The 144,136-nt window shown below is 38.7% G+C and overlaps 4 protein-coding genes and 2 long non-coding RNA genes across 14 annotated transcripts; 3 read left to right on the forward strand and 3 right to left on the reverse strand.

The window, feature by feature from the left end:
- Positions 1-41,457: 41,457 nt before the first annotated feature.
- On the reverse strand, positions 41,458-84,011 carry HELQ (helicase, POLQ like). 5 transcript variants are annotated; one of them, XM_077882746.1, is made up of 17 exons: positions 83,877-84,011; positions 80,245-80,423; positions 79,255-79,455; positions 78,759-78,831; positions 76,463-76,560; positions 75,103-75,201; positions 73,490-73,635; positions 69,610-69,849; positions 67,017-67,158; positions 66,392-66,496; positions 58,296-58,518; positions 56,384-56,541; positions 55,088-55,186; positions 52,111-52,284; positions 49,649-49,762; positions 48,120-48,254; positions 41,458-41,671 (listed from the first exon to the last, which is right to left on the reverse strand). In XM_077882746.1, the coding sequence occupies exons 2-17, from the start codon at positions 80,317-80,319 to the stop codon at positions 41,567-41,569; spliced, it is 2,187 nt and encodes a 728-aa protein (XP_077738872.1). In that variant the 5' UTR covers positions 80,320-80,423; positions 83,877-84,011; the 3' UTR covers positions 41,458-41,566. The 5 variants fall into 5 exon arrangements, with proteins under 5 accessions (XP_077738872.1, XP_077738871.1, XP_077738873.1 ...); XM_077882745.1 differs by lacking the exon at positions 83,877-84,011 and adding an exon at positions 83,508-83,736; XM_077882747.1 differs by lacking the exon at positions 83,877-84,011 and adding an exon at positions 82,976-83,103.
- On the reverse strand, positions 82,513-86,081 carry LOC144304246 (helicase POLQ-like). Its single transcript, XM_077882754.1, has 2 exons — positions 85,748-86,081; positions 82,513-84,594 (listed from the first exon to the last, which is right to left on the reverse strand). The coding sequence occupies exons 1-2, from the start codon at positions 85,949-85,951 to the stop codon at positions 83,860-83,862; spliced, it is 939 nt and encodes a 312-aa protein (XP_077738880.1). The 5' UTR covers positions 85,952-86,081; the 3' UTR covers positions 82,513-83,859.
- Positions 86,082-86,491: 410 nt separating this feature from the next.
- On the forward strand, positions 86,492-91,306 carry MRPS18C (mitochondrial ribosomal protein S18C). Of its 2 annotated transcripts, XM_077882755.1 has the most exons (6): positions 86,492-86,651; positions 87,546-87,598; positions 89,146-89,229; positions 90,240-90,297; positions 91,048-91,107; positions 91,191-91,306. In XM_077882755.1, exons 1-6 carry the CDS (start codon positions 86,552-86,554, stop codon positions 91,265-91,267), a joined length of 432 nt encoding a protein of 143 aa, XP_077738881.1. In that variant the 5' UTR covers positions 86,492-86,551; the 3' UTR covers positions 91,268-91,306. The 2 variants fall into 2 exon arrangements, with proteins under 2 accessions (XP_077738881.1, XP_077738882.1); XM_077882756.1 differs by lacking the exon at positions 90,240-90,297.
- A 3,456-nt stretch (positions 91,307-94,762) lies between these two features.
- ABRAXAS1 (abraxas 1, BRCA1 A complex subunit) lies at positions 94,763-112,567 on the reverse strand. Of its 4 annotated transcripts, none has more exons than XM_077882753.1 (10): positions 112,412-112,536; positions 111,971-112,170; positions 109,964-110,054; positions 106,327-106,363; positions 103,325-103,391; positions 100,511-100,704; positions 99,363-99,482; positions 98,338-98,422; positions 95,688-95,802; positions 94,763-95,300 (listed from the first exon to the last, which is right to left on the reverse strand). In XM_077882753.1, the coding sequence occupies exons 3-10, from the start codon at positions 109,992-109,994 to the stop codon at positions 94,867-94,869; spliced, it is 1,083 nt and encodes a 360-aa protein (XP_077738879.1). In that variant the 5' UTR covers positions 109,995-110,054; positions 111,971-112,170; positions 112,412-112,536; the 3' UTR covers positions 94,763-94,866. The 4 variants fall into 4 exon arrangements, with proteins under 4 accessions (XP_077738879.1, XP_077738878.1, XP_077738876.1 ...); XM_077882752.1 differs by having other exon boundaries at positions 111,971-112,173; XM_077882750.1 differs by lacking the exon at positions 111,971-112,170 and having other exon boundaries at positions 112,412-112,566.
- LOC144304248 (uncharacterized) lies at positions 111,024-112,148 on the forward strand. Its single transcript, XR_013371182.1, has 2 exons — positions 111,024-111,105; positions 111,737-112,148. It is a non-coding gene; the product is annotated as an uncharacterized LOC144304248 (long non-coding RNA).
- Positions 112,568-112,670: 103 nt separating the features above from the next.
- On the forward strand, positions 112,671-113,328 carry LOC144304046 (uncharacterized). The gene is made up of 2 exons (XR_013371032.1): positions 112,671-112,975; positions 113,185-113,328. It is a non-coding gene; the product is annotated as an uncharacterized LOC144304046 (long non-coding RNA).
- The last annotated feature ends 30,808 nt before the right edge of the window (positions 113,329-144,136 follow it).

Consider the following 144,136-nt stretch of genomic DNA (forward strand, 5'->3'; position numbering starts at 1 on the left):
CCCCCCCATAAACCCATCACCTCCTCCTCGGGCACAGGCTGGCGGCCCCGGAGGCCGTCCCCAGCTGCACGGAGGGAAGGCATCAGTCTTCATCAGGAGGCTCTTGTGAACGAGGCAGTGGAGGCCTCGGCAAAGCTGGGGTCCTCGTCATCCTTGCGGGTCCCCTCTGGGTACCGGTAGGGCGCGCTCGGGACCGCACGGGCAGCACCGAAGAGCTGGGGCGCAGCGTGTGCGTCCTGGGCCAGCGTGTGGCCCTAGTCGAAGCCACAGCCTTGCACGTCTTGTTGTTGGCGGAGATGCCTGCGGGTTCAGGAGACCGCAGACCTCGGGGGGCTGGGGGGGGGGGCAGGAGGGGGGGCAGGAGGTCGTGCGCCAGCCTCCCCACGTCCTGGTAACGCGCCCGCAGGTGCGCGCATTGGGTTTTTAGGGACTTACACGAGGTTTACCCGGTGAACTACTAGAAACACCTGTAAGACACCAGGCTGATTTCAGGGCATCTTCAGAAAAAATAATCTTCATAGGGGAAGGGAGGGAAAATTGGGAAGAAATCAGAGAGGGAGACAAACCATGAGATACTCTTGCTAGAGGGGAGGTGGGTGGAAGGATGGGGTAACTGAGTGACGGGTATTAAGGAGGGAATGTGATGTGATGTGATGTGATGCGATGAGCACTGGTGGTATATGCAACTGATAAATTATTGAACTCTACACCTGAAACTAATGATGTACTCCTATATGTTGGCTAATGGAATTTAAATTAAAAAAAGAAAAGAATAATCTTTATACTCAACTGTATAGAAAATTAAGATTTTCTTGATGTAGAACTCCCTTGGGGGTGGTAATTTCTTACGCATTTTTTGTTCCTTCTAGGCTGTGTAAATAGTTCACATAAACTATATTGTTTAAAGATATTGGGTTAGACTTACTAAATTTAAATTTTAGTTTATATTTTTTGGTTCTCAAGCTATACTCTAAAACAAGGAGAAACTAAAAGCAAATATGTGCTAGAATTTGGAAATAGGGATGTTAACATGTATTGAGTGCATGCTGTTCTTCAAGGTGCTCTCACATATTTGTTCGTCTAGTCATTTAAATATTTATTGGATGCTTACCATGTACCAAGCATTCAGCTAAGCAGCAATAAACCTACATTCTCTGCTATTAAGTTTATGTCTAGGGACACCTGGGTGGCTCAGTCAGTTGAGCCACCGACTCTTGATTTTGGCTCAGGTTATGATCTCAGGATGGAGGGATTGAGCCCCACTTTGGAGTCCAGGCTCAGTGTGGGGTCTGCTCTTCTCCCTCTCCCTCTGCCCCTCCACCCACTCACATTCTCTCTCTCTCTCAAATAAATAAATCTTAAGAAAAAAAATTTATGGGGTGCCTGCCTGGCTCAGTCGGTTAAGCAGTGATCTAAAGAAGCAGGCCCCGAGTCAGTCTCCCTGCTCATCGGGGAGTCTGCTTCTCCTTCTCCTTCTCCTTCTGTCCCTGCTCCCTGGTCCTGCTCTCTCTTTCTCTCTCAAATAAATAAATAAAATATTTTTTAAAAGTTGATTTTTAGGGGCAGCCCTGGTGGCGCACCGGTTTAGCGCCGTCTTCGGCCCAGGGCCTGATCCTGGAGACCCAGGATTGAGTCCCATGTCGGGCTCCCTGCGTGGGGCCTGCTTCTCCCTCTGCCTGTGTCTCTGCCTCTCTCTCTCTGTGTCTCTCATGAATAAATAAAATCTTTTTTTAAAAAAGTTGATTTTTATATATGCCCTATAAATACGTATTTCTCTGTGTCTGTAGGAAAGTGGCTACTTGGAGCCAGTAAGTAAGTCAGAGGATATCAGAGAAAGCAGGAAATGTCTCTAGAATGACTCAAAAGTTCCAGTGGTCACACACACATACAGTAACCAGGTGGGTTTTTATGGTATAGCCGGAAGGGTTATCCAAAGTCCCCAGAGGAGAACTGACTGCCTAATTTTTGGTCACCTTCTCTGGGATGATGAAAGCCTTGGAAACCCTAATAATTATACTTATGACATTAAGGCATAATAAGGTGAATTAAGTGAGATATTATTTATGGTTACCCTCAGGCTTCAATAATATAAACATAGAGAAAGAGTTCCAGGAAATGCACTGGAAATAAGGAAGTGGTTGTGGTGAGAAGAATAGGGAGGAGGAGTCCTATCCTAATATTATGTGTTACATATACACATTATGTATTACATTATTACACACATTATATAATATATATGTAGGCAAGACTCTACTCTGTTCTTGACTTTTTGACCAGGAATCAGGTAGTTTTGGGCTCTCTCAAGAAATAAGTGCTATGTACTGGGTATTTACCTAAAGAATACAAAAACATTAATTCAGAAGGATGCGTGCATTCCTATATTTACTGCTGCATTATTTCAAATAACCAAATAATGAAAGCAGCCCAAGTGTCCGTTGACAGACAAATGGATAAAGAAGATGTGTTATATATATATATAAATAACATGAGAATAAACACATGGGACCAAAGGGGAGGTGGTAGGGGGATGGGTGAAATAGATATGGGGATTAAGAATACATGAATCTTGATGAGCACTGAGTAATGTGTAGGATTGTTGGATCACTATATTGTACACCTGAAACTAATATAATACTGTATGTTAGCCGTATTGGGATTAAAATTAAAACTTAAAAAAAAAAAGAAAGAAGATCTATGAAGTGGGATGAAAGTACTTCCTGCTTTGTTGGCTCTAGATAAGGAGTTAATATGGAAGGTGGGGTATGTAGGAAGTAGTCCTTGCAGTGGAAGAGATTTAGTGGGAGTGATTGAGGCCTTATAATGGCTACTCTTAGCACCCAGACTGCAGCCGAAGTGCATGTTGAGTGGTCAATGAGTTAAGGTAGGCAATTGCTTCTATAACTTTTATTGAATAGTTGGTTCAGGCATGATTGTGCGATTATTTAAATATTGCATTAGCCTTTATCATTAGTTCATAAGATGAATAGAAAATGGAAAATACTGTGGGTGAGAAACGTGGTTCTCATTAAGTCCCTTCATTTGTGAGCAGGTAGGGAAATGATTAGGTGTGCTGATAGAGACAAATCTTTATCCTTGATCTGATATTCTTCAGATGTAAGCAGCCCAAATGTGCATTTACTTCTGAAGGAAAAACTCATATTAAAGAGCCTACTCAAAAATGCTAGAAATAATCTTATTATAATTCCAACTTGGACAAATAAACTTTATTTTAAAAATTATGAAGAAATTGGGGAAACATGAACTAGATAGTAAATGGTATCAAACCAGTTATTGTTAATTTTCTTAAGGTGGGATTGTGGCTATTTTTCAAGATTCCTTATCTTTTAGTGCTACAGACTGAAGTGTTTGTGAACTCACTGATACAGTTTTTGGGATTTGCTTCAAAATAAACTCAGCAAGAGGAGGAAGGTGGGTATGGGTAGGGGCGAAGTAAGATTGCCTGTGAGTAAACAATTATTGCAACAGGGCAATAGGTCTGGAATGCTTGTGGCATCTCTGTTACCTGTGTGTCATGAGGAAGCATGTCTTTTCCCAAAATGGAAATGGCTTTGTCTTATTTCTGTTTATAAACTGAATCTGTGTTCTTTGTTCAAAAGTAGTATATCTAGAAGCAAATCAAATTTACATTGGATGGGTGAATATAACATGAGCAAGGAAGTATGTCCTAGCAATGGAATATTACTGAGTCTTAAAAAGGAAGGAAATCCTGTCACACGCTACAGTATAGAGCAACCTTGCAAGATAAGTGAACCCCCCACTTATATGAGGTTCCTACATTAGTCAGATTTATAGAGACGAGAAGTAGAATGGCGGTTGTCAGGGGCTGGAACAAGTGGGGAATGGGAGTAGTTTAATGGGTGAGGTTCAGACCTACAAGATGAAAAAGTTCTGGAGATCTGGTTAGCATAATGTGAATATACTTAGCACTACTGGACTGTACACTTAAAGACAGTTGAAATGGTGAATTTTATGTGTTTTTTTAATACAATAAAAAATTTTCTAGCTAGTACATACAGAAAAGGAACACAGAAGAAAATAAATATCTCCATTATCTTACAACCTAGAAATAATTAGCATTAATTGGTATGTATCTTCCCATACATTTTTCCTATGGATACACACACCCTCCCATACGCACACAATTTTAATTAAATAGGGGATCATACTCACTTAATAATAAAGAGGATATCCTTTCATTTAGTAAATATGTTTTCATGTACCATATCAATGGCTGCAGAGTTCTCCACCATTTAGACATATGGCACAATAAAACTTTGGCAGTCTCTCTTAAAGTTTTTGGTCTCAGGACACCTTAATGAAGTTAAAAATTACTGAGACTCCCAAATAATTTTTTGTGCATTATATCTGTGATATTTAGTGTACTAAATTAAAACTGATAAATTAGGGCACCTGGGTGGCTCAGTTAAGTGTCTGCCTTCAGCTCAGGTCATGATCTCAGGGTCCTGGGATCAAATTCTGCTGTGGGCTCTGTGCTCAATAAAGAGTCTGCTTGTCCCTCTGCCCCTCCCCCTGCTCCTGCACACTCTCTCTCAAATAAATAAAAATTTTTAAAAACCTGATAAATTAAAAAATTTATTAATTCATTTAAAAATAACTATAATGCACTCATTTCATATTAATATAAAATACCATTTTTATGAGAAATAGCTATATTTTCCTCTCTTTTTTTTTCTTTTTAGAGAAAAGAGAGTAAGCATGCAGGGGAGAAGGAGGTAGGATACTGAGCAGACTCCACATCCAGGGTAGAGCCTGACGTGGGGCTTGATCTCACGACCCTGAGATCATGACCCAAACCAAAATCAAGATTGGGAAGCCCAACTTACTGAGCCACTCAGGCACCTTAGCTATATTTTCTAAAAGAAGAAAATTAGTGTGAAAGGTGGCATTGTTTTACATTTCTGTAAATCTCTTTCATATCTAACTTAATAGAAAAAAAGCTGGATTCTTATACCAACTTCTGTAATCAATCCATTATGACATTATGTAAGTAGCTTCTAGAAAACTACCGTATACTCTTATGAGAGAATGAAAATGGAAATTATTATGTATTATTATGGAAAGAGTTTTGACCTTACAAAGGTGCCTGGACTTTTCATGGATTATGGACCACATTTTAAGAAACATTGTTTCATAGATATTGCTCTGTGTCCTTGAATTTTTTTTTAAATTTCAGTATGATTGAGGTATAGTGATAAATAAAATTGTAAGATATTTAAAGTGTACAATGTGACAAAACTCCCCCATCTAGTTAACTAACACATCCATTACCTCACATATTTATCTTTGTGTGTGTGAACATTTAAAGACTAATCTCTATGCAAATTTCAATTATACAATACAGCATTATTGACTATAGTCACCATGTTTCACATTAGATCCTCAGACTGTATTCATCTTATAGTTGAAAATTTGCATCCTTTTACCAACCTCTCATTGTTCTTTTCTTCTTTCTAGTCTTGTCTTTTGAACAAGTAGCCAGCTAGGCTCATTATGGAGCTTGGGGAGTGGGGTTGAAAAGCAAGGAAAGAAAAAAAAAAAGCTTTCATTTCCAAAAGCTGAAAACCAAATCCATAAAGGAGATTGTATGAGGTGCCTGAGAGGTAACATTTCATCATAGTGCAGTTTCCCAACCTTGTACTCATCTTTATTTTTTTAAAAGATTTTATTTATTAATTTACTTGAGAGAGAGCAAGGAGAGAGCACCAGCAGAGAGGGAGCTGCAGAGGGAGAGGGAGAAGCAGGCTTGTCACTGAGCAGGAAGCCTGACACAGGGCTGGATCCCAGGACCCTGAATCATGACCTGAGCCAAAGGCAGATGTTTAGCCAACTGAGTCACCCAGGTGCCCCTGCTTTTTATTTTTCTAAAAAAGGTCTTTATTACATGTTGATAGAATAATCTTAAAAGTTGTTAACTACTCATGATTTTTCCATCATTGTATTATAAAATTTGCAGACACATAAAAAAGTTGGAAGAATTATACAGTGAACACCCATATAACCACCCTCTAAACGCTGCAATTAACATTTTGCTATGTTATGTCCATCCAACCATCCCTCTATCAATCCATCTTATTTTTTATTGAGGTATAATTCTCATATTATAAACTCCCCCATTTATTTATTTATTTATTTATTTATTTATTTATTTATTTATTTGATCCGGGAGCACGTTTATTGGCCCTGCTGAGGCCAAAACCACCCGGTGCGCTGGCAAAACAGGTCAGGGGACGGAAGCAGCGCCCCCAGAGGTTGGGCCATCCTGGGCCCTGGGAGCCTGGACCTGGGACACCCAGCAGGGCCACTAGGGGCGGGGCAGGGCAGCAGGTGCGCTGTGGTCCTGCCCAAAACTCCCCTTTTTAAAGTGCATGATTTAATAGTTTTTGGTATCTTCACCAGATTGTGCAACCATCAACATTAGTTCCAGAACATTTTCATTACCCCAGTCAGCAGTCAACTCTAAATTGCCATCTACTTTCTGTCTCCATGGATTTGACCATTTTAGACATTTCATACACCGGAATCATACAATATCCCCTTTTGTGTCTGGCTTCTTTTACTTAACACAGTGTCTTCAAGGTTCTTCCATGTTGTAGCATGAGTCAGTACTTTACTCCTTTTCATGGCCGAATAATATTCTACTGTATGGACATATCGCACGTATTTGTCTCTTTAACAGTTGACAGACATTTGTGTTGTTCCATTTTTTAGTTATTACATATAATGTTTTTGTGAACACGTATGCAAATTTTTGTGGGGATATATGTTTTCAATTCTTGGGAGTGGAGTAAAGTTGATGAATCATATGATAACTCTAATGTTGAATATTACATTCCCACCAGCAATATGTGAGGGTTCTAATGTTTCCACATCCTTTTGGACACTTGTTGAATATAGTCTTGTAGGTGTGGAGTGATATTTTCCTGTGGTTCTGATTTGCATTTCCCTAATGACAAATGATGCTGAGCATCTCTTCATGTTCTTATTGGCCATTTTATATTTTCTCTGGAGAAATGTCTGTTTAGATTCTTTGCCCATGATCTTTTTTAAAAAAGATTTACTTATTTATTTATGAGAGAGAAAGAGAGAGAGGCAGAGAGAAACAGCATACGGGGGAGGAGGCAGAGGAAGAGGAAGAGAGAAACTTGGGAATTAGTGAGGCTGTCGCAGGTATCAAAGTTCATTTTTTCTCTTTTCCCCCCTAAGCAGTTTCTATTGTATGATTATATCACAGTTTGTTTATCCATTTTCCTATGGATGGGCATTTGGGCTTGTTGCCAGTTTGGGGTTAATATGAATAAAGCAGCTAGGGCAGCCTGGGTGGCTCAGTGGTTTAGCGCCGCCTTCAGCCCAGGGGGTGGGTGATCCTGGAGCCCTGGAATCGAGTCTCGCGTCCGGCTCCCTGCATGGAGCCTGCTTCTCCCTCTGCCTGTGTCTCTGCCTCTGTGTGTGTGTGTGTGTGTCTGTGTGTCATGAGTAAATAAGTAAATAAAATCTTTAAAATAATGAATAAAGCTGCTAAGAATACCCTCACCTCTGTCTTTTTGTGGACATATATTTTAATTTCTCTAGGGTGAATAGCTAGGTGTGAAATTATTGGGTCATAGGGTCGTTATGAAATCACCAAAAGTTATTCCCAAGTGATTGTACCATTTCACATTCCCATGGACAATGTATGAGAGTTCTGGTAATTCTACATCCCCACCAACATTAAGTAAGCATTGTCAGTTTTAAAAATGGTAGCTGTATGTGCCCGGACAGGACAGGGCATATAATCCTATCTCATTGTGGTTTTAATGTTCATTTCTCTGATGACTAATGGTGTTTTTTATATGCTTATTTGCCATTTGAATAGCTTCCTTTATGAAATGACTGTCCAAAATTTAGTTGATTGTATAGCATTTTACCATATGTAAGGGTTGTATGCCAGATAGCAAAAATAGAAAAAGAATACATAGTGCTGTGGATTCAGATATTTAAATATCTGAGGAGCCAAAGAAATGCCAAATGTATTTGCATGATGGCCCTGTCTAGGTGGGGTGTCAGAGTTCTGTAAACTAAGAATCGGGACCTTGGGACACCTGGGTGGCTCAGCAGTTGAACATCTGCCTTCGGCTCAGGGCGTGATCCTAGGTCCCAGGACCGAGTCCCACATCAGGCTCCCTGCCAGGAGCCTATTTCTCTCTCTTTTTATCTTTCTGCCTCTCATTCTCTGTGTCTCTCATGAATAATGAATAACGATCTTTAAAAAAAAAGTGCTTAAGAATCTGATAAAACTCACATCCACAGATGTGGACCATGGTCAGGGTTACATTATGACTTTCAGAGGCTCTGGGGCACTTTTGCCTTTGTGAGAAAAAAATATTAGAAATTGTATTCTACTGCTGCATTGGTATAAAGATGAATATAATCCAAGCTTGGTTTGGAATTATATATTCACTATTATTACATTAATATTTTTCTTCTGATTTTAAAAGAAATTCAGAGGTGCCTGGCTGGCTCAGTCAGTAGAGCATGCAGCTCTTGATGTCGGGGTTGTGAGTTCAAGCCCCACATTGTACATGGAGCCTACTAGAAATTTTTAAAATGTTAACGAATAAATAAATAAATTAAATTAAAATGGAAGTATATTTTTAGGCACCTAAAAGTATCGTAGGTCCTAGACACCGTGCCAGTCTCAAAACTGAAGGTCATTCCTGTTATTGACCACCTCCTCCTTAAGTTATAGCGTAGAAAATTATAGTAATTATAAAAGGGAACCCACCCTAGGTCTGGGTTGTGAGAAAAGGAGACCCTGAGGTCTGTAATCCAGGCTCATTGTCCAGGCTGAATCTTCTGGTTGTTCTGTAACATTTCAAGGATCTGAGAAGGTAATTACCCAAAGTGTGGGACAGTGTAACCTTTTCCTTGGTGAGTAAGCATCTTCCAACATCAGAAAGCGTTAAGTATAGGAATGTTTAGGAAAATCACACCTATTCATGAATATTTGAAGGTGAAAGAAACTGTACCTATTTGGTATTTAAGGGTTTAAGAGATTTGGGTCTGTTAGATTAATATTTCGGCTTTGTGATTCCCAACTAAATGTATAATTGAGCAACTGATTCAGCCCATGATTTTAAGTTCAAGTGTTATAAGTTTAATCTTTTAGATTTTAACTTACCTAAGAGCATAGAAAGGTTTGTTTGTCTAAGCAGTACTTGAAAGAAAAATCAAATATGTTCAGTGTATAAATATAGCTGTAAATACTTGAGGGAATCTACTCACTTTAATAATCCCTCTTTAAGGTGAGTGCTTAAATTGTCTGGATTTATCAAGAGAGTTAAACATTTTTTAAAACTGTGGTTTTGGGATCCCTGGGTGGCTCCGTGGTTTAGCGCCTGCCTTTAGCCCAGGGTGTGATCCTGGAGTCCCAGGATCAAGTCCCACATCAGGCTCCCTGCATGGAACCTGCTTCTCCCTCTGCCTGTGTCTCTGCCTCTTTCTCTCTTGTGTGTGTCTCTCATGAATAAATAAATAAAATCTTTAAAAAAATAAATAAAACTGTGGTTTCTTAAAAGCTTAAGAAATAGATTTTGAATATTTTGAATACTAATTTTTAAAATGAAAATAACTCTCTGTGTGTGTGTGTGTGTGCCACAAAAGCCATCCATGAGGACATTAAAGTCGTGGTATTGATGATATATATTGTGACAATGAAAGAAATGAAGTGATGAGGACAGGCTGCATAAAGCAGGGATCCCAGGAGCCAAGTGCCAAGGGGAGCCTGCTCCTTACCCGAGCCTCATATTTGCCCTGTTTGGACCTTGGTCCCATGCTCAAACATGTGTCTCTGAAGTCATATGCCATATGTCCTAAATACTGACACTCCAATGTCAAAGCCCTGTGTCAATTTGCTATGGTCACCTTCCTACAAAATACACTTTAAATCTTTTCATCAGTATTTGGTCTCTCAAATATGGCTTCCTCCTTGACCCAGACTCTCTGCTTTTGCATTATTTATCTGGCTATTTATTCCACCCAGATTCTTCTTTTTACCCCCATGGTGCAAATTAAAGCTTTGGAAAGCAGCCTCAAATTTTTCAGTCACTAGGGTCCTATACCTTCATTTAACAGAATAATAATTCCTTAAATGCTGCCCTGGTGGCCTGAATAAACACATGCCCCCTTTCAAATTGCCTAAAATTCACATCCTGAGCAGGATTTAGCCACCCAGCAACATCTAGAATTCTATTTTTATTTATCTCATTAATTAACTTTCTAGTTACTTGGAGAATTATTCTTAGAGTAGCCATAGTATATCGCTTGGTTAAGGGGTATATTAAAGACACTGAACTAATGTGGGTTATTTTAAGTCGCTATATGAGGTATAATGCAGATGTATAATACACATATTCATATGCAAAAGGTATTTATTCAAAGATTTTATTTATTTATTTGACAGAGAGGGAGAGCACAGGCAGGGGGAACAGCAGGCAGAGGGAGAAGCAGGCTTCCTACAATGCAGGGAGCCCTATGCGGGGGCGCTTGACCCCAGGACCCTACGATCATGACCTGAGCCAAAGGCAGATGCCTCACCAACTGCGCCACCTAGGTGCCCCCCAAAAAGTATTTTTTAAATGTGAAGGTCATGATATTCTGATATACAGGAGGTTAAAATTACGTTAATTTCACATTAAAGTTACCAAGTTTTTGTTCCCTGGGATATTGTCATGCACACACTACTCTTCACACCTCTGAGACCTGCTCCTCCCACCTGTCCACAGAGTTGATTCTGCGCAGAAAATTTGTGCTACGTTATGGCCACTGTTTCCTGCCATAGTTGATTGACCAAGGACAGAAATGCAATCTCAACTTGGTCATCCCTTTTGGAAAATTGAGAGATCCGGAAGACTGCCCACTGGCATGCAAGTGGGAGGCTCCGGGAACAGGGTTCAGAAACTATTGATGTGGGGCAGCCAGACTTCATCCCACCTGTAGAGCCAAAGAGCCCATCTACAGAGAGAGAGAGAACCAGATGTGCAAAATAAAGTAAAGCTAGATAAGGTCAAGGCAGCCATGGAGAGAGATGGAGCAGCTCATTTTTCATGGCTTTGTGGTTCCTGGTTCCAATCCCTTGTGAGCCCAAGTGCACATCCTGTCCTTGGAATCTGTGAAGTGACCCTGCATTTTATAATAAACCCTCCCGTTCATCCTAGGTTACTTTGCAAGGGTTTTTCTTACATGTAACCCAAAGAACTTTGATTATGAAAAAAAGGCCACTTACTAAATAGTAGGTACAGAATCTGAATCTTTTTTAAAAAAATTAACTTACTCAGGAGAAGAATAATACAATCTTTTTCTGTTTTGTTTTGTTTTTAATTTTCATTCCACTATAGTTAACAGAGTTAGTGTCAGATGTACAATGTAGTGATTCAACAATTCTATACATAGTCAGTGCTCATCATGACAAGTGCACTCCTTAATCCCCGGGACCTCTTTCACCCATCCCTCCATCCACCTCCTCTCTGATAACCATCATTTGTCCTCTATAGTTAAGAGCCTGTTTAAGGGTAATGAAATCTTGGGCGCCTGGGTGGCTCAGTCTGCCTTCTGCTCAGGTCATGATCTCAGGGTCCTGGAATCAAACATCAGCTCCCTGCTCAGCGGGGAACCTACCTCTCCACGTCCCTCTGCCCTTCCCCCCAGCTTGTGCCCTCTCCCACTTGTTCGGTCACAAAGAAATAAAATCTTAAAAAAAAAAAAAAAAGAGTAATACAATCTTAATGAAAGAAAGATCACAGTCCAGAGAGTTTTTATTAGGTTCTACCATTGTTAGGATTTCCCTTCCTGTCTGAAAATTTAAAAACTGCACAGTAAGTTCACTTTAAAATACCAGAGTGAAAATTGCATAAAAATAAGCACATCATCATTTCCCCTTGATTTCCTCAGAAACTTTTCTTTCTTTTTTTTTTTTTTCAGAAACTTTTCCTTTCCAGTGGAGATTTGTGAATTCGGTAATATACTCTATTCCACAGCTCAGTTCAGATCTTTTAGCAAACATTTAATAAGCGTATAATAGATTATACCAATATTGGCAAAACAGGATGAATGAGATTGGTTCTTGCCTCTAGAGGAGTGCCAAACACATGAAGAGGGATTGCCAATACATGTGAATTCCCTTCTTCTCCTTTCTCTGCTGTTGGGGCTCTATGGGAAGATGGAGTGTGGTCACCTCATCTTTGATCTAAACAAGCCATCTTCCTTGGAATCTGATCTAGCAGAAAAGCACTGAATTAAAAACTTGCTTTAAAAGCTGGACTTTAAAAAAAAAAAAAAGCTGGACTTTGCCAGTACTGACACAGATCCGTGAAGCCTTTTCCTAAGCCAGTTTCCTTGTTTATTTTCACAACTGTAACTGGGGCAAAGGCAAACTGAGAAGGGCTCACGTGGTAGATCGCGCATGATTCAGTTGTCAGAAACGGATGCCATTCCATGTATATTTTGCAGAAAGGGATTTTCAAAAAGGTAAGTAAGCACCTACAGAATTGTTGGGGCTACAAAGAAGGGCCCTAGACTGGACCTCTGGGATGAAGCTCAAGAACGTATTGTAGAATTGGCTCAGCAGGGAATCAGAGGCTGAAGTGGGACTCATAGTTTTCAAAGACCATAGCCTTGGGTCAGCTGGGTGCCTCAGCGGTTGGGCTCAGGGTGTGATCCCGCAGTCCCGGGATCGAGTCCCACATCGGGCTCCCCGCATGGAGCCTGCTTCTCCCTCTGCCTGTGTCTCTGCCTCTCTCTCTCTCTTATGAATAAATAAATAAAATCTTTAAAAAACAAACAAACACTCTAGCCTTGGTCCAGGACCAGCTGCCTCTGGACATCCATGAAGCTACTGAGGGACATCAGAACTCCAGGACAGTACCTGCCAGAGGAAGACAGCTGCGCAGTAGGAAGGTGGCCTCTACCTGGCTTCCACCTTCAAAACAGCAACAATGATTATTAAATGTGAGTAAAGCTAACACTTCCCAGTACTATGTACCAGTCCAAGCAATTTATGTGACTTAACTCACTTAGTCCTCACAACAATCCTACGAGGTAAATGCTGTTACTACTGCCCCCATTATGCAGACAAGGACCCTGAGTTAGAGAGGAGACCTACTCAGGTCACACCAGGAGCAAGAAGCGGTAGAGCTGCACATGCCTCCTATTGGTGGACTTGATTTCGTGCTTAGACCCCAGCTGCAAGGAACGCTGGGAAGCAAAGCGACACTTCTGTTTTTTCCCCACCCCTGCAGCCTTCGAGGCAGTGCGGAAGGCAGCAAAAGGGCTGTCACCACGTCCATCCCCACCAGCCGGCTTGAGACCCAGGGCTCACCCGACAAAGATGCCACAGCAACAGTGATTCAGCACAAATAGATTCAATGCACTGAATCTGTCGTCTGCTACCCAAAGATTAGCTCACTACAGAACCCTATCAAAGTGACAGGGACAGCTTCCACATTGTATCCGACGCACCTCTTGTTTGAACAACGCTTCATTTAGTTTCTTGCCTGTGTTTATTTCATCCATACAAAATTACTAAAATCTAGTGATTCAAATTTATTCATTTTTGGCAAAATACAAAGTGTTTCTCTTTAAAAACAGAGCAAACTAACTTTGAAAAATGATCACAAGCCCATTGGCTGTCAACAATTCCCCTTCATTTCTTAGAACCAAACTCAAAAGGCATCTCTTTCGTGAGGATTTCCCTCTGGCATTGAGTACTTTTGTGTATTAATTTTTTAAAAGACTTTATTTATTTACTCATGAGAGACACAGAGAAAGAGGTAAAGAAATAGAGAAGCAGGCTCCTCACGGGGAGCGCAATGCAGGCCTTGATCCCTGGACGGGCATCACCCCCTGAGCCGAAAGTAGACTAGGTCAACCGCTAAGCCACCCAGGTGTCTCTTTTGTGTATTAACTCTATTCTCTTCTATGAAAGATCTCTACATGTCTGCATGAGTTTGCTAGGGGAGACGTAAAAATTACCACAGATTGGGGGGCTTAAAAACAGATACCTGTTTTCTGACTATTCTGGAGGCTGGAAGTCTGAGATCAGGGTGTTGACACTGTTGGTTTCTATTGAGGCCTCTCTGTGGCTTATAGACGGTTGTGTCTTCAGGTGGCCTTCCCATGTGTTTCTCAGTTCTAATCTCCTCTTCTAGAACCAGCCACACTGGATTAGGGCCTGCCCGAATGACCCTATTTTAACTCAATAACCTCTTGAAATTCCCTATCTCCTAATATAGTCATATTCTGAGGTCCTGGGGATTAGGGCTTCAACATATGAATTTAGGAGGATACAATTCAGCACATAACAGCATCCTTTGCCAATAAAGCTATTGTCTTGGCATTTTTCATACCAAATACATTTTTTTCCAAATCTAACTTTAGTTTTAGATACAGGAGTTAAAACATTTTATGTAGTCAAACAATGCTCATCTTTTGGTTCAATTCTTCAATTATAGTCTTTAAATTTTTTCTTCTTTTTTTTAAAAAAAAGATTTTATTTATTTATTTATTTATTTATTTATTTATTTATTTATTTATCAGAGAGAGAGAATGTGAGTGGGGTGAGGAGCAAAGGGAAAGGGACAGACAGACAGACCCCTTGCTGATCTTGGAGCTGATGCAGGGCTCCATGAGGAGTTGGATCCCATGATCCTGAGATCACAAACTGAACTGAGGTCAAGAGTTGGATGCTGTAACCAACTGACCCATCCAGGTACCCCTTAATTTTTTGTTCTATTTATTTATATAATTAAAGTCTTGCAAGCAGGACACTTGGGTGACTCAGTTGGTTGAGCATCTGCCTTCAGCTCAGATCATGATCCCAGGATCCTGAGATCGGGCCCTGTGTCAGGCTCCCTGCTCTTTGGGGAGTCTGCTTTTCCCTCTCCCTGCCGCCTGTTCGTGCTCTCTCACATAAATAAAATCTAAAAAAAAAAAAACCAAACAAACAAACAAAAACACTCTTAAACTTATTTTGGTATTATTCAAGCAGAAACCTAAATAGTTTTTATTTCTCTAAATTTTTAATTATTTATTCCTACATCACCTTTTAAAAAAGTTATTTATTTATTTGAGGGATAGTTAGAGAGAAAGGGAGAGTGAAAGCATGAGCAGAGGGAGGAGAAGAGGGAGAGGAAGAAGTAGCCTCTGCTGAGCTCAGGCGGAGTTCAGTGGAGGGCTTGATCCCAGGTTGCTGAGATCATGACCTGAGTCATGCACTTAGCCAACTGAGCCACCTAGGTTGCCTTCTGACATCGGCTTTTGAATATGCCTTCCTTTTTCCATTTGCTATGTGATGGTATCTTTTTTATAATATTGTAAATATTTGTATATAATTCTGTTGCTTTACACCCAAGACATATATATAGGTTCAGAACAGTACCAGAAAGAGTGGGAAAGCGCATGTTTTCAGCTGGGTCATCCTTAAGTCTATGAGGAAACAGCTTAGGATGGTCACTTGCAAATCTAGCTCCCTCCTTGCCCTGGTCTCCTCTGCTGTTCCCTGGGCTCCAGACTCCATTTTGTTCCACTTAGTAGTTGAAGCCTGTGAAATTTTTTGCCCTTTGCATCAGAGACAGATAAAATAGATTTTTCTCTCCATCCTAGAGGGCAGTGTATCCTTACATCGTTCAGAGATCTGATGGCTGTGGAGGTTTGAAATAGCAATTCTGGTAAATGAAAGAAGGGATTATTTGGTCAGAGAATGTAGTGTGATTCATGGGCAGGGCTGAGCCCCACTTAAAGTTGGTGACCATCAATCTCTGGTGGAAGCCACCTGCTCCATTACGTGCACGCGACTCTTGAGGATGGTCGGGGAATGTGAATTCCTCTGTATAGGGATTGGAAACAAGAGGAGGTGGAGAGGCTGAATTCAGAGAGATGGAGAGAATGGGACATTATCCGGCTCAGAAATGATTAGCCTTGGACCAGAGAGAAAACGCTTCATCCTCTGAGGAGGAAGGAATGGAAAGGGATTGTGTGTGTGTGCGTGTGTGCACACATCTGTAGAGGTGTGTGCAGAAATGGAAGAGTCCCTGCCTCTGACGTGTCACAGCATCTTCCTTCTTCTTGGGCTGGGTGGTATGTGCCAGGCTCCCTCCATCTGATGCTCACCTGGGACTCTGAATCTGGAACAAATAGCTATTTTTGGCAACTGCTATGGAGATGGCAGCAGTGTCTGATGTCACTGTGCCCCTTCCACCTGTCATGGCTAAAAGATGACTTTGTGTCCTTTTTTTTTTTAATTTTTTAAAAATTTTTATTTATTTATGATAGTCACAAAGAGAGAAAGAGAGAGAGGCAGAGACACAGGCAGAGGGAGAAGCAGGCTCCATGCACCGGGAGCCCGATGTGGGATTCGATCCTGGGTCTCCAGGATCGCGCCCTGGGCCAAAGGCAGGCGCCAAACCACTGCGCCACCCAGGGATCCCGTGTCCTTCCTTTTTTATTCCCTGGAGCTTCTTTCATTCTGGCTAGTTTTCCTGGTGTGGCCCGCAGGCCCCAGGCCAATACTATAAACCTGCACTATCCTTCTATTAAAATTGTCAGTACCAGTCTCTGTCACTCTTACTTGGGGGTGGGCTTTGGAGCCAAGCACAGGTTTTAGTCTTGTCCTTGGGACCAACTTTGTAGCCTTGGACAAAATACTTAAGCATTCTAAGCCCCAATTTTTCTCATTTTGTGAAATAAGAATATATCTTTAAAGAGTTCTTGTTAGAATCAAATGAAATAGTAAGTGTAAATATCCTCAATAATATCAGCATTTTTGTAAGATGTTTATAAAGAAGAGTTATTCTTTTACACAGTGTTTTCTCATGTATGATCTTACAAGGCAAGACAGAGGTCCCCATTTTCAGGACGCCTGGGTGGCTCAGCGGTTTAGCCCTGCCTTCAGCCCAGGGTGTGATCCTGGAGACCCAGGATCGAGTCCCACATCGGGCTCCCTGCAAGAAGCCTGCTTCTCCCTGCCGGTATGTCTGCCTCTCTGTGTGTGTCTCTCATGAATGAATGAATGAATGAATGAATGAATGAATAAATAAATCTTTTTTAAAATCCCCATTTTACAGATTTGGAAACTGAGGTTCAGAGAGGCAAGGTGATACGCTCAAGCTCACACAGGGAGTAAATCTGGGGTTTGGGTTTTCTGATTTGTGGTCAAGCTTTTCTAGAGGCCTGGCTGTGAACCTGTAGATGGGTATGAGAGTTTCATGCAAACCTCTGGAGAAAGGTAATTTAGGGGTGGGCATTTGGAACTGAGACCAGCAGCATGCATTTTACTCCTGTGATTACAGTGAAGAGGAGAGGGAGCGCAGTCTTGTGTACGCCAGCGCCGAGGAGAAGCAGGCTCAAACAGAGAATACGGCTTATTGCACAGAGAAGAGAATCAGTGTTTTAACAGCACTTGAGAATAATGAGAGCAGGGGAAGGAGCGACAGAATTAGGCATTTCAAAGAGATCAAACAAAATGAAGCCTGAGAGCAGGCCATTGGATGCGGCTACCGAGAAATCACTAGTACTCAGCTCCACTGTGTTCTGTTCCAATCTGCTCACCAGACTTACCTGTGTCATCAAGTTGACAAATATTTTAAAGCGTTTGTTTCATTCACAAAAATAGATATAACTAAATAGAACATTAGTGACAGTTTCATTAAGTATACCATATTATGGTTTTCACTAATTGCCAATAATCCTCTAAATGGCACTGTTCCCTGAAAAGTTTAGAACATAATAATTTCTAAAATCGTCCCATAAGGATGATGATATTTTCTTATTTTTAGTACTTTTTAAATTGATCACTAGGAAAAAATGAATAGCTTTTCTGAAACATGTAAGTGCACAATTAAAAGCTAAAAAAAAAATCCAGCAACACAAGTAATGTAAAGCTATTTCCTAATGTACAGAAATAGAAAGTATGTGGGTTGCCTGGCTGGCTCAGTTGGTAGAGCATGTGACCTTAACCTTCAGGTTGTGGGTTTGAGCCCCATATTGGGTGTAGAGATTACTTAAAAATAATATCTTTAGGGATGCCCGGGTGGCTCAGTCAGTTGGGTATCTGCCTTCCATTCAAGTTGAAATCCCTGGATCCTGGGATCAAGCCCTGCATCAGGCTGGGAGCAGGGTGTTCATCAGCGAGTCTGCTTCCTCCTCTGCCCTCCCCCTCCCTGTCCTCTCATACATTCTCTCTTTTGAATAAATAAATAAATAAATAAATAAATAAATAAATAAATAAAAAGTAATAATATCTTTTTAGAAAAAGGACGAAAAAAAAAAAAAAGAAAAAGGACGAAAGGAAGTGCGTAATATCAGTGAGCAGTTTGATTTTTGTTTTTTGCAAGGTTGAGTATAAATGAGTTCAGTGCCTGACAGGTTCACTCAGCTCTAACATCCTAAATTAAGGCTGAGCACATGATTTGAAACTGACTTTGGAAATCAATCACAATGGGGAATAGAATGGGAAAAGACCTTACATGGTGCTTTGCACATTGTCCTCTCTATCTTCTGGGGATAATAATGACAAAGTGTTCGCTTTAGAACAGTGAAAAATATATTATTTGGAAAATATTATTCTAGAAAATAGTTTATTTTCTAGAATAGATTTTACATAAAATAACATCTAGAATAGATGTTATTCTATTTTTTTTGGTTAATTTCTTGGAAATTTATTTTCAAATATATTTTATGTTTTATTTTTTAAAGATATTTATTTATTTATTTATCTATTTATTTATTCATGAGAGACACACAGAGAAAGAGGCAGAGACACAGGCAGAGGGAGAAGCAGGCTCCATGCAGGGTGCCCGAGGTGGGACTCGATCCGGGGACTCCAGGATCACACCCGGGGCCGAAGGCCGGCGCTAAACCGCTGAGCCACTGGGGCTGCCCTCAAATATATTTTAATAGAAAATATCAATGTAACTTTTTTATTTTTTAATTTTTATTTTTTCAAAGACGTTTATTCATTTATTCATGAGAGACACAGAGAGAGACACACAGAGACACAGGCAGAGGGAGAAGCAGGCTCCATGCCAGGAGCCAGATGCGGGACTCGATCCCTGGACTCCAGGATCACGACCTGAGCCGAAGGCAGGCACTCAACCCCTGGGCCACCCAGATGCCCCTATAAATATAATTTTTAAATGTTTTTACGAAAATGTATTACTGCTTAGTTTGCATTATGAAAAGTCATGAGGACAAAAGAGAAGCTCTGGCTACGTTGATAACCTTTGTGACCAGATTCGACAACCAGAGCTTCATCATTTCTCACTGAAGTGCTCAGGTGGAAGAGCACTGCGCTGTAGCAGGCTCCCTGCGGTAGAGGTGGTTGGTGTGAGGGGCCCAGATCCCTTTTGCCAGCAGGTGGACACACTCTCCTACTGTTACTGTGAGGCAGGGTGGAGTGGGGGGCCTCATAACACCCCCTGTTGCTGCCCTAGCTAGAGAATTGCCCTCAGCCAGTAGGTGCAGACTTGGCCTGCCCCGGAAGCTCTGCTACCCTCTTGCCCATCCCTGAGTTGTCCGATGACTGACTGATGAGGAAGGGTCCAAGCAGCCTCAAAGGAGACCGACTCTGTATCATAGCATGTGCTCCAGGGCATCTCCGGGTTATTAGACTGAGCTAGGCTTCCATGGAGACCACATGCTTGCTTCACTTTATTCCCCTATTCTGTCCTGCTTTCCCCCTTCCGCTGCTCCTGAGGCATTTCCCCCGTAAAGCACTTGAACGTGAATTCACATCTCAGGTTCTGCTTCTGGGGAACCTAACCAAAGACCCACCCCCAAAGGGAAGCCTGCCCCGTAACACTCATAACATGGAAGAGCTGGACAGAATAGAGGCTCTCTTAGGGCAGGATCATTCCTAAGAGGAAATTGAGAGAAGGCTTGTAGACACATTGCTCCAGTCTCTGCCTCCATCCTGGCATTCTTTCCTGTGTCTTCACGTCATCTTCTCAGAAGGATATTAGCCATATGGGACATAGGGCCCAGCCCATTCCATGAAGACCTTGTCTTACTATTTCTATGATGACCTATTTCCAAATAAGATTACCTTCTGATGTCTTGGGGTTAGGATTTCAACAAATCTTTTTGGAGGGCACAATTCCAACCGTAATGGTTATATAGGTCAAATAAGAGACCTGTGAAGGCCAGATTCAGCCGGAGGGGTGTCAGCTGGCTGATAGTGGTGTTTCTCCGCTGTGTTTCTATAGCACCTGTTTCTACCTGTGTGCAGAGGACCCGTCTCTATCACAACACTTGTTACATTTTACACAATAATCACCACTTTGCTTTGCTTTCCTTAACCTGCAATGCCCTGAGGGCAGGAGCAATTTGTTATTTGGCATCCTCAGTGCCTGGTATCAAACCCGCCACATAGGACTCACTCGCCAAAAGCTTGTTGAACAAAAGTAGGATGTTCTAGACTCTCGAATACAATTTGGCTCAGATTATTGGGCCCACTACTTAGCTCCTCCGAGCCTCTAGTTTGCTATTCGTAAAATAGAATTAATTGAAACTAACCTGTGGAATTGTGGGAATAAAAGACCCAGACCAGTGCCACGGTTTAGAAAGTGTTTGCTTCCAACCCTTTCATTGCTTTTCTGTCTTTGAAGGTGTGGGGACTCACTTGGAACCCCCAGAGTTGGTATGGAGGTTATTTTAAGGTGAAGATAGTTGAGATTCAACAGATGTAGAGAAAAGCCTTCTCAGAGCTTCCCTGATCTGGCTAACTCCTAAGAAATGAGGCTGCCATAAATTCTCCTAGGCGTGGTTTCTACTCCCAGGAGCGGGACCAGGAATAAATCTTCTATATATCCGCTCTCCAGGGGTGTTTCAAGGCCATGAAGAAGATAGAAAGGCCACCTGCACGTGTATAAACAAACATTCTCACAATTTTTTTGATCTCCCATTTGTTCTCCTAAAAATCCATTTGTTTTTGCTAGAGGAGTCTGGTTCTTCTTCCCATAGAAGCTGTTAGACATACAAGTCTTTAACCATTTAACTAGCCAGCTACTTCTTTTACTAGCTCTTGTGTGCATACTGATAAACCTTTCTCTTCTGTTAATCTGTCCTTTGTCAGTTTAATTCACAGGCCCTGGGCACTAAACCTAAGCGAGTAGAGGAAAAAGTCTTTCCTTTGCTACGAAGGGTTTGGAAAAGAATTCTTTTTTTTTTTTTTTTTTTCATTTTTGGCTGTGTGGCTCCACTATGTACAAATACAAACATCCTGGAACATTATCTTAATAAGGATGGATGATTCTGCCATAAAACAGTCTGATCATTATTGCTCTCAACAGCTTCTAGCAACTGCTGAACCACGTCTGAACCATAGATGTCCACAGTGACCCTTTTCTCCCTTACACAGAACGAACAGGGAGCACGTGTAATATACATCATCAAAATGTGTAGGCTCCCAAGGCAAGAAGGAAAGAATACATACCACAGTGTCAGCATGAATTATTTCTGGATGAAGACATTTTAAAATCTCCTTTTTTTGGGGGGGGGGGGAATCCTTATTTTGTAAATTTTCAGCAGCGAATATTAGGGTTTTTTAAAATATTGGTTTTATAATAAAAAGGCTCTTTCTCAATAAATATTTTAAAAACAAAAGTAAGCAATTAGAAATACAAGGTAGGCGATTTCTCCTAGACCACTCTCGTTTGCTGGTGTTTTTTTTTTTTTTTTATTGTTGTTGTTTTGTTTCTTTTTTTACCTTCAATCCAGATTTGACATGGCTTTTTAAACATTAACTGCATATTCAACATTCCTTGCTCGCTGGTCACCTAGAAGGTAGAGTCATTTCTTCTCGGGTTTTGTAGTCGAGGTAAGTGTTGAAAAAAAAAAAGAGAGAGAGAAAGAGACAACAGGCCCCAAATGGAGTCACTTGTGCAAACCCACATCGCTAAACCAAGACTTAATACCTAACTAAATGTAACCACGATTGTAACTGAACTCACGTGAGTTTGCTCCTTGATGAGTTACAGGCGGAGACTATACCAAATGAAGTTGTCACACAAAGGGAATTTTATTTGCGGCATGTAAGAAGATCACAAGGAGTAACTTCCAAAGCCATAACTCCGGGAGCAGGCGTGAGTGGGTTTTTTTTATTTGGAGTTAAGATAAATCTTCAGAAAGGGGAGTTTTGTCATCTTACGTTGAGGTAGGCATGAAGTTGTGCGTGCATTTTACGGAAACATGACTGTGCGTGCCTTGTATGTTATGTCAGGGAGGTTTGCGCTCCTCCTTGGGTGGAGATTTTAACATAACAGGCAGAAGAAAGTGGGACAATGGGAAGGGGCTAGGGCCCTGCTTACTTTTGAAACAGCGCTGACTTATTGTCTCTGATCTGATCTATTTCCAGGCCTGGTAGAGACTGTTAGTTTTTGCATTTGTTTTGTTCCCTGGACATCCTTAACCACTGAGATTTTTGCATTTCTTTGTAATTCAGCACCTTCTGGGGAGTTCCACCAGCATGTGCTTGGGCCAGGGAGGCAGAGACCTGGGCAAGTAGCTGGGCGCCTAAAATGACCTCTGGTTTCACAAAAGCACTGTCTCATCTTTCTCATCCTGGCTCACCACCCTCTGGGGAGCTTTCCCAGTGTAATCTGAAACCTACCCCAGTACTCACAGGGCAGGGAGAGACCAAAGGAAGAGGCAGGCCACTCCAGGTTGGCAGGTGGCAATTTTAAGAACAGCAAAGGGAACTTAGATGCGAAGTTCATCTTGGGCGGCAGCAAGATGAATGGACCCTCGCACTTGTCCTCCAAATCTTAGGAGTTTATAAAGAGGCCCTGACTGGGCTCAGTCAAACATAACTGTACCGGTGTTTTTGACATCATGTCACCATCTCAACACTATGTCCTTGGAGCAGCCTCTAGGAGCGGGAAAAGCAAGTGGAACCCACATTCCAAGGACGGGGTGTCCCCAAGTGCCCCAGTCTAGCACAGGGGTCTGTTGGAGGTCACCTCTTTTTGATGACCTTACCCAACATCTGGGGACCCCTTTTATGCTTAGGTCATGTCTCAAACCCTGTCTTCACCCTGGAATGGAGTCTGGAACCAGTCTGGAATCACTTGACTAGCACTAGAGAGGAATTCTGCCTGACAGACCCTTGCTGTCCCCAAAAGGAAGGTGACTTAGCCACGAAAAATCCACTCTGCTAGTAACTTCCTTGTCCTGCCCCCTTCTGCCTATGAAAGTCTTTCATTTTGTACAGCTCTTTGGAGCTCCTTTCTATCTGCTAGATGTGATCTGATTTGTGAATCGTTGAGTAAAACCAATAAGATCTTTAAAATTTACTCAATTGAATTTTGGTTTTTTTAATGCAGAGGTTGAACATTTGCCTCCCAAACCTGAAACCAGAACTCATTTTATTTTATTTGCCAAAAATACTCCAGCTGGTCACAACTTTTTACTAGAGCTTAGCTCTGGGTGCTGCTTTTATCAAGCACAGCTCCTATTAACAAAGGAAAGAAGAAATTAACAAAGGAAAGGATAGAATGATTTCTTGGAAAGGAAGGTGAAATAGTGAAATGTCCTTTTGAAACAAAGGTGATTTTAAGATCACATACTACTTATTTGAAAACAATACTAATGTTTATTATAATTTGGTCAAGGACAGATTATAAGAACACTTAACAGAAAACTTAACCTTGAACTGAATCGAGATAAAAAGAAAATAAGAATAAACTGGTGTCAAACAGCCTTATGAGGAAAAGATAAGAAATGCGTGTTCACATCTCTGACAGATTTTGCTTTTTAACTATTCTAATAAACTGGCATTTGTTGGGGAAATATAATTAAAGATGAAATGTCTTCATGACGCAGAAAACGTCTCTACAAAGAGAAAGAAAAAAAAATTTTTTTTTATTGAATAAGCATTAAGCCAGAATGTGATGCACATCTCAGGCCATCTGCTAAAGATGGCAAAGACAGAAGGAAATCTTGCTCTCTTACAGCTGAGTGAGTGATCGCACCCGTGACATTCGGTAGGTTTTGCAATTTGAAGTCAGCTGATAGTTGAAGTTAGGCCTGTCTTCTCCTAGCAAACTGGGAGGTAGGGCATGATCTTCCTTGATGATTACATTTCACAGAGATGGCTCCAGGTCCTCTGTCCTCCGGAAAACATTCCTGAGTCGTGAGACTGGCAAGAGGCTTATTTAGCCATTACAAAGATTTATATACATTTGAAAAAACAGAGAAAGAAATTCTGAAAGAAAAGGGAAAGGGAGGTTTGTTTCCTTGTTTCCAAAAGGAAGAATTAAGCCCCTTACCTGCCCTTACACATACTGTGGGGTGACTTCTCAATTCACTTACTGTGTGTCAGATAAGGGGGGGGGGGCGGGGGGGCAGTGGGGGGGGTGTAATTCAGCAAATGTCAGGTATGCAGTTTTTCCTTTTCTGCAAAACAGCAGAAGCATACTCTTTTTCTGATTGCCTAGACTAGGGTTTTTTAACCATGGCACTACTAACATTTTGTGGCCAGATGATTCTATGTGGTTGGGACAGTCCTGTGCATTGTAGGATGTTTAGCAGCATTCCTGGCCTCTTTATCCACTAGATGCCAGTAGGATAACCCCCTCCCCAACCTGTTGAGTGAGGAAAGTGCTAAGGAATAGGCTGGGAGAGACAGGAGCCCCTGCTTCTGCCCCACTCTCCTGACAAGGCTCAGGCAGGGGCCTACGTGACCAGACTCACAGAAATCCCAGATGTTGGGAAATGCTGAGGACAAAACCAGAGGTAAGGGAACATAACGGGACTGAGGAGACTACCTTGTTTGTCCTAAACGACAGCGATGGGATATCTCTATGACAGTGACAGTTGGACCACTGAGAGTTACCAAACTTCAAACAAAAAGTAAACATGGTGCTTTCAGTGAGAGAGGCATCAAGAAGATTTAAGTTCCTCGGTCAGTTCTCAATAAAAGACCTCCCCTCAAAGCCCTCAATGGCAACCCCCTTGGGACCCATCTCACTCAAGAGAGCTTTTTTCTTTTATTTCTGTTCTCACCTGCACCTTGTAAACTTTCACTTCACTTCACCCTTTTGTGTCCGTGAGATTCATTTTTGACTCCGTGAGACAAACCCAGTAACCCTGTAACACTACAGCAACTAATAATGTCTCAGTTATAATCAGATGCCCCCAGTGGAGTGAGGGTGGGAATCACCCTCCGTTGAAAAGTACGGGCTTCAACAAATGATTGGGGCTCCTGGGTGGCTCAGTCTGATAAGCATCTGACTCTTGATTTGGCTCAGGTCATGAACTGGGGTCGTGAGATCGAGCCCACCGTGGGCTCAGTGCTCAGAGGGGAGTGTGCTTAAGGTTCTCTTTTTCTCCCCACCTCTGCCCCTGTCCTCTCATCCCCCCACCCTGGTTGGTGCTTATAGGCCTGCGAACAAAAGCTCTCTTTCTCTCTCAAAGCAAAACAAGGGACGCGTGGGTGGCTCAGCCAGTCAAATGGCTGCCCTCAGCTCAGGTCATGATCCCAGAGTCCCCCATCGGGCTCCCTGCTCAGTGGGGAACCTGCTTCTCCCCCTCCCTCTCAGAGCTACCCTGAAAAAGAGAAAGGAGGAATCCTTTTTTGGATGGTTTTGCCTGGCTGAGAGGATATGATCCTGCCGGCTGCCATCTGGCCACCATCATGGGGGAGCCTGATTGAGAATGGAGGCAATCTGGGGGGAAGAGAATTAGGGTAACAGGGGACAGTATCCTGAGGACACACCTTCAGCCCTGGCTCTAGCCAAGTCTGAAACCACTGCTTTTGAATCGTTTCTTACTGTGAGTCATGGAAGCTGGGGCTGGGAAGTTAGCGTGCAACTGGCACACTCACTCAGCACACTCAACAGCACTCACACACTCTCCACGCACTCCTTTCTTCCCAAATGGATGGGGTGGAGGAGGGGGATGAGAGTCATGATATTAATCCTCTCTCTCTCTCTTTTTTTAGTTGCAAAAATTTTGCCTCAAAATATTTTTTTTAATTTCTGTGGTGGTTTTAAAATATTTCCACAAATACTTTGATACTTTGCTATCAAGCAAGTGGAGCTAAATTTGTCTCCCCTTAATTATGAACTAAGTAGACTTAGTGACTCACTTCTAGAGAGTAGAGGACGGACATGGAACTGTACTAACCACAGTATCAAGATCTGCAGACACCACTTGAACTAAGGTGGTCAAAGGAAACATCTCCAACAATAATGAAGGATGGTACGTTGTTCTCCCTGATATGATACGAGAAGGATATTGTACCACATGATATTTCTTCCAAAAATGGACTACCTCAGTGTAATCATGAGAAAATATGAGACAAACTAACATGTGGGGGCATTTTACAAAATAACTGACTGGTCTTCTTCAGGTCCAGGTCATGAAAACAAGAAACGACCGATAAACTGTTAGGAACCAAAGTTAACTAAACAGGCATGATAACTAAATGCAATATAAATCTCAGTTCCTGGAACAGGAAAAAAAATTATTGGAAATACATTATTGGAACATTTGGTGAAATTTAATAAAGTTTTGCTTCATTAATATTGTATTGGTATGAGTTTATTAATTTTCATAAATGGTTATTAACACATTGGGTTTTTTAAAGACTTTATTTATTTGAGAGAAAGTGACAGAGAGGAAGAGTGGGGGGGGGGGTGAGGAGGAGCAGAGAGAGACAGAGGAGTAGGCTCCCTGCCGAGCAAGGGGCTTGACATTGGACTTGACCCAGGGATCCATCCCAGAACCCCAGGATCATGACCTGAGCCACAGGAGGGTGCTTAGTTGACTGAGCCACCCTGATGCCCCTTAACATCCTCTTCTAATCTCCCTCAGCACTAATCTACTTTTGTCCTGAAGCTCCTCTCTCATCACTTTTGTTATGGTTTATTTATGAGAATGTCTTCTCTGCTACTAAGTTACATGTTTCTTAAGGGCCAGATCCTATCAGATTCATCTTTGTATCCTCTGCAGCATACATCAGGCCCTCAAAAGTACGGGTTACATGAGACAGCTTCAATGGGGACCACAATTAGTGATCTACATGTGTCTTAAATTGATGTCCTGATTTTTGCAGTAAGATTAGAGGGAGATTTTTAGCAGTGTTCAGATTCTGGGAACTGGGCTCATTTGTTGCCCCTTAACTGTTTGGAGTCCATCTCTCCTTTTTCTGTATTCTTCCCTGCTCATAGCTAGGGACACATGCCATGGCCTAACACCTCAATTATCCCTTTCTTTGCCAGACAATGGTTCCCAAGTTCCTGCTGTCTTCAAAACATCAGTGGATTCCCTGTTCCTGTAAAGAGTTTAAGGATGGAAGGCAGTGGAAGATCCCTGATGTTGCTGAGGAAGACGGAGCTGTGACTATCTGTTTATCAGAAAGAATGCAGTTTGGAAAACAGAGTCTATCCTAGATAATTCAGTTGAGGGAATGTGATGTAGGCAACTGCTTACAAAGTGTTGAAAGAGTTGAAAAGTCAAAGAAAGGATGGAGGAGGGACGCCTGGGTGGTTCAGCAGTTGAGCATCTGCCTTCGGCTCAGGTGGTGATCCTGGAGTCCCAGGGTTGAGTCCTGCATCGGTCTCCCCATAGGGAGCCTGCTTCTCCCTCTGCCTGTGTCTCTGCCTCTCTCTCTTTGTGCCTTGCATGAATAAATATATCTTTAAAAAAAAAAAAAGAAAGAAAGGATGGAGGAGGAAGAAGGGAGGAATAAGCCATATATTAGCAATAGCAGAAAGCTGCCATTAGGGAGAAGATGGTATCAAGAGGCTGGAAGCCAGAGCTACTATCATCTGGGCGAACTGTAGGGGCCAAGGGCAGGCCACCCAAGATGGACTACTTTAACATAAAGATTATTTTTAGTTAAAAGCAATCAAGACCCAGCCAATTCAGGAAAAGCTTTTTACCACCCCAATCCCCAAATAACTGCCTAAAAAGAATTTAGATAGAGGTCCTGCTTCAGGTATAGAGCTTTCACCATAGACAACTACATATACTCTGAACTAATCATGGTAGACAGTGAGGAACCTAGCGAGGCCTGTTGGATCAAAATCCTCTATGTCCCATTGTTTCTGAGTGGCCCAGCAAACATCTGTTTACTAAACATTTACTTTTTTCATTCTTCCTGAAGATTGCATTTCTTCCCTTTAAGGGAAGACTCAGACCCCTGTCCCTTTCTGCTTGGTTCAGAATGACAGGTACACTTCATGTTGCCTGACTGTCTTTGGAGTTTCCATGTCTATGTAGATTCTCTGTGTACATACTATTACATTTGATTTGTTTCTCCTGCTAATCTGTTTCATGTCAATTTGATTCTTAGTTTGGCTAGAAGGACCATGAATGGGGTATGAGGTCTTGCTCCCTGACAGAACTACCCACACTGCCAGAGGAGCTGAGACTGAGGAGGGGCTACCTGACAGAAGCTGGAACTTTGGGGGAACCATGGCCAGAGATGCTGTCCAATCTCCTACCGGTGCCTCTTATTGGAGAAATTGGGGAAGAAAAACTTTTCCTCTACCCTCTCAGGTTGAATAACGGGGGCCCTGAGAATTTAATTGACAAAAAGCAGATTAACAAAAGAAGAGGCAGAGTTAGTGTGTGCAATTAGTTTACACGCCAGAATGTTCTGATGAGTAACTCAAAGGGGAGGTTAGAATTTGGGAGTTTATATACCTAAGTTAGTAAGGGAGGGGGAAGCTGAAGAAAAGGCTTCTACTGGAACAAATAGGTTTCTTTAAGAAAGACAAATGGTTTTTAGGAGAACAAATAAGAGATAAGAAAATGTGTGGTGATGTCTATTTATACGGGTGCAGGTGGTCTTTCTGCCATGACATTCCCCTAGAGAGGGGAAATATGGTGGGCTTACTCTTGCTGTCTCCTGGGAACAGACCCACTCCTAGAGGGAATTTATGTAAATTAAATTTCTCAGAAGTTTCTCCTTTTATTTTAAAAAAGATTTTATTTATTTATTTATTTATTTATTTATTTATTTATTTAATTTATTTATTTATGAGACAGAAAGTATAAGCAGGGAGAGGGGCAGAGGCAGAGGGAGAAGCAGATTCCCCACTGAGCAGGGAGCCCTGACACAGGGCTTGATCCCAGGACCTTGAGATCATAACCTGAACCAGAGGAAGACACCCAATCAACTGAGCCACCCAGGCACCCCAGAATTTTCTCCTTTTAGTCAGGTAAGAGAAGTTCTGAGGGGGCTTCTTATGATATCTGTTGAATCAAATATCTTCAAGTTAAGATAATCTTTATACCAACTCTGGGGTTCCAGAGGAAGGCAGTTTCAGGATACGCCACCTGCAAATATGTCACGTAGCATATTGAATATTCTAAGCTGAAGGAGTTTGAGAAAACAGAAGCGGGAAGGTCACTGTGCCCTTCTTCCAAAATAGGTATTAAAACCCTCATGTGAGAAGTACTCTCCCTTTACCCCAGGGAAGGAACACCCTTATCTCTAAAGACAAAGGGACATGGGGAAGTATCTGAACAAACAAGCCTTACTAAGTTTTCTCTACTATACTTATCCCATACTCTTTTACTTGTTACATTTCTATACAACTGCCCACTCTTCATTAAACCATAAAAATACTCAGGTTTAACTGTTTCTTTGGCATTACATAAAACCTATATTAAATAAATTTGTGGGAGGATCCCTGGGTGGCTCAGCGGTTTTAGCACCTGCCTTTGGCCCAGGGCACGATCCTGGAGTCCCGGGATCGAGTCCCATGTCGGGCTCTGGGCATGGAGCCTGCTTCTCCCTCCTCCTGTGTCTCTGCCTCTCTCTCTTTTTCTCTATGTCTATCATAAATAAGCAAATAAATAAATCTTTAAAAAAATAAATAAATTTGTGTGCTTTTCTCTTATTAATCTGTTCCTGTTGGTTTAATTTTCAGACCCAGCCAGGGACCTTGGTGGGTTGAGAAAAACTTTTTCCTTCCCTTCAGTCTCCATAGATTTAACCGTGGAGGGTCAGTTGGGCAAGAGAGCCTGGGAAATGCAAGTGTCCAGTTTGCAGGCTCTCAAATTCAGAGAAGAAAGAAGCAGGGAATGCTTCTAAGAGCAAACAGGCAGGGATCCCTGGGTGGCGCAGCGGTTTGGCGCCTGCCTTTGGCCCAGGGCGCGATCCTGGAGACCCGGGATCGAATCCCACATCGGGCTCCCGGTGCATGGAGCCTGCTTCTCCCTCTGCCTGTGTCTCTGCCTCTCTCTCTCTCTGTGACTGTCATGAATAAATAAATAAAATCTTTAAAAAAAAAAATAAAAAAATAAGAGCAAACAGGCAAATGACGGGCCTCTTTTTCTGTGGTCTCCTGTGGTATACAGCTTTACCATTAGCCTCTTCCCAAGTCCTGCATTGTGAAGGAAACAATGCCCACCGGTCAAACAGCAAGCCCAGTGATTCACTGCTGGGTCTACTTAAGTGGCTTAGTGGTACTACCTAAATAGCCAGCAGAGCTTTGTATTTGAGAGACTTCCACCATGCCCTCAACAGTCACATACATGAAAACTACTGATATCTTGGTTTATAAGCAACACCAAACTAAACTATCTAAATAAAACACCCAAATAACACTTGGAAGCTTCTTAATTCACAACATAGATGTGACAAGCATTCCCAGAGATATGGAATGAAGTCAATGTACCTGTGGAACAATTGCAGTACAATTCCAGCAGGGACCAGCCAGGGAACCTGTTCCAAGGCTGGGATTCACCTTCTCTTTCTCCAGAGATCACTGAAGTTCACAATGTAAGAGCAGAAGTCTGGAATGGGATTTTTTGGTCTTAGCCTGCTTAGTGGCTTGTATCAGACATAGAAATCCAATCAACCATTATTTATGAATGAAATCACCAGCTATTATGAATCAGAAACATCCCAAATCACGCATTGGAATAAATAATGGGAAAAACTTTCTCTCTGTCAAATTGATAAGAAAGGAGTTTCTTGACAAGAAAGAAGTTTTGGCAGCACTTTCTGGAATCTGCTCATTTGGCAGAAAAAGATAACAAAGTATGCACTACCCTCAGTAACAGGACAGATGCAGCAATTGCCGAGCTTGTTCCTCTTGTTCTTCTACCATTTAGGGAGGCATCACAATGTTCTTACCCTTTCTCTGTGTGGATGTGGACTCATGCCCTCCTCTGTGCTTCTCTCAAGGACTTTCAGCTTCTCCTGCAAGAACACATGTTCCTCCAGCCCAACATCCTGGCAAAGGCGAGTCTTTTTGGCAGCAGGACCATTAATGATAGTGGGAGTTGGCATAAATCTAGGAAGCCAGGGCACAGGGGAAGGCAGTGACCCAATTACTGACAGCTGTTAGAGCCTCGTTTCTTGGCATTTTAGTTTCCCCAGTAGAGTGGCACAGACACCACCATCATTAACATTTAATTTTGATTTAGTATGTCTGCACTGGCTGGAACAGCTAAAGTGCAGCCTGTTGCCTATAAAAGTTCAAGCCCCTTTGAGGTCATTCTGAACTGCACCTGCTCAGGCCCAAGCGAGGGATAGAGGAAGCTGTTCAAGGTCATTTCAGCTTCTTCCTGCTACAGGGGTCTTGAAAGTTGATTTAAAAGCTATGTGAAGAGCTGGGATTATTTATGCAAAACTCTCTTCCTACTCCCCTGTGATCACACTGAGAAAAAGAACCGAGAACTAAGGTTGTGTAATATAGATAGAAGGAAACCAAATATCAATATTGATGATGGCATTTTTTTTAAGTGAGTAAGTGGTGCATTTTTAACATAACTAAAGAGTGACGGAAGACCTCTCCTTGACTACACTTTTGTGTGTGTATGTGTTTTGTTTCTTTGCTTTTTAGGTTTTTTTTTTTCTTTTTTTTTTTTTTTTTTCTGACCACACTTCAGACAGGCTTCTCAGGGCTCTCTCTTTGACAAGGCCTCAACTTTGACCTATGAAACCTGCAGACTCTCAGAACAGATGATTTCATCTATTCTCCAGCTCCAGGAAGCCCCTACTAAAAGACCTGAACAAACACTAACATAATTTCTAAATGCTCAAGGCTGCACCCCTAGGGTAATCCCAGAGCCCTTTAAAGTATCTACTTGAAAAAATTGCTCAGAAAATTACTGTTTGTTCCAGTTCAAACCTGGTAAAAATGAGGCTTCAGGAATACTCCCACTCAAAATAGGTAATATCCTCAACATTTTAAAAAAATTAGTTCTAGCTTACATATACTGAATTATTAGTTCAGGGGTAGAATTTAGTGATTCACCAGTTGCACATAACATCCAGAGGGCATTACTTCAAGTGCCCTCCTTAATGTCCATCACCCAGTTACCCCATCCCTCCATCTATCTCCCCTCTAGCAACCCTCAGTTTGTTTCTTAGAGTTAAGATTCTCTTGTGGTTTGCTTTCCTCTCTATTTTCATCTTATTTTTTTCTCTTCCCTTCCCCTATGTTCATCTGTTTTGTTTCTTAAATTCCACAGATGAGTGAAATCATATGGTTTTTGTCTTTCTCTGACTGACTTGTTTTGGTTAGTATAATACCCTCTCAAAATCAATAAAAATAGGTCAAGCCTTGACATAAAATAGTGAAGCTTGCAAATTTCAAAGATAAAGAGAAAATTCTGAGAGCAGTTTGGGACAAGAGGTCCTTAACCTATAAGGGTAGACATGTAAGACTGGCAGCAGACTTTCCACAGAGACCTGGGAGGCCAGAAAAGGACTGGCATGATATATTCAACATGCTAAATGGCAAAAACATACAGCCAAGAATATTTTATCCAGCAAGGCTTTGATTCAGAATAGAAGGAGAGATAAAGAGTTTCCAGGGCAAATAAAAACTAAAGGAATTTGTGAACAGTAAAGCAGTCCAACAAGAAATATTAAAGAGGCTCCTTTGAACAGAGACAGCCCAAAAGTAACACAGACCAGAAAGGAACAGAGACAATACAGGAACAGTGACTTTACAGGTTATACAATGGTACTAAATTCATATCTTTCAATAATTACTCTGAATGTAAATGGACTAAATGCTTCAATGAAAAGACACAGGGTATCAGAATAGATTAAAAAAAAAAAAAACAAGACCATCAATATGCTGCTTACAAGAGACTCATTTTAGATTCAAAGACATCTCTAGATGGAAAATGAGGGGATAGAGCATCATTTATCATGCTAACAGACATGAAAAAAAGCTGGGGTAGCCATCCTTATATCAGACCAACTAGATTTTAAATTAAAGACTGTAGGGACACCTGGATGGTTCAATCAGTTAAGTATCTGCCTTTGGCAGATCATGATCTCGGGATCCTGGGATCTAGTGGCATATCAGGCTCTTTGCTCAGTGGGGAGCCTGCTTCTCCCTCTCCCTCTGCTGCTCCCCCTGCTTGTGCTCTTTCTCACTCTCTCTTCTCAAATAATTAAACAATAAAATATTAAAAAAAAAACAAACCAAAGACTAATAAGAGATGAAGAAGGACACTACATCATAATAAAAGGATCTATCCAACAAGGATATCTAATAATTATAAGTATGCCCTCAACTTGGGAGCAGCCAAATATATAAACCAATTAATAACAAAATTAAGGAAACTCATTGATAATAATACAATAATAATAGGGGACTAAAATGCATTTACACTCCACTCACAGCAATGGACAGATTATCTAAACAGAAGATTAACAAGGAAACAATGGTTTTTGAACGACACCCTAGAACAGATGAACTTCACAGATACAGAGCATTTCACCCTAAAGCAACAGAATACACATTTCTCTTGAATGCACATGGAACATTCTCCAGAATAGATCACATACTGGATCACAAATCAGGTCTCAACTGATACCAAAAGATTGAGATCATACCATGCATATTTTCAGGCCATAATAGAAGTCAACCACAAGGAAAAAATTTGGAAGGACCACAAATACATGGAGGTTAAAGAACATTTCCCCAGCTTTGAGATGCAGACCCTCTACCACCCAACACCACCTTCTCAAGAACCCAGAGCTACCTGTGGAAATGCAAACATGCAGGACAACAACTCCTGCTCTCCCACCGAGGCAATGGGCAGCTTGCTCTAACTTGCACCACTATCTCCAGTCACAAAGATACTAGATGTTTGCTTCTCCTTCAGATAAGGAGTGATGAATAAACCCAGTCTGCTGGGTCTCGCACTTATTCCCTTCCCTCCTCCTTCATCTTAGCTTTAAAACACCCATCACCTCTGCATGGACAGAAGTTGAACTCTGTTCACACTAGAACTTCTTCCCCATTACAGTGGTTTTACTGAGAAAAGTCTATCCTAGTGTCTGGCTTATTTTTGACAAAGGCAAATCCATATCCTCTTGTATCTGCCCTAGGGAGCAAAGGTTAGTTTAGCCAGACCACAGTGCTAACAGGACTAAGTTTATGAATTTGATCTCCGTATGGCTCTGTCCATATCGTGACCACATGCACACACCTCTGTCAGGTGTTTCATGAGTGCCTCTCATTGATCACAGGGGACATCAGATTAGAAAGTAGGGATGGCTCAACACAAACCATTTTCTGCTGCTTGTTTGGTTTGGCTTCTCATTACTTTTTAAGAGCTCAAATATCCAGATGGTATGGCATATAGCCTTCACTTTGTCTTTACCTCAGCTAAAAGACTACCTCTATGTCTGTCCTCCCCCAGATACCCTTCTCCTTTTCTGTCTCAGACATTCACAATTCTCCTGCCCTTTTAGCATCTTGTTCATGGCCTACATCTTCCACCAGGTCTTTCTCAAAAACTCCACCTCCCACTAGTGTCTATAAGCACTTGTCTTTTGTACCTTGTTTCATTCTGTTACATCAGTGGCTCATGGTTTATGTAACTATGTAAGAAATAATCCAATCACCTTATGTTTTCCATCAGTGTCAAAGCATCAGGTTCAGTGTATTGAAACCATTCAGTAAAATGCATTTACACATACTCATTGAGCTTTCAAACAGCTTTGATAAATTTTAAGAAAATGAGGTTAAATTCCTTCATCATTTCTAGGATGGGCAATAGGCTGTTATTATAATGCTCAAAGTGCTTATAAATATATGCAAATTGAAGTGTTGTTATGGCATTTTATACAGAATGAAGAGAGCCAGTCTCTTCCCTGTGGATTTTTTCCAATTTTGTGTGTGATCAGACAATATTATATTTTACCACAAGAAAAAAAAGTTGTATAGTGTAAGTTATAACACCTAGTTCTTTATACTTACCTTGCTGTTGGCATACATTTTCATAGTTTTACACAGATCTCTTTATTACTCTAACACCCTCTATGCCTATTTGAGAGAGAAAGAAAGATATGGGAAAATGTCATAGACTAGTTGGCTTATAAAACTCCTCAGAGTTAGGGACTCAAACTTCCAATGTCCATAGCAGTTGGATGTTTTTTATTGTTTTGTTTTAATCAACCAGGGGTAGGACTTTTATATTTTACTTAAGCTGTTGTTAACAGCATAAGTAAAAAAAACCTTTGCACTGGAGAAAGTGTGATTAATAAAAATGGTAGGTGGGGCACCTGGATGGTGCAGTTGGTTGAGTATCAGACTCTCGATTTTGGCTCAGGTCATGATCTCAAGGACATGGGATTGAGCCCCCCATTGGGCTCTATGCTCAGGACAGAGTCTGCTTGAGATTCTCTCTTCCTCTCCCTCTGCCCCTCCCTACTGTACTCTCTCTCTCTCTCAAATAAATAAATCTTTCAAAAAATAATGAAAATGGCAGGCATTTGTCACAGTTAACTTCTACAATTTTCAGGAATATAAAATCATCCCTTCGACAGGCATAACACATTTAACTTAGATTGTTCGTATGCTGTGATCCACAAGGGGTCCTCCAGAATGGTGGTTTTCCAACTGTGTTCCATGCTACTTTCAGATTTATTAGTTTCCTATTGCTGCTGTGACAAATTACCAACAAATCTCTGGCTTAAAACAATATAATTCTATTATTTTTACAGTTCTGAAGTCAGAAGTCTCAAGGTCTCAGTAGGCTAACAGGTGTCAGCAGACTTGAGTTCTTTCCTGAGGCTCTAAGAGAAAATCTGTCCCTTTGATTTTTCCAGCTTCTAGAGGCTGTCTGTATTCCTTGGCTTGAGGCCTCCTTCTACCCTCAAATCCAGCAAGAGTTTCTTACATCATATCATCTAACTGCCTCTGACACTCCTGACTCCCTCTTTCCTTTATAAGGACCTTTGTGATTATAGTGGGGCACCTAGATAATTCAGGATAACATCCCCATCCCCAGGTCAACCTTGATTCCATCTACAACCCTAATTCCCCCTTGTCATGTGACATGACATATTTATACTTTCCAAGGATTAGGAAGTAGGGATCTTTGGGGTAGGGTAGTGGGGTGTTAATTCTGTCTACCACACCAGATATGATACACATTTGAGTTAAACTTTTTTCCCCAGGTCTATTGAGGCATTATTGGTATATAACATACATAAATGTAAGGTGTACAATGTGAAGACTTGATACATACATATATTGCAAAATGATTACCACAATAAAATTAGTTAATATCTCCAACCTCTCACATAATTACTTTTTGTGTGTGGTGACAGCATTTAAGATGTGCTCTCTTATCAACTTTCAAGTATATAATACTGTACTGTTAACTATAGGCACCGTACTGTTCATAGATCCCCAGAACTTAAATCTTATAACTGGAAGTTTGTGCCCTTTGACCAAAATCTCCCCATCCCTCCTATTCCCTCATTCCAGCCTCTGGCAAACCACCAATCTACTCTGTTTCTATGATTTTGGCTTATTTAGATTCCACATATAAATGAAAACATACAGTATTTGAGTCAAAATTCTTAAAGATTTTTTTATCTACGATAGTCACACACACAGAGAGAGAGGCAGAGACACAGGCAGAGGGAGAAGCAGGTTTCATGCACCGGGAGTCCAACGTGGGACTTGATCCTGGGTCTCCAGGGCCAAAGGCAGGCGCCAAACCACTGCGCCACCCAGGGATCCCAAATTCTTAAAGATTTTTAAATTTATTTACTTTCATGAGAAACACAGAGAGAAGAGAGAGAGGCAGAGACATAGGCAGAGGGAGAAGCAGGCTCCACGCAGGGAGCCCGATGTGGGACTCGATCCTGGGTCTGCAGGATCATGCCCTGGGCTGGAGGCAGCGCTAAACCACTGAGCCACCTGGGCTGCTTTGAGTCAAAATTCTTAAAACAACAAAAACAGGTTAATTATTTGAAATACTCAGAAGAAACAAGGGCACCTGGGTGGCTCAGTTGGTTAAGCATCTACTTTCAGCTCAGGTCATGATCCCAGGGTCCTGGGATCGAGTTCCAAGTTGGGCTCCCTGCTCAGCTCCTCTCCCTCTGCCCCTGCCCTCTACGTGTGCATACTCTCTCTCTCTCAAAACAATAAAATCCTTTAAAAAATTATAAAAAATATATTCGGAGTAAACAAAGCTACAGGAAGATAGGACGTACCAAATTTTAAACACCAGATACTACCAGTGTATTAACTTGGGTTGCCAATTTCATTTGTTTTAGTGTAGCCCTTAAACTGAAGCTTCTCCTGTAGTTTCTGTGTATGCATCTCATCTTGGGGGAGGTTTAATTGTGTCACACGTTTTGTTCAGCTAGAGCAAAGCCATTAATTTCTTCCAGAGTGTCAATTATAATTCTAAATAGCAAAGTTTTCACACATTACATACTTAACATTTTCCTGAAAGACAATTGGCCACATCTTGAAGTACTCCAAATGGCCACTTATCACTTGAGTAACAACTTACTGAAGAAAGGGATCAAAGACTCTTTTTAAAATGCAAAATGGAGGAAATGAAGTGTGCTAATTTAGCACATCAAATTTTTATTTTTAATTATTTGACAGGATTTTAGGCAGGAGGAAGGGCTAATATACATATGCTCAGTCTGCCATCTTGATCAACTAACTCTTTTCCAAACACTTGTAGGGTAGCTCCTAATGTAAATACACCCAACAATAATAATAAAAAAGAATTATTAACATGTTCCAGGAATGAGGCTCTGTCATTTAATGGGGTGATCCAGGTCAAGCCACATTTTCTTTGTTTATAATATTTAGAAGAAAAAATAACATGGCCTAGAGGAATTGCCTAGATAACACATACACAATGTTTAGTAGTGCGGGTACATGACAAGGCCCTCAATAAATGATAGTTTCTTGTCATCCTTATTACCATTAAGAGTAACGAAAGAAAATATACACTGATCAATGTAATTATAAGTTACTGGAAATTGTCAAAGAAAACCAAGTATAACAATGCTTACATACTGTTGGTGTGTTACCTTTGCCATAATGGGATGTAGTTCAAAAGCTTCAGTGATTCTTTTGTGATCCTTACAAATGGAAGCATAAAGCGAAGGAGGGCCTTGTGTTAGTTAGTCCTTCCTGAAAAAATATCAGTTTAGATATTTATTGAGAGGGCAGCTGGCTTTGAAAAGATTTAAACTTTGATGTACCTAATAGAAAAGCCTTTTTTTGGTGGTGGTTTGTTGAAGCTCATAGGGCAAATCAAAAGAAGCCAGGACATTAGAAAGATCTTGGGGAAGTTAAGTATCCTAGAAATGGGTGAGCTGGTTCATAGCTTCCCCCTCTCCCGACCCCTCCCCCAAAACATAAAAACTAAAAGGAAAAGTAGACAGCACATTGGAATTGCTGAAATTTTAATGTTTTCAAGCCTGATGTAAAGGAACTGTAGGTACATTCCTGGTGCTTCAGTACAGTCAGGTGACATCATCAAAGACTTCACATTCAAATCTTTTCATTTCCCTAAAATTGAATCAGGTTTAAGGAGATGGGTAGAAATTCAGCTTACAGTTTTTCTAAATCATAATGTAGCCAATTGTTCCAACTCCAGTCACTAAGTTACTGCTCTTTTCCACTGGGACTCAAGTAGTCAGGACTATAGCCTGTAGTAGCTATTGGTTTCTTTGCCTACCAACCCCTTCTCCCTGACTTCTGAAAAAATGAAAACAAAACCAAAACACTACACCCTGGCCACAGGGGTGGGCAAAAGACCAATCAGACCATTAGAATCCGTCCCAGGGAACTTTTCAACCTGGGGTTGGCAGCAGAGAGCTTTATCTGCTTTGATCGTGAATGTGTAAGGAAGTCTAGAGTTGTCTGATCAAGAAGGGGTGGCAAGTCCCCATCATGCTGAGGCTCTGGTTCTAGTTGTCCTGAGGCCAGTTCTATCACTGCTGTGGCTTGACAGTGTGATCACTAAATATTCCTTTTTGTGTAAACTAGATCTGTGTGGGTTGCTGTTACTTGAACTGGAAAAACGTTCTTATATACTAAATTCTTAAGTGTATTTGTGTCTATTTTTATTTTCACTCTGTTCCCACTGATCTACTTTTCCCTTCTTCTCTAGTGTTTAAATTTCTCTACATTTTAAAATCTTTAGGACTAAGTCCCCATCATTACGCTTCATACAGCCTTTTAGTAGAATTAACCTAGAAAACCATTGACTGGGGCAGGGGAAGGTCATCCTGGACTGCAGATCTAGCTATTTTGGTTTCTGTAAAGGTCCCACACCACCTCCACCTCCCCCGCAATCTTGCCATCTCTAATCCTAAATTAAGTTGGTCAACTCTACTTCAATTAAAAATAAATAAGAATAAATTAATTCGAGGTTACTACTCAGTTTCTTGTAAATTGGTTTAGCAAGAATCGGGCTTACCTTCAGGCTTGCTTACTTGGACAGATTAATGAAATGGAGGTTTCTGGATTCAAGAAAAAATGAAGACTGGGCTCTGAACCACTAGGAGCGCATCCCAAGTGGCCAGCAGGCTAGCCAGCTGCTCTTTTAGAACCTCTTTAGCTGCAACAAGTGGGACATGTGTAGTGAAGCCCAAGGTTTTACTAAGACACTGGATGCCATACTTTGGTTCTTATGAAGGGTGGAGTGTAAATGAAGAGATGTAATGCTAGGGATAAAATCAAGGCCAGGAAAGGGACACTTAGGAAGGGATACCACGGGCAGATTCTACTAAGACAATATTGTATGAATGTTAGGTGCATAGACTTTAGATGGGAGAGCCTGGGTCTGAATCTCTCCTGTGCAACTAACTTGTACCTGACTTCGGAAAAGTTATTTTATCTGTGTCTTAGCTTACTCCTCTGTAAAATGGGAATAATAATAATAATATGGGCCTTACAGTGTTGTTGTAAGGATTAAATCAGTCATATGAAGGACGTATAACTGTACTTGGCTTATAGAAATTACTAGGTAAACGATGGTTCTAATAGTCTACAATGTTAAGGCACAAAAAACTCAGACTGTGGATCTTCTTGCAATGTTTCCAGTGGATGTCTCAGATAGGCGAGTAAAACTTTAAGCCAGGCCAGCGCTCAAAAACATTGCTAGTTATTACCTTTTTTCCTATAGATGACCATCCATGTACATTTGAACTATAAATCTAAAAAAGGGATGGGAGAGAGGTAATATTTAAGTTGTGTTTAATGAGAATCTTTGAATTGTTAATTTGGGTAGTGTTCATTCTTTGCCCAGGTTCCTACTTTCCATGAAGGACGGGCTGAGTGCCATGTGGCATACTAAGATGATAAAAAAGGTCTAGACCCTCCAGGAGATTTCAAATGAGCGGTATGAAAAAAACCACGAGCATAATAAAGGGCTCAGAATACTCTGAGGAGGGGAAGAACCCATGTATGGGGTGGGATGAGGATGGACTTGGACAATTTCATAGAGGAGACAGTATTTGAGAATTTGTAGTTGACATTTGAAGCATATAGTGTATGTTTTTTAAAAAAGATTTTATTTATTTGTTCATGAGACACAGAGAGAGAGGCAGAGGGAGGAGCAGGCTCCCTGCAGGGAACATGATGCGGGACTTGATCCTGATCACAACCTGAGCCAAAGGCATATGCTCAACCACTGAGCCATGCAGGTGTCCCCAAACAGTACATTAAAAAAAAAAATTTTTTTTTTTACTTGAGTGAGAGAGTATGTGTGTGCAAATGAGTTGGGGGAGGGCCAGGGGGCACGGGGCTTGATCTCACCACCCTGAGGATCATGACTTGAGCCAAAATCAAGAGTTGGATGATCAACCAACTAGGCCACACAAGTGCCCCCATACAGCACATTTTAAACTAATTTTTCATATACTAGGGGTAGCATAAAACAATTAGGAACTGGAGGGTTTGGAAATCCCAGGGAAAATTCTGGGATTTCAAATAGTCTAGTTTGATGAAAAAATGTATAAGAGAATAATAAAAGGTCTGGCTATAAAGGTAAGCTGCAGATATGTTGAGGTCGTTGGATTTCATTTTGTGGTGGACACTAGATTTTTGAGCAGAGAGATAATGTGCAAGTATTGAAGAAGATGGATTATTAGTGGGAAGGGTGAGAGGTATATTCAAACATCATCCACAGTTCTTAATATATAATTAAAATGTATTTTTTCATTTATAAATGATAGAGAATACTTAATAAAAATATGTACAATAAATCATTCATATTTGAAAGTGCTTGTCAGACAGCTTCATGCCTTTTCAGAAGAGGCTGCAATACTGGGAAAATCAGAAGGCAATCTCAATAACTCTTCCACTTCCTCTTGTAAAGCCTCTGCTTTCTCATGTAACAGCATCTACAATAAAAACATCAAGACATGAGGCCAAAATATACATTGCCAGAGAATTGCTAACATTTTTACCACTGTCTATTAGATACTTGAATCCCTGCACATCAGTACTCTAGACATTAAAACTAATAATGAGATTGAAAAATAGCCACTTAAGCACAAGCGATTATAGTAAATGAAACTGAAGCATTTAGCTAAAGTCATTTTAGCTGATCATTGCATTTGGTATACCAAAAATAAAGGAGCTTTAATACTCTCAAAGATTTGTTTTATTGAAGACTCAACCACTTAAAAATTAACTTTTAATCTATAAAATTTAAGGCAATTTTGCAAAAATTTAATTAGCTCTTAAAATGCTATCCTTTATATATACTTTTTATTATTCTTCAAAGTTTAGTATGCTATGTTTTAAAAACCTATCAACGTTTCAAAGAAAAGTTTTATTCAAGCTCCTAAAATTAACATAGCTAATTTCAAAAGAAACATAATGAGCCAAGAAAGTATTTATGAACATGGCACATAGTAGATGTCAAAGAATATTTGCTGAATAATGATTTTCCCTCTTTCTTTTAAAAACCAGAAATAGGAGCGCCTGACTGGCTCAGTGTAAGACTCTTGGTCTTGGGGTTGTGAGTTCTATCCCCACAGTGGTGCAGGGATCACTAAAAAAATCTTTAAAAACAAAAAGCAAAAAACCAAAAATACAGTTTTGGTATTTGCTGCAGCTGGTTGTTGTGTATACTGTAAGGATTAAATCAGTCATATGAAGGACGTAGTTGTCCTGAGGCCAGTTTTTGCATTCCTTCTGTTTTAAAAGTTTTATAACAAAAAAGTTCAGCAAAATCATATCAAGGCAAAATTCACAGGACATAAAATGAAAGTGAAAGGCCCACTCTACCCATTTGACATAAAGCATAGCATTACACAGCATTATATATAGGATGGATTAAAATGCTATCAGTAAGCTTTCCAGTAGCTGAGGTAATGGTGACCATGTAAAACTAATCTCCCAATATATCCTCTAAAAACTACTCAGATCAATGAGAACAGCAAGTAAACTGCACAAAACCCATGTGCCAGCATTACTAGAATACAGAGAACACTATCATCTTCATATTATAGTTAAGACTACCTGCCAATTTCCAGTAGAACCATTTCTCAAGCTCCCACTCCAAGGGATTGCAGAGATCAAGGTGAGATTGAGGAAAAAAAATACAAGGGAAGGAGAATAGGGAAACAGAAGATCTTAGAGTAAATACTGTCACCTTCAGAGAGAGAAAGGCTATCCCAAGTATAAAAATACTGAGAAAAGACTATTGGCAGATTGAAACACTGTCTATAAGAAGGGACTTAAAGTACATGAAACTCTAGAAAGGCAGTCTTGGAAAGGCAATGCCTATGGGGGAGAAGATGAGTAAAAAAGAGAGGGGAGCCCCTTAGGGAGCCCCTTAGGCCGAGCAGGGAGGGGATAAAGAAATAAAGGGTAAAATTTAGGGTCCTGTAGGACATAAGGAAATTCAAAAAATCAAAGAACACACTCTCCCTTGCACTCTTCTCCCACCATAAGTTGTTCATTAAACTAACCTTTGCTACACTGACAGAAGACTCTTGAACTAGAATTCTCATCAACTGCTCCAGATGGCCATCTCTGTCTGAGAAATGCAGGGGCATAAGCAGTTCTTATTATACTAAATTACTACATAAAAGGAAACTGAAAATGAGAATCAAAGCTCTTCAACTCATAAAAATGTCCTCTCCTGAAAGCAAACTATGAAGCAGAAAACTGTAATGCAACATTCTAAATTGATTTAAATATTCCCAAATAAACATTTGGAGATATGGGGGAAAAACATATCCTGAATAAGCCCCAAACTAAGAACAGAAATGGACCGAGAACAGGAAGAAGTGACATAAAAGCTGAGTAAATTTAAGGAAGAAAGAAGAAATAGGCAAAATCATATTAGAAATAAAAATTTAAAAAGTGCCCAAAGAAGAACAGATTATAATAAACCTTAATTAGGGTGATGGTAGTGGGGATGGTTGTAGGGGGCAAGATTACAAGATGATGAAAATGAGGTAAAGAAGTAAAGGGGCAGCTGGATGGCAGAGTCAGTTAAGTGTCCGGCTCAGGTTATGATCTCAGGATGGTGAGACTGAGCCCTGCACTGGGCTCTGTGCTGAGCACAGAGTTTGCTTAGAGTTCTCTCTCCCTCTCCCTCTGCCCACCTGCCCTTCCCTCCCCTGCCTTCAAACAAATAAACCAATCTTTAAAAAAAAAAAAAAAAAGTAAAAATGGCCAGAGAGATAAAAAATGAAAGATGGTCAAAGAAAATTCAATATACATATGATTGGAGTTGCTAAGAAGAAAAAATCAAACAGTGGATCATATTGAACTAATACTTAGAACTAGTTTATGGGGTGCCTAGGTGGCTTGGTCAGTTGAGTGTCTGACTCTTGGCTTCAGCTCAGATCATGATCTCATGGGTTGTGAGATCGAGCCCTGATGGGTTCCATGCTCAGCAAGGGCTGTGCTAGAGATTCTCTCCCTCTGTCCCCCACCCCCAACTCGCAGGTGCGCATGCACGTATATGCTACCTTTCTCTCAAATAAATTAATTAATTAAAAAACTACAATCCAAGGAAACTCCCAGAAATAAAAGAAAACGAAGATATCTTAGTAAAATTATTTCAACTTAAGAAAATAGGTTCATGTTTTACATACTAAAAAAAAATATTAAGGATGGGGGGGAACTCAAATAGAATACAAACAGAATCTAACTGCTCTTCAAATGAGTAACATAAGCATGGTGAAGCAGATTTTTTTAAAAAGTAACATTTGAACACATTATTTCAATTATATATTCTCAGACGAAAGACAAAAAGCTGTAAATAATACTGAACTTTAGTTAGTTTTTTCGCAATGGTACGCTTTTTTAAAAAAATATTTTATTTATTTATTTAGAGAGAGAGAGGGGCAGAGAGAGAAGCAGGCTCCATGCAGGGAGCCCGACGTGGGACTCAATCCCGGGTCTCCAGGGTCACACCCTGGTTGGAAGGCAGCGCCAAACCGCTGAGCCACCCGGGCTGCCCTGCAATGGTATGCTTTAATAATTCTGAAATTATTCGCAGTACATTCTAGTATTGAGCAAAACAAATACACTGATGAAAACAGGAGCTGGGTTTCTCACTGTTAGAGAAAGGAACTAAAAACATGAGAAGAGTAAGACTACAATGAGTCCTTTAGTGTGGGATCAATGTGGATTAAAGGTGACTAGAAATTCTTTGATGTTTACATTAACAGATGAGACCTAATTCTTCTCTTGAACCTGTGTTTCACTTGTAACTAACAGAACGTAATGGATATGATGCTGCATGATTTCCAATGGCCTGTCAAAAGAAATTGCAGCTTCTGCATTGGTTTCTTAGGATGAGACCATTCCAAGATCTCTTGAATGCTCCCTCCCATATCCCAGTACCATGCTATAAGAAACCCAAGCTAGGAGCAGCTGGCTGGCTCAGTCAGTAGAGCTTGCAACTCTTGATCTTGGGATTATGAGTTCGAGCCCAATGTTGAGTACAGAACTTACTTTAAAAAAAAAAAAAAAAAAGAAAAAGAAAAAGGACTAAGCTATAGGTAAATAAGAAACACACACTATTTTAAAGAAATTATACCAGATTAAATAAAATGGGACAGAGTTACCTTTGAAGCCCTGAACTTCTAAGGACAGAGAAAAGACGGAGAAAGCTATTCAGCTGCAAACATGGGCCTCTACTTATGGAAAAGAAAGAATGATCTAGATGAGAAAACTCAAAGCCAGGAAGAATCATTCCCAGGGAGAATTAAGTCCTAATCAAGGAACTGGCCACGTATGCATGACTGGATATCAGAAATGCTTCTACATACCACACATTTTCCCCCTTTTTGAATGGGAGTATAATGTAGTTATCCTATCTCTGCTCACCATTGTATGTGTACCTCTTTAGTTCATAGATCTTCAGAGTGACCTGTGAAATTGTGCTCAAGGAGCATCACCTGCACCTAGACTTGATTTAGAAGAAATATTGAATGGACCTTGAGCCTGAGTCTGATGCCATAAAGGGATAAATCTTTTAGGGATAAGTATATTTTGCATGTGGGAGGAATGTAAATAACCTGTGGCCAGAGGGCAGACACTACAAATGACTGCAAATTATTTGGGACTCCCCTCATGTAGAGGTGGGTCTAATTCCTCTTCCTTTAGATCTGGGCTGATCTTAACAGCCTTCTAATAACCAATAGTATACAGCAGAAGTGACACTACTCAACCTCAGAAGATTTCCTGCCTTTTCTGCCTTGATCTCTCAAAATGTTCATTCTATGGACATTTCCACTTGAAACTGTGCTGCCATAAGAAACCCAAGCCCCATAGAAACGCCATATGTAGTTGTTCCAGCTGAAAGTGGCAGATAACAGCCCCCATTTGCAACCGCCAGTCATGTGAGTGAACCATCTTGGATATCCAATTCAGTCAAGCCCAGTCAAAACCTGACTGTAATCGAAAGAGACTCCAAGTAAGAATCATGCAAACTAAACCTTTCCAGAATTCCTAATCCACAAAAACATAAAATAGCTGCTGTAAGCCACTAAATTTTGAGGTAAAACTTTGTTATGCAGCAGAATGTACCTGGAAAAATTAGAATTGGAGTTCTCAGTATGAGTTCATTGCTTTTAATAATTTACATGTAAGTATAAAAAAATATACAGGCTTATATGGATTCTCTCTGCTAAGAGAACCTAGAAACAATGTTATCTCTCTCCGGTAATGAGCATATTTGCCCCTAAAACTTAAGTTTCTAAAATACCATTCCTCACCAAAAAGAACTAGGGCTTTCTGGAAAAATGGTTGATTCTATGACCAAGGCAGGCTGAACGTGGAACATCCTGTGCAAGAGTACTAGTTATTAATTTTATTGTTTCTCAGCTCCAAATCATTCTTCACTGTCCGGTTGGAGATAGATACTAGGGCTAGATCTTGTCAACATTTCTTCTTTGCCAGCTGCTACAATGTTAAGCTTTGCCAATAGAGGGCACTGGAGGGACTGTGGGAGGAAGGGGTTTATCTTTCCTGGCTTTGAGGTGTCTTTTTCTTATGGCTCCTGCAGTGCTAGTCCGGGATGCTGAATATCTGGTGGCACTCATTCCAGTGAGTTTCAACAGCATCCCTGCAGACAGCTTTCCAATATGTTCCATGGGTATTCAAGCTAGTTTCCAGGCAAGCACACTCCAGGGAGCTTCCTGGCAGTTTTGCTGGCATCCTAGTGGGTAGCTTCCTGCCTGCCAGCCTTGGCTGCGACACAATGAACTTATCTGCTGTCCAGTGAGCCACAGCCACACCCTCTCCAAGGAAGTATGACTCCCATCCACAGTGGGTGGCATGGGGTGAGAGTGGACACTCTTCTCATTATTCCTTTCCATGGTTGATGAAGTTCTGTTTAGCCCTTAGAAGCCATCTGGTCACCTTGGTTACTAGTTACTAACTCTTTATATTAAACTTCCCTCTTCAAATTACTGTGTGGTTTCTGTTCCTAATAATTATACCCTGACAGATATATCCCAAAAGTAAGAAAATCCAATAATGATAGGGACAGGTCAAAAAGACAAATTGGCCTGCATCTAGAAAAGGATAACTAGAATAGTATATATAATAAATGCCCATTTACCCACTCAGCTTTAATAGTTATTGATCCATGGCTTCCAATATTTTTATTGTCTTAAATATTGCTTTCAGTATTTTAAAGTAATGCTCCATCTTCTATTGGAATCCTTCCACATGTGATATTTTGTCTTCAGGATAAATTCCCAGAGGTGGGAATTGTTTTCAGTCATTTGGGAAAGAAATTGCCTAAAACTAGATCCTTTAATGTGAATAAAAAAAACAGAAAAGAGAAACTCTTGGAGGTGAAGAGAGCTGTTTTCAAATATGTGAAAAACTACCGGAGGAACAAAGAAAATAGAATAGTTCTAGAGGGCAGTACTTATAATGTAATGGTGGACACTGTAGGAAGGCAACAGTTGCCTCATTAGATTGGGGTGCTTTACACTACAAGTGTTCAAAAACAGAACTACCTAATTTTTGAGGTTGTAAACTCCTTGTCAATGAAGGCGTGCAATGGTGGGAAGGCCAAATGTCAGGGATGCTGAGGAAGGGACTTCTGTGAAAAGGGTGAGGAGGCAGGATTCTGCAAGTTCTCACATTCCCTGTACTTCAGGGGACTCTTGAGATGGTCTAATTTCTAAGCGGTGCTTTTTCTCTTTTTGGCAAGCCTTGTATTGTAACAGATGCACTATTTTTATTCACGTATTGTGAGTATACACTTCTGTATCTACAGTTAAATGTTTTTGCTTCTATGACCAGAGTTTAAGGAGATAATATTACAAAATATCATGAAGGGTAAAAAATGGTTTGTTTGCTCACCTTTGCTGATGAAACCATTTGCTTGGCCTGGTGTCTTGATAAATGATCAATTGTTCTTATTAGCACTTCAGGATTTGCGTTAGCTAAGTGCGTCAGACTTTTATAACCTGCATTGTATAACTGTTTTGCTCGACCCTGAAAAGTATTACAAAAATCATTAGGGCCAGAATTTGAGATTAGGAAAAAATAATCAACTGTTATTGAAGGGAAAAGTTTCACATGCAAGAGACAGAAATAGACTAGGTAATAAGAAATCAATTATTCAATTTCGAAGTAATCATTTCAAAGTTATTAGAAGAGGTAACACATCTGAACCCTGAGAAATTTTAAGTTAATTAATTAATTAATTAATTAATTAATTTATTTATTTATTTATTTATTTATGGCATAGAGAGAGAGAGGCAGAAACACAGGAGGAGGGAGAAGCAGGCTCCATGCCAGGAGCCCGACGTGGGACTCGATCCTGGGACTCCAGGATCGCGCCCTGGGCCAAAGGCAGGCGCTAAACCGCTGAGCCACCCAGGGATCCCCAACCCTGAGAAATTTTAAAAGATAAATTTGGGTGGTTCCAATCTGAGTGCAAGATAGCTCTCTGAGCAGCGTTAAGTTAACTGATGTGTGTTGCAACCAGGAATGAGGAATCCATTAAGGCATTCGGGGAGGGGCATTATTTTAGACACCCAATCACAATGTTCTAGTCCAATATCCTTAAAATGTTTTCACCATCTACTTAGGGCACTTGGGGAACACGGGCGTGTGTGTTCCCGGGCAGAAAAATGCTTCTGATTGAAGGACTGAATGACAGAACACGCTGAAATCAACAGCTGGCTAAAAACAGTAAGCTGTGGGACGCGTGGGTGGCTCAGAGGTTGAGCATCTGCCTTCAGCTCAGAGTGTGATCCCAGGGTCCTGAGATCAAGTCGCACATTGGACTCCTTGCAGGGAGCCTGCTTTTCTCTCTGTGTCTCTGCCTCTCTCTCTGTGTCTCTCATGAATAAATAAATAAACTCTTTAAGCAAAACAAAACCCAGAAAGCTGAGAAACCAGGTAAGGATACTCTCTTCTCACTCCCTTAGGAAATGGAAATAAGCCTTGTTCCCACCGAATCACTACTTCCTGAAACAAGCAGGGAATCTAAACTGACAGAAGGTAAAATTCTTCATTGGAGCAGAGGAAGAAAGATGCTAAAGACAAATGGGGAGTCTCATTTTTATCCCTACTGTTTTTCAGATACACTTGGGGAGTCTCATTTTTAACCCTACTGTTATTTTTTTTTTCACAAATGTGATTTTTTTTTTTCCCAATCAGGATGGCTTCCAGATTTACAAGGGATTTCTGGGAGGCCATAACACTTTATTAAAAAACAACAACAACAAAACACCCTCTCATGACAAATGAGGAATAAGGCTGTTGTTACTTACCTGTGGTATGACTTATTTTATGAAGAAGTCTTTTACTATTTAATTAGTAAAATCTGATTTTTTTGTTAGTTGAAATCATCTCAGTTGGGAAACTGGGAAACTACTAACCTCTAAAACTCCAGTCACTTCCATGAGAGGGATTAGCTCTGCCTTTACACAGTAAGTCAACTTCTTGGTAAGTTCTACCAAAAGGGCTCTATACACCCAAAACTCCTCAAGTTCCTGCAGAATATAAAGAAATAAACGGAATTGAAATCTGGTAAGTTATTTCAAAGTTTGATTGGCGTGGTAGGGGGTTCAGAGAGGATGTTCCCTGATACAAGTTCTGAAACTTGATTAAGCCAGAGATGAACAATAATTCCACACAAAATTAGCATAAGGAAACATGGCAGAGACTGAGGAATTTGATGACGTAGTTTTGGGATGAGGAAGAAGACTGATAATTGACAGGAGTTCTATTCATTTTTTAATCAAAACACCAGCAAGTGAATGCATAGTTTTTCTTTCCCAGATGACTGAAAACAATTCCCACCTCTGGGAATTTACCCTGAAGACAAAATATCACATTTGGAAGGATTCCAATACAAGATATAGCAATACTTTAAAATAATGAAAGCAGTATTTAAGACAATAAAAATACTGGAAGCCATGGATCAATAACTGTTAAAGCTGAGTGGGTAAATGGACATTTATTATATTGTCTTATGTTTGAAATCTTCTATAATAGTTTTTTAAAGGTTGCTTCCTAACCTTGGGTGCCACTGTGAGCTTATGAGATATGTGGAGGTATTCTGTGACCACTAGCAAAGCAGTCAATGCATTAAAGCTGGCAGAGTAAAGAGAAGAAAATCTTCAACAGAACGATGAATCCATCAATAATAAACTGCCCTAGCTCCAGTTTTCCTGCACATGATAATCTTTTTTCCTTATTGTTTAAACTTCTATGGGGTTTTTCCATAATTTGTAGTTAAAGGCATCTTAACTAATACTATTGGTATACTATTTTATACCACTTACATAACTTTAAAAAAAAACACTAAAATACTGAAAGTACACTCATGAGGGTACAAGTTGTCAGGTAGACTGTTTCTAGGATCAACCATCAGATTATAGTTGTTTTTCAAGTTCAATACAGTTTCTTTTACTTGAACAATTCCATAAGGCTGAAGTCCTTACAGTCCTAAGTAAAACAAAGGGATAGACTATTAGGGGAAGTATCTTTAAATATGAGGAACAACACAGAAAAGTTAAGAAAATACATTTTAAAGCTAGCTTCTCCTTATTACCTATAATTTTTGTCTACTGCTTAGTTAGCATGTGATTACAGAATGTAAGCTAATATTTAAAACTTAGCATAAGCAGGAGATATTAAGAAATATGAATTTGCTAAAATAATTATTATTCAACCCAAAGTCAAGTATTTTGTATTATTTACTTATGAGTACATATGACAGAAATAATTCCATATATATATACATATATATATATGTATATATATATAAAATATGGAGATTCAAGATAGGAAAATGAAGATTTCAAACTTAAAAATAGAATTCACATAAGAAAAATGTTTTTAAAAAAATTGAGCATAGAAACAAATATGGAAAGGATTATTACACCATTCAATTAAAAGAAATTTAAATGCAGCCAAAAAAAGGCTTCTATAGTAAATTCATCCCCAAAACTGTCCAAGTAGAAAAGTCTGGTAAGCTTTACTATGATACTTAAGGAAAGTCTGAAAGCTTCTTTTAGTAAAGTCTTAAACAAATCCATCCCAAATGCATATGGCCAAAATAAAGTTTATTCTTGAATTACTTTATAATTAAACATTTGACATAGAAACCTAAAGCAGCTGCCAGACATTAGAATAAAAAATGGCCAAAAAAAAAAAAAAATGCCAAATACTGTGGCGATCACGGGAGTGATCCAAGTGGTCCCAAGTAGTGACGAGGCAGCTCCTGGGTATTGGTGATGCACCAAACAAACACTTCCCATGGTTATCACCATGAGAGATACTCCTACACAGTCTATATCAATGGAGAACTGTTGTTTTAAGAGTTGATTCTAAATACTTGCAACTATTAGTGATGGTTCTAAGAGTAGGGGAACGAAGTGCTTTCAACTTGTTTGCTATATATTTTGAGTGATTCTGTCATTTTTGTATCTTTACCATAAGTTAGTATATAGGATTCTTATAAGCAGAAAAAAACAGATGTATTTTATTTATTTATTTTAATTTTATTTTTTTAAAGATTTTATTTGTTTATTCATGAGAGACACACAGAGAGAGAGAGAGAGAGAGGCAGAGACACAGGCAGAAGGAGAAGCAGGCTCCATGCAGGGAGCCTGATGTGGGACTCGATCCCAGGTCTCCAGGATCACGCCCTGGGCCAAAGACGGTGCTAAACCGCTGAGCCACCCAGGCTGCCCAACAAATGTATTTTAAATAAGTTTTGAGCGCTCTGTATTAGTAGAACAATGAAGAAATAATGACTAACCAGTTTATGAGTTTAGCAGCAATTAAAACAAAAAGATGCACAAGGCATGTGTCATCTAGTTAATGGAATTACCTCACAGAAATGTAGCACACAAGAGGAGAATGAGGCAGCTCCAGTGAGAAGACTTTGTATATAGCCTCGAGGCATATTAAATTTTTCAGACACACTCCAAATGTTGGTCTCTTTGAGCAGGGTATAAAGAACAAAAGACAGGTACAGTCTGTTGACAATGTCCTTGTCCACCTTCTAGAAAGACACAAACAAATTTATGTACTGGACCTGCTAAGAATGTAGCTTATGTTGAATTTGGACAAAAGGTAATGTGAATGAAGTTATACGACAGGAAAGCCAGACTAGAATGCTTCCAAAGAAATAAAACTAAGATTCAGCATATGTACTTTCAGATGATCATTTTTCCAAATATAAAAAAAAAGAAAATAAGCCAAATTATTTCCAATTTATTTATTTATTATTTCCAACTTAAACTCCCTTCTACAGGGGAGCTGTAGTGGGTTGAATTGTGTCTGCCACCCCATACCTTTTTGTGGTAGCTGTGAAAGTGACCTTACTTGGAAATAGAATCTTTGCAGATGTAATTAGCTACAGATCTTGAGATGAAATCATCCTGGATGTACAGTGGACCCATTAGGGCTCTTTATTAAGTGACAGGTGTCTTTATAAGAAGAAAGGACACAGAGTGACATAGACAAGGCAATGTGAAGATGGCAACATCCAATGGAGACACTGGAGGGATACATTTACGATCTAAGGAACACCAAAGGTTGCCAGCAACCACCAAAAGCTAGGAGAAAGGCAACATATTTTCCTCCTCAGAGCCTCCAGAAGAAGCCATCTTGATCTCAGACTTTTGGCCTCCTGAACTTCGAGAGAATAAATTTCTGTTGTTTTAAGACACTCAGTTTGTGCTAATTTGTTAGGGTAGCCCTAGGAAAAGAATAAAGGAAGGAGCTGGGAAGCCCTTTACATTTACTGTGGTAATTATAGGTTGCATATATTTGTGAATGTAATGAGACAAATGCATTTATTTAGATAGGTATGTTAATAAGCTTGTCCATATTGTAAACTAAGTAAATATTAGATTCTATGATTTCCACATGGTCATGATAAATAATTAATGTCTCCAAAGTTAAAACACTGAAAGAGAAAAATGCTACTTGTAGTTGACAATTTCTGTGTACCTGCTTTTGCTTGCAGTATCTAGTGGTCAGTTTTTGTATAAAGTATTTCATAGCCAATATCAAGGTAACTTAGAAACTGAGTAACTCATGCTTGAAATCAGAGGAAAGAAAGGATAAACTGAAAATAGAAAAAGTGGGTATAAAATACAAAATTATATCCCTTATGATGGTAAAAGAATGGGATGAGAACTTAGTGGCATATCAAAGACTGTATGAATTACAGATTCTATGTGTTGATACGTTTTAAAAAGTATTAAGCTGAAAAACCATGATAGTTGAATTGCTAATAGGGAGAGACTGCTTTTTAATTTCCCAATTTTAGTGTACCTTCATTATTAACTATAATTTGAGTCAATGTAGATTTTGCTTAGAATATATTTTCTAAGCTAAGAAAAATGATTTAATTATATTACAAGGCAAGATAAGATGCTTTATGCCAATTTCAAGATCTTTTACAAGAAATACTTAAAGGTGGGGATGTCTTTTTCAATGTATAAATAAATCTGATTTTAAGTAAATATGCTCTCTAGAATTTAAATCAGCTGAACATTTATTGACTATATTACATTAAAATGTAACAAAAATAAATTGATTCAAGTTTAAAAAGATGCATTAGTCTAATAAGATTTTGCAGATGTTTATTATTTGGTAATGAGTTCCAAATTAATATGATTTTGTTTTAATTTATATTTTAAAGTTGTATATAAAAGGTTTAAGAAATATTTTTAACATTTTGAACATCTAAACAAAATGTATGCATTTCTGAGGTAAAGGACTCAATCAAAATACTGTGATAAGATAAACATTAAAGTACTACACCGACATTTATAATTTTATGATTCAGCAGTACATAGGACAGGGCATCATTCAATTCAAATGTGTGTAGACACCATCTTCACTTTTCAAAATGAAATTAGTAATATTTACGTAAATTTAAAGATATGGAGGAAATGGCAGGTAAGATAATTTGGTTTCAATAAAAATTGGATTACCAACAAAATTATAAATATAAAAAGTGTATTATAAGGTGGAAAATATTAACTTAAGGAATTTGAAGGCATGGATTATTTCCATTCCTCTTAAAGTTAGTGTATTAGACACTTCATATTTGTTGACTAAATTTCAAAACACTAAAATATAAGAATATTATACAAAAAGGCATTAATTTATCAACTTCAACCTTCTACAGAGCTCTATGTACTTGAAGTACTAATTAGACTGGGAATTCTTTAAGGACAACAAAACCCAACAACAACAAAAACCTCAAACCGAACCTATCTTAGAATCCCTAATACCAAGTAGAATGCCTAATAAAAAGTTTCTAGGTCAGGGGGGCCTGGCTGGCTCAGTGAGAGGGGCATGTGACTCTTGATCTTGGATCATGAGTTCAAGCCCCATGTTGGGTGTAAAGATTATTTTAAAAAACAAGTTTTTAGAAAATTCATTTTTTCCCTTGAACTGAACTTATTTCAGGATTATATACTATCATAAAAACATTTAATAAATATTTTACATTTTTTATAAGCCATAAGTAGCCTAAGAAAAATAGATTAATAGGGTTTACCTTTTCCTATGATAAGAAGCTTATATGTGCATGACAGAGTGCTTCAGAAATGCAAAGGTATACACACAAAAAAGGCCATCACACCATTCAAAAATAAATACCGCTTTTAAAAAATGCCCAAATTTCTGCTCCTCAAATGTTTTAAATAGTAAAATGGGAATTATACTAATTTAAAGGAAAAAAATATGAAACAAAAAGACCAAATCAACAAAAGCCAATGATACAACAGCATTAATTCTGCTATTTTAACTTGGTTATTTAGGGAGAGAAAAAAAGACTATGGTACCTTCTTTATAGGTTGACCTGATGCTTTCTTCCCAATAAAGTTTTCAGAGACTCCAAGAAGAGCAGCTACATTTTGTTCTGCTGGACTAAGCTGGCTAAACTACATTTGAAAAGAGTAAACAGAGAAAAATCAAATTGTAACTTTAAAAAAAAAAAGATTTATTTATTTGAGAGAGAGAAAGCATGTGGTGAGGTAGGGGGGCAGAAGGAGAGGGAGAACGAATTTCAAGCAGACTCCCTACTGAGTGTGGAGCTCGACTCTGGGCTCAATCCCACGACCCTAAGATCATGACCTGAGTCCAAATCAAGAGTAGGATGCTTAGCTGACTGAGCCACCTAGGCACCTTTCAAATTGTAACTTTTAAAAATCTGCCATTTGAACCAAATTTAGTATTTCCTGTGATATCACATTATCATGGTTTTAAAGGATATGAAAAACACAAATTTTACTTATACATATTGTAAAGCTCAAAAAATGTATTATTAAAACATAACATTTTAGTAGAATACTTAAAGGCATGGTCACAAGCACTGTGACTATGGACTATGGTTTCCATGGTCCATGTGGTTATGTTTAAAATTGAGAGGTCTGCGGGGAGGAAGGGGAGGGAAAGCTTTTGACAGTAACTGCATTATATAGGACCACTTAAAAAACTTAGTTACAATTTAAAATATGACATTAAAAAGAAAATTAATTTCCTGCAAATTAAGAGCAGCATACTGCTTCTGCCTACCATGTGTTCATGCATCTGCTCTGTTCATAGTAAAATCCTAACAGACTGTACTCTACCACATGGTTTTGTAACAAGTAGGACCAGCTCCACCTTCCTGTTAGTGATAAAACTGATATTGCTTCTCAGGTAGTGAACGTCACTGAGTTTAGTTATTTTGCTTGGCTCCGATAGAGCTTTCATGTAATTAAAATCTCAAAAAAAAAACAAAAACAAAAAACAGCTTTCATGGTTTTCTTCACATTGTAGGCATCATAAAATGGAGTGGCCCCTAAAACATAACAGTAACTATCTTCGGGGAATGAGATCAGGGATGATCATCTTTTCTTTTCTGCACTTTTTGTTATTTTTTTGATAATGAACATGTTTATATTTAACAGAAAAGTAATATTTAAGTGACACAAACTGAAAATGCTATTTCCATATTACTCTTCTAAAAACTGACACATGAAAGGCCCAATTACAAACATATTTTAGTAGAGAAAAAAAGTGAATAATCACTTAATAAAAATTGCATCATCATTAATAAATAAGACAGACCATACTGAAGAGCCTTCTATTCTCACCTGCCTGAAGTATATCATCCAGTCGGGGTCACAGCAAGAAGCCATGTCATAGGGAGTTGTTAAATAAATCAGGTGAAGAAGGCTTTCGAGAACAAGTCCTTCAAGACCTTTCTTCAGATCTCTGTACAGAATGTTACAATAAGCCAGATCTATAGTCCCTAAAAGAAAGATCAAAATTTCATCTTTCATAATTACCAAAGGGGGAGAAAGGTGATTTTTGAAAATGTCTTGTTGAGAAGTTACCTAAGCATAGCAAAAAGTCTTCAAAATCTCTTAACTCCAGCATAGTTAACACAGTTTTATAGTTTCCAGTGTACAGTGTAGTGATTCAGCAATTCTAAACATTACTCAGTGCTCATCATGATGAGCGTACTCTTAATTCCCTTCGCCTATTTCACTCATCCTTCCACCAAAATCCCTTCTTATGTAATTTATCACAACTATTTTGGAGGTCATTTTGACAGACCTCCAAATGTTTGATACATCAACATTTAATAAGATTACTCCTTCTGACCCAATTGCTGTTTTTGGAAATCTAACCCAGAGAAACATTTCCACACATACCCAAAAATAGATATAAACAGAGATGCCCGTTGCAGTTTTGTCTATAGTTGAGAAAAATAAAAAAAAAAAAACAGTGCAAATGTCCATCAATAGGGGAATGGTTAATTAAATTACAGTATCTAGACTATGGATGATTATAGTAGTAAAAGAAAAATGAGGTAAATTTAAAGGGACTGACATGTTAAAGTACTCCTTAATATTTTAAGTGAGAAAAGTAAGCTGCCAAAAAATACTTACAACTATGATTTTATCTTAAAAATAAACTACAAAATAACATATATAAATGTATATACATGTATATACATAAAATCTATACACATATACATATAAACATACATATATAATATACATATACATATTTATCTGTATGCATAATCATATGTGGAACAATACACATCAAATTGTTAACAGTGGTTGCCCCTGGAGGGTGGAAATGGGACAGGAGAATGGGATTTTCCATTACATAATTCTGAGTTCTAAGGAATTTTTTAAATGACAGACATGTATTATTTTTCATTAAGTAAATTATGATGTAGCCATTAAGAAAAAAACTATTCCCTGTCAAGAAACAATTTTTAAGGAAAAAAGCAAGTTCTGGAACAAAACCAATGATTGTTTACTTAAAAACAAAAGCTTAAAAAAATCTTAAACTTGTATATTAAGTATATGTTATGCATTGAAATGAAATGTACAGAACATGTCTGAAAAGACATATACCAAATTGCTATTCTTGGTAGGATATTAAGATTTGTACAATTGTTAGTAGAGGGGTGTGTGAAGGGGGATGATAATCTTTTTCCCTCTAAATACTTCTGGAGTATCCTAAATTACTTGTAATTCAAAACACCTTTCAGGGTGTCTAAGTAGCTCAGCCAGTTCAACTCTTGATTTTGGCTCAGGTCATGATCTCAGGGTTGTAAGATGGAGCCATGAGTCAGGCTCATGGTGGGTGTGGAGCCTGTTTAAAATTCTCTCTTCCCCTCCCTCTCTGCTCCTCCCTACTTCCTCTCTAAAAAAACAAAAACAAAAACAAAAAACCCAATACTTTTTCAACTTTTTATTTATTTACTAAAAAACCCTTTTTAAAAAGTAAGTTCTACACCCAACATGTGGCCTGAACTCAGAACCCTGAGACGAAGAGTCACATGCTCTACTGACTGAGGCAGCCAGGTGCCTCCATTTTTCAACTTTTAAAAGCGAAAGTAGTATAATAGCTTGTTAAGATTAATTGTTAACATTAATAAGATTAATGTTATTAATATGAAATTAGTTCCAATTTAAAGGAAGAGAATGATTTAACTTCTTTTTTTCCCGGCACATTTCCTCAGAAACTTAGGTAAACTCTTACCCTTAAAAGAAGCTCGTCCCAGTTTTGTAATATGAAAACTATATTGGATCTCTTCTTTGGGCTTATCAATAGTGTCTTTTTGTAGAAGTCCTTTTTCTGTCAGGTATCTAAGTGATTCGATGGTTATGTCCCACAGACTTTTTTCTTGCAATAAAATCTTTTGCTGAACACCAAAAAATGTACCACACATAAAGTGATATATGTCATCAAGATTCGTTGCAATCTGAAACAATTCAAGACATCATTGGAACATTTTCCTTAATTTAAGACATTGTTTTGAATGCATGTTAATCTCCATACCGCAAAGCTACTGAAATAAATTATCATAAAACTAACATACTTGCACATATAAAGATAATTTTATAAGCGGCATTTTAAAATTAACAAGAAACAATTTTAAAAAGTTATCATATTCATACTTTTAATGAAAACATCTACATATTTTTCACCCAAAACTCCTCACATTTTTAAATAATTTTTCAGTGTCTCCAAAGCTGTGCTTTGTTTATTCTCCAACCAATTATCACTAATTCTCACTCAGCCTCCTTCAGAAATCCTTCCTTTACCCCTTTCCATCCACCTGTGAAAGTCTTCTTTAGCAATAAAAATTGTATTAAAAAAAAACCACCACACACGTGCAAAACACAACTGAAAGTCTCCACTGAAACAGGATCAGGCAATATTTCCCGATATATACCTAAAAATATATAGCAGTCTTCTCCTTTTGTCTCTCTCATTCCTGTTCTTTTGCTGCCTTTCTCTCTCCCCCTCTTAGTCACTATTTAAAACTTATAGTGGCAATCATTAAGTAATACTCAACCCTCCATTTGGTATTCAGATATAAAGTTAATGCTGAATTACGATAATTTTATATTAGCCAATTTCAATGAAATCATCATGTTCTACTAAAATATAGTCAATCAATAAATGTATCACTCATTCTTACGGTTCTGATGATATTTTTTCAACTGGAAAACTTAAGTAATTATTTGATACTAAACCAATATAAGAGTTAAAAAAATATGATGAGGCAGAGACATTTACTATTATTTTCTTTTTAATAAACTCAATTAAAAAATGTTTGATGCTTTTTATTATTATTATTTTTTTTTTTTTTTTAGAGAGTGTGCACAAGTGGGTGAAGGAGGGGCAGAGAGAGATACACACACCCTTAAGCAGGTTCCATGCTCAGCATAGAGCCTAATGTGGGGCTTGATCTCCCAACTCTCAGATCATGACCTGAGCCAAAATCAAGAGTAGGATCCTTAACTGACTGAGCCACTCAGGCACCCAAAACTCCTTCTTAATATAATGAGGCTAAAACGGCAGTTTTAAGGTATTCAAGACTGATACTCAGTTTGTAGATTACTGATGAACTTAGCTGAATTGTTTTCTACTTGGTTGATTATAGTTAACATTAAGGATATTAAAAAAAATCCTTTACTTGATCCTTCTAGCTACCATCATGTTATCTTTCTATCCCTTTGTGAAAAACTTGCAGATACAGTGATTTAGACCCACTGGTCCAGCCTCTGCCTCTGGCCTCCACAGCTTCTCAAAGCTGGATTCTTCACTGTTGCCCCAACCTTCAGGTTCACCCATGCCCAACTCCAAAGTAAATCAATCAATCAATTCATTCATTCATTCATTCATTCATTCATTCATTCATTCATTCATTCAAGTATTTGCAGAGCACCAACCACATGCCAGGCATTGTGTTAGGTAGGCACTGGGATTCAGGGACAAATAACAATAAATATGGATTCTGCTTGTACAGGTTTTACATTCCTGTGGGGGTAAAATCAGCCAAATCACTGCACTAACCAGAATATAATTACAAACTGATAGGTTCTACTAAAGCAATGTGGTTCTATAAAGATACAATAAACTGACTGGACTCAGAGGCACAGGGAGGCTTCCCTGAGGAAGCGATGGTTATGTGGGTAAGGGTGAGACAGGAGATGGGGTGGGGAAGATGCACCAGTCTCACACTTAGTGAGCACTGGGGTGGGAAGGAACATCACGCGCTTGAGAACCGAAAAGGCCGGTATACCTGGAGTGCAGAGTGCAAGGAGGCTGGTGAGAGATGAGGATGGAGACAGGCAGAGGCCAAATCTACCACGGCAGACCATGATAAGGAATTTGGGCTTAATCTTAAAGGCAATGGAAACCACCACTGACAAATTTTAAGGAGAGAGGGGTAATACATTCTGAGTTTACATTTTGACAAAATCAGTCTGTGAAGAGTTATTTGGAGAGGATGTGGGAAAGCATGGCAGAATGGATGCAAGGCAGTCAGCCCAGTTAGGGGACGATCACACTGCCCAGGCAGAAGACTGCAGGAGCACGGGCCCCAGTGTGCCGGTGCAGAGAGCAGGCTGCAAGCAGCCTATATTACCTGCCTCGTTTTGCCTCAGATTCTTTTTACAAAAGAGGAGTCACATTACTTAATTCAAAGGTATGCAAGGATCAGAGATTAAATACATAAAGTGTCTAACAGGGTGTCTAAGGTGTGGCTGTGATAAATAGATGATAACCGGAGGCTCCCTGAATCCTATGGCCCAACCACTGTTACGTTCTCTCATCAATTCCTAGAGTTTCCTTCTCTCCACCAAACACCGGCCTAGTCTCTCCAGGGGTGCTCATCTGTACCCTCCTGCCCTGACCTCACTGCCCAACTCACAGACCTCACCCTTCTTGCTTCTCACTTCTCTTCCACCTGATTGTTTCTGTCTAGAGGACTTCTGCTTCATTTCCAGCTCTAAAGGTTTTCCTGCTCTCCACCATGTCTAGAATTCCAGCATTCTTCCACAACTAGAGCCCTATTGTGAACCCCCACTTCATGGTGTAAGAGGAACCCTGCTGGCCTGGCCTCCTCCTGACTGGGTCCAGTTTCTTGAGTTCTGCCTCCTATGGGCAAGCTTGGAACAACAGCTGCCTACCTGCTAATCTCCTGAACCAACTGCTGCCTGATTTCTTGCTGGGGCACTTCAACTGTTAAAACAGAATTTAAACGCGACTGTTTGTGCCCCATAGATCTTGTATTGCCAGGTCCAGAAAACCATATCCCTGTGGCCAAGTCAGTTTTCCTAGTCTCCCTGTTACCTGAGCACTTCCATCTTAAGGGAAGTTCCAACTCCCTCCCAATTCCACTACTTTTGCTGAGTCCTAACTCATATACATACTTGTCAGATGTATGCATTATGAATATTTCCTCTGGGCCTTCTCACTTTTTTAGCAATGTCTTTTGAAGATAATCGTAAAAATTATGATGAAGTCTATTTAATTGAATTTTTCCCTTCATGGTTTATGTTTTTCGTTTCCCGCATAAGAAATCTTAACCCGGGAACCCTGGGTGGCGCAGCGGTTTAGCGCCTGCCTTTGGCCCAGGGCGCGATCCTGGAGACCCGGGATCGAATCCCACGTCGGGCTCCCGGTGCATGGAGCCTGCTTCTCCCTCTGCCTGTGTCTCTGCCTCTCTCTCTCTCTGTGTGACTATCATAAATAAATAAAAATAAAAAAAAAACTTTAAAAAAAAAAAAAAAAAAAAAAGAAATCTTAACCCAAGGTAACAAAAATTTTTCTCCTATGTGTCCTAGAAATTATATTTTTAGCTTTTAAGTTTAGGTCTATGGTCCATTTTTAATTATTCTGGACAAAATTAGAGTGAGGTAAGAGTACAGATTAATTTTTGGTTTTGTTCTATATAGATACCTAGTTGTTCCAGCACCATTTATTGAAAAAAACAAACAAACAAACAAACTATCCTTTGTCCATTTAAATATCTTGACACTTTTTGTTAAAAATTGATCATTTTGATCATTTATAGGGGTGCCTGGCTGGCTCAGTCAGTAGAGCATGCAACTCTTGATCTTGGAGTACTGAGTTCGAGCCCCATGTTGAGTGCAGAAACTATTTTTTTAAAAAAATTGATCATGTATGTGTGGGCCTAATTCTGGACTTATTGATCTATTGGTCTATATGAACCTTGCACCAATATCACACTGCCTTGATTACTGAAGCTTTATAGTAAGTCTCGAAGTAGTGCGAACACTCTTTGTTATTTTTTCACAAAATTAATTTTGGCTATTCTACTTTGTGTTTCCAAAATAAATTCTATTAGCCTTCAATTTCCACTAAACAAGTCTATTTACTGGAATTGCACTAAATTTATATACCAATTTAGGAAGTATCAACAGATCAAAACTGTTCTAATTCTTTTTTTTTTTAAGATTTTATTTATTTATTCATGAGAGACACACAGAGAGAGGCAGAGACATAGGCAGAGGGAGAATCGGGCTCCCTGCAAGGAGCCCAATGTGGGACTCGATGCCAAGACTCCGAGATCATCTGTCAAAAGCAGATGCTTAACCGCTGAGCTACCCAGGTGTCCTGACTGTTCTAATTCTTGACCATGGTATCTCTCTCCATTTATTTAGGTCTCCTTTAATTTCTCTTAGCAGTTTTACAATTTTCAGTGTATAGATCTGACATATATTAAATTTATCCCTAAATACTGAATGTTTTTTGATGCTCTTGTGAAAGGAGTTGTTTTTTCTAATTATTTGTAGTGAGTGTATTATTTGTAGATACAATTGAGTTTTGTACATTGACCCTGTATCCTAGACATGCTGATTACACTCTAGTTTTCTTGTACGTTTTTTTCCTTTGGATTTTTCTTGAACCTAATATCAGCAAATAAGACAGTTTTACTTCTTCCTTTCTAATCTATATGCCCTCGTTTTTCTTCCTGTCTTGTACTGGCTAGGATTTCTGATGTACGCTGAAAAGTAGGTAAGAACAGACCTCTTTTCTTTTCCTGATCTTAGATGGAAAAACATGTAGTCTTTCACCATTAAGTGTGATGTTACTTGTAATTTTTTTTTTTTGTAAATAAACACCCTTTAGCAGGTTGAATATAATCTCTTCTACTCCTAGTTTGCTGAGTTTTTATCATAAATGGGTGCTGAATTCTGTCAAATGGATAGTAACATTGAATTCTGAATGTCAAATGAATAGTTACATTGACTTCTGAATTTGCATTACTGGAATAAACTCTGTTTTGCTGGATTACTAATACTTTGATAAGGATTTTTATAACTATTTTTACCACAGATATTGGCCTTTACTTTTCTCCTCTTGTAATGTCTTTGTCTGCTGGTCTCATAAGATGAGATGAGCAGTGTTCCCTCTTCCTCTACTTTCTGGAAGAATGTGTTTTCCCTCCTTAAATGTTTGGTAGAGTTTACCATGAAGTCAGTTGGGCCTGGACTCTTCATTGTGGGAGGTTTTAAGTTAAAAATTCAATTTCTTTAATAGATATAGGACTAGACTTTCTACTTCTTTTTCAGTCAGTTTTGGAAATTGTCTTCCAAGAATTTTTCCCATTTCATCTAAGTGGTTGAATTCAATTTTCAGTATTCAAGGATACAGTTACTCAAGGATTATTCTTTACTATCCCTTTAATATCTCTAGGATCTTTAGTGACGACCCTCCTTTCATTCCTGATATTGGTAATTTATGTATTCTCTCTTTTCTCTCTGATCAAATCAGTCAATAATCTTACTGATCTTTTCAATGAACTAGCTTATAGTTTCATTATTTTTTTCTCTTGTCTACTTTTTATTTCATTTCTGGGTTTTTTTTTTTTTTTGTTTTGTTTTTGTTTTTTGTATTATTTCCTTCTTTCTACTTTGCCCCTCCCCTCATTCCTAAAGTAAAACTTAGACTATTGAATTTGGATCTTTCTTTTATTCTAATAAGCACTTAAAGCCATAAACGTCCTTTTAAGCACTTCTTTGGCTTCATGCCACTAATTCTGATATATCTATTTTCATTTTCATTCCATTCAAAATATTTTCTAATATCCCTTGTGATTTCTACTTTGACCACAGTCAGAGTATGCTATTTAATTTCCAAATATTTAGGTAATTCCCTGATATCCCTCTATTATTGTTGGTATACTATAATTATTTCTATTAGACACTTTACTATATTCGATTATTTCAATCCTTTTAAATGTATTGAGACTTGTTTAAGGTCTCAGAATATGATCTATGTTGGTGAAATATTTCACGTGCACTTGAGGAATATTCCACACATATGATGGTACACTGGAAAGAGTACAATCCAGCAAGGCAGAACTTACATTATAGTCCCATCAAAACCATAATTCACTGAATGATCTTAGATTACTCATCAATTCTCTGAGTCTGTTATATAATATATAACTTATCTAATATCTAATATATATTATATATAACTTATCTAATATATATCTTAATATATATAATTTAATATATAATTTGATGATCTTCATGATCTCTTCCTCCTTTACTAACTCCTTGGCAACCCTCCTACTACAGGTCTTTATTACATTATATATGGATTACTACAATTGCTTCTGAACTGAATTCTGAAGTACACTTTAGAATTCCCTCTGATGGGGATCCCTGGGTGGCGCAGCGGTTTGGCGCCTGCCTTTGGCCCAGGGCGCGATCCTGGAGACCCGGGATCGAATCCCACGTCGGGCTCCCGGTGCATGGAGCCTGCTTCTCCCTCTGCCTGTGTCTCTGTCTCTCTCTCTCTCTGTGTGTGTGACTATCATTCATAAATAAAAAAAAAAAAAAAAAAAAAAAGAATTCCCTCTGATGAATGACAGTGTTACAACTCTGTAGTCTACCATTTAAGCATACTCTCCCATTTTTCCCAATTTATAGCACACAGTCTGGCTTAATTTTTTCCACCCAACTTTCAACTCTTCAGGATCTGCAGCTCTCCTCTAGATCTATAGAATCTAGTCTGTTGACTCATCTCACACCATCTTAAACTGTCTCTTATTAATTCTATATTAAGTACCTTGAATGGCTTATTCCTTCTCTCTGCTTATCTAAGATGTCTATCTCCTTTACTACCCAGCACTGATTCCTTTTCTTCCTTATAGCCTTTCACTATTCTGAACTGCCAGGGAATATTATAACATTATTTATCTACAAGGTAATTAAAACTTATGGTATTTTTTATTTGATAATTACTTTTTGTATTTTCACCTAAACTATTCAGGTTAACGAAGGTAGACTGCATGATAGGTTTTTTTTTTTTTTTTTTAAAGATTTTATTTATTTATTCATGAGAGACACAGAGAGAGATGCAGAGACGCAGGCAGAGGGAGAAGCAGGCTCCTTGCAGGGAGCCCAATGTGGGACTCGATCCCTGGACCGAGGATCATGCCCTGAGCTGAAGGCAGATGCTCAACCGCTGAGCCATGCACGCATCCCAGACTGCATGATAGGTTGGTTTGTAGTGGAACAACAAATTCAAACCCTGTCTTTGCCACTTTATGGCCAGATGACCTTGGACACACTATTAAAATTTACTTAATTTAAGAATAACCATTGAAACACCTGAGTGGCTCATTGGTTAAGTGTCTGACTATTGATTTCTGCTCAGGTCATGATCTCAAAATCATGGGATCAAGCCCTATGTAGAGTTCTACCTTGGCCTCCCTGCTCAGTGGGGAGTCTGCTTGAGATTCTCTCTCCCTCTGCCCCTCCCCAACTTCACGCAAACTCTCTCTCTAAAATAAGTAAATAAATCTTAAAAAAAAAAGTAACAAAGAAGTTTAATTCAAGAGTAATCCTAAAAGAGAGCTAAATTCTAAGAAAAAGAAGTTTTCCTACTGTCCTTTTTTTTTTTTAATTTTCTGCCTGATAAAGGCTATACTGATTTCACAAATGTTTGTAATATCTTAGAATGATCATAGGGCTACAGGTGAACCTTATTCTTAACAAGGGCAGGGATGATGGATTATCCCATATCAGGACCTATGTCCTTATAGTTTCTTATATCCTCTAGAGTATCCAAAAAGTCTCTCACTTGTAGTGATGCCTAGTTATGATTTGTTGATTTTTCATATTTCACACAACTCAAAGCATTTAAAAAGGTATGTATGAATCTAGGTTCAGAGTTCTGTTAGACTGCTCTTTCCCACATCAGATTAGAAGCTAACATTTGTTTTCATACTTACAGTTCTCATAACTTTCAAATCTCTATTTTCTTGGGTAATGGTAATAAGATTTAGAAATAATGAAAAATACCTTCAAACCAATCAAAGAGAGAAACAAAGTTTGGATTCCCTTGGTGAATTCTTGAACAAGATGGCTATAACAGTTTTCCAACGGTCTGCTTATTAACTCCAATACCTATAAAAGTTAAAGCAATGTTTTGTGTTATTATAAAAAAATAAAGTGTTCCATATAAAATTTTATATTTTGTATAGATCTTATAGAAGCAGGTGGTGTTAAGGACATAAAGACAAACAAATAAGAATTTAGCAGGTGTTCTCATGAAAATGGGAGAAAGATAAATATACTTTTTGTTGTACTCTTTCTAATTCTTAATCACAGAGGAGAAAGAATCATTATTTAAAGAAATATTAGTGGGATGCCTGGGTGGCTCAGCAGTTAAGCATCTGCCTTTGGCTCAGGGCGTGATCCTGCAGTCCTGGGATCAAGTCCCACGTTGGGCTCCCTGCATGGAGCCTGCTTCTCCCTCTGCCTATGTCTCTGCCCCCCTCTCTCTGTGTATCTCATAAAGAATAAATAAAATCTTTAAAAAGAAAACAATATTAGTAATTAATTTTTAAAAGATGATATCATAAAAGGGCTAGCCCAAATAACAAAAAAAGACAAAACAAAAAGCCAACAACAATCAGATTATTACCTGTTGCTTGTCTTTTTCTTGCAGTATAAGGATACTCTCCCCAATAGAATCTATTCCAGCACGGCCAGCTCTGCCAATCATCTGTTTATATTGATTCCTCTTTAAAAATTCCTTAGCAACATAGGGAGCTCTTAGAATAACTCTATGGAATTGATAATATTAATTAAAAGTAATAATCCATTTATGATAATATCTATTTTAAAAATTTAATTTCATTATATGTGATATTAAATTTAATGACAGTTAACTCAAAATAATAAGTAACTGCTATTTAACAAGAACCAACAACGTCCTAGATTATTTATGTACATTATCAGTAATTCTTACAAAATTCTTGGTAATAATGTTCTTTATTATTTTACCTTATTTTATTTACTTATTTATTTATTTTACAAAGAGGCTAACTGAAGCAAACTAAATTTGATAATTACTTTATTAAGTAATATAATAAAACTAAGAGGCAAACTAAGAGGCTTACCTCAACCCACAGAACTAATAATTACCAGGGCCATGGTTTGAATGCGTTGGCCTAGCTACGGAGCTTAATTGTTACTAGAACAACAGTCTCCAAAGACTGATTCTGATACCCCATAAACGAAAAATCTGACCATGCATCACCAACTTACTAATTTATTTATATTACTCTCAATTACATAAAATTGCAGGTTTCATCTGTTTTTGACCTACAAATAAGGCCATTTCCCTGTTCATGTATATAGAAGTCTATAGCCAGATTTCCTGTTTAAAAGTGAGAGGAAACCTATGTCATTTATCTGCTAATCAACCTACTCCTTTACAAATCTCAAGGACAGCCAAGATTATAACTTGGATTAAACACTTGGAGAAAACTAAGGGCATAAAAGAAAAGCAAAGAATATACAGAATAAATGTCTGACAGAAATAGGGAACAGAAAGAACTTTAAAAAGTTCCAATTGGGTGTCGCCTGGGTGGCTCAGTCAGTTAAGTGTCTGACTTCTGAGCATAGAGCCTGCTTGTCCCTCTCTCTCTCTCCTCTGCCACTCCTCCTGTTCATGCTCTCTCCCTTTCCTTCTCCCTCTCTCTCTCAAATAAATAAATGAAATCTTAAAAAAAAAAAAATTATTCAAGGATGGCAAAATAAAAAATAAATCAGGGAAGGAAGCCATGGGATACAAGAGGCAGTGGTAAACAAAAAGCATAATTGACAGGAAGTTTTAAATAATTACGTACTATAAGATGAAAGAAAATTAAAAACCTGGCAGTAAAATTCTAGGTAGTTGCAACATACAGTGGCAGTATAGGAGAATACCCAAATGTTAAGACTGTTGTTATGTTCAGGAGGGGATACAGTCATCGATTAATTCTAAAATGGCAGAAAAGCATGTTTGATTACAACTGTTACAATTTTAAGAGTAACATCTGGGATAAGAAAAATAAGATATATAACTTCCTTTTTTATCCTCCAATTGTCTGAAAAATGGAAAATTTAATCTGTGACAGAGATCAAAAATAAAAGAATGGAAAAAGATATACTTGGCCAAGAAAATGTAATCCTAGTGTTCAAAGTGAAATGAATCAGTGAAAAAAAAAACAAGGATCTATTATATTGATAAAAAATATGATTCAGCAGTAAGATATTTGAAATGAACCTTTATATACCTTAACAGTTTTGAAATACAAAGCAAAAACCTCTAGAAATGCAAAAAGGAGAAAGACAACTCCATAGTAATAATGCGAGACTAACATAACTCTCTGAAATTGACAGATCACAGAACCACAAACAGTAAGAAAACTGAGGGAGCTAACAACATAATTAAAAAATGTGATCTCCTGGAGATGTATAAAACTGCACATCCAGTAGAAGATACATATGTTTTTTAACATGGATGATTTCTAAAAATCACCCACACATTTGGAAAAAAAAATCACAAATTTTAAAGTAAATTTTTAAAATAAAAATTATAAAGAGCAGAAATCAAAGGCCCATAGCTATACAGGTCCATAGCTTTGGTAATAACTGAAAAGATAATCAAAGATCTACTCTGAAAAAAGATACTAGACTCAGAAGTCTTTATGGATGACTTCTTTAAGGTTTCAAGGAAATCTCTATGTTAAATAAACTCTTTCAGATCATAAAAAATGGTAGAAAGCTTGCCAACTGTTTACAATTAGAAAAATAAACCCTACTGTCAAAACCAGATAGGGAGAGCACCAAAGAAGGAATTCTAATATCAGGAAATCTACTAAAGTTATTTTTCATTAAAATATTAAAGGAAACAAACCAAGGGCACTTGGGTGGCACAGTTGGTCAGGCAGCCAACTCTTGATTTCAGCTCGGGTTGTGATCTCAGGGTCATGAGATCAAGCCCTGCACTGAGCTCCGTGGTGAGCATGGAGTATGTTTGAGATTCTCCTTCTCCCTCTGCCCCTCTCCCTACTCTCAAATGAATAAATAAGTAAGATAAAGGAAATAAACCAATCAACTCAGCAAATGATGAAAAAATATCTGATAAATTCTCAACCACTACTGAGAAAAAATAGAACAACAAAACTCTTGGCAAGCTAAGAATTTTAAAAAGTTCTGAGCCTAGCTAATAGCTACTTATATCTTACCTTCGAGCTGGCAGATTAACACCTGCTGCTAGAGTGGATGTGCAGGTAAAAAGGCACAGAACTCCTGTGGAATAGGCCTCCTCCAAGAGTTTCCTTTCATCACTCGTTAAACCACTATGGTGATAAGCAACACCAAAAGGGATGGTGCGCTTTAAAATGGGACACAAGTTGCCACTGCTGATATTCTTCAAGTTCTTAATCACCTCATGTTTTTCTTTCTCCCTGTGTTTCAGATATTGTCTAGGAAAAAAGATCTGTTAGAAATATGAACCCTCAATCTTACAGCGACAAAGTGCCTGTTTTAATTTAATTGATGCACGTGAGCATTCTTTATTGAAAAACATATTACTTTCATTAACAGAAGTGTATAAAAATGTTCTTAGAATTTTGATTCTGATTCCATCAACTATTAGGTCTCTCCGCCTTTTTGTGAATCACAGAGCCTTGTGAAAATCTGATTAAAGCTAAGGAAAAAAAAAACATAACAAACATAACACTTTGCTTATAAGTTCATGGACATGGACTTCTTGAAGTTCATTCTTATACTGCCTATGAATCCAAGGATGCTAGGTTTAGACACCTGCTATAGATGGTAGATGGTACAATTATTTTTTTTTTCATTAGAACATACATTTTTATTGATGATTTAAAAAAATTTGTCATAAATTTTTTTCTCTGAAAATGGAAACATACTATCAAATCATATGTATTTATGTAAAACACTATTTGAACACTAGCATTTTAAAGATTTTATTTATTTATTCATGAGAGACAGAGAGAGAGAGGCAGAGACATAGGCAGAGGGAAAAGCAGGCTCTCTGCAGGGAGCCCAATGCGGGACTTGATCCCCAGACCTGGGATTGCACCCTGAGCCAAAGGCAGACACTCAACCACTGAGCCACCCAGGCGTCCCTAAATATTAGCATTTTAGAAGTTTTAATGATACCCCACAATATCTCTGCATCTAAAAGCACCTATTATTTTAAATTCCTTTTTGAAAAGAGAGAAAGGACTTAAAGAGTAAGTAAAACTAATTAGGAACTGACTTCTGAATACCAGTAGCAAAAAAATATAGTTTATGACGTACACATTATACCCACAGCCTGTGTTGTTTCAGTGTGCTGCATGGAAAGGACAGAAAGCTCTGGCTCTATTAGTCTGCTGTTAACTGTAGGAAGCCAATAACTTCATGAGAAGCTGAGAAACGGTACAAGGAGATAAAAGAACAATAAAGAATTGGCAAGAGAATGGTCAGATGTTATGGGCACAAGAATTAGAAGTGACAGCTGAGGAGGGAACAGCAGACTCTGTTATCACTTTCTAGTCAACATGTGGGGCCTTGGGAAGGATGTATAGGATGAACTCAACTCTTAAGATATTATGTCTTACATGGGGTGAAAATATGGATAATCACCATATAATTTTAGAGAAGGGAGACACTACTTAGAACTGATCAGGTAAGATATGGTTACATGGCAGAAATTGAGATCTGAGCTGGGTCTTGAAGAATGAGTGTCAGAGAGGTGACAAGAGGCAGAGAAGCGACCTTTCCTGGCAAAGGATAAAGCATGATCAAAGGTACTAAATGAGAAGTTCAAAGCTTAAACAATGAGTAGTTCACATGAGTTGCAAGGTGAATGAAGAGTAGAAGAAATAAGGAGGGAGAAGTAAGTTGGATCCCAGCCTGAATTCTAGACTAAGAAAGCACTGTGTTAGTATCATTTTGGGGGAGATTTTCAGGGAAAGTGATAGGACTAGATCTTTGACGGTTGTTGGCAAATAGTGTTTAAAAGTCATTTTTGACTTAGAAGTCAAAGGTAGTGACAGCTATAAAAAAGATAATAATTTTTCTTGAGATTGAGATAATCACTTGGGAAAATCTGTTTCAGGGGCACCTGGGTGGCTCAGTAGGTTGAGCATCCTACTTTGGCTCAGGTCATGATCTCAGGGTCCTGGGACTGAGTCCCACCTGGGGCTCCCTGCTGAATGGGAAGTCTGCTTGTCCCTCTGCCCCTCTCCCTGATTGCTCTCTCTCTCTCAAATAAAACAAATAAAATCTTAAAAAAAAAAAAAAGTTAAAAACAAAAGTTTCAGTCTTTGCACTTAAGTAGACATAGAGGCATATTCTACTGCCCAGGTGGTTTTACCATATCAGCTTCTCATGCCATATATAATAAGGAAGCAAATAATTAAGATACAGTTAATATCCCAGGACTCTAAAGAAATCATGTTTTAAAGATATTGCTCAGATCAGAAGCCATTTAGCTCTAGATTTTACTTCATCTACATGTAAATTACAGAATATCAAATAGAATGCTCAAAACATTATTCACCATTTTCTAATCAATAGTCACCAAAAAGGGATGCTAAACTATACTTAGAATATTCAGCTTATGAAAGCAGTAATATGCAAAATGTATTTTAGAGGAAATTCTCCTTCAAAAAGTGTCAAATCCTATATCTTTAAGAAAAAGTATCAAGTATTAGGGCTCCTGGGTGGCTCATTTTGTTAAGCATCTGACTTGTGACTTAGGCTCAGATCATGATCTCAGGGTCATGAGAAAGCCATAGTTGCAGCTCTGCACTCAGCAGGGAGTCTGCTTGAGATTCTTTCCCTCTGCTCCTCCTGACTGCTCACTTGCTCTCTCTCTGATAAATAAATCTTAAAAAAAAAAAAAAAAAGTAGCAAGTATCCATTATAATTCATTAACTAAGCGTTCTGGAAAACCAAATTTTCAAGTGCTTCAATGTTAAACATCAACATTTATGATCAAAATAAACTATTATCATCAAAAAGCAAAATAAGTCAGAGGTACAGCTAATAAATTGCATGTCTCCCAGTCAAATGTTAGTTTCTAAATTTCTACATCACTTAGCCAGTGCTAAAATTCCCTTAAATTATTCTACTAAACAAATGATTTACTGAGACTACCTCGATAATTTAATTTCCTTAGATTTTTAAAATCAGTATCACCATTGCAAAGGCAGACTATTAGTTAATGCAATGGGAAACTCCCTGACTCTATTCCAAACATCTAGATCTTTGTGCTGGTCAATAATTTTAACTCTCTTAGACCAATCCATGAGAGTAGGACTGGAAGGGGAGGTAGGCACTCACTAGATTAAAATCCAGGGTAATAATGGTCTATGGTGATACAGAATTGGCTAAGGGGCCAAAAAGAAGTCTGAAAAATCCAATAAAACTACACGTGAGACAAAGGTACAGAAAAAAACTGAATGGTTCATACTTAAGGTCACTTTATACTTATCTCTAGGAGTATAACAGAGCCAATATTAAAATACTATCAAGTAACAAACTAATAAATTTCTTAATTACTTTAGAATTTTAATTCAACTGTCCATACAGCTTAAGCGTGGTTTACTAAGAAAACAAAGGCAGCAGTATTATATTAAAGAGAAGGCTAAACTAAAGATATGATTCATATTCATAGTGATCAGTGACTGGTCCTTTGGCTATTGTAGCCAATGGTTGATGTTGGCTGCATGTTGAACCTGCTTGGAGAGTTTTACAAAATAATGATGCCTGGGTCCAATCCTCAGAGATTCTGATCTGTCTGGGATGTAATGTGGGGACTAGGATTTTTAAAAGTCCTTGAGAGGATTCATTTGCAGTTAAGATTGATTATCATTGATCTAAGCCATTATAAAGCATTCTCTTATAAGCCTTAGAATTTTTCTTTGACTATTTCACATTTATGAATTTTATAGTTAAACTTTCTTCAAGGTTAGGCCTTTAGAATCTAGAGTAGCAACTTAATATGATGTTCTACCAGAAATAATTAGTGCTTGTTGAATAAACAGAATACACAGCATATAAATCATGATAAAATAAAACAGTATTTTTAAAAGATTAACGTACTTGCTTAAAAATCTGCATATCATTTCTGCTACATTTTCACAGTTCTTCTTAGTAGGACAGAAAACCAAGCAGGAATGATTGGGAATAACTTCTGTTGCCAATGCTACTAAGTGATCCGGATCCATCTTTTTCAGGGTATCAGAATACTGTACAACAAGATGCAGGAAAGACGCAGTTAGCAACCATGAAAACCTATCATCTTACCAGAGTGCTTTTTTTTTTTAATATTTTATTTATTTATTCATGAGAGATGGAGAGAGAGAGAGAGAGAGACAGAGACAGAGACAGAGGCAGAGACAGGCTCCATGCAGGGAGCCCGACCTGGGACTCGATCCCGGGACTCCAGGACCATACCCTGGGCCAAAGGCAGGCACTAAACTGCTGAGCCATCCAGGGATCCTCTTACCAGAGTGCTTTGAAAGGTAAGGAAACTATCTGTAATTCTGAATTTCTCATTTAACAAATCTAATCATTTAAAAGAAAAGATAAAATGCAGATGAAACACCAAAATGTTAAGTCCCACTTTTAGGTTATTAGGGTTTTAGGGTATATTTGGTTTTAAATTAAAGAAGTGAAAAGAGTAAATGTTATTAATAGCCTCTCCTGCATGTTCATCTCCACCAAAGCAAAACAAAAAAGTCCACAGAGAGAAACACAGATTGGTCCTAGTAACAGTCAAAGGACCACATAAACAAGATATATCTTTTACTATTACTAGCAGTTTTCATAAACATAGATTCATTCATACTACAGGATATATTTTCACAAATAGAAAATGTATTCATCAAGCAGACACAAGGAACCCAACATAAAGAAAAATATAAAATCATTTAAAACTCTCACTTCTTTCAACTTTACTGAAAACTAAGATACAGATTTAGAATAATATATTTTTATAGAATTCTAAAAATATTGTAAAATCCCTTTCTCCCCCTTTTAATATCCTTTATATAAGTCACAGAACAGTAACATAGCAGACATTAATGTTTTCAGACCTAGTATCTGAACTACATAGCCCACAAAAATTTCTTGTTTTGTACTTGTTGCTGAATGAATAAACGTTTAAAGCAGAGATCTCCAGATTTTCTTGGTTCATGGAGCTCCAGGGCCAAAAGAAATACCTAACAGCTTTGTTTATTAGGTATTTAGGTACAGACAACTTAAGTATGAATTTCCTCACAATTTAATAGCCATTTGCATAAATAACACACATCAGTTGAATGAAGAAAATATTATTTCATTCTTAACCACAAATAGCCCACTAACAGGATGTGCTCACAACTGGGCACTGAAGTCTTTCAAATCTTCGAATCAGATTGGACATGACTACCCTTTTTCTGTCCCACATGGATTTTCACATGGTATTTGTTTACAGTAACTGCAAACAAACAAAAAACTTCACTAAGGTATGTTATCATAGAAAGGAATACAGTGTATCTGATGTCCAAACTGGAAACTACTTAGAACCAGTAGTTTGTATGATGTCCAAAAGAGGTCAAGCACCAGCTGTTTCTCTAAAATATCTAAACTATCTCATAGTACCCTGTGAATCTTCTGTGGTGCCCCAGGGCATCAAGTCTGGAAAGCTCATATTCCAGGGTTATCAATGTTACCTGACAATTAAGGAGACGTGAGAAAGTCATTCCGTTCTCAGCTTTGCTGTCAACCTCATATATTGCATCGTTTATTTTCAAATATTCTTTTAATTCAACCTTGAATTAGAAGGACATTTATAGTTAATACCATATATAACCTCCTCTTTCCAGAGTTTTAAATTTTGTAAAATGTTGTAAAAATGGACAAAATTGAGCTTTTATAAGGTATGTAAAACATGCCTCAATTTAAAAGTTTTTTTTTTTTTATCATTTCTTTAAGTCTCTTTTTCCTCTTTCAATCAAAATAGGGATTAAATCCTTGAAGAAATACTTTTAAACAGCCACTAGCTAAAAGAAAAGCAGACACTTGTATTTGTTACAAGTATAAATAAGTCAATGTTCACATTGTCTTGTGTTATTCCTCAAGATCTAAAATTTTCTGTCTTATCAGACACCAGGTTTTTTTTGTCCATTTTATTTTTTTATTTTTTTTAATTTTTATTTATTTATGATAGTCATACAGAGAGAGAGGCAGAGACATAGGCAGAGGGAGAGCAGGCTCCATGCACCAGGAGCCCAACGTGGGATTCGATCCTGGGTCTCCAGGATCGCGCCCTGGGCCAAAGGCAGGCGCCAAACCGCTGCGCCACCCAGGGATCCCTCAGACACCAGTTTTAATTCTAAATACCACCATATTATTTTTAATTTAAGCATTTGTAGCCAAATATGTTTATAAATAGTTCATTGCACTTTTGAAAGAATAGTGTCTAATTTGACTATTAAAGTCAGCAAATATCTCTCAAAAATTCATGCACACTAGCAGTGCAGACAGAGTATATGTTCATTATAAGTGACTTTCAAATAACTATAAATTATATTTATTTACTTAAGTCTTTTTGGGAATACCATTATTATGGGCTTAAATTTAAATCCACATGAAGTCTTAACTTATTAAAAAAACGCTGTAACTACCAAAGCATAAATATTTGAAAATATTTTAACTTTTAAGATAAATGTTTTTATGGCCAATAACTCAAAACTTGACTAAATTTTGGCCAAATGAAAAAATTCACCCCTACAGAATAAGAAGAGTGGAAAAATAGAATGCGTCTGGAAAATTTCATTCAATAAAAATTCACTGAAGGTCCACAGGCCAAGCATTGTCCCAGGTGCTACAGATACAGTAGCGACTCAAGCCAAGATCCCTAACAGTTTACATTCTCTGTACATAAACTCTTATTAGCATATAGCCATGGGGGTGGAGTTATGCCCCTTCACTACTCTATAGACTTTTTTTAAAAATAGTATGTTTGCTACTTTTCTTTCTAAGTAAGATGATATATAAAAATATCCATACATGCAAACCTTAGGTACATACTGGTCTAAACTGACTGGTATAATATTCGGCTTGAAGGAACTTTTGTAGGTCTTCAACATTGGTCAGTGTTGCACTCATGCCAATAATTTGAGTTGTTTCTAAAAAAACAAACAAACAAACAAAAAGATTGAGGAAAATGTTATTAAGTTTAACACAATAGTAATTTTAGCAACCTTTTTGTGATCTGGATTCTTTTTGAGTGATCTGGGAAGGATCACTCAAAGGAGGGAGTGGGGAGGAGGTACGAAAAATATGAAGATATAAGCAGAGTATTATTCTGGCAATCAAAAGCTGAAAACTTTTAGGTATCTTGACAGTCACTATTTGGAATTTTACAAAATTTCACCCTTGGCAAAAAGGTCAGCTCTTTACCAAGACTTCTAAGCAACAATAATGAGTATAAATATGCTTGTTGATATCTGGACCACTGTTATGAAGAGTTGTAATATATGTCTCACAGGTATAGCTATAGGCAGATGTACAGAGTAGGATGCAGGGCTGAATAGGTCCTGAACTCTTGCCAAAATCATCCCCTTAGGGGATTTTGTGATCAGGTTGTCAATTTTTTTTTTCCACAAAGGTGGAATGAAAGTCATGAAGCTGCATGTCCTTCTGGGCAGTATAAAATGGCTGCTTTCCATAGGAAAACAGTTCAATCAGGCAGGTTCTATTACTATTATCCATTTTATAAAATTTTGTTTATTATTTAAGTAAAGCTGACATACAGTGTTATATTAGTTCCAGGTATATAACACAGTGATTTCACAATTATATACATTACACACTATTCACCACAATAAGTATAGCTACCATCTTATTACAATATTACTGACTATATTCCTTTCAACCTATACCTTTCAACTCATGACTTATTTTATAGTTGTAAGTTTGTATCTCTTAATTACCTTCACGTATTTTGCCCTTTCTACTATTATCTATTTTTGATGCCTAAGGGAACAGAGGCACAGTTAATATAACTTGCTCAAGGTGGTTAAAAGTAAGTTTGAATTTTAATCCAGCTCCAGAGTATGTCCTCAACCATTATGCTATGCTATCTCTCAGTGGTAACACATGATCCCCCCCATAGAGACAGCAGGGAAAGCAAGAGAGAGTACTTCAGCATTCAAAGGAAAAAAGAATGATAAACAACCAAATGCTGAAGAAAAATAAGACAAGGACAGTCAGTGTACACTGGATTTGACAAATAGGTGATGATTCTCCTCCTTTCCTTGGCTATAATTTTTCCATAGAATTTGTCACCATCTGACACACCATACGTTTTCTTGTTTATTTGTTTATTGTCTACTCACTTTCACTAAAATACAGGTTTGATGAAGGCAGGGGCTTTGTGATATTCACTGCTATATCCTTAGCACTTAAAATAGTGTCTGGCACAAAGTAGATACTCAATGTTTTCAATGAATGATTATAAAGTGCTACAACGTGCCTAAACACCACTGCTATCAAAATTTTTTAAATAATTATTTTTTTAAGATTTTATTTATTTTGAGTGAGACAGAGATAGGGAGAGAGTATGAGCAGGGAGGAGAGGTAGAAGAGCTCCCCACTGAGCAGGGAGCTGGACATGGGTCTCGATCCCAGGACACTGAGATCATGACCTGAGTTAAAGGCAGATGCTTAACTGACTAAGCCACTCAGGTACCCCTTAAAAATAATTCTTAATATTTAAACTTTATAGTTAATAATTTTCCCATATATAAGCTATTGCAATATATAACTCAAGTTACTATAAGAGCATATCTATAGATAGGGAAGAAGACATTTAGAGCAAATATTTCATATACCTTGAAAGACCATCTGATGTTGCAAATAGCTCCTTAAAGTGACCACTTACATTTACTGCTTTATTGGTATGATGATGATGATACCAGTGGCAAGAAATGCTTATTGAGTGCTATGTGCTAGGCAATTGCTGAATGCTTTACACTAACTCATATAATCCTCACAACAATCCCCTCAGGGTGGTACCATCATTATCCCCATTTTACAGATGAAGAAATAGAAAGGCTGAGTCATATGCCTACACACTTATAGCTGGTAAATTGAGGATAATACGGGATGTCCTCAAATGTTAATCTCCTTCATGTTCACAACTCTGTTCATATACCTATTCTTCCAACAAAAATTTATAACTTTACTTTAGAAATAAAAAACCGAAGCAGGAAGCTTAAGTGTCTTACTGTAGGTTACATAGTCCAGATAGCGATAGAATTAAGTCTTTCATAGGCCTCCTGAGTATAAATCAATTAGTGACCATAACAGAAAAAATACTTACTGCTAGTGTAGAGGACTTTTGCTAGGGTCATTTCCAGTATAGCACCACGGCTCCCTTCACCAATCATGTGCAACTTTGAGATTTAAAAAAAGGACGGAGGGAGAAAAGTAAATTTGCATGTAATACCTATATAGAACCTGCATGTGTTTATATGAAATGAAGTAATCTTTGCTTTATAACTCTTACGCATTTTGGATATAGCAACTAGAGTACATATGCATTATATCACTGGTATTTTGGTTAATGAGGTTTGGGCACAACATCCTAACATATCTAGAATTCATAAGTACCATTATGAAATTCAACATATATACACATATATTCACTCTTCAAAAAATACTTGACACAAAACTGAATTTAAGATTACCAAGTATGAAATGTATTATTCAGTATTAATAAAATAAACTACTTATTTTCATAGAGGTACGAAGCAGATATACATAATAAATGTTAGTATAATAAAAAATGTTGACAAATTATAAAAGTAGTTACCAACCTCATCTACAACAACCAGACCCAGACTACTAATCCTTCCAGTTTCAATCAAGGAGTTCACCAGACTATTTCCTTTTTCAATAGTGGCAATATATAGAGACTTTTTTCCCCTTCTTTTAATTGGAGGAAATTTTCCTTTGCTTCCAGCATATTCTTCAACAAAGAAACCCAGTTCTATACCAAAACTTGACAAACCTGAAATCTAGAATATTAGTTAAAATAAACAAACAAAAAAAGTCCGATAAATAACTCAATTATCAAGTGCTCATGTTGATTTTCTAAAAATCTAAAATAGCATATAATACCAATGAAAAAGAACAAGGTCAAATATAAGACATATATATCTAAGAAATGTCATAATTAATGTGTGGCTTTTTGCAAAATGAATGGAACTTTTAAACTACATAATTAAATTACATAGTTATGTAAATTAATTACATAAGTAAATTAAAACTATCTCCTCTGATGAAAAAAAACCAGAATAACTTATTTTGTTTTTTTTTTTTTAAAGATTTTATTTATTTATTCATGATAGTCACAGAGAGAGAGAGAGGCAGAGACACAGGCAGAGGGAGAAGCAGGCTCCATGCAGGGAGCCCGACGTGGGACTTGATCCCGGGTCTCCAGGATCGTGCCCTGGGCCAAAGGCAGGCTCCAAACCGCTGCGCCACCCAGGGATCCCTGAATAACTTATTTTGATAAAATAATTGGTTACTTTATGCTTGAAAAGGAAGGCTAACTATCAATATATCAAATAACAATATTAAAGTGGAATTTAATCCACCAGTTTAGAAAAAAAAATAGAATTCCTTTTGCAACAGGTAATTAGTATTAGATGAGATTTTGGGTAGGTCTTACATCTGCTTTTGCACATCCTAAAAATATTCTCTATCTCTTCTCAGTCAATAAAAAGTTGTTATATTTATGCTAGCTTTTATATTTGAATGTGAAAATGTTAGCAAATACTGCTTGTTAAAAAAAAGAATCACACCTTTTCTTGGACAATTGCCACATATGGTAGGATCATCAGAACATCTCTCCGCCGGCAAAGCAGTTCTTGTAGCATTAAAATCTCAGCCACAAGAGTTTTTCCACCACTCGTTGGCAAGGAATATATTAAGTTTTTTCTTTCTTGCACAGAATTCAATGTCAAGCAAGTGTGCTGCCATTCTGTGGAATTAAAAAAAAAAATGCTTTACTTTTCCCTTCTACAATTCAGTCTCAATAAAGTTTTCTAAGGAAAAATCAAATCCCACTCTGTATATCAATCTTCTAATAATGATGAGTGTAATTATACATTAATGTTGAATGTCAAACATCCCCAGGGCACAGTGGACACAGCTAGTGAGAGTTTAATTCTAATTCAGGCCTGGGCAGTGAAGTGGGCAACTAGGCCACTCATTTGTCAGGTGCACACTTAGGTCTAAGATTCCAAGTGGCCTCGGACATCATCTGAGACATCAGAGGAACTACAGCATAGTATGAGGATCTGTGTGGATTCTAAGGCTTTCTTTTCTTTCCTCTTTGTTCTGCAAGATTATTTAAGCTTCCCTTCCTCATCTACACAAACAATATCATAGATAGAAATAGGGAAAGGAGGAAAACAAAAATCTATGAGGTTTCATACACACTAAGAAAGACTATTCAACTGGCTGTCATGGGGAGCTGAACTCTGGTCTGAATACCATTTTGAACTATAAGAATATTTAAACCACAATAGGCTAGGATTGGGGTGCCTGGCAGTACAGCATGTGACTATTCATCTCAGGGTTGTAAGATCTCTACATGTTGGATGTAGACCTTACTTAAAATCTTTAAAAAATAATATAAAGGACTAAGATTATTAACTAGCACATCTAGGAGTTCCACAATTTAGCAAAATGGAATTGATGAAAAGGATCACATCAGATCCAAAACATAGTGTGAAAATTAGTCTAAGTACTCTATAGGCTAATCTAATAATGTGCATCATCAAAAGTCTTTAAAACACGCATCAATATTCTATCACTAGAAAAATGGGCAAAAGATATAATAAGACATTTCACAGCAGGGAGAAATACCTGCAAAAATGTTCAACTGTTATTTACTGGGTTGGCAAAATAAATACACAAATAAAACACAAGTAACTACTACTACTACTACCACACACACACACACACACAAAAAGCCCCACATATGGACAATCCAGAGTTGACTCAACTGGGGTCAAATAGACATTCTTGTGTGTGGTTGCTGAGAGCATAAAATACCATCATCTTTTTGGAAAGCAAACTAACAGTATTGAAAATAAAACTGCACATTGTCAGTTCTAGCTCTCTACACTTATAGAAATAAAAGCAAGGACAGAAAGATTATGTGTAAGATGTTCATCATAGCAGTGTTTATATATAACAAAGAGCCATCAAGGGGTAAAGGTTAAATGAATTATTGCACAATTATATGATATTCTTTGCAGCTTGAAAATAGCTGGTAGACTGATTTTTAGACATGTTCAATATACAGTTAGGTAAAAGATCATAAATGTGTATCGGATCATATAAACCCAATTGTGGTACAGATACTAGAAAAGAATATATACATAAAAAGTTGGACTTGGGTGTATTACATTTTTCAAAAAAATTAAATTTAAAAAATGACTTATAGAATATATTACAAAGGTGTTAAAAATAGTTACATCTGAATGACTGCCAAGTGACTTTAATTTCTTGTAGTCTGGGGATTCCCAAATACTTGCAAATGACTTTTTTCCACTTTAAAAATACTTAAGCTTAATATTTAACACATATTAAAAAAATTTCAGACTGGTATTACCCATTACATATGAAACTGCAAACATTTGTGCGAAAATATAACTTGACTGTTTCTGCATCTTATCCAACTCAGATTTTTAAAGTATAAAATGACCAAAATAACAAATACTTAGTGATACCACTTATCTTCACACATTAAAAAAGATGATATTAACTTGGTTCTCAACATTTACATAAAACACATTAAGCATGCAATTCTATGATAAAAAAGCAAAAATAACAGTATAAGGTTGAGGTTCTCAAGCTCAGTGGTTCTCAAACATCTGGCACATTAGAATCCCCTGGAGGGCTTGTTAAAGGCAATTGCCAGGTCACACCCCTAGAGGTGGATTCAGTAGGTCTGGGGTGGTGCCTGAGAATGTCTATTACAAGTTTCCAGGTGATGCTATGCTGGGGTCCAGGAACTACACTTTGAGAACCATTGCTTTAGTGCAATGAAAACTGGCACACTATTTATGCTTTAAATCGGTCAGGTCATCAAGCCAGATTTATAAGTAAAAAGAGATTTAAAAACTTATTTGCTGAAGTTCTTACTTAGAAGCTACCAATATAGTTACTAACAGGCATTATTACCACAGTCTAATTTGGCACATCCTCGACACAGAACATAACTTACAAAACAACCATTATTGTTATGATTATTCCTTTTTAATATATTAGAAGCTAAGGCTCAGAGTGCAAAACTTGTGTTTAAGTGACAGGACCAGACTTCATAACTAGGCTGATGAACCCCAGCAGTTGAGAACCTACCAGAGCATACCAGCCACAGTGCTAATTACGTAAGAAAAGAGGAGTCAGAGAGCCCTGTCCTCAGGGTACTCACTGCAGGAGATGCAGATTAAACAAAGAACAAAGTGCAAGGAGAAAAGCAGAGGGAAGAAAGTTAACACTTACTTCAAGGGCAATACACACCTTTAGCTCTTTAACTGCAAACCTCACAATTTAGAATTTATTAGACTCTTGTAGTCTTATATTAGACTTTATTTCCTGTAGTTCTACTTTTCCACCTGATTGTCTTCTCCCTGAGGTGAGAACCATGTTTTCATATGGTTCATAAGGCACTAACATAGGAGTTTGAGAAATACTCATGAAGTGACTGGTCGGTAGGCTCATCTTTGAGGATGGCAACAACTGTCCCTTGTCTAAAATGACACATATCTGAAATATACACAAGGCCCTAAGATTTTTGAAAAACATCACAACATATATTGTTATTAATACTATCTCCTTGCATGTAACTCTTCAGCTATCTCTAAAGATGTTTAGTTTAATCAATGGTATTACTAATATTGACACTCACTTAGGACATGAGTAGTCAAAGGAACTTCAAGTTTTGGTACAGACTGTGTGAGAGCACAGAACCCAGAGCTGGAGTGGGCTGGGAATTATTTAAGGTGAGGAAAGGGAGGCAGCAAGGGTAATTGATTTGAGAAGTGTGGGGCACCTGGGTGGCTCAGCGGTTGAGTGTCTGCCTTTGGCTCAGGGTGTGACCCGAGGTTTCTGGGATGGAGTCCAACATCGGGCTGTCTGCATGGAGCCTGCTTCTCTAGACTCTGCTTATGTCTTTGCCTTCTCTCTGTGTCTCTCATGAATAAATAAAATCTTAAAAAAAAAAAAAAGAATTTGAGAATGTGACCATGAAGGGAAGGAAAGAGGTTCAGTAGCAGCAGCATAGGGATGGAAGGTTGAAAGGACTGATATTCTGTCTTGTTTTAAGATGAGATATAGGACCACAGAAGCATGTCTTCTATTGACTTGCACTAGTATTATGGTAATAATGGTAAATTTTTTTCATTTCAGCAAAAAGCATTACCATATAATTTTTCAATTCCCTTGAACTGAACATAAAGGTCTCTCACTTTGGTGGGTAATGAATAAAAAGGACCAAGGTCATCTGATGATGACTCAATTGCTTTCTTAGCAACATTAATTTCTTCAGATAGGAGAGTCTCTTTGAGCTGTTTAGTTCTAGAAAATACTGGTGTTTGGGCCTTGGCATTTCCAGTCATGGCACTTTTTAGATGTTCTTTAAGACTTTTTCTCCTATTCTCCTCTGAACTAGTTCCGACTTTAGAACAGGGATCATCAATTTGCTGGTGGTGTTCTGTGCTATTCTGCGGTAATTCCTCATTCCCAATCTTGTGAGAAAATGAGTTCCAATCCTTCTCTTTAGTAGATTGATCGCCCAAATCATTTGAAGAGTTCTGCAAATTTTCAAAGTATAAAACTTGTGAAGAGGGTACATCATACAAAAGATCAGGTTCAGGTTCAATAAAGACATCTTTGTGCCTACTTTGGTTCTTTGTGTGCTCATCCACTTTTAATTCAGTAAAGTTGCCTACAGTAGTAATGCTGAGTTTGTTGTGTTTGATGCTTCCTGAACAAAGATCTTTAATGGTAAGGTCTGAGGCATGTTTCCTAAGTTGAGGAACTTGCATATACTGTTGTTCCAGGTCATCAACTTGAGCTAAAAAAGAATTTTCAGCAAAGCTATCATAGTCACCAAACATGTCCTCTTCACTGTCATTATTCTGGAAAGAAAACAAAAAGCTTTAAAGTCAATTCTAGCTTCATTAAGAATAAAAATCACAACGTAGAGCTACACCAAGTATATAATTACATGGATCATAGACCTAAATGTAAATCATCCTACGAAATGGATAATATCGTTTCCACTTTACAGATGAAGAAATGGAAGCTCAGAGTGTTTAAGTGATTTGCCTAAGCTGCACTCCTAGGGTATGGTGATACTGGGATCCTAATTCTTAAACCAGGCCTAAATCCTTAAAAGGTAGCAAGACCATTAGCCATCCACTGGGATGTCATCTCATGAGAAGTTTCTGGTAACTGCAGCACCTTTCCCCCGCCCAGACTCCCAATCTACAGAGACTGGCTTGTAACAAAACCATGCTTGTATGACTGGACACTCCAAGGAGATTTTGTTACTAGGAATTTGGAATTGAGAAAACAGGATTTGGAGTCAGAAGTGTAGTTTACCTTCTTAGGTCCTGACTTCTGTTGTCAAATCTAGATAATGTAGCTTAACAAAGTACCCAGCACACAATGGGCGTGCGATAAATGGTAGGCACAATTTGCAGTAGGAGCAGCAGTAACTTGGCAATCTAGATGTACGTCTCAACCATGCCATTTATTCGCTGCATGAACTGTTATATCTTGGGGTCTACTTTTCATATCTCTGTAAAAATGAGGACAGCAGGGGATCCCTGGGTGGCTCAGCGGTTTAGCACCTGCCTTTGGCCCAGGGCATGATCCTGGAGTCCCGGGATCCAGTCCCCCTGTCCGGAGACTGGACTGGAGCTTCTCCCTCCTCCTGTGTCTCTGCCTCTCTCTCTTTCTAGGTCTATCATAAATAAATATAAATAAATAATAAATAAATAAATAATTTTAAAAAATGAGGATAGCAAAGCGATGCCTCCCAATTGAGGATTAACAGCGATAATAAGTCGAGGGAAGCAAATGAAGGCTAGTAGGCAGCTGATCCACTGTCTGCACGGAGGAAGGGAACAGCCAAGATTTCGGAGTCTCCCGTTCCCTGGCTTCTGCAGCTGGGCTCCGCGTTCCTTCAGTGGCCCCGCGCGGCAGGAGGCCTGCGTTTGTATCCTCTCCCCCAAAGCGGGCCATTAGACAAGGAACTCAAGGAATTGGGAGCCGAGGAGATTGTACCTGCGCCGGCTCCACCTCCACCTCCACGGTTTTCTCCCGCCGGCTCCCAACCACGGTCTCCTTCAACTCCCCTTCCTCCTCCTCCTCCTCATCGCCCGGCTCGAGCTCGGCTGCGGTGGGGGCGGCAAAAACGCTCCCTAGGCCAGGACGGCTCCTTTGGCGAACACGCACCCGCCGGCGGATGCGGGCACCACTTTCATCCATGGCAGGCGCCAAGGACCCCGCCCGAACCGAGCCCGCGAGGAAGAGAGCGCGGGGGGCAGGGCGTGGGCAGCCACTAAGGGAAAGCGCACTCGCCTCTGCATCCAGCTGAGGCTACGCCCACAAGCCAATCGCGGGGCTCCCAGACCGGAAGTGGAGGCACAAGTGTAGGGCCCGCCTTTTCCTTGTCCAATCAGAAGTGTCTCGGCCTGGTGGCGGCGAGGGTTAGAAAGCCGCGGTGCTGCGCAGGCGCATTGAAAACCTTCCCGACGGGGGTCCCCGGGTGGCGCAGCGGTTTAGCGCCACCTTCAGCGCAAGGGCGTGATCCTGGAGACCCGGGATTGAGTCCCGCATCGGGCTCCCTGCATGAAGCCTGCTTCTCCCTCTGCCTGTGTCTCTGCCTCTCTCTCTGTGTCTCTCATGCATAAATAAATAAAATCTTAAAAAAGAAAAGAAAAGAAAAGAAAAGAAAAGCTTCCCAAGTCTTCTCTTGTTGGCGGGCGGAACCTTTGAACCGAGTACCGGGCCCACAGGGGAAGAGCACCGGAGGGGACTTGTCAGGACGATTTGGAAAGAGGAAAGGAAGAGGAGGAGCGAGGAGCCATGGCGGCTCTGGTTGCGCTGTGCGGTGCTCTGCGGAGGAAGAGGTCGGCGCACTTCTTAAAGGCTGCTCTCTGCCTCACAGATCCTGGGACTCCTGCGGGTACAGCTTCCATATCCACCGCTCTTGCGCGCCATCGCAGCTGCTGCCGTAGCGCTGATTAGGTTGGGGGACTTGTTCCTATTAGCTAAACGACGCCGGTTTCTAGGCGATGAAGAGCTTCTCCAAGATAGGGGGGAATCTTTAATAACCCATGGCTAGTATTATTTTTTAATTTTTATTTATTTATGATAGTCACAGAGAGAGAGAGAGAGGCAGAGACACAGGCAGAGGGAGAAGCAGGCTCCATGCAGGGAGCCCGACGTGGGATTCGATCCCGGGTCTCCAGGATCGTGCCCTGGGCCAAAGGCAGGCGCTAAACCGCTGCGCCACCCAGGGATCCCCATGGCTAGTATTTTTAAAGCAGAAGGAGGCGTGAATGTCCAGAAAAGACTGACCGCGTGATTCTCAAAAAGAGACAGGGACTTGCCTGAGAGCTCCAGGTAGAATTGGCAAGGAAGAGACATCCCCAGTCACCCAGTAGCACGGGAGCGGTCTAAAGTCCCAGATCAGGGTGACACTGTGACATGGGCTCTCATTTATGCATTTTATCATCATCATCTTCTTCTTATGCATTTTATCTTCTTCTTCTTCTTCTTCTTTTTTTTTTTTTTTGCATTTTATCTTCTTTGTCAATAACTGCTCCTTAGGGGGTCTGTTACATTTTTCCTTTGGTGTAACAGTGCCTTTCTGTTGCTTTCCCCGTAAGTATATGCCTTAAAGTCCGCCTCTAACCATGGAGTGAAGGGAAAATAAATTTCAGAAGAGAGCTGGTGAGAGGTGGTAGGGGTGGAGAAATACGTGCCTTTCCCCCAAAGCCTTGGAAAGCACGTTCATCTTAAACGTCTTTCTGAAGTTGCTAACAAAAATAACTGGTTTGTTGCTGTTTAATTGCAGTGCTTTGGAGAAGCTGTTCACAATATGAACAGGTAGCCAGCAATGAGGACCTGGTAAGACTATTTTCCTTCCTTTTTTTTTTTTTTTTTTTTTTTAAGATTTTATTCATTCATGAGAGAGAGAGAGAGAGAGAGAGAGAGAGAGAGAGGCAGAGACATAGGCAGACAGAGGAGACACAGGCTCCATGCGGGGAGCCCAATGTGGGACTCGATCCTAGAACTTCAGGATCTTGCCCGGAGTCGAAGGCAGACGCTCAACCACTGAGCCACCCAGGTGTCCCTCTTACTTTCCTTTTTAAAGGTATTTGCAAATATGACCAAATTCTTATATTTTAACTATTTGAATAGAGTTCATCTGGAGGACAAAACAAGAGGATAATCTGAGATTAAAAATTATAATTCACCGGTGAATTGTCACGAGATCTGAAGAGAACCTAGATTCCTAATAAGCATCACTTGTCTAACACCATATTTTTCTTCCTAGATCTTAAATTTAAGAATATGTGCTTTGGAAATTAAAAAAGATAGTTTTGGTGGGTGCAATAATTGCAGAATATCCAACAGAGGGATTGCAATGTATACCTATGCCTTAGCTCTCATCCCTATTATAGATTCAGTTCTCTGTCCCATTTAGTAGTGGGAGTGGGGAGTGGGTATTTGAGTAAGTGAAGGATCAAAATTACAGTTCTATACTAGGACATTAAATACAATTTCTTTTAGCCTGTATGTATATTTTTATGGGTTTCAAGTACTAGCATTGGACTTGGCCAGTGTAGGTTTTCTTGCCACCTGCAAAGATGATTTGACACTAGTCAAACCATGCAAAGCAATTAGCACGGTGTAAAGAAGGGACATAGTCATTACGTGTGACCTGCATATAACAGATTAAGAAAGTTTGAGGAGTTGGAAAACACATAACTCCTCTAGTTCCTTGAGCATCCTTCTTGGCCATCTAATGCACACCATAGTTCAGGAGAGTAAAGGAAATTACTAGAGCTCTTTTATAGATTATAAATTCCCCCTAAGGTTCTGATGAAATACAGGCTTTCGGAAAAAACGCTCAGTCTCATTCAGTTGAAATTTTGCATACAACTACAGGGGGCTAAGGGGTTTAAAGCCATTTCTAGATTAAGAATCTCTTGATTGGAGACATGCCTATACCGATTATAGAAAGGTGACAGAGAATTAGAGGCAGTAGTGAAGACAGAAAAACCAAAAAGGATGACATAAATGTATAAAGCAATCTGGGGCCATAAAAGTTATTCTCTGATAAACCTTTGTTTTCTCCAAAGATTGTATTTTATCCCAGAATCCTCCTTGATGATTTAATTCCTCTTTAGCCAAACCAGAATACTTGTACAAAATATGAACACACTGAAATCTTTAAAATGGTGATTCCTTTTCAGAAACACCAATTTTTCTTCTGTAACCCAAGCTGTTGCATTTATTTTTCTTTTTTTTTTCCGCATTTATTTTTCATATTAAGAAAGGTACAACTAATCCTTTGGATAGATTAAAATTGGTATCTTTAATATTTAATTTTTAAAAATTTAACACATTAAGCTGTATTATCCAATTTTTTTTTCTTTCCTTTATTTTAGCCCATTCCAATGGAAAATCCTTATAAGGAGCCTCTTAAAAAATGTATCTTGTGTGGAAAACGTGTGGATTATAAGAATGTACAGGTGAGATATGGTTTTACTTCACTATGACATTTGATTTTAGGATTTGCTCCTTTGTTAGTCATAACTAAGGAGAATCAAGTCAGTTTTATAACAGGCTTTGTGTAGAGGCACCTGTTTTAGTAACTTCATAATTTCAAATATGGTTTTCTATGTATAAGGCATCTCTATTCAAATGAGAGCCCTTTGGCTCTCCCTCATCTACTGTTAACTTCAGGTCAGTGTTTCTTTCCCTTGTCTGCCCTGAGGGTCACCAATAGCTTACTATACAGTGACTCTTAGTTGGTAGAGTTGAACAGTTTGGAAAAAGCTCTGGTAAATTTGATCTCTGTACTGATAACACTACTGATATAACTGCTTCAAATGTAATTTTATCTATTGTCCAGGGCTCAGCAAATTAAAAGTGGCAAATCTGGGGGAGAGAATGGTGCTGGAATTAGTATACTGACAGCATAAAGTGTTAGTAGCTGCCTTAGAAGCAAAGCCAAGAACTTTAAAGGTGCATTGTATCAGGAGCATTATGTGTAGTGCCAGGAACAGTGCCCAGTTCCTGAAAAGTACTAGAGTTTAAATTAGTAAAACATAAATTATGGCAAGTGGCCTGATGTACCTGTATCTCTTGAAGACCTCACCGTATGTAGTCTGACACAATGTAGTAGCCTATCATGAGAGATGAAATGCTTAGTGCCTTGTTAGAAACAATAGTATTTTAGGAAAGTATCTGTGGAAAAGTCAGGAAAACAGCTTTAGTACTGAAAAAATGTGCACATCAATCTATCTTGACACACCGGATAAGAGATATTAACTTTAGTAGTCATTTTTTTTTCATTTAAAAAGATGATCTATTAATAGAGTGAGCACAGTTTACTATTTTTATTTCATGAAGTTTGTCTGAAATTAATAAACCTTTACATAACTTGAAAGTAATATATAATTCTTTAATTTACATAACCAAGGTTAAACAAATGTATTGATGTAAATTTTTTTTCTCCTCCAAAAAAAACTCAAAACAGCTTTTGTCCCAGTTTGTTTCTCCATTTACTGGATGCATTTATGGAAGGCACATAACAGGTATTTTGTTTTCTATTATAGCAACTTATAAAAGATTATACATATCTACCTCTGTTATTTAAGAAAAATTTTGTCAAATTTTCAAGTTGTGCTATAAATCAATAGTAGACCAAATACTACAGGTACTTTGAGAAGGCCTCTTTGTAGGCCAAAAGGATTATTATTTTACATGTCGTCTTATGCTCAGAATTAACTGTAGGTGGACATGTAAAAAAATTAGGACTTAAGAAAATTGCATTGATGTTTTACAGTATACTGTAATAATTCCTGGATTACTTATTCAAGCCAGGGGCCTACTGCCTACGGGCCAAGTCTGCTCTGCCATGTTTTTTTAAGTAGCTTAGTTTACATTGTGTCTATGGCTGCTTTGTGAGCTACATCAGAGTAATTATGACAGTGACTGTATGGCCCGCAAAGCCTAATATATTTACCGCCTGGCTATTTACAGGTTTTCCAACCTGGCCTTAAGATAAGTAGTTATGCATTTTTTAAAAAAAGATTATTTGTTTGTTTGTTTATTTAATTTATTCATGAGGCATAGAGAAGAGAGAGGCAGAGACATAGGCAGAGGGAGAACCAGGCCTCCTGCAAGAAGCCTGATGCAGGATTCTGGATTCCAGATCCTGCATCCCAGGATTACACCCGGAGCCAAATGCAGATGCTCAATCACTGAGCCATTCAGGTGTCCCTAGTTGTTATGCATTTTTTGAGTGTTGATATTTTTTATGAATATGAAAGCATTTTTTATAGGTCTTTGTGGGAAGAAACAGAAAGAAATCACAAAAGCAATTAAGAGAGCTCAAATAATGGGTAAGCACCTGAAAAACTGAATTGAGCTAATTAAAACGTTGCTCATTATCTTTTGTGAAGCACTTTCATTATCTTTTTTACAGGGTTTATGCCAGTTACATACAAGGATCCTGCATTTCTCAAAGACCCTAAAGTTTGTAACATCAAGTATCGGGAGTAAATTACATGAGTTTTATCAATAAACATATTTTACAATAAATGGTTGTATGATTCTAATACTGATCCAAATGATAAGATTTAATAAACTTTGGGTAGAAAATAGGCTAAATCTTCTCAAAGTATTGCTTTTGTTTAAGTTTTATTTATTCATGAGAGACAGAGATAGAGAGGCAGAGACCTAGGCAGAGGGAGAAGCAGGCTCCATTCAGGGAGCCGGTGTGGGACTTGATCCCAAGTCTCCAGGATCATGCCCTGGGTGGAAGGCATATGCTCAACCGCTGACCATCCAGGCATTCCCAAGTATTGTTTTTAATTAATAATTGAAATCTCATAAGGAAAATGTATTTGAGTAAAGCTTCCTCTTCACTGTTTTAAAGTAAACAAATTACTTAAAACGTTAATACTTATTACATTTTACATACATACATACAAATTTTAAAAATTGGTACTGTACAATGGTCCCAGTTAGCTTAAACAACTCATTGGGATTTCAAACATGGAAGGAATGATTTGTATTGTAATTTTCCATCAGGCCCAGATTCTGTCTTATAAATAGGATTTAAGGGATATGGGTGCATGAAGGTGGAATGCTTGTATCAATGTACAAATTCCATGTGACAGGGTGTGGATTTGAAATTGCTCAGATTTTCTAACTAACAAATAGAAGTTTGCCTGGCTAGGACAGTGGATCTTCCCTTTGTAGAGCTTTTACATGGGGATGGGTAGTAGCACAGTCACAGGATCTAACATTTAATCTTGGGCTAGTCTATCCTAAAACTGATAGCACATTTTAAAAATGATCCATAGGTAGATGGTCTAGGACTATGTCGTTGTATCTTAGTCCAGTGATACAAATTAATCGCCAAAAGATGATAATTGGGGGGGGGGGGAGATAAGGACCCGTTTCCTTCTTTTCATTTAATACCCTGAAATGTGGGTCATGAAACTTAATTATGGAAGTTTAGCCAGTATTGACTGACCTCAGCAAGATTCTCTGATTTAAAGTTTAGCATCTTTCCTCAAAGATGGATTGTTGTGTACAAGTATGACTCAAGTAACATTCTATACAGCGTTTTAACAAAATGAACTCTGAAGAGTCTTTGTAAGCAGTCTTCGAAAAATCTTAAGCTATGGTCTTCAGAAGACATTTGCTTATGTTGGTTACTTACTGCTTCTGCATTTGTCTAGCCTGTTTTATCTGTTGGTTTATAAACTGGTACATGGAGGGCAGGGAAGGACTGAAGAGGCAGACAGCTCCAGGTATGTAGGGGGGCAGGCTTAATAAGCAAGGTAACTTACTTAGGTTGTCTTGGGTAGCCACAAGACAAGTAGATCTCTGCACCTGCCTGCCACTCTTAAAAGTTTATACTGAGACCTTAACTGGGTTCAGTCACACACACAACCCAAATGGTGTCAACACCTTACTTTTTTTTAAGTCTATGTCCTTGGAACAGCTCCCAGTGTGTCAACAGTAAGCAAAATGTACATTCCAAAGACAGGAGGGGGTGAAGAATCTTTGCTTCAATCCAGCTCACAGGTCAACCAGCAGTCCTGTGTTCTGGTGACCTCTAGTAGTTTAGCTGTTTATTGCATTTAGTCCTAATCTACATTCTGTTCTATATGCTCTAGTGATGTTTGTGGTTATTTTTAAATTAGGCTGCAGACTGCCAACATATTAGCCCTCTGCCTGGTGATGTTACACTACAGTGCTTCTTAGGCAACCAGTTAAGCAATCCCAACAGAAACTCATTTGTACAGGCCATCCCTACTGTTACGTGGGCTTCATTAGCACCCCATGGTAACTAACGCATGTTAACACAGATAAAAGACAGTTTTGTTTTGATAGTAGCTATGAATTTGTTGTCACTTAGGAAGTAGCAGATAGAAAAGCAATGGTCAAAGTCTATGTCCAGTATTTCATCCACTGAGTAAAACATGAAGGCTTCATATGATGTATAGGCTTGATGGAAAATTCTCACAATTATGGAAAAGACAAATACAAAAGCACAATAAAAGCTGTTAGCCAACCTCCACTTAACCAACTTACCAACTGAATTAAACCGGGCTTTACATCATCAAAAATCATAGTGAAGCCCATGACTCTTCAAACCTATTGAGTTTTACATTGCCAAGAGTCAGCTATTTTGTTCCCAGACCTGTGTCACTTGCTTGTCATTGTATTAATGAAGTATAAGCATCAAAGTTATTGTTGCAATGAAAATGAAGTAAATGCTTTTGAAAGGCTTGTAAAAAAAATAGCTTTAAGAAAACAGTTGTCAAAAAAAAAAAAAAAAGAAAACAGTTGTCAAGTTAGGTGTGGTTAGGACACCTGAAGGCTGGAAGTAGGAGGGTGCTGTGAAATGAAAAAAGTAGTGTTTTGTACTAAGGTTGCTTTGCTTCCAGGTTTCTTTAAATTAATTCACTTTAAAGAAACTAAAACTGGGAATTGTAAAGGTTAAGTAAGGAATATGATTTACATAGGAACAACAATATACTCCCAGAAAAGTTCCTAGTTCTGCAACAAAAGATTGGCAAATGAAGGTACAATTCTGCCTTATGTTATAGTGAAATCTGTGATAGACATATGTATACATATATACACATATGTTCCATTTTTGAGCCTTACTTGAACTGGCCTTTTCAGCTACTTGACCAGCTGCTGATCTCAGACACACTGCATTACCAGGCTTGTTCTGTACTCAAATTCTGGATTCACTGAATTTTGTGTAGAGGACTCTAGACTAGGGAGAGGTATTTGTGCTGCTGCATTATAGTTTTGCCATAATTAGAACTGCCGGATTTAGCAAACAAATAGAAGACATGCAATTAAATTTGAATTCAGATTCAGTTATTCACTTAAACAATGAATAAGTTTTTAATGCCTAATATTGCATGTTTTCCGGTATTTTATCTGGCAACCCCAGCCATTTATAACCTAAAGAGCAGGAATTATGACTTAAAAATGAAATACACTTCATATTACCTTAGACATCTTTTTTCTCTTTTCCTATCATGAAAATAAGGCTAGTCTTTTCCAATTCTAAAGAATGCTATAGAAGTGGGACGCCTGGGTGGCCCAGTGGTTGAGCGTCTGTCTTTGGCTCAGGGCGTGATCCTGGGATCTGGGATTGAATCTCACATTGGGCTCCTTGCGGGAAGCCTGCTTCTCCTTCTGCCTATGTCTCTGCCTCTCTCTCTCTCTCTCTGTGTGTGTGACTATCATAAATAAGTAAAAAAAAAAAAATTAAAAAATCTTAAAAAAAAAAAAAAAAGAATGCTATAGAAGTTTAAAAGAATATCACTTAAGCTTTTTCCCTCAAGAGTTTCATAAAAGGGGGCAGGGGGCACCTGGCTGGTTCAGTTGGTGTAATGTGTGACTTGCTCTTGGGGTTGTGAGTTTAAGCCCCATGTTGGGCGGAGGAATTACTTAAAATCTTTAAAGGGTGGGGGGGCAAAAAAGGTTATGGTTTTAAAATAAAGTACTTTAAGAAATAAATGCACTAGAATGTATGTATTTCTGCAAATACCTAGATTTGGTAAAAACAATATAAATGGCTTTACCCTTCAGCTAATTAAAAATCTCCTTTTGGTCTAAAAGGATCAAAATGTAGGAGACTGTGGATATTCACCAGAACCCTTCATTTTTTCAATGTCTTCATCTGTTTCCGGGCTGCTCACTGTGGATGCTTTTTCTTGATTACTACTATCAGGATCTGTTTTAGATGGTTTGTTTTGTATCTCTAACAGCCGTGACTTCTTCAATTGCCATCCATCATCGGTATCTAAAGCTTTACGTTTAAGCATCTGTGGTGTGCCGCTAGCTGGGCTAGCTTCAGGAACGTCAGTGTATTCTACCATTAAGGTCAGGTTGTCTATCACATTGAGCTGGTGGTTGGCAGTGCAGCTACTTTTAGAGATATGCCTGTTTTTCAAGGAGATAACACATGAATGAAGAAATTCTTGATCTGGAAAAAAGGTCCGTAAAGCTTGACAAAGAAAAATGTTCTCCTGAGGGTCTTTTTCGATGTTCTCTCCTAAACAAAATAAAAAAATTCAAAACAATATTTGTTTTACAAAGCTTTTGTATTATTTGTTGGTAATGTCAAAAAGACTTCAACTGAACAGTTATATCAAATCCTCTAAATTGAGAAACGTGGTATGCATAATCCCAAATTCTAATTTCCATGCCACTATATTCTAAAAGAAAATTTAAGTTGTATTTTTTAATATCAACAATATAGTAAAGCTATAGTAATACCAAGTTCTTTGTTAACAAGATTTAAAAGTATTAATAAAACTACTATTTTTAACCCTAAGGTTGATAAGTTCATCAGTTACTGTAGCCAGCTCATCCACAATTCACATCAGTGAGAATTTCTTTTAAAGCACAAAAGGTAGTGATGTGTAAACTTTTTACTTACGTGCTGCTTGGGTTTGTGCCTGTTTTCTTTTTTTAATTTCCCGTTTCAATCTGGTTACATCCTTTAGTAGTTTCTCTACTGCTTGCTCACTGTATTCTACTTTCTTGCATATACTCTGCAAAATGAAATTAAGGGCATAGATAAAATTCCAAGTTGTGTAGGAATCAACTTGGTTCACAAATTATAGAAAATCCTTTGTGGTACACAGTCTCAAGTATTGTTAGCCTTTATATATATATTTTTTTAAGATCTTTTTTTTTTTCCTTTTTAAAGAGAGCACACAAGTAAGGGCAGAGTGGGAGGGAGAGAGAATCTGAAGCAGACTCCACACTGAGCACGGAGCCCGACTTGGGGCTCAATCCCACAACCATGAGATCATGACCTGAGCTGAAACCAACGTCAGATTCTCAACCAACTGAGCCGCCCAGGTGCCCCTTACTGGCCCCTTATAAATATTTTATTTTGTTTTGCTATTTTCTGAAAGAACTCAACAAGAACTTATATGGTGCTTTATATTTATAAAATACTTTCCAGATGTATTAACTTCCCATTTATACACAGCTTTATTGTACAAGTTATCTGCTTAATACACAAATAAAAACCAAAAAAAACCTTGTTATTTTGAAAGAAAAAAAATAACAGTATTTTGAGAGATGCATATTTACTGCAAACATTTAAGAAACTGACAATAAAGAAAAGTAACTGTTTTGTTATGAAAGAAAACTATTACAGACTTTTAATTAGTATAAAAGAAACTACTTTTGAATAGCAGGCTGGCCTTACATGTCATCAATTTTAAACACTAATTAAATACTCTTTGATTTCATTTGGGAATATATTTTAAAGTAAATAATATAAATTTATATAAGATAATGTTTCTAAAAAAAAAAAATGTTTCTAAGTATACCAAATCAAAAGTAACTAATTTCTAATCACTGGGTAATATGTTGTTACATCTAGTTTTAAAATGTTAGTTTTTTACTCCACACTTAGCTTTAAAATGGATACATTTTAGGATATCTGCCCAGCATACTTCTCACCATTTTGTCTACCATGCCATAAAAGTTCACCAGTAACTCCTTGACCAGCTTTCACCCTAACTGACCCAAGCAGAGCTACCTCATAGTCAGCTGGCAAATCCTAATACCTTCTGAATAGATCTAAATGCGGTTCTCTGGCTGGCTAGTGAATGAACAAACAGATCTGTATATACTATGAAGGAAACCGATGTATAAACAAAAAGGGAAAAAGTAATTCTGATGGCATTCAGGCTCCTGGTTCCAATTCTTTCCTGAAGCTCAGCTGCTTTCTGCCTAGTTTCTGAAACATACCTTTACATTCCCTATTTTAGCCCAAGTTAGTACTTTTGAGATAGGAGTTCTAATATATTGCTATATGAAATATACTGCCATTAAAAATAACTACAGAATATGGGGATCCCTGGGTGGGCTCAGTGGTTTAGCGCCTGCCTTCGGCCCAGGGCATGATCCTGGAGAATACGTAGCAAAAATGCTTAATGCTTTTAAAATGAAAAATGCTTAATGACATAAAATAAAAGTCATGACACAAGTTTGTAAGTCCTCATCACTGTCAACTATGTAAACGCATGTATGTATTTGGAAAAAACTAGAAAATGTGGCAAAGTGAAAATAGTTGTTACAACAATGGGATTCTGGATGTTTCTCTAAGATTCCTGTAGTATTCACATTAAAAAATAGTGTGCAATATTAGTAGTGTAAAATGTATTAACTTCTCTTCATGTACTATATCCATGAGTATGGTGGCCATGGAATATACTATCTCTAAATGGAAATCTGAGTAGTTGAGTAACAGTCCCAGTGACCATACTTTTGGGCCCACTACTGAAGCCACACTTCTCCTAGGCTGCTCTTAACCAATAGGAGTATTAGGTACAAATCCATCCCTGTAGGACAACTTTGCTGAGACTCCCATCAGACTGGCTGAGACCTCTCTGGCCCTGCAGTCTAAAGTTCTCTCTAACCACCTGTCCTCCCTTACTGTCTCCTTTCTCAGGTGTCAGACTCAGCATTACAAGTCTCCCTGCCTGCTCTTGCTCCTTCCCCTTTATCCTTCTCAGACTTAATAAATCTCTTACATGTCTAATCCCATCTTGAGGTCTACTTCTCAACTGATACAATGAGATAGAATTTAGTACTGTGGTAGATTGTTTTGTTCTCAAATACTACTTCCCTTTTTATCCTGTAAAAAGATTATATATCCTTGACTACTACCATGAAATAGGGATATATAATCTGGCCAATGAAACGTGAGTGGAAATGACATGCCAGCTCTGAGCAGAAGTTTTGAAAGCTGTTGTGAATTTCTACCAGCTTTTTTGCTTGTTTCTATTGTCATGAGAAGACCACATCCCACATGAGGGCTGCTCCTTCAGTCTGGAACCTAGAATGAAGATGGCACTTATACCAGGAGCAAAACTACAGCCAAGGTATATTGTTAGTGAAACAACTTTTGTTTTTGTAGGCCACTGAGATTGAGGTCTTTGTTACTGAACCTAAACTGTTACAAAAATATAAATCCAAATAAATGTCAAGCTGTCTCTAAAAGATTTCAGTTATCAATTTGATATGAACTCTAGAAGTAGTCTTTAAGTGTTTGAATGTTAACTTACCTTTAATTCCTCTTGTAAAGAAGCATACATTTCATTTATTTTATGTACCTCCTTTAAAGATCCATCTTCTGTAAAAAATTCAGAGCTGTAAAAATTACCATTTTGTCAGGCAAATATATAGAACTAATTTTAATGCAACAATGAAAAACTTATTTGTAATTGAACAAAAGAAGATTCTTTTTATACTGGTTTTGTAGGGATCATATTTTGTCAACCTCCTTGTTCACAGCAAAGCCAATTAGAAAACTTAGTTCGTATATCTTTACATTAGCAGACTTTGAAGCCTCTTAAGTACTATTGCCAGGACTCAAAAGAGGTTAAGTAAAAATAAATACTGAAGTAGGAGGGAGGAGGGTTCTTTCTTGGCAATGGGGACTAGTCAATTTTTAAAATATTTAAATGAATTTAAGTCATCACTGATTCAAAGTGGGAACGTTATTTTATATACTAAAAAGAAAAAGGTGAAGGCATAGTTTGTAAAATATCCCAATTTGAGATAAATGTAAAACTGCACCTCAGAATCAATGAAATGTGGTATTCAATTTCTATAAAACTGTTAATCTTTATGGAACACAAAACTAAATAAAAATCTAGTCCTTTATTCTCAATTTCCACTCTAGTAAGCACTCTATACTACCAGTGTTATTTCTGATATTAACTATTCCCTTAATAAACACAAAGTTATAGCTTAACAGCCTATGAATAAAGCCTCATATTCTGTCATTACTTCTATTCAGTCTAATTTCATGCCTTTATAATCTAAATTGCTGCCTTAGAAAATTATTTTGAGACTAGCTACTATTCTTAGAACACACATGCTGACACACACAGGCTACACAACAACCCCCCTTCCCTTTTTTTGTATATTATAAATGTACAAGTGTTGGAAAGAAATGTGGAGAAAGGAAAAAAGTCTGGTTTACTTGAGGAACATGGTCATTAGTTTTCCTTTCATTTTTATTCGATGTAATAAAAAATTAATGTTAAAAAACAAATAGGAGTAAATTTAGGGGAAGCAGTCTCACCTATGTGTTTTTACTGCTCGGCTAAAACCAGTAGACTCACAGGAACCTGATATAGTCTTATAACCCAGTTGTTCGGACATGCCCAGATTGGCCACCACTAAAGGTATCCTATGAAAAAGCCTGAAGAAATAAAATTTAGAAGTATAAACTTAGAATAAAGTGAAATATTACTATCCACCTATTATAAACGCATATATACTTATATATATTATGTACAGATAATACATATAAATACATATAAAAACGCATATATACTTATATATATCATGTACAGATCCCCTACAAGATCATAAAACAACAAAAAAAACCCCATGCTATACTACTTACTCAAGATAAAATTTACTGACTTGAGGCAAATGCCTTTTAAAAGTGGTGAAATATGCACAGCCTTAAGATAGTTGTGTGAAAATAGTACTTTAATGGCTATTTTAACATGTAAAAATAGGCAGTATTGAGATTTATTCTGTCTTCCATGAATAATAAAATTAATTTTAGTTGGTACTCTTTTACTTAATCCTCATATTCCATGAGAATGTTATTTATATAACCTGGGGGGGGAGGGGGAGAAGAGTGACTAACTCATTTTTATGGGCCAGCAAGAACGACCTTGCTTCCTTGCAGAGGTTAGAGAAAACCTGCTCAAATACCAAGGCTTAGTTCCATACTATGTCTTTTAGCAACCAGTATCTAACGTATACCTATTTTTTCCATCTTATGGTAAATAATAACAAATCCTCAGTGCCTAAAACAAACCCATTCCATACTGGGCTTCTAATTTCTTTATCTAACCTTCATTTTTCCATCTATAAAGAAATATGGTAGTTCAACTTCAGAGGGTTATTGTTACAATGTAATGCAATAATATTTGAAAATATTTGATAAGAGGCAAAAAGTAAATGAAAACATTGGGTAGGGCAGCCCCAGTGGCGCAGTGGTTTAGCGCCGCCTGCAGCCCAGGGCGTGATCCTGGAGACCCTGGATCAAGTCCCACGTCAGGCTCTCTGCATGGAGCCTGCTTCTTCCTCTGCCTGTGTCTCTGCCTCTCTCTCTCTCTGCATCTCTATGAATAAATAAAATCTTTAAAAAAAAAAAAAATTGGGTATATTTTTTTATTAACTGAAAATAGCCAGTGACTGGCCAACACTTACCCCTTTTGAGGTTTATATAGGGCATGCTCCAGCCGATGAGTAGAGCAGCTTTCTGTTATTATGCTTGGTGTTAGCAGTAGAAAAACAAGTTCCTGGCTTGAAAGATGCTTCTGTAAGTTTTTGTGAAGCAGTCTCTCTCTAAATGTCATGATCTGGTCTGAATGACGTCGGAATTTGTACCAACCAACCACAGCCTGAGAGAAAATACAGAAAAATATCAGGTGTATACCTTAATGGTTACAATTATTATGTGTCTTACTATCATAATTAAGCAATAAAGTTGACAGCCTTAAAAATGGCTTTCTTAAATTTAGCAAGATTTAGGACATATATAAACAAAGCACAAACTTAAGTATACGCTTTATTTTTTTAAATTTTACTTTAAAGATTTTATTTGAGAGAGAACAAGAGAGAGTGAGCATGAGCTGGCAGGGGAATGGATGGAGGAGAGAAGCAGACTCCCTACTGGGCAGGGAACCCAACAGAGCAGGGCTTGATCCCAGGACCCCAAGATCATGACCCCAGCCAAAGGCAGATGCCCAACCAACTAAGCCACCCAGGTACCCCTAACACTTTACTTTTATAAAGTAGGCAAACTGACTTACAGTCAGATTACTTTCCATTCAGTTACAGGGCTACGATTTTACTCAGTATACATGAGAAAAAAAATTCCTAAATTCCTCTAGTTTCTTTATGGTTATTTTTGCTCTTTTAAAATCTTAGTCTTTAGGGGCACCTGGGTGGTTCAGTCAGTTAAGCATCTGCCTTAAGCTCTGGTCATGATCCCAGGGTCCTGGGATTGAGCCCCACAATCCAAGAGAGAGCTTTTCTTTCTCTCCCTCCACAGCTCCTCCTGCTTATGCTCTCTAGCTCCATCAAATAAATAAAAATCTTAAAATCTTAGTCTTTAGTCAAATCTTTAAATAGAGAAAATGCCAATGAAAACAAGTTAACTTCCTGTTTGGGTACTTGGTCTGCTAAATAAGTAAACTGAATCCAACAACTTTTAACTGCTATCACCTATCCAACAGAGTTGGTTTCAAAATTGAGTAAGATCATATGAAATGGTTTTATAAACTGTTAACATCTGAACAAACTTCTTAGTATTAAACTTTTTTTTTTTTGAGATTTTATTTATTTATTCATGAGAGACACACAGAGAGAGAGAGAGGCAGAGACACAGGCAGAGGGAGAAGCAGACTCCATGCAGGGAGCCCGATACAGGACTCGATCCCAGGACTCCAGGATCACGCCCCGGGCCAAAGGCAGGCGTTAAACCCCTGAGCCACCCAGGGATCCCCCTAAACTTTTTTTTTTTTTTAAACTGGAAAAATAAATCTCATTCACCAAGAATTAAATAATTATAAAAGCAACCACTTTGCTTAGAGATGTGTATGACAACTTCAGCAATTTTTAACAGAGGAAATTAAAAGGACTTCTTAAAAGATTTTATTTATTTGAGACAGAGACAGAACATGATCAAGGGGGAGAGGCAGAGGGAAAGGGAGAAGCAGGCTCCCTTCTCAATATGGGGCTCGATCCCAGGAGCCTAGGATCATGACCTGAGAAGAAAGCAGACACTTAACCATCTGAACCACCCAGGAACCCTGGATTCTCTTTCTAAAACTAAATAGTTTTTAGAAGTAGATTTTATTTTTTTTTTATTTTTTAAAGATTTTATTTATTTATTCATGAGACACACACAGAGAGAGACACAGGCAAGAGGGAGAAGCAGGCTCCATGCAGGGAGCCCGATGTGGGATTTGATCCCGGGTCTCCAGGATCACGCCCTGAGCTGAAGGCGGGCACTAAACCGCTGAGCCACCCGGGCTGCCCCTAGAAGTATATTTTATTTTATTTTATTTTTTTAAATTTTTTTATTTATTTATGATAGTCACACACAGAGAGAGAGAGAGAGAGGCAGAGACACAGGCAGAGGGAGAAGCAGGCTCCATGCACCGGGAGCCCGACGTGGGATTCGATCCCGGGTCTCCAGGATCGCGCCCTGGGCCAAAGGCAGGCGCTAAACCGCTGCGCCACCCAGGGATCCCTAGAAGTATATTTTAAATAACCAAATACAATTGGGGGGAAAGCCCAAAGCATTTTCATCAAAGGATGTTTTTTGAAAGAAACTTCTTTTACGGGATGCCTGGGTGGCACAACGGTTGAGCTTCTGCCTTCGGCCCAGGGTGTGATCCTGGAGTCCTGGGCCAGGGCTCCCTGCATGGAGCCTGCTTCTCTTTCTGCCTGTGTCTCTTCCTCTCTCTGTCTCTCTCATGAATAAATAAATACAATCTTAAAAAAAGAAAAGAAAACTTCTTTTACTGAATCTACTTTTATTCTCAATTCAGAGATCAAAATGTTTTAAGTACCCCCCCTCCCCATATTGTGTTTGGAAAATACAAAATACTTGTTGATCACTCAACAAGTCTTAACTAAACACCAAAATGCTGTGGAGGGTTCTATGTAGCTAAGTGCTAGTAACTGCAGCCATGTAAAAAAAGAGTAATGAATTAAGTCCTAGGATAAATGATACTAGCAAAGGATATGGTAGGGATGCAGAAGAGGAAAAGCTGAAGCTAATTAGAATAGCTGAGGATGAGAACAAAATCAAAACTTTAAATCAGTAGTTTTGCTCTCAGGGCAAAACTTTGGATTTCTGGAAAGAACAAGCCTTTCCTCACCTGCTTTAAAGGACACTGTGAAGACAAATGCTGCTTCAAAGTTGTTAAAGTATTATACATTTTTAGGAGCTGAAAATAATACATATAATACCAAACAAACAAAAAAACAAAAGGTTAAGTCAGGGAATACCTTTTTGACACTCGATAGTATTTTCCTCAGTGCTTGCTCATTTAGTTCACCAGAAGAGTTATAAAAGCTGTAAAAGCCAAAATAAAAGGATTTCAAATTGGCTAAAAATATGATCTTATTAGCACTTTTAATTTTAGTTACCCCTTACCAAACCAAAATCCATATATCCACTTGCTAGTCAGATGAAGTTCTAAAAATATTAATAGAGAAAGTTCTCAAATTAACAAACTTAAAATGGTAGAAATATGAGGCCCATAAGCAACAAGAAAGGAAAAGGAGTGGAGAAACTTCAAGAAGTCTGGGCATCACATTAAGCTTAAAACAAACTACCTATTAAATATAAGAAGTTTTAAAGTCTACATAGCCAGTTCACAGTTCATTCACAATTTACTTAAAACTTTTTTTTTTTTTTTTTACACTGTTGATACATACAAAAGAATGTATGAGTAATGAAGCACAACAACTAAAAGTTTATTCACTGCAAATTCCAAAAGCTTTACTTCTATCAAGTTGAGAAGTGCTTTAGGAGTCAGTTGGCTTTGGGGCTGAGGTAGGGGAGCAAGCGGTTTAGTTACTGGTTTAGTTTTGTGGTCTTTGTTCTGTTGGAAAGTCAAAGATGTAGGGAGAATTGAAAGATAATTCTAAAATTTTCTAAAGTGTTTATTCCAGCTTTCTTCCCTCTCCAATAACAGGGATTGCAGATAATGTTTTCCTCCCTCTCACATTCACTGTGATCAACAATATTCTTTTCTATGATGGTGAAATATCTGTTATGCAAAATCCTTTATAAAGAATATTCACCATAATAGGCTTTTACTGGCAGTTCTAACGTGTTCAGAAAATTTTAGTTATGTCAAACTGAAAAAAATAAATCCTAATAAGCGATTGTTTTAAACTTACAAAGACATTAAAAATTTTCCATCAAAAAATTTTAATGGGAAAATAGACAAAATGAAGTGCTCCACCTACCCAAAAGGGATTTCAACTGATCAAACATATCCCTCCACTTTACCTACTTATTCTAACATGAATACTCTGAATACAAGAGTTTATTCCTGTATTTCTCTAGCATGATCCACTTCCCACTTCTCAAACTGAGACATAAGGCAATACACCAAGAAATAATAGGATAACAGTGTACACATTTGCAAGTACTGATTTTATGTTAAGTTCCTGGGATGGGGGCATTTTTATATAGAAATATATATTGTGCAGAATTCATGCATAATTTTTTAAGTGACTAAGTTTTAGGTTTTAGTGGACTGTTTTCCAGGTGTTTATCCTTTTTTTTTTTTTTTTATCCTTTAGATTCTTGATAAGTGATTCAGTGTTTTTCAGTGGAAAACTGAGAAGCAATGTTATTAAAGCAGGGCTGGCAAACTTTTCTCTAAAGGGCCAGATAGTAAATATTTTAGGCTTTGCTGAACACAGTCTCTGCTGCATATTCCTCTTTTTTGTTTTTTGAACAACCCTCAAAAAATGTTAACTATTTGGGATGCCTGGGTGGCTCAGCAGTTGAGCGTCTGCCTTTGGCTCAGGTCCTGATCCCGGGATCTGGGACTGAGTCCCACATCGGGCTCCTTGTGGGGAGCCTGCTTCTCCCTCTGCCTATGTCTCTGCCTCTGTGTCTCTTACGAATAAATAAAATATTTTTTAGAAAAATGTTAACTATTCATAGACGGCCCTATAAAAATGGGCCATACTTTGCCATGCTCTGTATTGGTACATAAAAAGTGGGTATTAAAGCTTATCCAACTGGGACTCCAAGAAGTATGTATCAAAAGGCTTTAACATGTTTACCTGTTATTATTTAAAACGAGGAAGAAACACCATGGTATGCTGTTGGATTAGAACTGAAGAAATCCTCATTCTTCTAGTTTTTGCCCTACCATTAACCAGCTCTGTGGCATTGGTTATATCATGAACTTTGCTGAATGACAGCCTTCTCAGATGGTTCTCCTTATGCCTCCCTCCCCTTTATCTTGTAAAGCTAAAAGGCTGAGAATCAGATGGGCTTCCTCCATTCTAAGATTTTATTAAGTTAGCATAGTTATTTAAGGCAGTTGCCAGTAAATATTGAATCACTTCTTTTTTTTCACTCTTCCTTCCTAATCTTTTGCTGGTCCAGAGTACCCCAAGGAAGTACTTTTTATGAGTCTCCACCAAGAATCCCTCATTCAACAAATATTTTTTGTATGTTAAACACTATCCCAAGCTCTTTCTGGTATAGCAGTTTAAGACCAAAGTCTTCATTTCTGTCATCTCTTACCACAGATCTTTTTCACCTTTACCACATGCTTCACTGCAATTCTCACACAACCTTAGCAATGTGTACATACAGTGTGACTATAAGATAGTAATGCTGATTTTTCAAATACGTTTTATAGAAATCAAAGCTATTTCATTAAAACTACATATTATGGTTACAAGTGTTTACGAAAATTCATTTATGTGTGTACTTTTCTGTATGTATGTTATACCTCAGTGAAAAGTTTTTAAAAATATCATAGCCTATTAGGTCTATTACTATCTGTAGAACTAAAAACACAAATTTTCACCATAGGAAGGCAACAGGAAGCAGGCTGGATAAAGAACCTAATCAAATAACAGACAAAAGATTAATAAATATGTGATAAGTGAGAAGACAAATGATGAAAGAAGCCGAATAAAAGAGTAGAAAGAGGGCTGCTGTTGATGTATGAGAATGTGTCACTGAATTTATAATATGTGATGAGGTGCTGGGTGTGAGAAAAGCAATCCTCTAGGTAAACTGGTACCTGAGAGAGTGTGTGGAGAACAGCTAAAGCAAGCATATAAATACAGAGAAAGAACTATTAGAGTTGAAATGAACAAGTGACTTTTCAGGTATTTCCTTTAAAAGTCTTTTATTTTTTATCAGTACCACTATGTATAAAGGATAATTAAGGTATTTGTTTTAAAAACTACTTCATTTACAGACAGTAATTTTCTTAATGGATCATTTACTGCCTCTTACTACTTACCTGAAAAGCTGATAGCATGGAATATATTTCTGGATGTCTGGAAAAAAGGAATTTTGTGCTATGATTACATTAATTATCATTTAAATAGTATATATTGAGCACTTCATATATAAATAGCACATGGTGAGCTTCAAAGAAGTACTTTAACATGATCTCATTTAATCCTTACAACAAACCTATGAGACAGATGTTTTATCATTCCTCTTCTGTTTTAAAGATGCGGTAATAGGCGGAAAGAATGGTGGAGCCAAAATTCAAACCCAGTGTCTCAGGCTTAACTAGAACACTACATTCCCTCTAAACAGGTTTAAATAATGAACAGCAACACAAGAGATCAATTCAAAGTTGGTATATTTTCATTGAATTCTAAAAAAGGTTATGCTGTAGTTTTACTCATTGACAACAACAGCTGTTAAAGGGATTATCTTTTGTTATTCCAAGTAGTTCCTTCATAAAGGATTTGTCAATATTAACTATAGACTAAGAAAAAAAAAACGGTATCTTTTAGGAAGTAAGTTTTATTCTTGTTAATAAAAATACATCTAAATACATCTAAATACTGGTAGCTGCAGATGCTGTGCAATGAAGATTAAATTCTATTGCATAAGACACCATTATAAATCTTGTAAAAAGCATCAAGATGAATATGGTGTCCCCTCGATCATTCCAAACTTTCGGATCTTTCAAAATTATTCAAGGAAAAACAGGAGTGAAACATCCACATCTGGTAACACAGAAACTTATCAAGAGAATAGAAGTTCTGGAGCACCTGGCTGGCTCGGTTAGCAGAGCAGGTGACTCTTAAATCTCAGGGTTGTGAATCTGAGCACCACACTGGGTGAAGAGATTACTTTAAAAACAACAACAAAGACAATACAAGTTCTTCTAGGCTTCCCACTTTTAAGTGTCCCTTGTGTCAAAAAAACAAATTTACCAGACATAGTTTTCTGGATCACTGCAACAACAATCATCTATTTGAGATAGTTCCTGTGACATGTTCTATTTATGCGTCTCTTCCTTGGTCAGATCCTAGCCAGATTACTAGAAATTTTTTTAGTCACTTAAATCAAAGACATTAGTTTGATTACAGAGAATCTGTGAATCTTCAGACAGATGAGGAAACCCATTATCAAAACTGTTGAATAATCTCTTCAAGTAAACATCTGAAGGCTGGAGATACCTCTACAGGTTTGTACCTGCAAGTGCCATCTTTAGAGAGAAAACTACATGAAATCATCATTTCAGTAACTTTATGCGTATATTAATAAAAATAATTCTATTTAAAAAAGGAAAAGTGAGCATTTTCTTTAGACATTTTTCTTCTAGCAAATGTATGTTACCCTGATAAATCCCTGTGTGGAGAACAAAACAAAACTGACAGAAACAGTCTTTGTTACTGATAACTGGCCAAATATACACTGGTATAGATAAGGGAAAATAAAAAAATGATGAAAACCTCATTAACCAAAGCAGTATAGTAATTTGTAGATCTTGGATTTTACTCGTTAATGATCCAACATTTTAAAATAATCTGAGCAAATACTTACATGTTCCTACAGCACTTGCCTAATACCTTGAAGCTTAGCTTGTTCACAGCATAATGGAGTTGCTCAATAAATGGCTACTTAATTAAACTCCTCAAAATATGTTTGATTACCCTGGGTGGCATGCCAATTACAGCTAGAGGGAAAATATGCCCCACGAGTTGGTTTTTAAAGCTTGTGTCTGGGGGCGACTGGGTGCCACAGTTGATTAAGCACACCAGACTCTTGGTTTCAGCTCAGGTCATGATCTCAGGGTCCTGAGATTTGAACCCCATGTCAGTTCCAACCTGAGTGCAGAGCCTGCTTCTTAAGACTTTCTCTCCCTCTCTCAAATAAATAAATCTAAAAAATAAAGCTGCGTCTGAACAGAAAAAAATATATGTAATTAACAAAGTAAAATCACAAACTATAGAAACATGGATAACACATGACAAAAGGCCAACTACCTTAAGCTGTAACATGGTATTACAAATCAGTAAGAAAAACCAAAATAATTCAGCAGAAATACAGTCAAAGCATGCAATATAGACCTGTCCTTGCCCCCAAAGTAATAAACACATAACCTCGTCTGTAATTAAGAAATACAAATTAAAATTACTTCTTTTCACTCATCAAACTGGCAAAGATTAAAAGATTGGGTAATATAATACCTAGTGGTGGGAAGAGTATGGGGACCTGGGCACTTTTACATATTGTGGAGTCTTTAGATAGCATGACTTTTCCAAAGACAATGGTCTACAAGGAATTTGACTTTCCAATAGACTCAAGGCAAACTGTTTATCATTATATTGTTTGTATTAACAAGTCATTCATAGCTGATCACATAAGTGATGGAACGTACAGTGGGAATATAGAGCCATTAGAAAGAAGGGCAGACTATACACAATGATACTATTCTGTCCTAATAGAACAGTATCCGTAGAGATATTTATCTTGGAACTATTTATCCAATGGGAATAGTATAATCCCATTTGTGTAAGTAAAAATATATACACACTTATATACTTATGTTTTGTTAATGAGCAAAAAAATATTATAAAACAGTGGTTGCCACAGAAGAGTCTAATGAGACTGAATTTCTGTATTTACATAAATATACATTTATATACATATGTAAATTTACACATATGCTTCCATTTTTAACCTTTTAAAGTGGCAAACAAAAAATGACATACAGGAATATAAACTGATACAATCTTTCTGGAAAGCAATTTGCTAATACTAATCAAGAACCTTAAAAATGCTCATACCTTTTGGCACCATAATACCACCCCCAGGAATCTATGTATAACAAATGTAGAAAAATGTATAAGGATGTTCACTGTAGTGTAACTTAGGACAATGAAAAACTGTAAACAACTGATTATAATTTAAAGGACTGCTGAAATCACTAAAGAATACAATGCAGTCATAAAAAATGACAGGATTGTTTAACATGGGGAAGTGGTCATGACACAATCTGATGTCATGATGCCACATTTTTTATATAGCACACCACCAATATTGCTTTTCAAAATATGCTTAGAAAAAATTATATGTTAGATAATCAGAAAACCCCCTATACATTTTAAAGCTCCCCTTTCCCTTTCTTCCTGAGAGAATAGCTACCATCTGCTGCAGGTGCTTCACGGCCCTCTCCTCAACCCCTCTGTAGGCTGGCCTTTCCCTCATTACAATTCACAAGTTACTTAGGGTTTTCAGTGATCTAATCACTGTATTTTTTTTTTTCATTTCTCCTCTTCCAACTTTTCTGCAGCATTCAATGTTTTTGTCTGAATTATTCATTCATTCATTCATTCATTCATTCATTTAGCTTGCTGGTTCCTTCTCCTTTTGCTGGGCCATCTTCCTGACACTTAAATATGAGCAGGAGCTATTCCATCCTTGTTTCCCCACAGTAGTCTTATTTGCATCCTATGTCCCACACTCTTGCTTTAGCAGTCCACAGCCATAATTTTCATTGAGAAATGAATGCAGTAAGATCTGCTTTAAAATGTTTTATTTATTTTTTAAAGCAACTTAAAAACTAATTTATGCTGATCCCATTCAGCATAAACTACCAAATATAAGAGACACAGAAACAAATGACTCACCAATTGTATAAATAACTTCAACATCATCCATTTGGGAATCAGTAATACTATTCTTGGCTTCACCTTTCACTTCCCCAAGAAGAAAACCTTCCTATAAGGGTAAAAATAAGCAGTATATAGAATACCGTGATTGACTTACTACTCACTTAACTAACCAATACTTCCCAAGTGTTTCACAATGTACACAAAGTGTGTGCTACAGCTCCAGGTCTGTAAAGGACCAGGTGCACTTCCAGTGTAATTGGGAAACATGAACAGTAGAGAGACTGCAAATAAAATAATAAAATGAGAAGAGATTGTAAATACCATGATTTTACCACACCTGTAACACTAAAGGCTTAAAGCCAGGAATGAGCATACAATGTTTGAAGGAGGAGGAGCAGAGCAGTTTGCCTTGAACAGAGAAGGCTCTCTTTTCTGGGTAATGAAATCATAAATAGGAGTAGCGCCAATAACGGGACATCCCAAGTAACTAGTCAAGGACTCTGGATTACTGGCATGTGCTTCTTCTAGCAGCCAGTAGATGCTTCTGAGCTATTAAGTAACACAATGATTAGTGTTTTTAGATAAAAAATTGTACAAAAATTCAGTCTGATTTCTAAAAGGGGAGCTGTTGAGCCCTGTTTGTTTTAAAAATGCAGGGATCCCTGGGTGGTGCAGCGGTTTAGCGCCTGCCTTTGGCTCAGGGCGCGATCCTGGAGATCCGGGATTGAATCCCACGTTGGGCTCCCGGTGCATGGAGCCTGCTTCTCCCTCTGCCTATGTCTCTGCCTCTCTCTCTCTCTGTGACCATCATAAATAAATAAAAAAATTTTAAAAAAAATTTAAAAAAATGCAGATATTTGCCACAACAGTAATTTTTCAAATATTTTACTTGACACATTTAAAGACTCAATATGCTTAAGAGACGATAAAGGTTTTAACTTCTTTATGAGTAGTTAAAAATGCTGCCCCCCACCCACCATCATTTAACTGTTGTGGTTAAAAAACCACAAACAGAATGCTTCAATAATGTGAGTCTTTCCTAGAATCTCGGGGGAAAAATCCAGAACTCTATATAGTTCAGTGTTCTAGACAAACCCTGGGAAAGGAAAGCAGGGTCAATGCAAGTACAGCAACCCGGAAAACCACCTTTTAAAGATGTAAGAAATAAGGGCCTTTCTAATTCCATGGTACTTCTCAAGGGCTAATATTTTAAGCTACAGAGACTAAGGATCCATTCTGTTTATATTCGCAGTAAGATATTCCAAAATAATTTCCACAGCGCCACATTTTAAATCGCCATGTATTTGCTGTTAGCTAGGTGTTACTTTACAAGGTTATTTAAAATTGTAGACATGGGGGTTTCCTGGGTGGCTCGGCGGTTTAGCGCCGCCTTGGGCCCAGGGCGTGATCCTGGAGACCCGGGATCGAGTCCCACGTCGGGCTCCTGCCTCTCTCTGTGTCTCTCATGAATAAATAGATAAAATCTTAAAAAAATAAAATAAAATAAAATTGCAGACATGAAAGATATCAATTCCAACCTTATCAGGATTGTGCCAAAAAGCAATTCTGGATAAAACAGACCCTGTAAAGTGAAGGGCACAATCATCTTACAGAAATTAGAAGGCTTTGTATGGTATTTTCTAAACTGTACTAGCACATTAAGCACTTAAACAGAAAAAAAAAAAAACAGAAAAAAAAAAAAAGCACTTAAACAGAACACACTACTTCTCAGGCTCAAAGTTTTATAGTATTTCTCTGACTTCCTAAAAGTTTTTTTTTTTTTTTAAGACGTGTACTGTATTTACACTACCACTTCACCCGGAGATTTTGAACGTGGCAGAAGCAGAAGAGTGACTGATATTTGAGGATAAACTGAAGTATTTTAATGATAACTGAAGGCATCAGAGGCCTCACAATCCCCTGAATCGGAAACCGCCGCAAGCGGAGTCAGGCATCTGCTCTGCCAAGTCCAAGACTCTCTCGCCCACGAAGGTCTGGAAAACCGCCGCTGACTGGACGCACCTTGTTCGATCGCTCCCTAGCCCAGCACTTCCACAGACACGCACAGCCGCCGCCGCGCACGAGAAAACCCGGCGGTCCTGGAAAGCTACCGCCGGTCGTCAGAAACGGAAAGTTAACCGGCACCTTCCTAGCGGAGTTGGGAGAAGGCTCTGCGGACTCGCCATCCTTCCACGACCAACTTTCACCACAGAAAAAGGGGGCTGCTGGGAGAGTGAAACGGCGGCAGGCGGGACACTGCGTCGGGGGGGATTAAACGCCGGGGAGGAAGAGGAGGAGGAGGAGGAGGAGGGAGCGCCCGTCCGGGACGGCCCGGGAGCGGAGGGGGCGGAGCGCCAGGGCAGAGAGCTCGTGGGCGCGGCCCGGGCAACGGCCGCTGGGGGGGCGCCCGCGCGCCGGTCTCTTCCGGGGCGACGCCGCAGCCCGCCTCGCCCGTCGGCTCACCGTGTCCGAGTCGGTGTTGAGGTGCTGGAACGCGAGCGCGCCGAGCACAAAGCCGGACAGCACCGCCGACGTGCTCTCGCCCTCCATGCTTCCGCGAGCGCAGCGCCGGGCAGGGGCGGAGGCGGGGCACGCCGGGCCGGGTCCTTCGGCGTCGCGGCGGCGAGGCGGGGCCGAGCGAGGGGGCGGGGCCTGCGCCGGCGCACTGGACGCCGCGCCCGCCGCCGAGGGGGCGGGGCCGAGGGGGCGGGGCCGGGGGGCGTGGGCGCCCTCTGCTGGTGGGGGCGGCCCTGGGTGACCTGGGCAGGGCGCTTTGAGTCCCTAAAGGCCGCTGGGTGTCGGGACGCCTGTGCAGACCACGGCCGCACGCGTTTGGGTGGCCCGCTGCTGCTGAGCCATCGCGGCACAGACGCAGATTGTAGATGGAGCAATGCTGACGGAAGCATTGCTTGTATCATGGGAAATGCCGTGTTTATGGTGTCAAAGTGCATGATACTGCCTTCTGCTCATTGAAACTTCTGGAATACTAGTACCCTTTCAGAAATCGTCTCTTCTAGGGATCCCTGGGTGGCGCAGCGGTTTGGCGCCTGCCTTTGGCCCAGGGCGCGATCCTGGAGACCCGGGATCGAATCCCACGTCGGGCTCCCGGTGCATGGAGCCTGCTTCTCCCTCTGCCTGTGTCTCTGCCTCTCTCTCTCTCTCTCTCTCTGTGACTATCATAAATAAATAAAATTAAAAAAAAAAAAAAAGAAATCGTCTCTTCTAGAACTCTTCAGTGATGCTCCATCCCGTGGGGGTGGGTTGGGGCGATTTGGGTTTCCTTGAAGGTTTGCTAAGTTTTAGAAAACTAAGGACCCTGAGTGATTTAAGGAATACACTGATGATAAGCATTGTTCTCACATTAAATGGTATGTAAGCCACGCTGGGTTGGGTCATTTGATATCAATGGTAAGGGCAGTGGGATGACCAGGGCTTGACAATATTCCACCCACAAATACGCAAAGCTTAAATGATTAAAAGTCAGCAAAAATATCAGACTACTGAATCGAGTTAGCATTGCACATTTCTGGGTTTTGTGGTGTGACAGCCATGTTTGGCTGAGGAACACCTTGAAAACAGATTTATAGAATTTGGGGTTTATTACCTAAAATTATCTTGCCCCCCCCCTTTGTTTAAAGCAAAATTACCGTTTATGAAAAGGTTTTTCAATTAATTTCTGTTTTAGGAATGGTAATGATCTTAAGTATTAAAAAATAAAATGTAACACTGTTCCAAAAGACCAGAAATAAACCCTGAATATAAAGTCAAATAATTTTCAACAAGGTTGCCAAGATCGTTCATTAGGGAAAGGACAGTGTTTTCAACAAATATAAAAGAATAAATATAGGTGCCTCCTACACTACAGATAGCAATTAGCTCATAGTGGATCAAAGATGTCAACATTTAGACCTGAAACTATGAATTCTTAGAAGAAAACAGGGGGAAAACTTAATGGCATTGGATTTAGCAAAGATGTCTTAGGATGACACCAAAGGCACAGACACCAAAGTAAAAAGTATACAAATTGTACTTCACCAATTAAAATATTTGTCTGTCAAAGGATACTATCAAGAGAGTGAAAAGGCAGCCTACAGAATTGGAGAAATATCTGTAAACCAAGTATCTGGTAAGAGATTAATGTCCTGAATATATATATATATATATAAAAAATATATATAATAATATATATTATATATAAATAATAATTATGTAATATAATATATAATTATAATTATATAATTATAGCTATATAATATAAAATATTATAATATATTATAATTATATATTAATATTATTATAATGATATATTGTATATTATTATAATAATATATATAATATAATATATATTACAGTTCAACAACAGTACAACTCAATTAAAAAAGGAACAAAGAACCTGAATAGACATTTCTCCGAATAAGATACACAGATGGCCAATAAGCACATAAAAAGATAATCATCATTAGGGAAATAAATCAAAACCACAATGAGATACTACTTCATATGCATCAGGATGGCAATGGTATAATAAAAAATATATTTGGTCTTTGTCCCTGCATCCAGGAATAGTGCTCCTAAAACTCATGGAGTTCCCAGTGTGATAGAAGCATCTTTTTGCTAATGTGACTCTTAGGGTGCAAGAGCTAGGTAATGCAAGGAGGGGAGCTAGTTGCCTGAAAGACCAAACCTTGGTTAGATTGGAACTTTTAGCTCCACTCCTGACTTCTTAGGTGAGAGGCGCTGGAGCTTAAGTTTAATTACCAATGGCCAATAATTCAATCATGCCTAAGTAATGAAACCTCCATTACAACTCCTTAAGAATAGGATTTCACTGGTAGCCTGAGTGGCTCAGTGGTTTAGCGCCACCTTCAGCCCAGGGCCTGATCCTGGAATCCCAGGACGGAGTCCCACCTGGGGCTCCCTGCACAGAACCTGCTTCTCTCTCTGCCTCTTTCTCTCTCTCTTGCTTGCTTGCTTATGAATAAATAATCTTTTTTTTTAAAGGGATTTCCCTGAGCAAAAGCAAGCAAATATCTAGGCAGCCTTATAAAATTTGTCTCAGCTTCCTCTTATAGGTCTTTCAGGAACTAATGTAACAAATTAGTTAACAAGGAAATGGGGAAAGGCAGAGAGGAGAGTCAAAAAACTCTCCCAGTAAAGTGGAAGTCTTTAGATGGTTATTAAGAAATGACATGAATAGAGCATCTGGGTGTCTCAGTTGGTTAAGCATCTGCCTTTAGTTCAGATCATGATCCTGACATCCTGGGATTGAGTTCCCTCTTGGGCTCCCTGCTCCATGGGGAGTCTGCTTCTCCCTCTCCTTCTCTCTATCTCTTGTTCTCTCAAATAAATAAATAACATTTTTTAAAAATGAAAGAAATAAGACATTGATGCGGTTAAAAAAGTTTTTAATATAGCACTGTTGAAGATTGGGTGGACCAAATGAACCCCTTTCTAGTTCCCCAACATTAAAATACCCCCAAACAAGTTTGCTCTATTTACCCCAGTTTGGAGAAATTTAAAAAGCTGGAAACCAAAGAGAAATCTGGCCTGGAATCACCTGGGGCAAGAGTCAGGTAGATGAACCAAGATGAAAATTGGCACACGGGCCAGAGTCCCTTGGCTTGGGACCCAAAGCTTAACACTCAGGAATGGGTAAATGGTGGGAGGATGAAGAAAAGAATTATCAGACATTCCTGGACACAGGAGACACATGCATTGTGGTACCGACACCTGTTGGTAAAACCCTAATGTGGGCTGCAATTAGATTGAAAGAATATAGAAATGTGAGAATTGATAGGATTAAGGTAAAAGTTTGAGTGAAAATTGTAATATTTCAACAGGCTTTATGTGAAGAGGTTGTGTCTCCTTTAATCTGAATGTTTTATGGGAAAAGATACTGTTAAAAACAAGACAACAGGCCTAAAGTGGAGTCATTTCTGCAAAGCCCCTTGCCCAAACTGAAACTTAACTTAGTTTCTGCTCTCCCAGAGATGGAATCTTTTTTTCTTTTTTTTCTTTTTTCCCAGAGATGGAATCTTAAACTAATTAGCACTGGTTAGGCAATTTGCCTGATAGACCTCTGCTATACCGAAAGGAAGGCAGCCTTGCAATAACTAACCTACTTTTTTTTGTCTAGTATAACTTCCTTGTTTCTGCTTCCTTCTGCCAGAAAAGTCTTTCATTCTGGGGACTCCTGGATGGCTGAGTGGGTTAAGCGTCTGACTCCTGATTTTGGCTAAGGTTATGATCTGGGAGTCCTGGGATCAAGCTCCACATCGGCCTTTGTGCTCAGTGCAGACGAGTCTGCTGGAGGTTCTCTCTCTCCCTTTGCTCCTCCCCTGATCTCACGCTTCTCTCTCAAATAAATAAAATTAAAAAAAAAAAAAAAGATTTCATTTTGTACAGCTCCCCAGAACTCTTTTCTATCTGCTAGATTGCATGCTGCCTGATTTATGAATTGCTGAATAAAGCCAATAAGATCTTTAAAATTTACTCAGTTGAATTTTGTTTTGTAACAACATTATATCTGACTAGGGGACACTTTTCCTACATAGTGTGGGGCGACCTGATCAGGTCACTAGCAGCATGGGAGGTAAAAGTATTCACCCAAAGCAGAACAAAGGAGATAGAAATTTATTGAATACACTGCAAGAGAGCAGCACGCACAGTACAGCACAGGAGAGAGTGTCTGCCAGGAGGCAGTGGTGGTGGGAGGGGGGGACTACAGTTAAGGGGGAGCAGGTGAGGAAATATGAGAGTTTGTTTTGTTTCCTGTTACCTGTGCCCATTGGTCAGCTAGGGCTTATAGATATTGTGAGGTGGGTCACCTAATGGCCCTGTTTATATTCAGCCTTGGAGTCACTGTGAGCCCCTTTACCTTTCTCAGATTTTCATTGCTCAAGTTGGTTGCCTAAAAGCAGTCTCTACACCTGGTACTGTAAAACCAAAACCTGCTAAGGGTTTTACTTCATACCATCAAATTGTTCTATAGTAAGACTGTGGTAATTTACAATTTCATAAGAAATGAGTGCCTTGAAAAAATTGTCACTAAATGGAGTCTTTGCCAACGTTATGGGTCAAAGATTTCCTTTTAGGTAGTTTCAATTATTATAATTGGTACTTTGCTCATGAAACTGAGACATTACTTGGTCATTTTTATTTGTTCTTTCATGAATTACATCAATATATATTTGCTCTTTTCCTATTGCTGTTTATATCTTATTGATTTAAAAGAACATTTATATATTAAAGGTATTAGGTTTTGTCTGTCAAATATTCAAAGTGTTTTTTTCTCAGATGCTTTTTAACTTCTGAATGTGTTTTTTTTTTTTTTTTTTAATGATAGTCACACAGAGAGAGAGAGAGAGAGAGAGAGAGAGAGGCAGAGGGAGAAGCAGGCTCCATGCACCGGGAGCCCAACATGGGACTCGATCCCGGGTCTCCAGGATCACGCCCTGGGCCAAAGGCAGGCGCCAAACCGCTGCGCCACCCGGGGATCCCTCTGATTGTGTTTAAGGTAATCATTCTTAATACAAAAATGTAAGACCTTTTATTTAAAATTTCCATTCATGTTCTTTTTTTTTTTTAATTTTTTTTTTTAATTTTTATTTATTTATGATAGTCACAGAGAGAGAGAGAGAGGCAGAGACATAGGCAGAGGGAGAAGCAGGCTCCATGCACCGGGAGCCTGATGTGGGATTCGATCCTGGGTCTCCAGGATCGCGCCCTGGGCCAAAGGCAGGCGCCAAACCGCTGCGCCACCCAGGGATCCCTCCATTCATGTTCTTAATCTTTCTAAGATATCATATTTAGGAACACTTCCCTGTCTTATGATTAAAAACATTATTTTAAATAAAAGTTAATTACTAGTTAGGACTAATGTACTAATGTCACTGGGTCCATGGAACCATAAAGAGATCATTTACCAAAAGTTTAAATACTGGATTCACGCAAACAATAGAATTGTTTTTAAAAAAACTTTATAGGGATCCCTGGGTGGCTCAGTGGTTGAGCATCTGCCTTTGGCCCAGGACATTGGTCCTGGAGTCCCGGGATCGAGTCCCACATAGGGCTCCCTGCATGGAGCCTGCTTCTCCCTTTGCTCGTGTCTCTGCCTCTCTCTCTCTGTGTCTCTCATGAATAAATAAATAAAATCTTAAAAAAAAAAGACTTTATAAAAAATGATAATTGGTACCTTTCTTCACTGAAAGGATCTAGCAGTCCTTGGGAAAAAGGCTGCTTGCAAGGACTGAAGTAGAGAAAATACAAGATGAGCCTGGAACTTTTTTTAATCCCAGAAAATAAAGATGGGCTCAAAGAATGCTATAAATAGTCAACTTGACATAAGAGTCAGGTGGGAAAGGGTGATACTGACCAAATCTGAGGCAATTTAACTACCAAAATTATGATAGTAATGGATTATGTCCCATAAATAAAATAGGAATCTTTGAGTCCAAACTGATATAAATTAATGAACAAATAATTAAGGTAAGAGAAAGTTCTTACTTTCAGTAGAATGCCAACTAATAAAAGTAGAAGAAATCATAAAATTAGAAAAATCTCCTTTGGCAACTATCATCATCATAATAATAATCAATACAGGAAACAGATACTACAACTAGTGGATAAAGTTTGAGTAACAGACAGTTATGAATGACAGGAGAAAAAATAACTTTACAAATACCATCTTAACCAAATAATAAAAGTTAGCATCACCAGTAAAGAGTCAAAACAAGATCAGATGCATTGTAATGTGATGCTCTGAGACAACACCATATCTGTGATATTCTTGCTAAAAGTGCATAACCTACCTGCTGAGATAAACAATGGGTGTTATACTTTATGTTGGAAAATTGAATTTTAAAAAAATATAAAAAAATAAAAGTGCAAACCTGAATTTTATCACAGGGAAACAACAGACAAACTCAAATTGAAGACCATTTTACAAAATAACTGATTCTGTACTCTTCATAAATGCCAGTGTCATGAAACACAAATATTGAGAATAGATTAAATACAACTAAAGAAACTGGACAACTAAATGCTGTAAGGAATAATCCACAACGACAGAGACAAACTGATTCAAACAATACTGAAGTACCATTGAAAATTTTTTTAACCTTATTTTAGTTTGCTTTATCTATAATTAGCATAACTCAGGAAAACTTGAAAAATGAATAAATTTCCAAGTCTCTACTTTAAGAACTATTTTAAAAATTTACAGGGGTGGGACCCCTGGGTGGCGCTGGGATCCCTGGGTGGCGCAGCGGTTTGGCACCTGCCTTTGGCCCAGGGCACGATCCTGGAGACCCGGGATGGAATCCCACGTCGGGCTCCCGGTGCATGGAGCCTGCTTCTCCCTCTGCCTGTGTCTCTGCCTCTCTCTCTCTCTGTGTGACTATCATAAATAAATAAAAATTAAAAAAAAATTTACAGGGGTGCTTAGGTGGCTCAGTGTCTGAATCTTAGTTTGGACTCAAGTCATGATCTCAATGGGCTCTGGGCTCTGAGTTGGGCTCCATCCTCAGTGGGGAGTCTACTTGAGATTCTCTACCTCTGCTTCTTCCCTTGCTTGTATATGCATGCTCTCTCAAATAAATTAATAAATCTTAAAAAATTTTTTACAAATGGTCCTCCTCCAGTTACCCAAATTATAAATCTTTGAATGTGTTTGAATAGCAGTTTGTAAATTTTCTCGTCATATTGAAACTTTTCTGTCATGCTCTAAATTTTGCTAAATATATATACTCTTGTTTTTTCAACATTGGGATTCCTTTAATATAGTATATTAAGGATAATTTTTAAAAACAACCCATTTTACAGGTGAAATGCTTAAGGAACTATGAAGGACACTTACAGAAAGTTATTGTGCATCTCATTCCCCAAACTCTAAGAAGATAAAATGAGATGATCTACTATACAGTAGTATAGTAGCAAAAACAGTTTGAATTTCATAAAATGCATAATCTTCCTTCATTTAAGTTTTACTCCAGAATAATAATAATACAATCTCTACCTCAAACTCTCCATAAACTTTCACCATATGAAACTTTTATAGGAAGATCTCATAAAGCTTGGTTTGACTCCTGCCATGACAGTTTCCGCCCTGGTACATTTCTAATATTGTCCAGTATTTTCAAAATACCAATTTCGTAGTATATGTCCAACATATATGAGATAGATTTCCAAAACTATCGTTACTAGACATACTCCTCCTTCATGTACTACCATAAGATATAAGAGACACCAATAGAAGTCAGCCTTAAAACATACTACAAAGGAACATTTTGGACCTTATATAGGTTTCCTAAGCTCCAATGTGGGAGCTTCCTGTGGGAATGTGCTTCCCAGATGTATTAGTTTTCTAGGGCTACCATCAAAATACCACAGACATCATGGCTTAAATAATAGAAATTGATTTCTCATTGTTCTGGAGGCTAGAAGTCCAAGATCAAGGTGCCAGCAGGATTGTTTTTTCTCAGGCCTCTTTCCTTATGCTTGCAGATGGCTTCCTTCTTGCTGTGTCTTCACATGGTCTTTCCTCTGTGCACAGCATCCTTAGGATCTTCTTGTATATCCAAATATCCTCTTCTTATGAGGGCATCAGTCACTTGGATTAGGACCTACCCTAATGACCTCATTTTAACTTAATTACCTCTTTAAAGACCCTACCTACAAATATAGTCACAGTCTGAGATACTGTTGGTTAGCTTTTCAACATAAGCATTTTGGGTGGACACCATTCAGTCCATACCATCAACCTGTGTTTGAGATCCCAGTTATCTAGCTCCACTGGAGATCTGATCCTGAGATTCATTAGGTGGTTTCCATAAGCAGAAGACCTCCAAAAGTGGAAATCGATCTCCAACACTCTATATATCAAAAGGTGGCATTGGGTATCGTCAAATATAAACAAGGCTGGGCATTGGTTAAAGTGGAAAAGCAGCTCTTATTCAGTAACCAGTGCTATAGGGGAAATAAGTGAGATCCATTCTATTTTGTGCAGGGGTGATAGGGCATTTTAAAGGGAGAGTGAGGGGGATGCCTAGGTGGCTCAGTTAGTTGGGCATCTGACTCTTGATTTCAGCTCATGTCATGATTGCATGCATTATGAGACTGAGCCCTGTGTTGGGTTCTGCACTCAATGAGGAATCTACTTGGAGATTCTCTCCCTCTGCTCCTCCTCCCACATTCTTTCTTTCTCTTTTTCTCTCTCTCTTTCTCTCTCTGTCAAATAAATAAATCTCTCTCTTTTTTTTCTTAAGGAAAAATGAGGAAATAAGGAGGGGAGCAAGTACAGGCTTGAGCGGAGTCAGGGAAGTGAACAATTACATAAAAAAGATAAGTGTTGGTCAATATATCATTAGACCATCTGTTTCTGCTAACTAGCAGTTATCAAAATTAGGCTCCCTCTCTCCCCCAAAAGACTGGGAGGCAAAGATCTTATCCTTCCTGATGATTACATTTCAAAGGTATGGTTTTTGCATCCTTGAGAAAGATTCCTCGGTATAGGAAATACAAATATATCTCAAAGGGACAGAGGAAGGATTTATAATTGGAAGTCCTTTTTTAGTAAATGCTCTAAGAAAGGAGGGTCAAGGGCCTATCATCAGGTATTGGCTAAAACAAATGGCAAATTCTTTTGGCAGTCTTGAACTTTTCCGTGGTAGAGGGGTGGTCATCCCAGATACATGGCCTTAGTCTGAAAGGAACCATGCTAGAGCTTGATCAAGCCTCTTAGTTAATGGGTTTGGATTGGAGTCATTGCGACAAGAGTTTTTATTTGTTTGTTTTAAGATTTTATTTATTTCTTTATTTGAGAGAGAGCTCATGCATTCGTGCATGGGAGTAGAGGTGAAGGGTGGAGGGGCAGAGCAGGAGAGAGAGGGACAAGCAGACTCTGTACTGAGTGGAGCCAAGATGAGACTCAATCTCACGACCCTGAGATCATGATCTGAGATGAAACCGAGAGTTGCCCACCCAGCTGACTGAGCTACCCAGGAGCCCCAATGCCAAGAGTTTTTATAGTTCTTGGTATCAAAATCTTTCTCCATGATCTCTGGATCAAGATCCATGATCTGGCAATGAACTTTAAAATCCCTAAATTTTATTCTGAAACAATTGAAGTGACTGAAAGTCTTTCTAACCACTGGACTTTCCAACCATTGGATTTTCCAGCTATTGGATTAGTTGAACACTCTAGAATATATATATATATATATATATATATATATATATATATATATATATCAATCCCAGCACATCTACATGCCTTAATTGGACTTAGGCCTCTAATAATTTCTTGCTATTACTGTTATTTTTCAGAGCCTTAAAAAAACCCAAGAGACATTGAAAATAGAAAAGAGACATAGGAGGGTACCTGGGTGGCTCAGTTCGTTAAGCCAATGACTCTTAGTTTTGGCTCAGGTCATGATCTCAGGGTTATGAGATCAAGCCTCACATTGGGCTCCACACTCAGTGCAGAGTCTACCTGGGATTCTCTCTTCTTCTGCTCCTCTCTCCCTATTCTTTTTTTCTCTCTCTCAAATAAATAAGTACTTTTTTTTTTTTTTTTCAATTGGGACCAGGGACACCTGACTGGCTCAGCAGTTTGGGCCTCTGCCTTTGGCTCAGGGTGTGATCCCAGGGCGGGGAGTAAGTCCTGCATCAGGATTTCTGTGGGGAACCTACTTCTCCCTTTGCCTATGTCTCTGCCTCCTTCTCTTCATGAATAAATAAACAAATAAAATCTTTTTTAAAAAATTGGGACCCAATAATATTTATCTCTATTAAGTAGATGTGGCATTTTAAATGGGTGGGTTAATGCAAATTCAAATTATTTCAAGGAAAAACCATGTTTTTTTTTACACTTCTATTTGCATTTTTAGATAACCATTTTTTCCCATAAAAAGGATCATAACAGGAATATAGAAAGCAATGGTTGTGCTCATGACATGGGCCAAATTTTGAACAAATGTGCATAAAAATAAGTAAGTATCATAAAGGAAGATAGAAGTTATCTTAACAGCATATCATTAATTATACAATTTCTCAAAGGGAATTGAACGTGTGTGGCCATAGATATGCTCCACTCCAGTCAGTCTTCAAGGGAACCTATGGGGGGAGGGAGTTGACTGAAAACCTCCACCTGTAGCTCTGTGAATGCTGTGGCCACATTTCCCTACCCTGGCAGCTCCTAGCCAATCAGCGTGCACAATGGAGAAACTGATGAAGGCCCATCCTCATGAGAAACCAGATTCCTTTGGCAGAGGACTTTGGCTCAAGGATTTCCTATCAGCCTGGTGGAGATTTTCTTAACTTGTTTTGCATCTGAGACTCCTCCTCCATGATCCTCCTTCCTTCCATTACTTGTTTCCCTGGTGTCAGACATGCATGATTTTATGAAGCCTCTCCCTGCTTACTCATTTGTCTCTCCCTTACCTTTCACAGGTATTTTCCCCAATATGGCTATCTCATATCTAATCCTGCTTTTGTGTCTGCATCTCAGGATCCAAATGGACAGAGTGCTTGCTTTTTCATATCACCCGTGAAGGTCTCTCTGAGCGACAAAGATTCCATTTCCAAATTCATGCCAGTGTTTTTTATTTTAAATCTCCAATCAGTGATCCAGCATAAACATAATGCAGGTCAAAACAGAGTCATTCTTTTTTCCTCCAGCTTTATTGAAGTATAATTGAAAATAAAATTGTGGAATGCCTGAGTGGCTCAGTTGGTTAAGGCTCTGACCTAAGCTTAGGTCATGATCTCAGGGTCCTGGGATTGAGCCCCAAAAAGGGCTCCCTGTTCCGTGGGGGTCTGCTTCTCCTCTCCCTTTGCCCCTCCCCTGCTTCTCCTCTCTCTCTCTGTCTCTCTTTCAAATGAATAAATAAAATCTTTGAAAACAGAAAAGAAAACTGTATACTTTAAGGTATATAGTGTGGTGATTTCATGTAGATGTATATGGTAAAATGATTACCACAATAAAGTTAGTTAACACATCCATGACCTCATATATTTGGCTTTGTGTGTGTGTGTGTGTGTGTGTGTGTGTGTGGCAAGAACACTTAAGATCTTATCTCCTCACAAATATCAAGTACACAATATAGTATTGTTAACTGTAGTCACCATGTTGTACATCAGAGTCCCTGAAATTATTCATCTTATAACTATGACAGTTTGTACCCTTTGACCAACATCTCCCCATTTCCCACCACTGCCCAGCCCCAGCAACCACCATTCAACACTGTTTCTATGAATTCAACTTTTCTAGGTCCTACATAAAGTGAGATCATACGGTATTTGTCTTGCTCTGACTTATTTCACTTAGCATAATGCCCTCAAGGTTAATCCATATTGTTGCAAATGGTCGAGTTTCTTTCATTTTTATGGTTGAATAATATTCCGTTGTGTATATACACTACATTTTCTTTATACAAAGTCATTCTCAAGGTCACTACATAGTGTATAGTACAATATGCCAATAGAGTTATAAAGTTTCTAAAAGATAAAATCAGAAAACATTTTTATTCCATCTATAAGTGTAGAATGTTATTAGCTTACAATACATTGTTGACTTTTATTCATGGACTCAAAGAATTCTGCCATAATTTGTGATCTTCTTTATGACTGTTTCCCAAATTTTCAAAATGGTCTATGCTTACCGTACTAGTTTGTTAGGGCTGCCAGAACAAAATACTACAGACTGAGTGGCTTAAGCAACAGAGACATATTTCCTCACGATTCTGAAGGCTAGAAGTCTAAGATCAAGGTGTTGGTAAGATTGCTTTCATCTGAGGCCTCTCTTCTTGGCTTGGAGATGGCCATCTTCTCCCTGTGTCTTCGAATGGTCCTTCCTCTGTGTATGTCTACATTTGAATTTCCTTTTCATATTGGATTAGGGTCTATCCTAATGGCCCCGTTTAACCTTAGTTACCCCTTTAAATTCCCTATTTCAAAATACAGGCAAATTCTGAGGTACTGGAGATTAGGATTTCAACAGATGAATTTGGGGGACGCAATTCAACCCATAACCTTCACATGCATGGACAAACCACACTTATCCTGCACGTTTCTCCTTTGCTCTCATACTATTGCTACACAATACTGTTGTCACCAGATATGTGGGTTTTCTACATATCAGACAATTCTCAGATACCAGTCAGTTTCCTACAATTCAATTCAATTCTGATACCATCTACCTAGAGTAATTGGTCAATTTCAGCTCCTAGCATAGTAGCAGTTGCCCGGTCCCATTCCCAGCCCCCCAGCAGCCAGATATACATGTGTTGTTGGAGCAGCTTGCACACATATTGCAGGAGCTAGGATGGAAAAAGATATTCCATTCAAATAGTTACCAAAAGAAAGCAGGGATTGCTATACAAATATCAGACAAAATAGACTAAATAATAAAAGATTCCGAGAGTCAAGGAAGGATACTATATATTAATTGAAATTCAACACAGCAAGAAGATATAACAATTAGAAACATTTACATATGTAACAACAGACCAGCAAAACACATGAAGCAAAAACCAACAGGGTTGAAAGGAGAAATAGACAGCTCTACAGTGAGAGTCGGTGACTTCAATTCCCCTCTCACAATAATGGATGAAACAACCAGATAAAAGATAAGCGAGGGAAGAAGAGAGGACTTAACACAATAAACCAAGTAGCTCTAACAGACCGGTGCAGAACACCTCACCCAGCACCCGGAGTTTGCACATTCTTCTCAAGTGCACATGGGACATGTTCCAGTAAAGACTGTGTTAGGCCACACTTAAGTGTCAGCAGATTTAAAAAGATAGATGTCATACAAAGTATCTTCTCCAACCACAATAGGATGCAGTTAGAGAAATCAATAACAGAAAGAAAACTAGAAAATTCACAAATTTGTGGAAATTAAACAACACACTTTTAAACAATCAATGAGCCTGAAAAGAAATCTCAGGGGAAATTAGAAAACTCTAGAGATAAATGAAAATGAAACATAACCATGCATCACATTGAAAGTAGTGCTAAGGGGGAAATTTTTTAAAAAGATTTTTATTTATTTATTTGATACAGAGAAAGCGAGAGCACAAGCAGGGGGAGCAGCAGAAGGAGAGGGAGAAGTAGGCTCCTCACTGAGCTGGGAGCCCGGTACTGGGCTCCATCCCAGAACCCTGGGATAATGACCTGAGCTGAAGGCAGACTCTTAACCACCTGAGCCACCTAGGCACCCCTCTAAGGGGAAAATTCATAGTTATAATTACTTACATTAAAAAAAAAAATGAGAAAGATCTGAAATTGACAATCTAACTTACAACTTAAGGAACTAGAGAAAGAATACACTAAATCCAAAACTAGTAGAAAGAACGAAATAATAAAGACTAGAAGAGAGAGGATCCCTGGGTGGCTCAGTGGTTTGGTGCCTGCCTTTGGCCCAGGGCATGATCCTGGAGTCCTGGGATCGAGTCCTGTGTCGGGCTCCTGGCATGGAGCCTGCTTCTCCCTCTGCCTGTGTCTCTGCCTCTCTCTCTCTCTCTCTCTCTCTCTCGAATAAATAAATAAAATCTTTAAAAAAATAAAAAAATAGTAAAAATGTATTTAAAAAAAGACTAGAGGAGAGATAAATGAAATAGAAAATAGAAAAACAATGGAGAAAAATCAAAGAAAATGAGAATTGGTTCTCTTCCTGGTGAGGGAGGCCATCTTCCTCATGAGAAATTGTATGACCTGCTTTTTGTTAGAAAGAGTAGATGAGAGTGCTCTTTCTGCTTTTGCTGTTTTTCAGATGCCTTCAGTTCAAAATAATTAATATGCTAAAGCCTTGTATTTTGGGTGGCATATTTGAAAAACATTTCACCTTAATTTTTTAACGCAAAGAGTAGATTTATTAAGCATTCTCCTTGGTTGCAGGCATCAAATAATACAAGAATTGAAGGGAATTTTAGAGATACCTTCTAGTTCCATCCATGTCATTGCAAATGGCAAGATTTCCCTTCTTCATGGCTGGGTAGTATTCCATTGTATATATACACCACATCTACTTTATCCATTCATCAGTCAATGGACATTTAGAGTCTTTCCTTCTTTGGCTATTGTGAACATTGCTGCTATGAACATAGGGGTGCGGGTAACTTTTGGATCACTGCGTTAGTATCTTTGGGGTATTCAGTAGAGCAATTGCTGGGTTGTAGCGCAGCTCTATTTTCAACTTTTTGAGGAACCTCCATACTGTTTTCCAGAGTGCCTACACCAGTTTGCATTCCCACCAAGAGTGTAAGGAGAGTTCCCCTTTCTCTGCATCCTTCCCAACATCTGTCATTTCCTGACTTGTTCATTTTAGCCATTCTGACTGCAATGAGGTGGTAGCTCATCGCGATTTTGAATTGTATTCCCCTGATGCCAAGTGACGTGGAGCATTTTTTCATGTCTCTGTTGGGCATTTGTATGACTTCCTTGGAGAAAGGTCTGTTCGTGGCTTCTGCCCATTTCTGGATTGGGTTATTTGTCCTTAGGCTGTTGAGTTTGATAAGTTCTTTATAGATCTTGGATACTAGCCATTTATCTGATAAGACATTTGAAAATATCTCCCACTCTATCAATTGTCTTTTGGTTTGGTCGACTGTTTCCCTTGCTGTGCAAAATGAAGTCCCGGTAGTTCATTTCTGCCTCTGTTTCCCTTGCCTTTGAGATGTGTCTAATAAGAAGTTGCTATGGCCAAGGACACAAAGGCTGTGATGGATTTTGATGGATTCCTGTCTCATATTTAGGTCTTTCATCCAGTTTGAGTCGATGTCTGTGAGTGGTATAAGAAAGTGGTCCAGTTTCATTCTCTGCATGTGTCTGTCCAAATGTCCCAACGCCATTGGTTGAGGAGACTGTTTTTCTCCATTGGATATTCTTTCCTGCTTTGTCGAAGATTAGTGGACCAGGACATCTTGGTGGCTCAGCAGTTCAACATCTGCCTTCAGCTCAGGGTGTGATCCTGGGGTCCTGGAATCAAGTTCCCCATCGGGCTCCCTGCAGGGAGCCTGCTTTTCCCTCTGCCTATGTCTCTGCCTCTCTTTCTGTGTCTCTCATAAATAAATAAAATCTGAAGAAGAAGAAGAAGAAGAAGAAGAAGAAGAAGAAGAAGAAGAAGAAGAAGGAGACTAGTGGACCATAGAGTCACTATGCCTTCAGTTCAAAATAATTAATATGCTAAAGCCTTGTATTTTGGGTAGCATATTTGAAAAACATTTCACCTTAATTTTTTAACGCAAAGAGTAGATTTATTAAGCATTCTGGGTTCTCTATTCTGTTCCATTGATCTATGTGTCTATTTTTGTGCCAGTCCCATACTGTCTTGATGATTATAGCTTTGCAATAGAGGTTGAAGTCCAGGGTTGTGATGCCACCAGTTTTGGTTTCCTTTTTCAACATACCTTTGGCTATTTGGCGTTTTTTCTGGTTCATTACAGATTTTAGGATTATTTGTACCAGCTCTGTGAAAAAAGTTGATGATATTTTGATAAGCATTGTATTGAATGTATAGATTGCTCTCGGTAGCATAGATAATATAATATAATATAATATAATATAATATAATAATATTTGTTCATCCAATTCATGAGCGTGAACTTTTTTCCCATTTCTTTGGGTCTTCCTCAATTTCTTTAGTTTCTTATAGTGTTCTACAGTTTTCTGAGTACAGATCCTTTGCCTCTTTGGTTAGGTTTATTCCTAGGCATCTCATGGTTTTGGGTGCAACTGTAAATGGAATTGACTCCTTAATTTCTCTTTCTTCTGCCTCTTTGTTAGTGTGCAGAAATGCAACTGATTTCTGTGCATTGATCTTATATCCTGCCACTTTGCTGAATTCCTGTATGAGTTCTAGTAATTTGGGGGTGGAGTCTTTGGGTTTTCTATATACAGTATCATGTCATCTGCAAAGAGGGAGAGTTTGACTTTTTCTTTGCCAATTCAGACGCCTGTTATTTCTTTTTGTTGTCTGATCGCTGAAGCCAGGACTTCTAATAAATACTGTGTTGATGGGCAGCCCCGGTGGCTCAGCGGTTTGGTGCCGCCTTTGGCCCAGTGTGTGATCCTGGAGACCCGGGATCAAGTCCCACGTCAGGCTCCTTGCATGGAGTCTGCTTCTCCCTCTGCCTGTGTCTCTGCCTCTCTCTCTCTCTCTCTCTATCTGTCATGAATAAATAAATAAATCTTTAAAAAAAAACACTGTGTTGAACAGCAGTGGTGATAGTGGACATCCTTGCCATGTTCCCAAGCTGAGAGCTTTTCCCCCAAGGTCAGGAACATTGAGAATGATACTCACTGTGGGCTTTTTGTAGATGGCTTCTGTGTGCTATCTACACTGTGAAGAGTTTTCATCAAGAAGGGATGCCATACTTGACAAAGCATACCATTTGACAAAATGCTTTTCCTGCATCTATTGAGAAGATCATACGTTTCTTGCCCTTTCTTTTATTTATTTATTTTTTAAGAATTTATTTATTTATGAGAGACACAGAGGGGGGGGGGGGAAGAGACACAGGCAGAGGGAGAAGCAGGCTCCATGCAGGGAGCCCGACGTGGGACTCGATCCCGGGTCTCCAGGATCACGCCCTGGGCTGAAGGCGGCGCTAAACTGCGGAGCCACCCGGGCTGCCCGCCCTTTCTTTTATTAATGTAATGTATCACATGGATTGATTTGGGGATGTTGAACCACCCTTGCAGCCCAGCCATAAATCCCACTTGGTTGTGGTGAATAATCCTTTGAATGTACTATTGGATCCTATTGGCTAGTATCCTGGTGAGAATCTTTGCATCCATGTTCATCAGGGGTATTGGTCTGTAATTCTCCTTTTTGGTGGGGGTCTTTGTCTGGTTTGGGGATCAAGGTAATGCTTCCTCATAGAAAGGGTTTGGAAGTTTTCCTTCCATTTCTACTTTTTGAAGCAGCTTCAGAAGAATAGGTATTCATTCTTGTTTAAATGTTTGGCAGATGGGGATCCCTGGGTGGCTCAGCAGTTTAGCACCTGCCTTTGGCCCCAGGGCATGATCTTGGGATCCCGGGATCGAGTCCCGCATCGGGCTCCCTGCTTGGAGCCTGCTTCTCCATCTGCCTGTGTCTCTGCATCTCTCTCTCTCTCTCTCTCTCTCTCTCTCTCAATTTCTCTCTCTCTCTCTCTGTGTGTGTGTGTGTGTGTATGATGAATAAATAAATAAAATCTTAAAAAAAAATGTTTGGCAGAATTCTCCTGGGAAGCCATGAGGCCCTGGGCTCTTCTTTGTTGGGAGATTTTTATTTTTATTTATGATAGTCACACGGAGAGAGAGAGAGAGGCAGAGACATAGGCAGAGGGAGAAGCAGGCTCCAGGCACCGGGAGCCCGACGTGGGATCGATCCCGGGTTTCCAGGATCGCGCCCTGGGCCAAAGGCAGGCGCCAAACCGCTGCACCACCCAGGGATCCATGTTGGGAGATTTTTGATGACTGCTTCAATTTCCCTTGCTGCTTATGGGTCTGGTTAGGTTTCCTAATTCTTCCCATTTCAGTCTTGGTAGTTGATAAGTCTCCTGGAATGCATCCATTTTTCTAGATTGCCTAATTTGTTGGCATATATTTGCTCATAATATGCTCTTATAATGGTTTGTATTTTCTGGTGTTGGTTGTGATTTCCCCTCTTTCATTCATAATTTTTGTTTGGGTCCTTTCTCTTTTCTTTTTGAGAAGTCTGGACAGTGGTTTATCAATCTTATTTTTTTCAAGGAACCAGCTGCTAGTCTCGTTGATCTGTTCTACCGTTCTTTTGGTTTTTATTTCATTGATTTCTTCACTAATCCTTATTACTCTGTTTTCCTGCTAAGCCTAGGCTTTATTTGCTATTTTACTCCAACTCCTTTAGGTATAAGGCTAGTTTGTGTGTTTGAGACCTTTCTTGTTTCTTGAGAAAGGCTTATATTGCTATATATTTCCCTGTTAGGGTCACTTTTGCTTCATCCCAAAGGTTTTGAACAGTTTCGTTTCATTTTCATTTGTTTCCATGAATTTAAAAAAATTCTTGTTTAATTTTTTGGTTGACCCCTTCATTGTGTAGTAGGATTCTCTTTTACCTCCATGTATTTGTGTTATTTCCAAATCTCCTCTTGTGATCAAATTCCAGTTTCAAAGCACTGTGGTCTGAAAATATGCAGGGAATTATCCCAATCTTTTGGTACCAGTTGAGATCTGATTTGTGACTCAGTACATGATCTATTCTGGAGAATGTTCCATGTACTCTCTCTTTTTTTTTAAAGATTTTATTTATTTATCCATGATAGTCACAGAGAGAGAGAGAGAGAGAGAGGCAGAGACACAGGCAGAGGGAGAAGCAGGCTCCATGCACCGGGAGCCCGACGTGGGATTCGATCCCGGGTCTCCAGGATCACGCCCCGGGCCAAAGGCAGGCGCCAAACCGCTGCGCCACCCAGGGATCCCTCCATGTACTCTCGAGGTGAATGTGTATTCTGTTGCTTTAGGATGGAATGCTCTGAATATAACTGTGAAGTTCATCTGGTCCATTGTGTCATTCAAAACTCCTATTTCCTTGTTGATCTTCTGCTTAGATGATGTGTCCATTGAAGTGAATGGGATATTAAAGTCCCCTACTACCCTGGGTGGCTCAGTGGTTTGGAGCCTGCCTTTGGCCCAGGGTGTGATCCTAGAGTCCCGGGATCAAGTCCCACATCAGGCTCCCGGCATGGAGCCTGCTTCTCCCTCTGCCCCCCCCCCCTTCTCTGTGTCTATCATAAATAAATAAATAAATATTAAAAAAATAAAGTCCCCTACTATTATTGTGTTATTGTCAGTGTGTTTCTTTAATTTTGTTATTATTTGGTTTATATAGTTGGCTGCTTCCATGCTAGGGGCATAAATATTTACAATTGTTAGATCTTGTTGGATAGACCCTTTAATTATGATATAGGATCCTCCCTCATTTCTTATTACGATCTTTGGTTTAGAATCTAATTTATCTAATATAAGGATTGCAACCTCAGCTTTCTTTTGATGTCCATTAGCATGATAAATGATTTTCCACCCCCTCACTTTAAATCTGGAGGTGTCTTTGGGTCTAAAATGAGTGTCTTGCAGACAGCATATTGATGAGTCTTGCCTTTTTTTTCCAATCTGATACCCTGTGTCTCTTGATTGGAGCATTTAGTCCATTTACATTTAGAGTAATTACTGAAAGATATGAATTTAGTCTCATTGTATTACCTGTAAAGTAACTGTTTCTGTATATTGTCTCTGTTCCTTTTTGATCTATGTTACTTTTGGTCTCTTGCTTCACTTAAAGGATGCTTTCTAATATTTTTTTGCAGAGCTGGTTTAGTGATCACAAATTCTTTTAGTTTCTGTTTGTCCTGGAAGGTTTTTATCTCCCTTTATGTTTTGAATGACATCTTAGCTGGATAAAGTATTTTTGTCTGCATATTTTTCTCATTTAGCACCCTTAATATATGATGCCAGTCTTTTCTGGCCTGCCAGGTCTCTGTGGATAGGTCTGCTGCCCAACTAATGTTTCTACCCTTGTAGGTTGTGAACCTCTTTTGCCAAACTGCTTTGAGGATTTTCTCATTATCTCTGAGATTTGCAAGTTTCATTATTATATATTGGGGTATTGACCTATCTTTTTGATTTTGAGAGGAGCTCTCGTGCCTCCTGACTTGAATGCCTATTTCCTTCCTCAGATTAGGGAAGTTCTCCCCTATAATTTGCTCCAATATACCTTCTGATTCCCCCCCTCCTTTTTTTTTGGATCCTAATTATTCTAATATTGTTTTACTTTATGGTATCACTTATCTCTTGAATTCTCCCCTAGTAATCCAGTAGTTGTTTATCTCTTTTTTCTCAGCTTCTTTATTCTCTGTCATTTTTTTCTATATCACTAATTCTTTCTGCCTCATTTGTCCTAGCTGTTAAGTCTCCATTTTTATTGTATCTTATTAATAGTCTTTTTAATTTCAACTTGATTAGATTTTAGTTCTTTTATTTCTCCAGAAAGGGATTTTCTAGTGTCTTCTATACTTTTTTCAAGCTCAGCCAGTATCTTTATAATTGTTATTCTGAACCCTAGTTCTGACATCTTACTTATGTCCATATTGGTTAGGTCTCTGGCAGTCAGTACTGATTCTTGTTCTCTTTTTTGTGAGTTTTTCTGTCTTGTCATTCTGTCCAGAGAAGAATAGATGAAAGAGAACAAAATACTAAAATAACAACAATGACTCCAGAAAAATATACACTAAACAGATCAGAAGAGACCTCAAACTGAAAGAGAGAGAATGTAATCAGACTGGTGGACAGAAAATAGCAATCCACTGGATCCTATATGTATTTTGGTCTCTTTGTTAGAAAACTAGATTTCAAAATTGTTTTTTTTTTTTAGACTTCAAAATTGTAAACAAAGAAAAACTTATATATGTACAAAATAAAAATTAAATACAATGAAAGGATAGAATATAACTGCAAAAATTAAAATCAAAAAAGATTTAAAGAAAGAGTTGAAAAAATAAGAAATTGGTTGAAAAGAGAATGAAATTTAAATGGAAAGACTACAGAATCGTGGGAAAAAAACCCTCATGTATCCTTTACATTATTTTCCCCTAGTGCTGGAGTTTTGCAGTTCTCTATGATCAGTAAACTTGGTTTTAGCAGCTCTTCTTGCTAATCTCAGGGAAGGGGCCTGTTGCATTGATTCTTAGGTGTCTTTGCCCTGGGCGGAATTGCACTGCCCTTGCCAGGGGGCCAGGCTCAGAAATATGCTCCAGATTATTTGTATGATTTTGGTTCCCTGAAGACTTTCTGCCCAACTTTAGGGGATGAGAGTGAACAGGATGGCCTCCTAATCTCCAGCCCAGGAGCTGAAAGCTGGGGGTCGCATCCCTCAGTGCACCCTCAGGGAAAAGCACTCAGTTACTCTTGTCTACCCAGCCTAATACTGTTTCTATCTCAAGGATGCCATCCCCTTTCAGGTGTCCAAACCCTGCAGACTCCTGTAGCATGCTCTCTGCCATTCCTCCTGTGGGTTGGAAGGGGGGAGGCCTCGAAGGTTCTGCCACTTGCTAGGCCCCTGCTTGCAGAGTGGTTGCGCCGACCTGCCATGGTTCAAGATTTATGGCAACTCTGAGCTGAGAGCCCACTCGTGGGCTTCCTGATTGCAGGCAGTTTCCCAGCTCTGATGTCTGTAACTCTGCCACACTCAGGTAACCCCCGCTTCTTGTGACCCCGAGGATCCTGAGACCTCACTGTCCCACCTAGGATTCTGCTCTGCTTGGGCACCTGTGTACCTTTCAGGCAGGGACATCCCTCACAGGAGCAGACTTCTAAAAGTTCTGATTTTGTACTCTGCTGCTCTATCACTTTTCAGTGCCAGGGGCTGGAAGCTCCTCCGCTGGCAGTCTATCTTCCAATATATTGCCTCGGATTCACTTCTCCACACCTCCTACCTTGCCGAAAGAGGTCTGTTTTCTATGTGTAGAGTTGTAGCTATTCTTTTCTTAGCACCCTGGTTGAGTTTGCAGGTGTTCAGATTGATTTGGTAGCTATCTAGCTGAATTTCTGGGACCAGACAAAACTGAGGTCTCCTACTCCTCCCTGAACTTTACTCTCTTTTATTCCTGTCTTAGTCTCTTTGAACTGCTCTACAAAAACACCATAAACCAAATGGCTTATCCACAGTAAACACTTATTTCTCCCAGTTCTGGAGGCTGAAAATTCCAAGATCCTGGTGCTGGCCGATTCAGTGTTTGATGAGGGCTCTTTCTCACAATAACCCAATGGCAATTGGCTTTCTGGGGTCTCTTTTGTAAGGGTGCTAAGCCCAGTCTCGAGGGCTTTGCTGTCATTACATAATCAGTGTGCAAAGGCCTCATCTCCTAAAACCATTACTTGGGGGTTAGGATTTAATAATATGAATTCTGGAGGGTAGGTGGGGAGACATGAACATTCAGACCATAACAATCTCTTTCATGTCTTCTCTCTTTTCTACACATCTATATCACACCTGTTAGAGTTCCAGTTTCTCCTTAAACCCTCCTCTGCTGTAGAAAGGTATTTTTACTCCTATAGAATTTTTCTAATCAGCATCAATTATGTTGCTAGAATGTGAGCTTCATATACGTAGAGATTTATTTGTCTGTCCCCTCCCCTACTTTATTTTCAATCCCTAAGATAGTGTTGAAATGAAAGTTGGCACTTAATAAATATTTGTGGAATGAATAAATTTTGGTTCTTAATTTTTGATGGCTGGGCTTAGTGTTTCTTGGATTTTTTTCTTTCCTTAATAAGATTCTAAATTCTTGGAATATAGGAATCTTGCTTTATATTTTCCTTGTATTCATGAATTCACAACTAGTGAATATCTACTTTAAATCAGGTTAGTGTCTGCCCTAAATGAATTTATAATCTAATTGGAAACAAAAATGTTAAAGACATAATCTCTCATATGATAATGTAATTACACAATTCTGATAAACACTTTGTAGGAAGATAGAATAATTAAGGTACCTAACTCCCACCCCCAACCCCCACCGTGTTGGGATCAAGGAAAGTCTTCTTAAGGACTAAATAACTAGGGAGGAAAAGAGGTGGGGAAAGAACCAGTGCCAAGCCAAAAAGGAACATCAGGTGTGGAAGTTTTGACTAAAACTAGAGGGAGGATTACCTGAGCTGAGATAGAGGGAACTAAAATATGTTTTAAAATCTTATTTTGAGTCAATTGTAAACAGACTCTTTAATTATACAAATATAAAGAAATACTTATACTTTGTTTCTAGGAAACCTGAAAGAAAAACAGGGATGTGGATGTTTTAGACATAAGTCTTAGTCAGTGCCAGGTTTGAAATGTAAATAATTGTATATAGCTTGTTGACCTTAAAAATAAAACAGCTATTGTACCAGCAAAAATGGGTTTATTTCAGAATAGCAGAGGATTGGAATTTGTGACAAACAAGCTACAGCAAATCCATAGGCAAGTCCGACAAACAGAGGAGAAGAATGCTATTTCATGGAGAAGAAGAATGCTATTTCATGGAGAAGAAGAATGTTAGGAAGAGTTGTTTTGAATGAAAGTCCATTAAATAAAAGCAAGAGTTCAGGATGATGATGGTTTCTTATCTGGCTGAGTGCCTAGTTTAGTTGATTTCTTATGTAAGAGATGCAATGTATATCTTTTCCTGTCGGGACCTATAACTGCTGACGTTTTCCTGCTGACAGTTCTGTTGGAGTCTATAATTGCAATTCTTGCTGTAATTGATGTTGAGTGTCAAGGCATGAGAGCTCCCCCTTCTGGCTTCCTGGCTCCATTTTAGCAAGGTTTCCTTTATTAATTTTCAGTTGAGTCCTTATTACACGGGGACTCAGTTGCTTCTGTGGTGGGAAAGGTTTCTTGACTTTATACTTACACTTCATGGTACAGTAAAGGAGGCTTAACCTTGGGGAGGCAGATGTGGGTTTATTCAAGAATTGCTTGGAGGAGATCCAGATCTTTTGTATCAGTGCCAAGGACCCAGAGTCTTTATCTTCTACTAGAAGAGACAATAATGAGGAATAGGATGGGGTTTGGCATAACCCAGTCTATGCTGGATTGTTGATCTTACACATGGCTGTAAGACCAAATAAGCTAAAATATGCTGATGCTTTCTTTCCAAATGACTGCTCCAATAGCATAGTGGAAAATGGATTAGAAGGGACAAAAGTGGATTCATTCTAGGTTATTATGTATTTATAGACCTTCTTAGCCCGTTTCTTCACATGTACTGGGCCATTTTAATTTTCTTCAAACTTCTAATATTTATCATAATATCTGCCTTATAAATAGTATGCTGTCTGTATTTGCTTATTGGATGAATAAGCTCCTTTTCATTAGGAGCTACTTAAAAAATCAATTTAAAGGGAATGGAACAAGATATCCTCGGATCACCAGAATTTGTAAATAAGAACATCTTTTGACAATAAAAATAATGTACACATTTAATTCTTATACATTTATATGAATGTATGTAACATACATTTATTGCTCATCACTTTTTATTTCTGAAGTGATTACTTATTCTTACTTTACTCTCTCTTTCTTTTTTTTTTTTAAAGGCAGAGAGAGACATAGAGGGAGAGAGAGAGAGAGATGAGGAGGGAAAGAGAGAGAGAGAAGCGGCAGAGGGAGAAGGAGAGAGAGAATCTTTTTTTTTTTTTTTTTTTTTGGAGAGAGAGAATCTTAAGCAGGCTCCGTGTCCAGCACAGAACCAGATGTAGGGCTTAATCTCACAACCCCGAGATCATGACTTGAGCCGAAATCAAGAGTAGGATACTTAACTGATTGAGCCACCCAGATGCCCCCATTCTCACTTTTTTTCAAAAAGTGATTTAAAGGATGGATAAAACTATGCATGAGTCATTTGTAGGGGGGGAAAAACAGGAAAACCTGGTAAATATGCTGCAGAAGAGATGTGAGGAGGACCCATGAAGGTGGCTAGAGTAGATTTCCCAGAAGAATGACCAGAATATGACTAACAGGAAAGGAACCATGACTTCACTGATTATGGAGAAACCTATTTAAGAAAGGAAGATGAGAATCAAGGTAGAATCAGGAAAGAGAGAAACCAGAGAGGCTGATTTGAGTGCTTATAGCATAACTTGGCTGGGAGAAGCACTGGAAGGTGGCAACTCATCTTTTAGCCACATAGCAGCAATTCTGCCCCAGATTTCTCTTGGCCATGGATGAAAGAACCCTCAGCACTCTACAGCTGTCTTGCTTTCATTTCTTTTGATTGTGAATTTGGCCTTTCAACCCTTTGACACAACGAAGGAGGAGGCGTTTTATTTTGAAGATGTTCTGGCTACTAGAAAAATATACATAGCACTAAGCATCTGATGCATGGCTCAGTCTCCTGTGAATTTGATGTTATGAACTGGCCATAAAAGCTTGACTCAACCAAGTTTTACAGTTTTACACCTTAAAACCAAGGGCCATTTTAAGGATCTCAAATGGAGATGATCACACTGAGGTAGTGGTGGGTCTGGATTTTTGATATTCTGTCTCACTTTCTCTAACCCCATAGGAATTTTATAAGAAGAAACTGCCTCATTAGAGTAGCACATTCCTAGACAAACTTGCAGAATCTCTGTTGTGGAGTCATTTGCTTTGGTTTTAGGAGTGCTGGGCAGACTGGGTCACAGTATGTTCCAGATAGAAGTTGCAAAGAATATACCCCTGATACACTTTTGTAAAGGAAGGTCAATTGTAAAGTTTGAGGCTGAGACTTTAGTCAACAGTGAGCAAGCTGATGTGTTCCTTAACTCATTCAACACATAGGTGTTGATGAACCATCTGGTTTGTAAGGTCTTTAATGGCAGACTCATAGGCTGGGATTTTCCTGGTTTCAAAGAACATTTCCTCCAGTTCACTAGATTCAGCATCCTATCACCAACTTCCTAGGATGCTCAAACCAGAGAATTCTCAGATCCCTGAGATGTTTGTATGCTCTAATTTAAGAAATATTGAATCGAAAGAGTAGATGACCACTACTTACTCACAGAGGACTTATGGGACCCCACGATTATGTCTGTGTTTCTTGGAGTTCCAGGAACTCCATTTTAAGAAGCAGTGAGGAGATGATTGCCTTCACCTGACCATTTATTCATGAACAAAGTTGGGTTAACCAATTTTATTTGCATTTATGTTGAAGTCCCACCCAAAATATTGTTAGTCATTTTCTAGTGAAAATAATACTTGATGGATTTAAAGTAAGTAAACCAATAAAGTTTTTGTTTGTTAGAATAACAAAAAGAGTGGTGAAAATTACTGAAGCATAGAAGTCACGCCGGAATGTGCTTGGCATCATTGCCTATTTTAAACTGGTTTGATGAGGCGAGTGTTTTTCCTCCAACTTCAAGGGGGAGACACTAGGAAGAGACAAAGAGTAATGGGTCAAGCATTATAAATAACAGTGGTGCATTATAACTGTCATCATGGTAGTTGACAAGATTTTATTTTTAACAGAGGACAGAGTACATTGAAGCTACTAATTAGTCAGCAAGTTGTTTTCTTTTTAATTGTTGTCAGCTAGTTGCTTTCTGCTCAAAATGCAGAAGTGAACTTTAGCACTATGTATTATAGGGTGGTGACAGCAATCCATTAATTAAAGGCAACTCTTGTGATTTGAAAACGTTTTTAACTTATGAACTTGCAGAATGAAAGACTCCATGATTATTCCTGGGACAAATTCTATGACAAATTTTCCAATTGTTAATGAATTTCAGTGCATGATTGATCATCAGAGAATAATAAATTATGAAATCATGACTGGGATCACCAAATCACCAAGACCTATGTATAAGCAACTATGTGTATGTATGTGTGCAGATGTAGTACAATAATTTCACCAGAGAGATGAGGATTTTATTCACCCTTGGGTAATTTCAAGTATTAGCATCTGAGCAAAATGTTGCTATTATTCAGAAATTCTTTTAAAAGATTTTATTTATTCATGAGACACAGAGAGAGAGAGAGAGAGAGAGAGAGAGAGAGAGGCGGAGACAAAGGCAGAGGGAGAAGCAGGCTCCATGCAGGGAGCCCTATGTGGGACTAGATCTTGAGATTCCAGGATCATACTCTGGGCCAAAGGCAGGAGCTAAACAGCTGAGCCACCCAGGGATCTCCTTATCCAGAAATTTTGAACATAAAGTCAACTTTTAAAATCTGTTGACTTTAAAATCATAAAGTTAACTTTTAAAATCTGTTAAAATCTGGCTATTATAATAACATAATGATTCTTTCAAAATTAGAGAAATATTTGGGAATATTGTTAAATTATGTAAAAATGGATATTACTGGGGAAAAAGTGATTATAACTGCCTGAGGAAGACCTTCCATAAGTGAGCAGTTCCTTAATGGAAACTTCAGTGAACATTTTTATTATTTCCCTAATTTTATTCTCCTTTGTCATCCTCTCTCCTTCCCCAGATATACCAAACTCTATAGTGGAGCTTTCTGTTTTAGTCTGGTTCTAGGGATATAGGGCATTTGGCCATAAAACTCCTTGTCTAATCTTGAACAAAGATCTCCAAACTTTGAACAAATAAACAAAAAAGTAAAAAGAAGGAAGAAAGAAAAGAAAAAGAAACTTATTTCTTCATAATATCTAGCTCTTGGAAATACTGAAACTCTAAAATTTTGGTAGTAATGGGATAATAGAATTCCCTGTGGAAGAAATTCTAACTGGGCTAGGTGAGATTTAACTACATTCAAATACAAATACCTACTGGCTGGACAGGTAATGAAAGTGAAGAAGTAGGCTGGGGTTAAGAAAAATGTGATGAGTAGCTAGGTACAAAGTACAAATCATTTTCCTCCTACTTCTATTCTCTATAAGAAACAAATTAGGCAATCTGGAAGAAATGGATGCATTCCTAGAGACTTATCAACTACCAAGACTGAAATGGGAAGAATTAGGAAACCTAACCAGACCCATAACCAGCAAGGGAAATTGAAGCAGTCATCAAAAATCTCCCAACAAACAAGAGCCCAGGGCCTCATGGCTTCCCAGGAGAATTCTGCCAAACATTTTTTTTTAAGATTTTATTTATTTATTCATCAGACACACACATACACACACAGAGAGAGAGAGAGAGAGAAAGATGCAGAAACACAGGCAGAGGGAGAAGCAGGGTTCAAGCAGGGAGCCCGATGTGGGACTCCATCCCAGGATCCCAGGATCACGCCCTGGGGCTAAACTGCTGAGCCACCCAGGGATCCCCATCTGCCAAACATTTAAACAAGAATGAATACCTATTCTTCTGAAGCTGCTTCAAAAAGTAGAAATGGAAGGAAAACTTCCAAACCCTTTCTATGAGGAAGCATTACCTTGATCCCCAAACCAGACAAAGACCCCCACCAAAAAGGAGAATTACAGACCAATACCCCTGATGAACATGGATGCAAAGATTCTCACCAGGATACTAGCCAATAGGATCCAACAGTACATTCAAAGGATTATTCACCACAACCAAGTGGGATTTATGGCTGGACTGCAAGGGTGGTTCAACATCCCCAAATCAATCCATGTGATACATTACATTAATAAAAGAAAGGGCAAGAAACGTATGATCCTCACAATAGATGCAGGAAAAGCATTTCGTCAAATGGTATGCTTTGTCAAGTATGGCATCCCTTCTTGATGAAAACTCTTCACAGTGTAGATAGCACACAAAAGCCATCTACAAAATGCCCACAGTGAGTATCATTCTCAATGTTCCTTATGTTGGGGGAAAAGCTCTCAGCTTGGGAACATGGCAAGGATGTCCACTATCACCACTGCTGTTCAACACAGTGTTTTTTTTTTTTTAAAGATTTATTTATTTATTCATGACAGACAGAGAGAGAGAGAGAGAGAGGCAGAGACACAGGCAGAGGGAGAAGCAGACTCCATGCAAGGAGCCTGACATGGGACTTGATCCCGGGTCTCCAGGATCACACACTGGGCCAAAGGCGGCACCAAACCGCTGAGCCACCGGGGCTGCCCATCAACACAGTATTTATTAGAAGTCCTGGCTTCAGCGATCAGACAACAAAAAGAAATAACAGGCATCTGAATTGGCAAAGAAAAAGTCAAACTCTCCCTCTTCGTAGATGACATGATACTGTATACAGAAAACCCAAAGACTCCACCCCCAAATTACTAGAACTCATACAGGAATTCAGCAAAGTGGCAGGATATAAGATCAACGCACAGAAATCAGTTGCATTTCTGCACACTAACAAAGAGGCAGAAGAAAGAGAAATTAAGGAGTCAATTCCATTTACAGTTGCACCCAAAACCATGAGATGCCTAGGAATAAACCTAACCAAAGAGGCAAAGGATCTGTACTCAGAAAACTGTAGAACACTATAAGAAACTAAAGAAATTGAGGAAGACCCAAAGAAATGGGAAAAAAGTTCACGCTCATGAATTGGATGAACAAATATTATGAAAATATCTATGCTACCGAGAGCAATCTATACATTCAATACAATGCTTATCATCAACTTTTTTCACAGAGCTGGAACAAATAATCCTAAAATCTGTAATGAACCAGAAAAAACGCCAAATAGCCAAAGGTATGTTGAAAAAGGAAACCAAAACTGGTGGCATCACAACCCTGGACTTCAACCTCTATCGCAAAGCTATAATCATCAAGACAGTATGGGACTGACACAAAAATAGACACATAGATCAATGGAACAGAATAGAGAACCCAGAAATGGACCCCTTGACTCTATGGTCCACTAGTCATCTTCTTCTTCTTCTTCTTCTTCTTCTTCTTCTTCTTCTTCTTCTTCTTCTTCCTGCAGGGAGCCCGATGGGGGACTTGATCCCAGGACCCCGGGATCACACCCTGAGCTGAAGGCAGATGTTGAACTGCTGAGCCACCAAGATGTCCCGGTCCACTAATCTTTGACAAAGCAGGAAAGAATATCCAATGGAGAAAAACAGTCTCCTCAACCAATGGCGTTGGGACATTTGGACAGCCACATGCAGAGAATGAAACTGGACCATTTTCTTATACCACTCACAGACATCGACTCAAACTGGATGAAAGACCTAAATGTGAGACAGGAATCCATCAAAATCCATCACAGCCTTTGTGACCTTGGCCACAGCAACTTCTTATTAGACACATCTCAAAGGCAAGGGAAACAGAGGCAGAAATGAACTACCGGGACTTCATTTTGCACAGCAAGGGAAACAGTCGACCAAACCAAAAGACAATTGATAGAGTGGGAGATATTTTCAAATGTCTTATCAGATAAATGGCTAGTATCCAAGATCTATAAAGAACTTATCAAACTCAACAGCCTAAGGACAAATAATCCAATCCAGAAATGGGCAGAAGCCATGAACAGACCTTTCTCCAAGGAAGTCATACAAATGGCCAACAGAGACATGAAAAAATGCTCCACATCACTTGGCATCAGGGGAATACAATTCAAAATCGCGATGAGCTACCACCTCATCCCAGTCAGAATGGCTAAAATGAACAAGTCAGGAAATGACAGATGTTGAGAAGGATGCAGAGAAAGCGGACCCTCCTTGCACTCTTGGTGGGAATGCAAACTGGTGTAGGCACTCTGGAAAACAGTATGGAGGTTCCTCAAAAAATTGAAAACAGGGGCACCTGGGTGCACCTGGGTGGGTCTGTTAGTTAAACATCTGTCTTTGGCTCAGGTCATGGTCCCACGGTCCTGGAATTGAGCCCCTCATTGGACTCCCTGCTCTGTAGGGAGCCTGCTTCTCCCTCTCTGCTGCCACTCCCCCAGTTGTGTTCTCTCTTGGTTAAATAAATAAATAAATAAATAAATAAATAAATACATTTTTTTTTTAAAGTTGAAAATAGACCTACCCTACAACCCAGCAATTGCACTACTGGGTATTTACCCCAAAATGTAGTGATCCAAAGGGGCACCTCCACCCCAGTATTTATAGTAGCAATTTCCACAATAGCCAAAGTATGAAAAGAGCCTAGATGTCCATTGACAGATGAATGGATAAAGAAGATGTGGGAGATACATACATATATAAATCACACCAGCCATCAAGAAGGGAAATCTTGCTATTTGCAATGTCGTGGATGGAAGTAGAGGATATTATGCTAAGAATATAAGCCAATCGAAGGAAGACAGTTATACGACCTCAGTCATATGTGGAATTTAAGAAACAAACAGAGGATCAGAAGGGGAGGGAAGAAAAAATAAAATGAGATGAAATCAGAGAGGGAGACAAACCATAAGAGACTCTTAAGCATAGGAAACAAACTGAGAGTTGCTGCCGGGGAGGGCAGTGGAAGGATGGGGTAGCTGGGAGATGGGCATTAAGGAGGGCATGTGATGTAATGAGCACTGGGTGTTATAGGAGGTTGATGAATCACTGACCTCTACCTCTCAAACTAATAATACATCATATGTTGATTAATCAAATTTAAATACAAAATATTTGGGCAGCCTGGGTGGCTCAGTGTTTAGTTCCGCCTTCAGCCCAGGGTGTGATCCTGGAGAACAGGGATCGAGTCCCACGTTGGGAGCCTTCTTCTCCCTCTGCCTGTATCTCTGCCTCTCTCTCTCTCTCTCTCTCTCCCTCTCTCTCTCTGTCTCATGAATAAGTAAACAAAATCTTAAAAAAAAAACCCAAAATAATTGCCAATAAAAAAAGA

Source organism: Canis aureus, chromosome 33 (genome assembly GCF_053574225.1).
Source record: "Canis aureus isolate CA01 chromosome 33, VMU_Caureus_v.1.0, whole genome shotgun sequence".
In the NCBI taxonomy this organism is placed as follows: Eukaryota; Metazoa; Chordata; class Mammalia; order Carnivora; family Canidae; genus Canis; species Canis aureus.

Excerpts from the sequence above, each read along its gene's own strand:
- HELQ (XM_077882745.1), bottom strand. The coding sequence starts at position 83,736 with ATGCTGCTGCTACTGAACCTCTTTCCTTCCCTTCATGGTCACATTCTC. Across the intron at positions 66,497-67,016 it reads AAGAAAAAGACAAGCAACAG|GTATTGGAGTTAATAAGCAG; the intron begins GTAATAATCTGA and ends TAACTTTTATAG. Across the intron at positions 55,187-56,383 it reads GGATGATATACTTCAGGCAG|TTTAGCCAGCTTAGTCCAGC; the intron begins GTGAGAATAGAA and ends TTTCAAATGTAG.
- LOC144304246 (XM_077882754.1), bottom strand. The coding sequence starts at position 85,951 with ATGGATGAAAGTGGTGCCCGCATCCGCCGGCGGGTGCGTGTTCGCCAA. Across the intron at positions 84,595-85,747 it reads TGGAGGTGGAGCCGGCGCAG|AATAATGACAGTGAAGAGGA; the intron begins GTACAATCTCCT and ends TTTTCTTTCCAG.
- MRPS18C (XM_077882755.1), top strand. The coding sequence starts at position 86,552 with ATGGCGGCTCTGGTTGCGCTGTGCGGTGCTCTGCGGAGGAAGAGGTCG. Across the intron at positions 86,652-87,545 it reads AGATCCTGGGACTCCTGCGG|TGCTTTGGAGAAGCTGTTCA; the intron begins GTACAGCTTCCA and ends GTTTAATTGCAG. Across the intron at positions 87,599-89,145 it reads TAGCCAGCAATGAGGACCTG|CCCATTCCAATGGAAAATCC; the intron begins GTAAGACTATTT and ends CCTTTATTTTAG.
- ABRAXAS1 (XM_077882750.1), bottom strand. The coding sequence starts at position 112,498 with ATGGAGGGCGAGAGCACGTCGGCGGTGCTGTCCGGCTTTGTGCTCGGC. Across the intron at positions 100,705-103,324 it reads TACTATCGAGTGTCAAAAAG|GCTGTGGTTGGTTGGTACAA; the intron begins GTATTCCCTGAC and ends ATTTTCTCTCAG. Across the intron at positions 95,803-98,337 it reads CTTTACAAGAGGAATTAAAG|AGTATATGCAAGAAAGTAGA; the intron begins GTAAGTTAACAT and ends TTCATTTTGCAG.